The sequence below is a fragment of the Rhamphochromis sp. 'chilingali' genome (genome assembly GCF_963969265.1).
Source record: "Rhamphochromis sp. 'chilingali' genome assembly, chromosome: 19".
NCBI lineage: Eukaryota > Metazoa > Chordata > Actinopteri > Cichliformes > Cichlidae > Rhamphochromis > Rhamphochromis sp. 'chilingali'.
Window position 1 is genome coordinate 15,431,703 of NC_137946.1, and position 139,775 is coordinate 15,571,477.

Sequence of the window (139,775 nt, forward strand, 5' to 3'; positions counted from 1 at the left end):
CTCGGACTTATATCCAACAATGATGAGACAAACTATAGGACAGAGGTGCAACAACTAGAGTCATGGTGCCACGACAATAACTTGGTCTTAAACACCAAAAAGACCAAGGAGATCATTGTAGATTTCCGGAAGAGGGGTCATAACAACCATCTGCCTCTCTTCATTGGCAGTGAGGCGGTGGAGAGGGTGAGCAGTTTTAAATTCTTGGGGGTAACTGTGACCGAGGACCTGTCCTGGGGCAACCATATCACCTCAGTTGTACGGAAGGCCCAACAGCGCCTCTACTACCTGAGGAGACTGCGGAGCGCACACATTCCCAGATCTCTGATGTTGAACTTCTACAACTGTGCCATCAGCAGCGTTCTGACGTATGGATTTCTAGTATGGTTGCCCAGCTGCACCAAGGCCGATCAGCAAGCACTCCAGCGGGTGGTGAAAGAAGCTGGCAGAATTATTGGAACAAGTCTGCCAGAGATCAGTAATATCTTCCCCACTCGCTGTCTGAGGAGGGTGCACAGTATCCTGCGGGACCAACATCACCCTGCGCGCCACCTTTTCCATCTGCTGCCCTCAGGGAGAAGGTACAGGTCTATACAGGCCAGAACATCCAGACTGGCCAACAGCCTGTATCCACAGGCTGTGAGGCTCCTGAACTCTCTGCCCCCCTCTCACGGACAATAACCATATCCAACTTCTTAATAGCAATGAACTGGTCTGCATTGGTGCATCATATCTTTATTCTCTTCCCCCTCCTGCCCCCCCCCCCCCTCTTTCTTAAATAGATAACTATCATATCTGATATCATATCTCACAGTACAATAATATTGAATGGGTTGCATTGTTGTATTTTGTCATGTTTCTCAGGTCTTTGTCTGAATTTCTACGAACATTATTGCTAAGGATTGTCTTATTGCATTGGAGTCACACTGGGTTAAATATGTACACTTGGGTTTTAAGGGGTATTTATTATTTTCTTCTTTTTTTTTGGGTTGTATGGAAGCCCCAAACGCAATTTCATTGTTCTTGACAATGACAATAAATAAATAAATACTAAATACTAAATACTAAATACTTTAGCAGCAAAAGGGCATGATGACCAGCATTGATAAAGTGATGGTGTCAGTAAGTGTCAGTAATCCTGGACCAACATTGTTTTGATGACATAGAAACAATACCAACACATGACTGACAATTTTTTGGTGATAGTTTAACTTCCTCTTACTGATATCAATTAAAACTATATAACTACACAGTTGGTGTTCACTTATTTCACTCTCGCTTTTGCACCTCAGCAAAAAATGTGGTTTATCACACAAATACTTTCACAGCACTGCACCTGGAGTGAAATTGGATTTAACAATGGTAAATTCCTCAAAACCCTTTCATGATTTATTTGTATTAATTTATTTGTATTATTATATTTGCTAACTATACTGCCCTTATTTCGAATTTATTAATAATATTATTGTTTACAATTTAGGCATGCTTGCTTGGCTGCCTCAATCTCAGTCTATCCTTTGCATCCTCTATCCGAACTGGCATTCTTGAACCTCAGCGCCACCCGTAGTTTCTAACAACACAATGATGGCTGCTTCCACATGCAGTAAGAAAGGACAGGAACTCTCCAAGGCTGAGTACCTAAAACGTTATTTATCAGCCGACGATGATTCCCTGAAATCTAAAGGAAAGGCAAAAAAGAAGCGGCGCAAGGTTCCCGAGAAGGGGTGAGCCGGTGGCGACGGTTTAGTCGACTTTTGCCGCAGATTTAGCTGTATTTGTTAGCCGTTAAGCTAGTTAACGACTCTGTTGTTGTGCAGCGCTGTTTTCCTCACTGCCTAATGTAATAACTTACTCGTGTTTACTTCTTTGATTCAAGACTTAAAATAGTGGACGATGACATAGATTGGAAACAGATGGTCACACAGCAGACGGAGATTGAGGAAGAGGATGAAGAAGACGCTCCGGTGGTAAGATGACGTTAGCTAGCTACCTGGCTAACCTGTCCATTCATTCAGTTGAAATGATTACGGAAACATATGCTATATACGCTCCTGTATATGAGGGGTTCTTTTAAACAATAAAAATGCGCCTGATGATTTGGGACACCACTGGTCAGAGGGCCCGGTGGCGCCAGTGTCCGGCAGCCTCGCCTCTGTCAGTGCGCCTCAGGGCGGCTGTGGCTACAATTTAGCTTGTCATCACCAGTGTGTGTGAATGGGTGGATGACTGAACGTGTAAAGCGCTTTGGGGTCCTTAGGGACTAAGTAAAGCGCTATACAAATACAGGCCGTTTACTTAATGCTGAAATCTAATCTATTGTATTAAATGGGTATGCTTGTAGTTTGGGTAATTTTGTTATGTCAACAAGTTCTGTTTTAAAACGTAATCTTTTGTTAACTGTTCAGATTGCTGAGGTGATTGATGATCGACCTGAGGAAGTGAAACAGATGGAAGTTTTTAGGACCAGCAACAGATGGAAAGTAATTGGAGGTAAATAAGAAGTCACAGAAGTAGGAGGGATTTGTGCAATATTAAGTTAAGACTGTTGTTTACTATAGTTTTACTTCCTCTCCTAAAAGTGGACCAAAATGATGACACAGAGGAAGGAAATGGAAAAGAACATCAAAGTACAGAGGCTGGCTCATTAAGCAGAGGTCTACATGACTCACCCGAGTTGTCTTCAAAGAGAAGAGGACAGGATTCTCCTGTCAAAAAGACCCGGCATGACTCTCCAGATGTCTCACCTCTGAGGAGACGCCGGCATGACTCTCCAGACATCTCTCCACCAAAGAGAAGTCGGAAGTACTCTCCGGATGTCTCTCCTCACAGGACAAGACATCACGACTCTCCTGATGTCTCTCATCCCAGGAGAAGACATCATGACTCTCCAGATGTCTCTCCTCCCAAGAGAAGACGTCACGACTCTCCAGATGTCTCTCCTCCCAGGAGAAGACGCCATGACTCCCCAGACTTGTCACCACCAAGACAGTGTTCAGGAAAGTCAGAAAAAATGCAAAGTAAAGGTGAGTGATCCATTTAAATTGTAAAGTGGAATCTGGTGTGGCATATGAATAAAAGTAAAAAGCAGAGACCCATTTAACATGAGTTTTGAATTGAAATTTATTTTAAAGACATAGCTTGATCTAATAATAAATCTTTAATTTTTGTTCAAAAGGCATTACAAAATGAAAATTAACAAATTAACTGTGTCTTTGTCAGATTCAGCCTCCAACAAAAGCAAGCTCAGCTCATCCTTGTTAAGTAAAAAACGCTCACCGGATCCTCATCGGTCAGCGGTGGCTAAGAAGGGTCAGAATAGACATGATTCAGACTCGGATCCGTCTCCCCCGAGGAAAAGGCCCCTGAAGGGAAACGCCTCAGACTCCGACCAATCTCCCCCAAGGAGGCCCTCAAAAACTAAACGGGGCTCAGACTCTGACCAGTCTCCACCCAGGGTGCGGCCACCGAGTGGAAGGGACTCGGATGGAGATTTGTCACCACCTCGTAGGCCAGGCCAGTCACAGGTAAGCAGACTGTGTTGGAACAAAGATTAATGTCAAATCTGATTTCACTCAAATGTTATATTTTTCATTGTCTTTTTTTTTTTTTTTTTAGAACCAGGGCCAAAGGATGCTATCTGGTGGAAAGGCAGGCCTGGTTTCTGTGGACATTCTAAGGAAAGAGCAAAAGGAGAACAGACGCAGAGAAAAACACAATCAGCCACTTGAAGGTTTCATCAACTTTTCTCTCTTAAGATATTTTTACACCCATTGATGGAAGAGCTTCATACAGCTTTGCATCTCATTTCAGCTTATCATCTATATTGTCGTATTTTATTTAGTCCTAAAATTAAATAATGAAGTTTCTACATACTTACCCATTCATCCCCTTTGACCAGATGAATCGCGTAACGCTCAGACGATTTTCAGAGACAAAAGTGGCAAAAGGAGGGATCTGGATTCAGAGAGAGATGAACAGAAAAAGAAAGCTGGTGAAAAAGCGGCAAGAGACAAGAAATACGCTCAGTGGGGAAAAGGGTAAATGTGCATGATCATTTCAAATATCACAGTTTATGTGATTATATCCACATAAAAAATTATAAAAGTGGTTCAATGGTTTATGTTAAAATGTATGTATAGGTTGGCACAGAGCCAGATGCATCAGCAGAAACTTGAGGACGCGCTGCACGAAGCCCAGAAGCCACTGGCACGTCACCGTGACGATGAGGATCTTGACCGCATGTTGAGAGAACAGGAAAGAGAAGGCGATCCTATGGCTGCAATGCTCAGGCGTAAAAAGGACCGTGGCACAAAAACACAAGGTGTTTAATATTATATATATTTTATTTTATTTATGACTTTATTTTATTTCACCAGGTCAATCCTTGTAAGAAGCTTTTAAATAGCAGCAGTTTTGTTTTTGCTACTGTTTGTATTTTTATTTATTTGTATGTTTGTTTTGATTTTTTGTAGAGAAACCTCGATATAAAGGCCCTGCTCCACCTCCAAACCGGTTCAATATTCCACCGGGGTACCGCTGGGACGGAGTTGACAGGTAGAGTTTGTGCATCGGTGACAGAGGAAAACTGTTGAGGACAGAACTGTAGTTTAATATTGAATGTTTTTAATACACACATCAGTTTGTCATTTTGCACATTAATGGTAAAGAAATTGTGATCATTTTTTTCCACGTCTATATTAAATTTGCGCCTAATTGAATGGATTGTCTTTGGCCTTTTAGCTTGTCGTATCATAATTAATAGGGTTATTTTATTTGTGTCTTGCAGGTCAAATGGTTTTGAACAGAAACGCTACCAGAGGATGGCAGATAAAAAGGCTGTGCAGGAAGCGGCCTATAAATGGAGTGTGGAGGATATGTAAAGGCTTTCAGAAAATGATGAATCTGGAGCAGAGCTAAAGAGCACACCTGCTCAACCTTTATGTATAATTGTTATGCTGTTAGAACAACAAGACTAGATGCATCTACGCAGCAAAAGTTCTTTTTTAAATAAACTACATAGAAGAATTTGTTTCACCTTTCCAAACCCTTTTGATACTGTACCATGTGTATCAGATGGAACTGTACAGAAAAATGAAGTGAAGCATGTTCACAATTTTTGTAAGAAGTTATTCACCGTGGAGCAGAAGCTGTTGTGGTTTCAGTGTTTTATTAAAGAATGTTTTTGTAATGCATTGTCCCAAGAGTGTTCAGGCACCTGTAACTTGGATAGCATTTGACATTCAGTCTTTTTAGATAATTTTATACACTTACCACCCATTTTATTAGGCAACAGTAACTCAAATAACCGCTTGTTACAACCAACATATTTTGGTCCTGGACATAGAAATAGAGACATGTCCCTCATGACTCCAAAATGAAACGTAGTGCACAGCAACCAAATGCTGAAAGAGAGTGTCCACAGCTGACTGTCGATGGTATGGTATAGCTGTGAGGGTTTTGTGTACAAGATAAATGCACATTTGAGAGTTCTGTGGTGTAGCTAAAAAAGACTGACCTACAGAGATGTGAAAAAAGCGGCATTCAAATAAGCCATTCCTTGCCATATTAATCAGGGAGTACATACACTGACAGGATGCTGTGACTCTCACAGTGAGGGAATCAGGTTGGGCTCTAATATTTTTTCTAGCAATGTCCGATTCAGTCTAACATCTGTAAAAGTTTTAAGGCACTTTCCACCAGCACTGTCAAAAAGAATTATGGAAGAATGATTTGTAGAATCAAGGAATCGGTGTCCTGGTTGCACATGCTAGACCAATGGCTTAATAACACAACAATGCTATTGCCTTTAATCTGTCACTATCTATGCTATTGATTATGGTGTAATTATATAAAATAAAATAAAAAATTAAAGTGACAGTATTGTGCAATGAATAAAAAGTTTTATTTATAAACTTTTTATTTTTATAAAAAGTATTATTTATTATTAATAATAATTAACCTTACTTCATACTTGCAAATTTGTCGACTGATGCTATAATTAATCTACGTTATCTATTTTTAATTTAAGTTTTAAGTTGGTCTAAGTATCTTAGCACAGCGGAACTCTAGTATCCTTAGTCGGGCGAGTAGGGGGACTTTAAAATGTGACACACTGGACCCCGTTTCATTACGGAATGTTTTTGTTGATGCACTTGGAAGAGTGAATAGATTCAGCGGTACTGGTGTGGTTTAACGCGTAATTGGCGACTAATGCAGAGAAATATTAGCCCTGAAAACTGTTTGTAAAGCCCGCCAGTCTCCTGTGCCATCGTTCTAGTTTAAAATGGCTGACTGGAGTCCGATAGCGAAGGTGTACGACCCGCTGAAAGCTGGTAGCATCGACGGCACAGACGTGGAACCCCATGATCGAGCGGTCTGGAGGGCCATGGGTGCCCGGTACAAGCCCAACAAAGGCGTCGTTGGAGACCCACTGCTCACGCTTTTTGTGTCCCGCTTGAACCCACAGACCACCGAAGATAAACTACACAAAGTGTTCTCTAAGTACGGAGACATCCAGCGGCTCCGGCTGGTCCGGGACATTGTCACGGGTTTCTCCAAAGGATATGCCTTCATTGAGTACAAAGACGAGCGATCTGTGGTCCGGGCCCGCCGGGACGCCAACAAGCTGGTGGTCGACCAGCATGAAGTGTTCGTGGATTTTGAGCAAGAGAGGACTCTTAAAGGATGGGTGCCGCGGCGGCTCGGCGGCGGGCTTGGAGGGAAAAAGGAATCCGGACAGCTGCGGTTCGGCGGCAGGGACAGGCCTTTCCGTAAACCCATCAATCTCGGGGTAGACCCGGTGCAGGAACGAGGTGGTGGTGGTGGAGGGAGGGAGTGGGACAGACCAAGCGGGAGAGCCAGAGACGATCGGGACCGACACAGAACAGCAGAGTGGGGCAACAGAGGAAGGAGAGATGACCGGGACAGAGGCCGAGAGTGGGATGACCGCAGGCACGGAGACAGGAGCAGGCACCGGGACCGGAGATGAAGCATGTGGCTGCACTTCAGCACTTCAGCTTTCAAAGGAGGACAGTGAATGAGTGTGTGACTTGGATAACTGTTTGTGTGAAAGGTTACTTTTTTGTATGCTGATATTCTTCAGATTGTACTGTATGGTAATCAGGACTCTGCCTGTGGCTGTCATATTCAGTTCTTCTCAGGGAAGTCTCAGGAATGACAAAGTAGGGTTGTTGTGTTTTGTTGGGTTTTTTTTTTTTTTTACAACTCTTTATTCTAGCGAAAAAATTACAATACGGGTGGTGTCCAGCCAAATGAGACTTACATCCATCATGTCAAACATGAGCGCCAGCAGCCAGAATCACTGCTTAAGAGTCCAATTGGATTGCTTTGGGAAATCGGAACTCTACTTTTATACAGTTATCATAAATATTATTACCCCACATATACAATTCAAATTTTATTTCTTGCAATTTAAGTCCCAACAGACTTTTTTCCCCATTTACTACAGAATGTTGTTTATCATTTAGATAAACTGAGACAAACAAAACTGCATTTCTTTTTCTGATATTAAGATATTCCAGGGATTAAATGCATAGTTAAACTTCTTTTCACTGACAGAAAGGGAAGTTTCGCTGGTCCGGCCCACTCAAGGTCAAAGGCTATATGTGACTCACAATGTAAAATGAGTTTGCAGTTTTGTTTTGTTTTTAAAAAAGCATAAGTTTAAGAGCACATTGTCAGCCCCATTTCTTTTTAAAAAATTTAAATCAGATTATATCATAAACAATAAAATTCGTCATTGTTTTGAAATCTAAGGTGTTACTGTTTGTCAAAGTGTTGCAACATGTTTAAGATTTCCCAAGTTGGGTAGTTTTCCAGTGTAGCCTCATGTGACCCCTGTTTTCAGAGTTGGTAATGATGTGTTGTGCAAGATTTATACTTGAGGGAAGAAAACTCAGTATTCAAACACATTTACTCCTTTTTCCATATACATGCAACTCAGGAATTTGAATCAAATGCTTACTCAGCTCTTACTCAGCCATCTGATCCTTGGTCCTGCCCAGTGAGGTCAATCAGCTTTCGGTTATGGGTCACTGGGTGGATTCTTAAACTGTGCACAAGTATTTCTGAAGTCATCAATATGAAAGATGACGGGAAATGAATCTCTTATTTCATTAAAAGGTAATTCTCTAATGTACCAGAAAAAAACAAGAGGCAGAACTGACTTTTATTTCCAAGTATGTTCTGAGTAGTAAGCTGTCAATTGTAGTGTTATTTATACGAAGAGACAATGAAGTTAGTGCAAACACATATACGTCAAACACACTGAAAACTGAGGCTTTTTTCCACTGGTTTGTGTTTATTACTGTATGATTATTGGGAATACATGCTGGGACAAGACAAATTTCAAGCATTTGTTAAATATGACTTTGACATTTAATATTAATCATGCATGTATGCAAACATGCAAGATGATTTCCACTGCCGCTTAGAAGTCATGCTTAGCTGGTCTTTGCCTTCCACCGTACCTGACATTCACGATGGGCCAGCCTGGGTAAGTCTCTCTTTGGACCGTGCTGAAGTTGATCCTGTGAATCAGAAGAATCAGAGCACGCAGACACAGAGTAGCTGCTCCCTACATGAAGGACACTGTGATGATGATAAACCTGCTCTCACCTGAACGCAGGGTTGATGCCAATGTTGTCAGGCTGCGGGAAAGCAGGTGTCCGCCTCCTGTGGCAGGAGGATGGGGGAGGGAAGTCTTTCTGATACTGAGACTGCATCTGGGCTGTTTCCTGTTCGTTTTTTGCTGCTGCTGACATGTGATCACGGTTGCCTTGCTCATTCCCTCTCACTTCTCTGTCCTCGCGTCTGTTTCCTCTTCCTGTTTATCATGAGGATGCAGGAGGAGAATGGTGAGATTCCTGTTGTGTGTTACAGCCTGCTGAAGGGTAATCAGAACTTTGCTAAAGGCAGAATTTCATCAACAGTAATCACACTTTCCATAAATAAACTTTCTTACTTTCTTGATCATACTACATGTATTACACTATTTGCTTTTTTCATTTTAATCTTGAGAGAATAATACTTTATACATAAATGAGATGAAATGTTCTTATGAATATAAATCATTTGCTTTGGATGTCGCAGAGCTGTGTGAAGGACACGGGAACACATACACAAATAATTACTGCTGAGGGCAATCCAATCCTGTGTCTGTGAGTAAGAGTGGCAGGAATTTCACTGCACAGCAGAGAAAACAATATCACTCCTCCAGATGCTCTGTGTCTATAACAGCATTTTCACATTTAACCTTATATGGTCTTTCTTATGTTCTATTTGAGGTATTAAATACTTTATTACAGTGTTTTTCAGTTTAATGGCAGTGTAGGGTTTTTTTTTAATCTAAGCTTTAATCACAAAATCACCTTTATAATCTCTACCATCTCTGCCTTCTCACTCATAGCACACTGCCCAAACCATTTCCAAGACACACACATGCACTGAACAGAAAGCCACAGCCTTGCGTGCCATCATAAATGAGTCTTATCTTTATACAGACATGATGAGTTTACTCTCTAGGGTGAGCCAAGTCTGTTGACCTTTGCCTGGATCTTGGTCTGGGATAGGCCTGAAGCAGAAAGCCTCACGTGATGTGGTCTCCATCTTAGCAGGTGTGTCCGGGTAGAGGAGGAATCCTAAAAAGGGTGAAATGTAGACTGTTGACTCTTGTTCCCCTTTTTTAACCCACTACTTTGGAGTGATTCCAGTTAAATCAAATCAAATCAAATCACTTTTATTGTCACATCACATGTGCAGGTACATTGGTACAGCACATGTGAGTGAAATTCTTGTGTGCGAGCTTCACAAGCAACAGAGTTGTGCAAAATACAATAATGTAAACAAGCAAAACACAAGAATGGCTACATCTGAAACTAATAAATATATGTACAATATATAATAGTGTATGCATTTCTGGATGTGTATACTAAATATTTTCCTACGTGTGTGTGTGTGTGTGTGTGTGTGTGTGTGTGTGTGTGTGTGTGTGTGTGTGTGTGTGTGTGTGTGTGTGTGTGTGTGTGTGTACACATATTTTACAAGTTTCACAGTTTCTGAAATCTTTCCAGTTAGGTCTCTTTTTCACAGCTTGTTTACTTTGCATATAAATTCTATAAAATATGCTTAATGACAGTGACAATTAATCATTCACACAGACCTGATTTTTGTGACAACAAAACAAAGTTTTATTTCTGTCTGTTTATTTAGTGATGTGCACCGAGATTAAAGCGAGATCAGAAATAATGACGGTAATTTTGAATCCTTTTGTTATTTCTTGACTAGGACATTGTTTCTATTTCTGTTTTACTCTTTTCAGTGTTTATAACTTTTCAGTGTTTATAACAGTGTTTATAACAATTGTTGATTTGTTCTGTTCTCATTGTATGACGAATTATGATGGCTGTTTGGTAGCCGTTTGCATACTATGCATACTCTCTCTCTCTCTTCATATGTGTGTGTGTGTGTGTGTGTACAACAGCTTTATGTTAATGTACAAATATGTTTATGTGGTTTCCATGGTTTTTGCATCTTCTTTAAGTGCGCGTCAGTCCATCTCGGAATTCGACAAGACTGGTAAGCTCTCAACTTGCTCTCCGTCTGATATGATCAGGGTTTTTTGTGTGTTTTCTTGAGGTTTTGCGACGCTGCGTGTTAAAGGCCTAGCAGCCGTCATTTAGCCAATGTGAGCCACTCTGTAAGAGCAGGTGGGAGGGAACAGCTGCTTCTGTTGTAAACGTGCTTCCGACTTGGAAATTTCCTCGGTCGAGTGGGTTATCTGGCATTTCCCCTCTTGAGTTTTCTAAACACTAATTTTTGTCGATATTTTAAGTTTGTTAGTTGGACAGAGTTAAATTAGATGTCGAAAGTTACTCTTGTCTACTGGTGTTTGTTATTTAAAAGGAATCTGACAAGATGATTCAAATAAAAACAAACGGTCAAAAACTAATATTTGGCTCTCACTTATGCTAGTCTGTTTTTGAATGTAAACAAATCATCCAATCTAACACAATTTCTGATACTTGTTTGCTGAAAGTTTAGGCGATGGTATGAGGGCAGTGTTTAATATAGCGTTATTTAACTATAAGCTATAAGAGACTTAGAGCTTTTTATTGTCATTGTGCAGTTTTTTGCACAGCGAAATTGGGTATAATCTGTTAATGTGGCTTTTGTATTTAGTTGTTGTTGTCCAAACTCACTGTACTGCTACCTAACCAGTGTAGGATTGATGTAGTATTTAAGTTTTCTTTCCCTTTCCCTTTTTCCAAAATAACAATGAGTTGTTGTTGTTGTTTTTTTTGTTTTGTTTTGTTTTCAGTTCATAAACGTATGTGTCTATGTTCCTAATGCAGCTATGAACAATGACCATAGTTGACAGATCTTCAGAAAAGTCTGACCACGAGTCAGCCGGACTCGGACCTGGAGCTGCTGTGTACAACAGTACACCCTCCTCTGAGGACCAGCCCAAGGACCAAGGGGCTGGTCCTCAGAGTACACCCTCCTCTGAGGACCAGCCCAAGGACCAAGGTCAGAGCAAAGCCTGGCTTTTTTTCAAAATGTCTTTTTAAGCTGTTTGAAGATTTTTATTGTCAGACAGAATAGTTTTCCAACCAGTTTTAGCAAATATGGAACCACACTTTTTAGCCATTATTTACCCATATTTGTCAGAATTGGTTTTAGTAACGTACAGCTAATCTTTTTGCTTCTGCTTTCACACAAGTTTGACAACTGCTTTTGTGGGTGTTGTGTTGCTGCTTCCCTTCTCCGTTCATTCATCCAGTTATGTAATGCATCCAGCTTTGCATGATCAGTCACTTCAGCTCGTGATGCAATTGCTGTTTTTATATAAAGACCGGCAGCCCAACTTGTTTAGCAGAAACAAAGGAGAAGGCAAATTGTCCTATCTTTCTTCCTGAGGCTGTTTAGGAGTTTTTCACAGTGGCCAGAATCACATTATATAACTGTTAATAGTTGTAGCTATTACTGTGATGTCCTGACATGACTTTGCCATGTGCCAGTGTGTGGTTGTATAAGTAAGGTGGCATTAAATTATCTCCTTTTTAAAATGTATTGAAACAGATTTTTAGTAATAATTGTGGCTCTGTGTGTCAGTGATCAGCAGTGGCGATGGAATTGACTTGCCCCAGAAGGTGCTGTTCTCACCAGATCGGCTCAGCCTAAATTGGGCCCAGGTTCACCTCATTGGTGCAGGCCTCCAGAACATGGGGAACACCTGCTTCCTCAACTCAGCCCTGCAGTGTCTCAGCTACACCCCTCCTTTAGCAAACTACATGCTGACGCGGGAGCACTCCAAAACATGTAAGTTTATTTCACCAACAGTGGTGTTACGCAGTCCTGCGCTGATTCTCACATTGTATCACTCCTTACTCACTCAGTATTTTGTCTCTGTCTCTGCTGCAGGTCATGAGCCAGGGTTCTGTATGATGTGTACCATGCAAAACCACATCATTCAGGTTTTTACCAACTCTGGGAATGTCATTAAGCCCATTGGTGTACTCAATGAGCTTGGGTGTAAGTGGATGACTGTTGTTGCTGTGCTCTGTGCAAAGTGTTTACCTATATTTTAATGATAGGAGGCGCTGTGTGACTGTTTACCTTTTGTAATTTTGGAGGGAAATAATCTGGAGGGATTTTGAATTCTGTTTTTAAATAAGTGTAAACTTGCATTTAACTGTGGTATCCTTTACAATAATTCACCTCCTGCTTTGTTTTTTGGTTCTGTTTTTCCTCGTTCCCCTCACACAGGGATTGCAAACCACTTCTGCTATGGAAGCCAGGAAGATGCTCATGAATTCCTGCGGTGCACAGTGGATGCTATGCAAAGGTCCTGCTTACCTGGAACCAAGTGAGTGTCATTTTACATTGCATGCATTCTAAACAAGTTAAACACACAAAAATATTTTTACTTGGGCTTGACAGTGTTTGCACTTTATTATGTAGTAAGATCCATAATTAGCTACGTAGAGGTAACACCGTGACAGTAGGAGAATATGAAATAAATCCTTTATCCTGTTTTTCAGGAAGTGCAGTTTATACTAGTTCCTTTTAACTATTAATGCTTCAATTGCTGAGAGTATTTTTCAGAAATGCAGATTCCTCAGTCTCTTGCCTGACTGACACCTCAGTTTACATACTAGGCAAGCCACTTGATATAATACCTCATTATTATATCAAGTTTTTTAATGAACTTGACTGCTCCAACACAGAAAGTATTCTTACACTGGGTGTGGTAGCTTGTTTTGGTAACAGGGCTTGAAAAGATCAGAAGCAGCTTAAACGTGTAGTAAAACAGGTGTCTGGGATTATGGCAGAGAGCTGCCAGACTTAGTGTCTAGTATAGATTTCTTCTGAGGCAACAGGGTAAGCAGTGTGAGCAGGAGCACTCAACCCCTCAGGTCATCTCTTATTCACCCTAATGGCATTAGTGCTATTATTGCAGCAGCAAAATTCAGAAAATCCAGGTTTTTCTATGTGTTACTATAGAGCTTCGAAGTCTATGTGCACATTTAACCAAAACTACACGTTTAACAGATGCACTGGGCTGAGTGTTGTGCTTCTTGTTAGACTCCTAAAAATAATTTATTAATTCATTTATTTTTTTAAGAACCTAAAGTGTCAATTCTCATCAAATCAATTCTTCCCGTGTAGCAGCAGATGGCCTCTTAAGTAATTAATCGTGCTCCAATTCCTCCTATTGTCTTTTCTGCTACTTGAATACTGTAAAGTGATTGTCTGGTTCCAAAATGCTAAAAAATAAATGGTCAGTCAGTTAATTGTTGCACTGTCCTTATTAGTTAACTTTTGTGCTTTATCTTTTTATTATAGATTGGACAGGCAAACGCAGGCAACCTCTTTCATCCATCAAGTGTTTGGCGGGTACCTAAGATCCAGAGGTAAGTCACTGTTTTTTAAGGTTTGATTTATTTTTCTTTTATTTGTCTTTTTATGTCTTACAGCTTGTGTGATACTCATAGCACTGATTTCTGTTTCAGTTAAATGTTTAAACTGCAAAGCTGTCTCAGATACATTTGACCCTTTTCTGGATATCACTCTGGAAATTAAGGTAATTGGACAACATTCAAAGTGACGTTGCTACTATGTATTCTCTGCATTATGGAGTGTGAGGTTTTTCCTCTCTCTCTCTGTTCATATAGACTGCTCCAAATGTCTCCAAAGCTCTGGAGCAGTTTGTCAAGCCAGAACAGCTGGGTGGCGAAAATGCTTATAAATGCACCAAGTAAGTCAAAGAGATGCCAAACCATGATGAGTTTTAGTGTTTAGGTGTGATTTTTGTCAACAAGCTGAATGTTTGTTTCCTTCAGGTGCAACAAAATGGTAACGGCCTCAAAAAGATTTACAATCCATCGCAGCGCCAATGTGCTCACCATCTCACTCAAACGCTTTGCAGACTTCAGTGGAGGCAAAATCACAAAGGCAAATGGCCAATAGTGTCTGCTTAAGTCATAAAGATACATGACAGATGCTTTGTTTTATTATAAAACAGGATATTTGCATGTAATGTTTGAATTTTTTTGTTTGGTGGTCATCAGGATGTGAAGTATTTGGAGCATCTGGATCTGCGGCCCTTCATGTCGCAGTCCCACGGGGAGCCCCAGCTCTACAGGCTGTATGCTGTGCTGGTTCACTCTGGATTGAGTTGTCATACTGGACACTATTTCTGCTATATTAAGGTACTGGCTGTGCCCGAATCTGTTTGAATGCTGCTGTTGCGTAGTACAAACAAACAAACACCATAAACAACACATTTCAGCAGAAAACTACTTTGTATGCATTGAAAGAAAGAAAAAAAAGACCCCTATATAACCATAAGATTCTTCTTTTTAGCTCAAATTCAATTCAGAAACTGAATCTGCTGTGTCACATCTCTCTCATTCTGTCTCACAGGCCAGCAATGAGCAGTGGTTTCAGATGAATGACTCGTCCGTGTCAGTCAGTGACATTAGCACTGTTCTCAACCAGCAGGCCTATGTCCTCTTCTACATCAAGTGAGTAAACATCGGTATTTTTAAACATTCTAGGCTTATTCCTTCAGTAGAACTTTTCCCATCATTATTTAATAATGTAGACATGTTTATTCTCACTTTTCTTGTAGAAAATGTATTATTATAACCTAATGTTATAATGTTGATGCTTTGTCATGGTTAATATTCTTTTTTCCATGTCATCAGGTGCACAGATGTGGGAAAAACTGGGGACTACAGCCACTTGAACCATAACGCTGGCATATCTGGTCAGGCATCTCCCCAGCCGGTGGTGAGCCCAGGCACCATCGCCACCATGCCTCACAACAGTGTTGGCTTCATAGGTCCCCAGCTGCCACCACACATGAACAAGGTACTTCCTCACCTGAGGGTACTGATAATGTTGTTGTTTTTGTTAAACCCAGTGTTTCATGCAAAATACATTTGTACCTTTCAATTGTGTCTGTTTGAAAAGAATGAAATGATATCATATATTCCTTATTGGCCTACATTTGTACAAAATTCCAAATTATATACACAAAGTCATAGAAATCACTGCTCCAATTGGTCATAATGATTTTAATATTCTCTTTTTCCATAACAATGAAATACGCCTTGGACAAATATGACACGTCAATATTTCATTAGTGTTGTCACATCACATCCTGTAAGCATCGTCTGTCTGTGTCCTTTCTCTGGAAATTAATATTTCCAGCCAATATAGGCAATCCATCAACATGGCTGGAGAGTTGGTAGTTATATACAGTCTGTATAAGTGTGGTTAATCCAATGAAGATTTGTAAGGAGATGGCAGTTACTGTGAATTTACAGCAGTTACACAGTGATTAGTAATAAACAGAGCCAGTGAGAGTGAGTGGATATAAGAAAGTCAGTGACTCAGGTGTGTCGATTGGTTCTGTTTGTGAGACTGGAGGAGACGTAGAAATCTTTTGTTTTAAATCTTAGTTAGGAAGATTCCTGTTTGAAAACAAGCACTTTTTGTGAGAAATACAAGAAGTACATCTGCAGAAAGCACACAGTTACATTCTGTCCATCATGTGGACAAAATCGAAAATGTTGAGCATTGAAAAACTGAGAACGTTGGGCAAGTTCAAAATACGTGTTTGTAAGAACGAAAAACCAAATTGTTCCTAAAATAGTTATGGAAAGTCACTGTTGTATGTCTGTGTTCTACATGTTTATCTGATGGAAAATAAAGGTGCTATTGTTTTATTGCAGTTTCTTGACAATTCTGAGTGGATTTACACAGTATGGGTCAAAATGACCCGCAACAAAATCAATGTCACTTTTTTGTTTTTCAACATAATACAAGGGTTAATTTCCAAAACTTCCATATGATCTTCAATTTGTAGCAGATCCACTATCACACAGCAGCTGGAGCAGTTTCAAATGGAGGTCAGTCCACTGCTGCCACCTGTGGCCAAGTACCAAGCCTACCATAGCCTACTACTAGATTAACTTGCTATGATGACATTGAGTAGAGGCTGAGTGGCTGCACTTACCCCTGGTACATCCAAATCTACCCACAAACATGTTGAAAGATGCAATGGCAGCAATGTGGCTTGTCAACACTGAAAACAATCAGTAAGCAAAGACAACAGGGATCACTTTTTTCTGTTTATTTAACATGCACAACATTTGTAGTCGCCTTCTGCACAGGGGAAGTCCACACACACTGTGTGGTACCACTTTCCACAGAAGGTGCATTCAATCTACAAGACTGAATGAGAAAGTCAGGGTCATTGTCTGACTGTTTATTACTAATCACTGTGTAACTGCTGTACATTCACAGTAACTGCCATCTCCTTACAAATGTTTATTAGATTAACCACACTTATACAGACTGTATATAACAACCAACTCTAAAATGTTTGTTCGCAGAGAAAAGACACAGACTACGGTAACGACATGTGATGTTACAAAACTAGTGAAATATTAGTGTCATTTCATTCATTTCAAAGGTTTATTTGCATGACGCACAAACAGACACAATTGAAAGGTACAAATGTATTGTGCATGAAACGAATTCAGACGTGCTGCAGATGTGTGTCACAAGTTGATCTGGCTGTAGGCTGTGGCACTTGGCCAGTGGTGGCACTGGTTGACTCGAGTCCATGTTAGTGCACACAAAGTAAACTGCTCGCTTTAGTTGTGAAGCAAAAACGCTGAATTCGGAGAAACAAACCGTGTGAGGGGAACGATAACGACAACAAGAGTCTCCCGATCGTTTACTCTTGTTGTCCTGTGAACAACATCGGCATGGTGTTAATTGTTTGCTGTTTTCGCGATCGCGTCGCGCATGAGGATAACCCTAGGTAAACTCGCCACATTTTTAAACATTTTGTTGTTCAACAGCATCAAGACTGACGGAGTGTGTTTGAGATAACCTCACAAGTGTCACAGATGACACATTTGGCGTTTTTTTGCTAGTCTGTAGGTAGCAGCTCCTGAAACGGAAGTCTGCCACACATCTGTTCGACTAACGCCAGTTGATCTAAACGCCAGTAGATCTGGAACACCGGCAGCCTCGCCTCTGTCAGTGCGCCTCAGGGCGGCTGTGGCTACAATTTAGCTTGCCATCACCAGTGTGTGTGAATGGGTGGATGACTGAACGTGTAAAGTGCTTTGGGGTCCTTAGGGACTAAGTAAAGCGCTATACAAATACAGGCCATTTACTTAATGCTGAAATCTAATCTATTGTATTAAATGGGTATGCTTGTAGTTTGGGTAATTTTGTTATGTCAACAAGTTCTGTTTTAAAACTTAATCTCTTGTTAACTGTTCAGATTGCTGAGGTGATTGATGATCGACCTGAGGAAGTGAAACAGATGGAAGTTTTTAGGACCAGCAACAGATGGAAAGCAATTGGAGGTAAATAAGAAGTCACAGAAGTAGGGGGGGATTTGTGCAATATTAAGTTAAGACTGTTGTTTACTATAGTTTTACTTCCTCTCCTAAAAGTGAATCAAAATGATGACACAGAGGAAGGAAATGGAAAAGAACATCAAAATACAGAGGCTGGCTCATTAAGCAGAGGTCGACATGACTCACCCGAGTTGTCTTCAAAGAGAAGAGGACAGGATTCTCCTGTCAAAAAGACCCGGCATGACTCTCCAGACATCTCTCCACCAAAGAGAAGTCGGAAGTACTCTCCGGATGTCTCTCCTCACAGGACAAGACGTCACGACTCTCCTGATGTCTCTCCTCCCAGGACTAGACCTCACGACTCTCCAGATGTCTCTCCTCCCAGGAGAAGACGTCATGACTCTCCAGATGTCTCTCCTCCCAGGACTAGACCTCACGACTCTCCAGATGTCTCTCCTCCCAAGAGAAGACGCCACGACTCTCCAGATGTCTCTCCTCCCAGGACTAGACCTCACGACTCTCCAGATGTCTCTCCTCCCAGGAGAAGACGTCATGACTCTCCAGATGTCTCTCCTCCCAGGACTAGACCTCACGACTCTCCAGATGTCTCTCCTCCCAAGAGAAGACGCCACGACTCTCCAGATGTCTCTCCTCCCAGGACTAGACCTCACGACTCTCCAGATGTCTCTCCTCCCAGGAGAAGACGTCATGACTCTCCAGATGTCTCTCCTCCCAGGACTAGACCTCACGACTCTCCAGATGTCTCTCCTCCCAGGAGAAGACGTCATGACTCTCCAGATGTCTCTCCTCCCAGGACTAGACCTCATGACTCTCCAGATGTCTCTCCTCCCAAGAGAAGACGTCACGACTCTCCTGTTGTCTCTCCTCCCAAGAGAAGACGTCATGACTCTCCAGATGTCTCTCCTCACAGGACTAGACCTCACGACTCTCCAGATGTCTCTCCTCCCAGGAGAAGACGTCACGACTCTCCTGATGTCTCTCCTCACAGGACTAGACCTCACGACTCTCCAGATGTCTCTCCTCCCAGGAGAAGACGTCATGACTCTCCAGATGTCTCTCCTCCCAGGACTAGACATCACAACTCTCCAGATGTCTCTCCTCCCAAGAGAAGACGTCACGACTCTCCAGATGTCTCTCCTCCCAGGAGAAGACGCCATGACTCCCCAGACTTGTCACCACCAAGACAGTGTTCAGGAAAGTCAGAAAAAATGCAAAGTAAAGGTGAGTGATCCATTTAAATTGTAAAGTGGAATCTGGTGTGGCATATGAATAAAAGTAAAAAGCAGAGACCCATTTAACATGAGTTTTGAATTGAAATTTATTTTAAAGACATAGCTTGATCTAATAATAAATCTTTAATTTTTGTTCAAAAGGCATTACAAAATGAAAATTAACAAATTAACTGTGTCTTTGTCAGATTCAGCCTCCAACAAAAGCAAGCTCAGCTCATCCTTGTTAAGTAAAAAACGCTCACCGGATCCTCATCAGTCAGCGGTGGCTAAGAAGGGTCAGAATAGACATGATTCAGACTCGGATCCGTCTCCCCCGAGGAAAAGGCCCCTGAAGGGAAACGCCTCAGACTCCGACCAATCTCCCCCAAGGAGGCCCTCAAAAACTAAACGGGGCTCAGACTCTGACCAGTCTCCACCCAGGGGGCAGCCACCGAGTGGAAGGGACTCGGATGGAGATTTGTCACCACCTCGTAGGCCAGGCCAGTCACAGGTAAGCAGACTGTGTTGGAACAAAGATTAATGTCAAATCTGATTTCACTCAAATGTTATATTTTTCAATTGTCTTCTTTTTTTTTTATAACCAGGGCCAAAGGATGCTATCTGGTGGAAAGGCAGGCCTGGTTTCTGTGGACATTTTAAGGAAAGAGCAAAAGGAGAACAGACGCAGAGAAAAACACAATCAGCCACTTGAAGGTTTCATCAACTTTTCTCTCTTAAGATTTTTTTACACCCATTGATTGAAGAGCTTCATACAGCTTTGCATCTCATTTCAGCTTATCATCTATATTGTCGTATTTTATTTAGTCCTAAAATTAAATAATGAAGTTTCTACATACTTACCCATTCATCCCCTTTGACCAGATGAATCGCGTAACGCTCAGACGATTTTCAGAGACAAAAGTGGCAAAAGCAGGGATCTGGATTCAGAGAGAAATGAACAGAAAAAGAAAGCTGGTGAAAAAGCGGCAACAGACAAGAAATACGCTCAGTGGGGAAAAAGGTAAATGTGCATGATCATTTCAAATATCACAGTTTATGTGATTATATCCACATAAAAAATTATAAAAGTGGTTCAATGGTTTATGTTAAAATGTATGTATAGGTTGGCACAGATCCAGATGCATCACCAGAAACTTAAGGAAGCGCTGCGCGAAGCCCTTAAGCCACTTGAGGATCTTGACCGCATGTTGAGAGAACAGGAAAGAGAAGGCGATCCTATGGCTGCAATGCTCAGGCGTAAAAAGGACCGTGGCACAAAAACACAAGATGTTTAACATTACATATGTTTTATTTTATTTATGACTTTATTTTATTTCACCAGGTCAATCCTTGTAAGAAGCTTTTAAATAGCAGCAGTTTTGCTTTTGCTACTGTTTGTATTTTTATTTATTTGTATGTTTGTTTTGATTTTTGTAGAGAAACCTCGATATAAAGGCCCTGCTCCACCTCCAAACCGGTTCAATATTCCACCGGGGTACCGCTGGGACGGAGTTGACAGGTAGAGTTTGTGCATCGGTGACAGAGGAAAACCGTTGAGGACAGAACTGTAGTTTAATATTGAATGTTTTTAATACACACATCAGTTTGTCATTTTGCACATTAATGGTAAAGAAATTGTGATCATTTTTTTCCACGTCTATATTAAATTTGCGCCTAATTGAATGGATTGTCTTTGGCCTTTTAGCTTGTCGTATCATAATTAATAGGGTTATTTTATTTGTGTCTTGCAGGTCAAATGGTTTTGAACAGAAACGCTACCAGAGGATGGCAGATAAAAAGGCTGTGCAGGAAGCGGCCTATAAATGGAGTGTGGAGGATATGTAAAGGCTTTCAGAAAATGATGAATCTGGAGCAGAGCTAAAGAGCACACCTTCTCAACCTTTATGTATAATTGTTATGCTGTTAGAACAACAAGACTAGATGCATCTACGCAGCAAAAGTTCTTTTTTAAATAAACTACATAGAAGAATTTGTTTCACCTTTCCAAACCCTTTTGATACTGTACCATGTGTATCAGATGGAACTGTACAGAAAAATGAAGTGAAGCATGTTCACAATTTTTGTAAGAAGTTATTCACCGTGGAGCAGAAGCTGTTGTGGTTTCAGTGTTTTATTAAAGAATGTTTTTGTAATGCATTGTCCCAAGAGTGTTCAGGCACCTGTAACTTGGATAGCATTTGACATTCAGTCTTTTTAGATAATTTTATACACTTACCACCCATTTTATTAGGCAACAGTAACTCAAATAACCGCTTGTTACAACCAACATATTTTGGTCCTGGACATAGAAATAGAGACATGTCCCTCATGACTCCAAAATGAAACGTAGTGCACAGCAACCAAATGCTGAAAGAGAGTGTCCACAGCTGACTGTCGATGGTATGGTATAGCTGTGAGGGTTTTGTGTACAAGATAAATGCACATTTGAGAGTTCTGTGGTGTAGCTAAAAAAGACTGACCTACAGAGATGTGAAAAAAGCGGCATTCAAATAAGCCATTCCTTGCCATATTAATCAGGGAGTACATACACTGACAGGATGCTGTGACTCTCACAGTGAGGGAATCAGGTTGGGCTCTAATATTTTTTCTAGCAATGTCCGATTCAGTCTAACATCTGTAAAAGTTTTAAGGCACTTTCCACCAGCACTATCAAAAAGAATTATGGAAGAATGATTTGTAGAATCAAGGAATCGGTGTCCTGGTTGCACATGCTAGACCAATGGCTTAATAACACAACAATGCTATTGCCTTTAATCTGTCACTATCTATGCTATTGATTATGGTGTAATTATATAAAATAAAATAAAAATTTAAAGTGACAGTATTGTGCAATGAATAAAAAGTTTTATTTATAAACTTTTTATTTTTATAAAAAGTATTATTTATTATTAATAATAATTAACCTTACTTCATACTTGCAAATTTGTCGACCGATGCTATAATTAATCTACGTTATCTATTTTTAATTTAAGTTTTAAGTTGGTCTAAGTATCTTAGCACAGCGGAACTCTAGTATCCTTAGTCGGGCGAGTAGGGGGACTTTAAAATGTGACACACTGGACCCCGTTTCATTACGGAATGTTTTTGTTGATGCACTTGGAAGAGTGAATAGATTCAGCGGTACTGGTGTGGTTTAACGCGTAATTGGCGACTAATGCAGAGAAATATTAGCCCTGAAAACTGTTTGTAAAGCCCGCCAGTCTCCTGTGCCATCGTTCTAGTTTAAAATGGCTGACTGGAGTCCGATAGCGAAGGTGTACGACCCGCTGAAAGCTGGTAGCATCGACGGCACAGACGTGGAACCCCATGATCGAGCGGTCTGGAGGGCCATGGGTGCCCGGTACAAGCCCAACAAAGGCGTCGTTGGAGACCCACTGCTCACGCTTTTTGTGTCCCGCTTGAACCCACAGACCACCGAAGATAAACTACACAAAGTGTTCTCTAAGTACGGAGACATCCAGCGGCTCCGGCTGGTCCGGGACATTGTCACGGGTTTCTCCAAAGGATATGCCTTCATTGAGTACAAAGAGGAGCGATCTGTGGTCCGGGCCCGCCGGGACGCCAACAAGCTGGTGGTCGACCAGCATGAAGTGTTCGTGGATTTTGAGCAAGAGAGGACTCTTAAAGGATGGGTGCCGCGGCGGCTCGGCGGCGGGCTTGGAGGGAAAAAGGAATCCGGACAGCTGCGGTTCGGCGGCAGGGACAGGCCTTTCCGTAAACCCATCAATCTCGGGGTAGACCCGGTGCAGGAACGAGGTGGTGGTGGTGGAGGGAGGGAGTGGGACAGACCAAGCGGGAGAGCCAGAGACGATCGGGACCGACACAGAACAGCAGAGTGGGGCAACAGAGGAAGGAGAGATGACCGGGACAGAGGCCGAGAGTGGGATGACCGCAGGCACGGAGACAGGAGCAGGCACCGGGACCGGAGATGAAGCATGTGGCTGCACTTCAGCACTTCAGCTTTCAAAGGAGGACAGTGAATGAGTGTGTGACTTGGATAACTGTTTGTGTGAAAGGTTACTTTTTTGTATGCTGATATTCTTCAGATTGTACTGTATGGTAATCAGGACTCTGCCTGTGGCTGTCATATTCAGTTCTTCTCAGGGAAGTCTCAGGAATGACAAAGTAGGGTTGTTGTGTTTTGTTGGGGTTTTTTTTTTTTTTTACAACTCTTTATTCTAGCGAAAAAATTACAATACGGGTGGTGTCCAGCCAAATGAGACTTACATCCATCATGTCAAACATGAGCGCCAGCAGCCAGAATCACTGCTTAAGAGTCCAATTGGATTGCTTTGGGAAATCGGAACTGTATTTTTATACAGTTATCATAAATATTATTACCCCACATATACAATTCAAATTTTATTTCTTGCAATTTAAGTCCCAACAGACTTTTTTCCCCATTTACTACAGAATGTTGTTTATCATGTAGATAAACTGAGACAAACAAAACTGCATTTCTTTTTCTGATATTAAGATATTCCAGGGATTAAATGCATAGTTAAACTTCTTTTCACTGACAGAAAGGGAAGTTTCGCTGGTCCGGCCCACTCAAGGTCAAAGGCTATATGTGACTCGCAATGTAAAATGAGTTTGCAGTTTTGTTTTGTTTTTAAAAAAGCATAAGTTTAAGAGCACATTGTCAGCCCCATTTCTTTTTAAAAAATTTAAATCAGATTATATCATAAACAATAAAATTCGTCATTGTTTTGAAATCTAAGGTGTTACTGTTTGTCAAAGTGTTGCAACATGTTTAAGATTTCCCAAGTTGGGTAGTTTTCCAGTGTAGCCTCATGTGACCCCTGTTTTCAGAGTTGGTAATGATGTGTTGTGCAAGATTTATACTTGAGGGAAGAAAACTCAGTATTCAAACACATTTACTCCTTTTTCCATATACATGCAACTCAGGAATTTGAATCAAATGCTTACTCAGCTCTTACTCAGCCATCTGATCCTCGGTCCTGCCCAGTGAGGTCAATCAGCTTTCGGTTATGGGTCACTGGGTGGATTCTTAAACTGTGCACAAGTATTTCTGAAGTCATCAATATGAAAGATGACGGGAAATGAATCTCTTATTTCATTAAAAGGTAATTCTCTAATGTACCAGAAAAAAACAAGAGGCAGAACTGACTTTTATTTCCAAGTATGTTCTGAGTAGTAAGCTGTCAATTGTAGTGTTATTTATACGAAGAGACAATGAAGTTAGTGCAAACACATATACGTCAAACACACTGAAAACTGAGGCTTTTTTCCACTGGTTTGTGTTTATTACTGTATGATTATTGGGAATACATGCTGGGACAAGACAAATTTCAAGCATTTGTTAAATATGACTTTGACATTTAATATTAATCATGCATGTATGCAAACATGCAAGATGATTTCCACTGCCGCTTAGAAGTCATGCTTAGCTGGTCTTTGCCTTCCACCGTACCCGACATTCACGATGGGCCAGCCTGGGTAAGTCTCTCTTTGGACCGTGCTGAAGTTGATCCTGTGAATCAGAAGAATCAGAGCACGCAGACACAGAGTAGCTGCTCCCTACATGAAGGACACTGTGATGATGATAAACCTGCTCTCACCTGAACGCAGGGTTAATGCCAATGTTGTCAGGCTGCGGGAAAGCAGGTGTCCGCCTCCTGTGGCAGGAGGATGGGGGAGGGAAGTCTTTCTGATACTGAGACTGCATCTGGGCTGTTTCCTGTTCGTTTTTTGCTGCTGCTGACATGTGATCACGGTTGCCTTCTTGCTCATTCCCTCTCACTTCTCTGTCCTCGCGTCTGTTTCCTCTTCCTGTTTATCATGAGGATGCAGGAGGAGAATGGTGAGATTCCTGTTGTGTGTTACAGCCTGCTGAAGGGTAATCAGAACTTTGCTAAAGGCAGAATTTCATCAACAGTAATCACACTTTCCATAAATAAACTTTCTTGATCATACTACATGTATTACACTATTTGCTTTTTTCATTTTAATCTTGAGAGAATAATACTTTATACATAAATGAGATGAAATGTTCTTATGAATATAAATCATTTGCTTTGGATGTCGCAGAGCTGTGTGAAGGACACGGGAACACATACACAAATAATTACTGCTGAGGGCAATCCAATCCTGTGTCTGTGAGTAAGAGTGGCAGGAATTTCACTGCACAGCAGAGAAAACAATATCACTCCTCCAGATGCTCTGTGTCTATAACAGCATTTTCACATTTAACCTTATATGGTCTTTCTTATGTTCTATTTGAGGTATTAAATACTTTATTACAGTGTTTTTCAGTTTAATGGCAGTGTAGGGGTTTTTTTTAATCTAAGCTTTAATCACAAAATCACCTTTATAATCTCTACCATCTCTGCCTTCTCACTCATAGCACACTGCCCAAACCATTTCCAAGACACACACATGCACTGAACAGAAAGCCACAGCCTTGCGTGCCATCATAAATGAGTCTTATCTTTATACAGACATGATGAGTTTACTCTCTAGGGTGAGCCAAGTCTGTTGACCTTTGCCTGGATCTTGGTCTGGGATAGGCCTGAAGCAGAAAGCCTCACGTGATGTGGTCTCCATCTTAGCAGGTGTGTCCGGGTAGAGGAGGAATCCTAAAAAGGGTGAAACGTAGACTGTTGACTCTTGTTCCCCTTTTTTAACCCACTACTTTGGAGTGATTCCAGTTAAATCAAATCAAATCAAATCAAATCACTTTTATTGTCACATCACATGTGCAGGTACATTGGTACAGCACATGTGAGTGAAATTCTTGTGTGCGAGCTTCACAAGCAACAGAGTTGTGCAAAATACAATAATGTAAACAAGCAAAACACAAGAATGGCTACATCTGAAACTAATAAATATATGTACAATATATAATAGTATATGCATTTCTGGATGTGTATACTAAATATTTTCCTACGTGTGTGTGTGTGTGTGTGTGTGTGTGTGTGTGTGTGTGTGTGTGTGTGTGTGTGTGTGTGTGTGTGTGTGTGTGTGTACACATATTTTACAAGTTTCACAGTTTCTGAAATCTTTCCAGTTAGGTCTCTTTTTCACAGCTTGTTTACTTTGCATATAAATTCTATAAAATATGCTTAATGACAGTGACAATTAATCATTCACACAGACCTGATTTTTGTGACAACAAAACAAAGTTTTATTTCTGTCTGTTTATTTAGTGATGTGCACCGAGATTAAAGCGAGATCAGAAATAATGACGGTAATTTTGAATCCTTTTGTTATTTCTTGACTAGGACATTGTTTCTATTTCTGTTTTACTCTTTTCAGTGTTTGAACTTTCTTTCTTTTTTTCCTTTGCCACTGAGCTTTTTTTGCAAACACTAATTTAGATGATTAAAGCTGACAGTGGAGGATTTGAGAGCATAAGTAACTTTATCTGTTGCTGGTATGAAGGAGCAGCAGGACTTTACCTGCCACTGTTGGTGGTTCGCCCCTTTTTATCCTCTGGTAGCGTTTCTGTTCAAAACCATTTGACCTGCAAGACACAAATAAAATAACCCTATTAATTATGATACGACAAGCTAAAAGGCCAAAGACAATCCATTCAATTAGGCGCAAATTTAATATAGACGTGGAAAAAAATGATCACAATTTCTTTACCATTAATGTGCAAAATGACAAACTGATGTGTGTATTAAAAACATTCAATATTAAACTACAGTTCTGTCCTCAACAGTTTTCCTCTGTCACCGATGCACAAACTCTACCTGTCAACTCCGTCCCAGCGGTACCCCGGTGGAATATTGAACCGGTTTGGAGGTGGAGCAGGGCCTTTATATCGAGGTTTCTCTACAAAAACTCAAAACAAACATACAAATAAATAAAAATACAAACAGTAGCAAAAACAAAACTGCTGCTATTTAAAAGCTTCTTACAAGGATTGACCTGGTGAAATAAAATAAAGTCATAAATAAAATAAAACATATGTAATGTTAAACATCTTGTGTTTTTGTGCCACGGTCCTTTTTACGCCTGAGCATTGCAGCCATAGGATCGCCTTCTCTTTCCTGTTCTCTCAACATGCGGTCAAGATCCTCAAGTGGCTTAAGGGCTTCGCGCAGCGCTTCCTTAAGTTTCTGGTGATGCATCTGGATCCGTGCCAACCTATACATACATTTTAACATAAACCATTGAACCACTTTTATAATTTTTTATGTGGATATAATCACATAAACTGTGATATTTGAAATGATCATGCACATTTACCGTTTTCCCCACTGAGCGTATTTCTTGTCTGTTGCCGCTTTTTCACCAGCTTTCTTTTTCTGTTCATTTCTCTCTGAATTCAGATCCCTGCTTTTGCCACTTTTGTCTCTGAAAATCGCCTGAGCGTTACGCGATTCATCTGGTCAAAGGGGATGAATGGGTAAGTATGTAGAAACTTCATTATTTAATTTTAGGACTAAATAAAATACGACAATATAGATGATAAGCTGAAATGAGATGCAAAGCTGTATGAAGCTCTTCAATCAATGGGTGTAAAAAAATCTTAAGAGAGAAAAGTTGATGAAACCTTCAAGTGGCTGATTGTGTTTTTCTCTGCGTCTGTTCTCCTTTTGCTCTTTCCTTAAAATGTCCACAGAAACCAGGCCTGCCTTTCCACCAGATAGCATCCTTTGGCCCTGGTTATAAAAAAAAAAAAGACAATTGAAAAATATAACATTTGAGTGAAATCAGATTTGACATTAATCTTTGTTCCAACACAGTCTGCTTACCTGTGACTGGCCTGGCCTACGAGGTGGTGACAAATCTCCATCCGAGTCCCTTCTACTCGGTGGCTGCCCCCTGGGTGGAGACTGGTCAGAGTCTGAGCCCCGTTTAGTTTTTGAGGGCCTCCTTGGGGGAGATTGGTCGGAGTCTGAGGCGTTTCCCTTCAGGGGCCTTTTCCTCGGGGGAGACGGATCCGAGTCTGAATCATGTCTATTCTGACCCTTCTTAGCCACCGCTGACCGATGAGGATCCGGTGAGCGTTTTTTACTTAACAAGGATGAGCTGAGCTTGCTTTTGTTGGAGGCTGAATCTGACAAAGACACAGTTAATTTGTTAATTTTCATTTTGTAATGCCTTTTGAACAAAAATTAAAGATTTATTATTAGATCAAGCTATGTCTTTAAAATAAATTTCAATTCAAAACTCATGTTAAATGGGTCTCTGCTTTTTACTTTTATTCATATGCCACACCAGATTCCACTTTACAATTTAAATGGATCACTGACCTTTACTTTGCATTTTTTCTGACTTTCCTGAACACTGTCTTGGTGGTGACAAGTCTGGGGAGTCATGGCGTCTTCTCCTGGGAGGAGAGACATCTGGAGAGTCGTGACGTCTTCTCTTGGGAGGAGAGACATCTGGAGAGTCATGACGTCTTCTCCTGGGAGGAGAGACATCAGGAGAGTCGTGACGTCTTCTCTTGGGAGGAGAGACATCTGGAGAGTTGTGATGTCTAGTCCTGGGAGGAGAGACATCTGGAGAGTCATGACGTCTTCTCCTGGGAGGAGAGACATCTGGAGAGTCGTGAGGTCTAGTCCTGTGAGGAGAGACATCAGGAGAGTCGTGACGTCTTCTCCTGGGAGGAGAGACATCTGGAGAGTCGTGAGGTCTAGTCCTGTGAGGAGAGACATCTGGAGAGTCATGACGTCTTCTCTTGGGAGGAGAGACAACAGGAGAGTCGTGACGTCTTCTCTTGGGAGGAGAGACATCTGGAGAGTCATGAGGTCTAGTCCTGGGAGGAGAGACATCTGGAGAGTCATGACGTCTTCTCCTGGGAGGAGAGACATCTGGAGAGTCGTGAGGTCTAGTCCTGGGAGGAGAGACATCTGGAGAGTCATGACGTCTTCTCCTGGGAGGAGAGACATCTGGAGAGTCGTGAGGTCTAGTCCTGGGAGGAGAGACATCTGGACAGTCGTGGCGTCTTCTCTTGGGAGGAGAGACATCTGGAGAGTCGTGAGGTCTAGTCCTGGGAGGAGAGACATCTGGAGAGTCGTGACGTCTTGTCCTGTGAGGAGAGACATCCGGAGAGTACTTCCGACTTCTCTTTGGTGGAGAGATGTCTGGAGAGTCATGCCGGGTCTTTTTGACAGGAGAATCCTGTCCTCTTCTCTTTGAAGACAACTCGGGTGAGTCATGTCGACCTCTGCTTAATGAGCCAGCCTCTGTATTTTGATGTTCTTTTCCATTTCCTTCCTCTGTGTCATCATTTTGATCCACTTTTAGGAGAGGAAGTAAAACTATAGTAAACAACAGTCTTAACTTAATATTGCACAAATCCCTCCTACTTCTGTGACTTCTTATTTACCTCCAATTGCTTTCCATCTGTTGCTGGTCCTAAAAACTTCCATCTGTTTCACTTCCTCAGGTCGATCATCAATCACCTCAGCAATCTGAACAGTTAACAAGAGATTAAGTTTTAAAACAGAACTTGTTGACATAACAAAATTACCCAAACTACAAGCATACCCATTTAATACAATAGATTAGATTTCAGCATTAAGTAAATGGCCTGTATTTGTATAGCGCTTTACTTAGTCCCTAAGGACCCCAAAGCACTTTACACGTTCAGTCATCCACCCATTCACACACACTGGTGATGGCAAGCTAAATTGTAGCCACAGCCGCCCTGAGGCGCACTGACAGAGGCGAGGCTGCCGGTGTTCCAGATCTACTGGCGTTTAGATCAACTGGCGTTAGTCGAACAGATGTGTGGCAGACTTCCGTTTCAGGAGCTGCTACCTACAGACTAGCAAAAAAACGCCAAATGTGTCATCTGTGACACTTGTGAGGTTATCTCAAACACACTCCGTCAGTCTTGATGCTGTTGAACAACAAAATGTTTAAAAATGTGGCGAGTTTACCTAGGGTTATCCTCATGCGCGACGCGATCGCGAAAACAGCAAACAATTAACACCATGCCGATGTTGTTCACAGGACAACAAGAGTAAACGATCGGGAGACTCTTGTTGTCGTTATCGTTCCCCTCACACGGTTTGTTTCTCCGAATTCAGCGTTTTTGCTTCACAACTAAAGCGAGCAGTTTACTTTGTGTGCACTAACATGGACTCGAGTCAACCAGTGCCACCACTGGCCAAGTGCCACAGCCTACAGCCAGATCAACTTGTGACACACATCTGCAGCACGTCTGAATTCGTTTCATGCACAATACATTTGTACCTTTCAATTGTGTCTGTTTGTGCGTCATGCAAATAAACCTTTGAAATGAATGAAATGACACTAATATTTCACTAGTTTTGTAACATCACATGTCGTTACCGTAGTCTGTGTCTTTTCTCTGCGAACAAACATTTTAGAGTTGGTTGTTATATACAGTCTGTATAAGTGTGGTTAATCTAATAAACATTTGTAAGGAGATGGCAGTTACTGTGAATGTACAGCAGTTACACAGTGATTAGTAATAAACAGTCAGACAATGACCCTGACTTTCTCATTCAGTCTTGTAGATTGAATGCACCTTCTGTGGAAAGTGGTACCACACAGTGTGTGTGGACTTCCCCTGTGCAGAAGGCGACTACAAATGTTGTGCATGTTAAATAAACAGAAAAAAGTGATCCCTGTTGTCTTTGCTTACTGATTGTTTTCAGTGTTGACAAGCCACATTGCTGCCATTGCATCTTTCAACATGTTTGTGGGTAGATTTGGATGTACCAGGGGTAAGTGCAGCCACTCAGCCTCTACTCAATGTCATCATAGCAAGTTAATCTAGTAGTGGGCTATGGTATTTGGCCACAGGTGGCAGCAGTGGACTGACCTCCATTTGAAACTGCTCCAGCTGCTGTGTGATAGTGGATCTGCTACAAATTGAAGATCATATGGAAGTTTTGGAAATTAACCCTTGTATTATGTTGAAAAACAAAAAAGTGACATTGATTTTGTTGCGGGTCATTTTGACCCATACTGTGTAAATCCACTCAGAATTGTCAAGAAACTGCAATAAAACAATAGCACCTTTATTTTCCATCAGATAAACATGTAGAACACAGACATACAACAGTGACTTTCCATAACTATTTTAGGAACAATTTGGTTTTTCGTTCTTACAAACACGTATTTTGAACTTGCCCAACGTTCTCAGTTTTTCAATGCTCAACATTTTCGATTTTGTCCACATGATGGACAGAATGTAACTGTGTGCTTTCTGCAGATGTACTTCTTGTATTTCTCACAAAAAGTGCTTGTTTTCAAACAGGAATCTTCCTAACTAAGATTTAAAACAAAAGATTTCTACGTCTCCTCCAGTCTCACAAACAGAACCAATCGACACACCTGAGTCACTGACTTTCTTATATCCACTCACTCTCACTGGCTCTGTTTATTACTAATCACTGTGTAACTGCTGTAAATTCACAGTAACTGCCATCTCCTTACAAATCTTCATTGGATTAACCACACTTATACAGACTGTATATAACTACCAACTCTCCAGCCATGTTGATGGATTGCCTATATTGGCTGGAAATATTAATTTCCAGAGAAAGGACACAGACAGACGATGCTTACAGGATGTGATGTGACAACACTAATGAAATATTGACGTGTCATATTTGTCCAAGGCGTATTTCATTGTTATGGAAAAAGAGAATATTAAAATCATGATGACCAATTGGAGCAGTGATTTCTATGACTTTGTGTATATAATTTGGAATTTTGTACAAATGTAGGCCAATAAGGAATATATGATATCATTTCATTCTTTTCAAACAGACACAATTGAAAGGTACAAATGTATTTTGCATGAAACACTGGGTTTAACAAAAACAACAACATTATCAGTACCCTCAGGTGAGGAAGTACCTTGTTCATGTGTGGTGGCAGCTGGGGACCTATGAAGCCAACACTGTTGTGAGGCATGGTGGCGATGGTGCGTGGGCTCACCACCGGCTGGGGAGATGCCTGACCAGATACGCCAGCGTTATGGTTCAAGTGGCTGTAGTCCCCAGTTTTTCCCACATCTGTGCACCTGATGACATGGAAAAAAGAATATTAACCATGACAAAGCATCAACATTATAACATTAGGTTATAATAATACATTTTCTACAAGAAAAGTGAGAATAAACATGTCTACATTATTAAATAATGATGGGAAAAGTTCTACTGAAGGAATAAGCCTAGAATGTTTAAAAATACCGATGTTTACTCACTTGATGTAGAAGAGGACATAGGCCTGCTGGTTGAGCACAGTGCTAATGTCACTGACTGACACGGACGAGTCATTCATCTGAAACCACTGCTCATTGCTGGCCTGTGAGACAGAATGAGAGAGATGTGACACAGCAGATTCAGTTTCTGAATTGAATTTGAGCTAAAAAGAAGAATCTTATGGTTATATAGGGGTCTTTTTTTTCTTTCTTTCAATGCATACAAAGTAGTTTTCTGCTGAAATGTGTTGTTTATGGTGTTTGTTTGTTTGTACTACGCAACAGCAGCATTCAAACAGATTCGGGCACAGCCAGTACCTTAATATAGCAGAAATAGTGTCCAGTATGACAACTCAATCCAGAGTGAACCAGCACAGCATACAGCCTGTAGAGCTGGGGCTCCCCGTGGGACTGCGACATGAAGGGCCGCAGATCCAGATGCTCCAAATACTTCACATCCTGATGACCACCAAACAAAAAAATTCAAACATTACATGCAAATATCCTGTTTTATAATAAAACAAAGCATCTGTCATGTATCTTTATGACTTAAGCAGACACTATTGGCCATTTGCCTTTGTGATTTTGCCTCCACTGAAGTCTGCAAAGCGTTTGAGTGAGATGGTGAGCACATTGGCGCTGCGATGGATTGTAAATCTTTTTGAGGCCGTTACCATTTTGTTGCACCTGAAGGAAACAAACATTCAGCTTGTTGACAAAAATCACACCTAAACACTAAAACTCATCATGGTTTGGCATCTCTTTGACTTACTTGGTGCATTTGTAAGCATTTTCGCCACCCAGCTGTTCTGGCTTGACAAACTGCTCCAGAGCTTTGGAGACATTTGGAGCAGTCTATATGAACAGAGAGAGAGAGGAAAAACCTCACACTCCATAATGCAGAGAATACATAGTAGCAACGTCACTTTGAATGTTGTCCAATTACCTTAATTTCCAGAGTGACATCCAGAAAAGGGTCAAATGTATCTGAGACAGCTTTGCAGTTTAAACATTTAACTGAAACAGAAATCAGTGCTATGAGTATCACACAAGCTGTAAGACATAAAAAGACAAATAAAAGAAAAATAAATCAAACCTTAAAAAACAGTGACTTACCTCTGGATCTTAGGTACCCGCCAAACACTTGATGGATGAAAGAGGTTGCCTGCGTTTGCCTGTCCAATCTATAATAAAAAGATAAAGCACAAAAGTTAACTAATAAGGACAGTGCAACAGTTAACTGACTGACCATTTATTTTTTAGCATTTTGGAACCAGACAATCACTTTACAGTATTCAAGTAGCAGAAAAGACAATAGGAGGAATTGGAGCACGATTAATTACTTAAGAGGCCATCTGCTGCTACACGGGAAGAATTGATTTGATGAGAATTGACACTTTAGGTTCTTAAAAAAATAAATGAATTAATAAATTATTTTTAGGAGTCTAACAAGAAGCACAACACTCAGCCCAGTGCATCTGTTAAACGTGTAGTTTTGGTTAAATGTGCACATAGACTTCGAAGCTCTATAGTAACACATAGAAAAACCTGGATTTTCTGAATTTTGCTGCTGCAATAATAGCACTAATGCCATTAGGGTGAATAAGAGATGACCTGAGGGGTTGAGTGCTCCTGCTCACACTGCTTACCCTGTTGCCTCAGAAGAAATCTATACTAGACACTAAGTCTGGCAGCTCTCTGCCATAATCCCAGACACCTGTTTTACTACACGTTTAAGCCGCTTCTGATCTTTTCAAGCCCTGTTACCAAAACAAGCTACCACACCCAGTGTAAGAATACTTTCTGTGTTGGAGCAGTCAAGTTCATTAAAAAACTTGATATAATAATGAGGTATTATATCAAGTGGCTTGCCTAGTATGTAAACTGAGGTGTCAGTCAGGCAAGAGACTGAGGAATCTGCATTTCTGAAAAATACTCTCAGCAATTGAAGCATTAATAGTTAAAAGGAACTAGTATAAACTGCACTTCCTGAAAAACAGGATAAAGGATTTATTTCATATTCTCCTACTGTCACGGTGTTACCTCTACGTAGCTAATTATGGATCTTACTACATAATAAAGTGCAAACACTGTCAAGCCCAAGTAAAAATATTTTTGTGTGTTTAACTTGTTTAGAATGCATGCAATGTAAAATGACACTCACTTGGTTCCAGGTAAGCAGGACCTTTGCATAGCATCCACTGTGCACCGCAGGAATTCATGAGCATCTTCCTGGCTTCCATAGCAGAAGTGGTTTGCAATCCCTGTGTGAGGGGAACGAGGAAAAACAGAACCAAAAAACAAAGCAGGAGGTGAATTATTGTAAAGGATACCACAGTTAAATGCAAGTTTACACTTATTTAAAAACAGAATTCAAAATCCCTCCAGATTATTTCCCTCCAAAATTACAAAAGGTAAACAGTCACACAGCGCCTCCTATCATTAAAATATAGGTAAACACTTTGCACAGAGCACAGCAACAACAGTCATCCACTTACACCCAAGCTCATTGAGTACACCAATGGGCTTAATGACATTCCCAGAGTTGGTAAAAACCTGAATGATGTGGTTTTGCATGGTACACATCATACAGAACCCTGGCTCATGACCTGCAGCAGAGACAGAGACAAAATACTGAGTGAGTAAGGAGTGATACAATGTGAGAATCAGCGCAGGACTGCGTAACACCACTGTTGGTGAAATAAACTTACATGTTTTGGAGTGCTCCCGCGTCAGCATGTAGTTTGCTAAAGGAGGGGTGTAGCTGAGACACTGCAGGGCTGAGTTGAGGAAGCAGGTGTTCCCCATGTTCTGGAGGCCTGCACCAATGAGGTGAACCTGGGCCCAATTTAGGCTGAGCCGATCTGGTGAGAACAGCACCTTCTGGGGCAAGTCAATTCCATCGCCACTGCTGATCACTGACACACAGAGCCACAATTATTACTAAAAATCTGTTTCAATACATTTTAAAAAGGAGATAATTTAATGCCACCTTACTTATACAACCACACACTGGCACATGGCAAAGTCATGTCAGGACATCACAGTAATAGCTACAACTATTAACAGTTATATAATGTGATTCTGGCCACTGTGAAAAACTCCTAAACAGCCTCAGGAAGAAAGATAGGACAATTTGCCTTCTCCTTTGTTTCTGCTAAACAAGTTGGGCTGCCGGTCTTTATATAAAAACAGCAATTGCATCACGAGCTGAAGTGACTGATCATGCAAAGCTGGATGCATTACATAACTGGATGAATGAACGGAGAAGGGAAGCAGCAACACAACACCCACAAAAGCAGTTGTCAAACTTGTGTGAAAGCAGAAGCAAAAAGATTAGCTGTACGTTACTAAAACCAATTCTGACAAATATGGGTAAATAATGGCTAAAAAGTGTGGTTCCATATTTGCTAAAACTGGTTGGAAAACTATTCTGTCTGACAATAAAAATCTTCAAACAGCTTAAAAAGACATTTTGAAAAAAAGCCAGGCTTTGCTCTGACCTTGGTCCTTGGGCTGGTCCTCAGAGGAGGGTGTACTCTGAGGACCAGCCCCTTGGTCCTTGGGCTGGTCCTCAGAGGAGGGTGTACTGTTGTACACAGCAGCTCCAGGTCCGAGTCCGGCTGACTCGTGGTCAGACTTTTCTGAAGATCTGTCAACTATGGTCATTGTTCATAGCTGCATTAGGAACATAGACACATACGTTTATGAACTGAAAACAAAACAAAACAAAAAAAACAACAACAACTCATTGTTATTTTGGAAAAAGGGAAAGGGAAAGAAAACTTAAATACTACATCAATCCTACACTGGTTAGGTAGCAGTACAGTGAGTTTGGACAACAACAACTAAATACAAAAGCCACATTAACAGATTATACCCAATTTCGCTGTGCAAAAAACTGCACAATGACAATAAAAAGCTCTAAGTCTCTTATAGCTTATAGTTAAATAACGCTATATTAAACACTGCCCTCATACCATCGCCTAAACTTTCAGCAAACAAGTATCAGAAATTGTGTTAGATTGGATGATTTGTTTACATTCAAAAACAGACTAGCATAAGTGAGAGCCAAATATTAGTTTTTGACCGTTTGTTTTTATTTGAATCATCTTGTCAGATTCCTTTTAAATAACAAACACCAGTAGACAAGAGTAACTTTCGACATCTAATTTAACTCTGTCCAACTAACAAACTTAAAATATCGACAAAAATTAGTGTTTAGAAAACTCAAGAGGGGAAATGCCAGATAACCCACTCGACCGAGGAAATTTCCAAGTCGGAAGCACGTTTACAACAGAAGCAGCTGTTCCCTCCCACCTGCTCTTACAGAGTGGCTCACATTGGCTAAATGACGGCTGCTAGGCCTTTAACACGCAGCGTCGCAAAACCTCAAGAAAACACACAAAAAACCCTGATCATATCAGACGGAGAGCAAGTTGAGAGCTTACCAGTCTTGTCAAATTCCGAGATGGACTGACGCGCACTTAAAGAAGATGCAAAAACCATGGAAACCACATAAACATATTTGTACATTAACATAAAGCTGTTGTACACACACACATATGAAGAGAGAGAGAGAGTATGCATAGTATGCAAACGGCTACCAAACAGCCATCATAATTCGTCATACAATGAGAACAGAACAAATCAACAATTGACAATGACTAATTAATATTAAAATCTGTAATATAATATATTGTTTGGAGTTTAGTCCGTTACTGTTACTATTTTTACCATTTCTTCTTGGAGCAACTGTAATCCACATAATTTCCTTGGGGATTAATAAAGTATTTTGATTCTGATTGTTTCAGGATGACCTGCCATTATCCAATGACACATCTGCTTACCTGTATCTTTTGCTCGTTTCTCCTCCTCTTCTTTTCTCTTTTTTCTAAACTGAAGACCTGATGGCTTTGAACTTTTCTTGTCCATCTTCCATTGGTTTTAATTTTGCACTGCAGTATGAACACCCATCCCTCAACCCAAGGATCACCACAACATGATCTAACACACCTTTCACAGATTCACTTTGTCTAGGGTGCATTTCTGAGATTTCACACAACCCAGGATTCAAATCATGAATACATAATGGGCTTGGATTTACAACATTATGAATGAAATGCGCTCTATTTGGAAGCAGCCGCCCCCTCCTCCCCTTTCGGTTGTGTGTGAGACTTTAAATCATCAAACTGTAAATTTTAAATTGTTATTGATCCCTTTATCCCTAGTCCTAAAGTGTATATTTATTTTCTTACTCTTCTTATATATATTGTTTGTTTACTTGCACTGATGTAACTGGAGCTTAGTCGTCTCCTTGTTCAGTCTGACGTCACTAGCCGTGTCTGGACCTAAACTCTGCTGCAGGTCCATATATCAAACGATAACTATGGCATTACTAAGCGTTGAAAAACTGTCTAAAGTCTTTCATCTTTAATAAAATGATCAGCGTTCTGCTCTACCAGGTGTAACAATTGAGTTTAACATCCAGGCATCCATGAAAACGGAATTTATGACATTTAACGGAGTTAGAAGTTAGCAGGGAGTTAGCTCGCTAGCTTCTATCTAAATACAATATAGCATGTCCTGACTGCCGGGTTTTGGAAACAAATGAAAATGTACAGCTCTGCTATCACTTCCAACATAAATGAAGACAGAAAGCTAAACAGCAGTGACGTTTGTAGGGTTACTGAAGTTGGGCTAGCTGGTATATAATGATGTGCTACGTGACCGCTAGCAACACAGCTATGTTAGCATAATATAAACAAGCTAACTTTTTTCCCACTCGATAAAAGTTAACGTGAGTTTTCTCGGTGGTCAGGAACAAATGTAATCGCATGGCAGGATGCTGTAAAAGGACCAAACTTCAGCCAGGAGAACAACTGAGATAATCCATCCACAATACGAGGTTAGTCATTCATATACTGCTGCATGGGCTGGGCTGCAGTTACATTCTAAGGTTTTAAAAACTGAGCTTAAATAAATGATTAGCGGTAATAAAAGCTGAGGGAGGTCAACAGTGATCACTGACTGTTTTAGGAGCTTTTTGAGATTAAATAGAAGAAAATACAAAACATTAAACATGTTAACAACACAAAAGCCATATTAAACGCAGACTACTTTAGGCCCGGAAGTAGGATTTGTCACGTCATCACTTAACCATCGGATAGCATGTGAAATAGATGACACTTTCAACAGTTATGTCCAGATTAAGGGGGACTACAGAAGTGTGTATACTAAAAAAAAAAGAGAGAGAGAAAGAAATTTAAATAAATACAGCATATTTGTGCTTCACAGTCAATTCAATTTTATTGATATACCGCCAGATCACAAGAACAACCTCCTCAAGGTGCTTTATACTGTAAGGTAAGAACCCTACAATAACACATAGAAAACCCCAACAATTAGCACTTGGCGACAGTGGGAAGGAAAAGCTCTCCTTTTACAGGAAGAAACCTCCAGCAGAACCAAGTTCACGGAGGGGCAGCCACTTGAACTGACCCTGTGTGTGTGTGTGAATGACTGGAGGGAGACAGGACAAAGACAGGCTGTGGGAGAGAGACAGAAAGTATTAATATTTAATGATGCAGAGTAGTGTACAAATACAAGGAGAGCGAAAAAAGATGAGTGAAGAAGAAACACTCTGTGTATCATGGAAAGCCCCCAGAACCATAAACCTATTGCAGGGTAACAAAATCTCCCGAATCCAAACTGGGAGCTGGTTCCATAGAAGAGAGGCTTGAAAGCCAAAGACTCTGCCTCCCTTTCTACTTTCAAATGCCCAAGGAACCATGAGTAAGCCAGCATTCTGAGACTGAAGTGGTCTGTTGGGGTTATATGGCGATACGGAGTGGTTGATTCTCAAGCTTTAGCTTACATATTGTGTGTGTGTTTGAGTCAGATATAGCACATTTTTAACCCATTGCTCAGTACGAGTAACATGTCCATGTCATTCTCCCTTATAGTCACTGCACTTTGTCCCACATTTATTTGGTCCTACGTTTATTTGGATCTGGTCACATTAGTTGTCATGCATTGGGGGTACTGAAATACAGTAGGACGTGTTCTCCTGGAGTCTACCACTGGGATGTTAACAGTGGATTGGTTTCTAGGTCCTGTTGGCTGCCTGGGACCTCCATAGATCAGGTGTGCTCTGGATTCTCAGTGGGCTTGTTTTGTTGGGGAAAGTAGCTTAATACCTTTGTTGAGCAGTTTTTGTGGTCTGGTTTTCATCCACTTGTAGAGGCTGCTGTTACTGGGGAGTGTAACTGCGATGGGATGCATGACTGGTCTGCAACAATGTCCAGGTGGGTTGGTAAGTGTCAAAACACCACCCAGTGCCAGCACCCAAAGTATCCCAGATGAACACTGCATTGTAACAGGCAATCAGTGTTAGTTACCCTGTAGTTATGTAGTTAATGAGGTGGCTCATCGATGTACAGTACATCTAGGCGTCTCTAGTTGTCTGTGAGGAAAACGGGGTTTAAAAAAAAGAGAAAAAAAGGGAAAAACGGCAGGGTACTTTTTAATCCTTTAACACATCAGCTGACATACTCAGTTCCTTGTAACGCTTTCACTTCACCCGGAATATACTGACAATTCGCGCTGAAATGAAACAGATTTTCAGGACTTTAATTTGAGCTGTTGTGTTATTTAAGTATTTATTCATAGGAAAATAATTTATTTAAAAATTTGCTCGAGTATTTTCTATTATTAAAATTATTGTTGTTGTTGCTGCCGCTGGTGTTCATATTGTTAAAAACCTGTGGATCACAGAGTTATCGGCCCATTTGTATTCTTTGCCAAGTTTTCCACCAATTTCAGCACGCGCCAGCAGGAGTCTCCCGTTCCCATAGTAACAAGACTAGGATCCGTCCGTAGACAAAGTTAGCCAGTCTTTGCCGACTTCTTTCTTTGGTGCGACCAACATTAAGCCCTGTTAGTTACTCTGCACGGCCGTACGTCCGCTTTGCTTCACCTAATAAGTAAATAAGAAGTCAGCGCGACGCCTTATATGAAAGTAGCGACAGTAAGAAGGCTGGAGAGAAGCTGCATGGAGCTCGTTGTATAGCTTAGCCAAGCCTTCTCTATCAGAGACTCTGTTGTGTTCTTGTGTCCGGAAGTTCTGCTGGGAAAAAAGTAAGAAAGGCATGAAAAAGAGTAGCTGGAGGAAATTTCTGAGAAATTTGCTCGGAGCACACTGAAACACCGTTTGGTGTCTCGCCGAGGAGGCAGAGAAGGCGTCGTGCTGTTGTTCTCTCGTAATTAGCGGCGTGTATTAATCTAGCGATGGGTCTGCCGACGCTGGAGTTCAGTGATTCTTTCCTGGACAGCCCGGATTTCAGAGAGCGGCTGCAGTGCCATGAAATAGAGTTGGAGCGAACCAACAGGTTCATAAAAGACCTCATCAAAGATGGAAACATGCTCATATCTGCCCTTAAAAGTAAGTACGCGCTGATTAATAGCTGATTCTTGGGAGCGAATGTGCTTTACAGTTTGCAGTGATTTATGCAACCTGATCCAAAGGGAAGTCCTCTGGGTATCATTCCAAACAGAACCACTGTAGGGACTTGAACCTTGAGTGTCTCATTTTTCATTTGTGTGTGTAGTATGAGCAGGACAGTTTGGAAGGTAGTTACAGTGTTATGCACAGTGTAGGTCTGTGATATACACAGCAGCTATTGCGCGAGTTAATAATTAATAATATTTGTTCACCTTAATTTGTTGATGTAGGTCACCTTTACAATATTGTAGTCTGCTGTTACATACAGGTTTTAACTAGCAGAAAGCAGCAAACAGCTGACAACTGCCTTGAGGGCCCAAAACAGCAGGACCACCGCCTAACCTCCACCCACCAAGCTACTATTGGGTGTTACCTGATTTCGGCTAGATTACTGAAAATATATAAAAAGACCATGTCCACATTAACTATATCAGTGATGTTTTTGATTTTTTTTTCTATAAACAGTGGGTATTTTTTTTAAAAGTGGCAGAAGAATGTTAATTTAGCTTGTTTTGCTTGGGTATTAGTACTAAACCTAAAGGCACTAAACTCTCAATTTCTTTAAAACAGAGGAAAAGTGGAAATATTCACATTTTTGCACATATGAATCTTTATTATTATCACATTTGGGGTTTTTCCTGAATACAATTTTTTTTAAACGCCAGCCCCAGAATACCTTGTATTTATTAAATGGTTGGAAATAACTGGAACACGCAAATGCTATGCAAAGAAAGTCTTAAAGAAGGTTGCTCAGTCTCATGGCATTCACCATCAAATAACCTTACATAGTACAGGTCAGCCCCCAAAGATCGCGTTAATGACTGTGTGTTTATTAATTTTGACACCTTCATTTGACAGTATAAAGGCACATGGCTGGGTTACTGACTGGGTGCCATATTCTTGTCCTGATGACAGCTTTCAAACAGCATATACCTCCTTGTTGTTTGTAGTGTTTGATTAAGGTGGGGGGGTGGGGTTTTTGGCTCACCTGTTGGCTGAGGTCATCACCTGCCGCTGCCAGCTGTATACACACAAGGTCAAAACAAGGCAGAGGTTTGTCAGAAAACCTTACCTACTTCCGAACTGGATGAAGAAGAACATGAAGTCTAAAGAGGCTGAAGCTTCAATTTTATTGTTTGATCACCACATTTCAGCTTGCAGCTTTCACCAGGGTGAAGCAATAATACCACAAGTGTTGCTGGAGTTTTAACCTCTGTTAAAAGAAGCATGACCAGACTTCAAAAACAGTAAATATAGGACAAGAAGTATGCTTGTGAGGGACAATGTGGGACATATTACCAATGCTGAGAGTAAATCAGTGAAAGAGAGATATATTTTATTTGAATGTTTTCCAAATCTCTTGCTAAGTAAATATGTGTACTTTTTCGCATTAGATGTCTTACTCTCATGCATCCTCTCTCTCTTAAAAAAAAAAATCCCAGCAGCCTTTAAAACTGTTGTTAACTGTTCAGAGGATGATTTCTCTGATAATAATCTAGGTTTTAGTTCATCCATGAAATGGCACATCTCATTTTGAGCTGAAAAAAAAAACCCTCTTGAGAATCACCTACCACTAGTTTTACACAGTTATTAAGGGTTTTCGAGTCTTTATTGTAGTTGTATATTTTATTGTGTTTATACTTCACAAAAGTCTCCAATGTTTGTGTTATTGTGGTGATTTCCACATGTTAACTTCAGGAGAACCTTGATGAAATGATGTCTTTTGGTGCAGCCTCTAAGTAAAAAGCCATACTTTGGAAAAAGTGTGTGCCTAACAGTGTTGAATTGTAAGATTGAGGGAACACGAGGGGGTCACCTTAAACACACAAGGTGTTTGACTGCTCTGTGACCACACAGATGTGAAATAACCTGAAAACCAGTCAAAAGCAAGTTATTTGACACCAAACAAACCCTCATCAGAATAAGCACATTAAGCACATTTTTCTGCACGAATGCAGTCTAGGACATAAACAGTCCTGGACACCAAATCGAGTGCAGAATGAAGTGGTTGTTTTGTTGTTTTCATACATTCAACCTGAACAAAGTTTTTGCAGTAATCTGGTGTACACTGATAGAAATATAAATGACAGTTTAATGGTTTTATTACCAGTTTGCAGTGGAGTGGTATGATTAAGATGTTTTCTCAGCGGCTGCCCTGCACAACAATCTCAGGGTGTGTTAATGACAGAATGCAGCCAAGTATTTTGTGTGCCTTAGAGAATAAACTGTGGTATTAAACTCTATTATTGGAGTGTTGTTTGGACACGTAAACACACAGGAGATTGTTGCAGGGTGTGGCACTTCATTTACATCACACTTGAAGAGACTTGTAGGAAAATATATTAATGGTTTATTACAGGATGGAATAAGTGATTTTTCCCTGCAACCTGTAGAACAAAGGGAGCATTTCAGGTGGCCGCTGATGGCAACTTGTGCAAAAAGCTAAACAGGCTAAGTTAAAGATGTTACCCGTAATCCAGCTGTTAACAATGCTTTAGTTGACGTAATGAACTTCTACCTGTCTTCCTCAGGTCTTTCTCTTGCTGTACAGCGATTCTCACAGTCTCTGCAGGAGTTTCAGTTTGAATGCATTGGAGATGCAGAGACTGATGATGAGGTCAATATAGGTGAGACAGAAATGCCACTTTTTACACAAGCTTGCACAATATTTAAGATATGCAAAGCCTTTTACAGCAGTGGGATGTGTTATTTATTTTGCAGCCCAGTCTTTAAAGGAGTTCTCTCAGCTCTTAAGCACCATGGAAGAGGAGAGAAAACGTCTGGTAAGAAAATGTGTGATTGTATTTGAGTGTGGGTGCGTAGAAATACAGACTTGGTAGCAGTTTGATACATTGATAACTAACTGTAGGATGTTTGTTCTTGTAGATATTTATACCTGTCATCTTTCTCTGGCTGACTATGCTCATCTCTTAAAAAAATTAACCAAACTGCTATCACCAAAGTCTAAACCAACCAGAAATGTGTTCGCACTCTATGTCTCCTGTTGAGCAGCAGAAAGCAGCAAGTGCATCCCATCTTTAAGCACCTGTAATTTTTTTTTTAATAGTAAGAATTTGAAAATACTGTGGCAGCATGAAAGGGAAAAAATACCACTTGAATCTGAGGCTTCCTTCAGGTCTGCAGAACTTTATCACGAGAGAACTGAAACTAGCCTGTTTTGGTTCCCTCTCAGTTCTTTCTCAGTGTCATTTTGGCCGAGCTGAAACCATCTCACTGTACATTACCTTACTAACTACTATACACTGACCAAAAAAGGAATAAATATTAAAAATAGGATCACCAGGAGGCTAGAAAGCAATTTCAAATGAATGCTAATGATCAACCCAATATGTGACTGTAAATGTGTTCACAACTTTTTCACCAGCCCAAGTGGACAAAAAAAAAACATGTTTATTCACCATTACTGATTAAGATTTAAGTCATTAGTTACTAGGGCTGCTCGATTATGGCAAAAATGATAATCACGATTATTTTCACTGAAATTGAGATCTCGATTATTTGACGATATTTATTTGACCCTTTAAGACCTACCATAGAACTAAGTCCGCCAGAGCTTATATTATTTTTTTACATGTTGTAGTGCCATTTGTGGGAGCATTTCAAGTTGCTATACAACTGATATGGCCCATATTTTAATAATATGTATGCATTAAGTCCATAGTAACTACATTAATTGCAAAAAAGTGCAATAAACTACAAAAAAATTGAAAATAGTTTTTGTTTTGTTTTTTACATATATTTCTACTTGGAGAAATTTAAGAGGTTTATCCCTTAAAACTTTAAATACAAAAAAGTTGCAAAAAATAGTTTACAACAACAGGAAATTTATTTTGAGTGTCTTCATAGTTTTATTTTTGAGATACACCAATTTTTATATACACTGCAGAAAAAACAAAAAAACAATCCTATGATGCAAATTTGCAAAGAAAACAGCAGGTGCATCAAAATAAACTATTTCCAGCAGTGCAATTTGAGTTCTAAGCATCTCAGAAACTATTCAGAAAAGTCAAACATGACCAGTATAGGTTTTTAAGGCCTACAAGTAAAAAACTACATTTCCGCGAAAATGACGTCACGTCCGGTTTCGGCCAGGAAATGGCGGACATGGATAGTTCGCGCTGATGTCTGTTTCACTGTGGGAAGTGTTACTAACAGCTGATCGGATCGGCAAAGCATGTTTCTGGAATATTATGTTTTTGTTCCTGCAAGCGCTTTTTATGCAATTTTTGCAAAGCTATATGTGGAAGGAAACCGTGACCGAGGACAAGCTGATGGCATAAGATGTAAGTACAACTCCTCCGGTTTCATATACAAAACAAATTATTGCGCTAGCTTACACGGTTCAGGTTCTACAGGGATTTAAAAATCGTTACACAAAACGGAGCGTGCTGCTCTGACCGGATTTAAAGGGTTAACAATGACTTTAAAAAATAATATAAAATAGTGTGCAACACCACTGAAGTTTTTTTTAACCTCTCTTTTCAACCAACGGCAGTCACTCTCCTCTCCAAATAACTTCTGCTTAGCTTTCCGAGCTTCCCTCGGGTCCTCTTAATCAGCGGTCTCCAACCTTTTTTGCGCCACGGACCAGTTTATGCCCGACAATACTTTTTACGGACCGGCCTTTAAGGTGTCGCGGATAAATGAGGGAGGGGCTAATAATCGGCTCAGTCATTTTTAATGATCGTTGAAAGCCCAGATCGTAATCGTGATTAAAATTCGATTAATTGAGCAGCCCTATTAGTTACTATGTACAGGATTTCTGTTTAAAAGCTGAACTCATTCTTAGCCACTGTCACTTCCTCGAGCTCCTACTTCAGTCCAGTTCCCACAAGTCTGATTCACACCTTCTTCTTTTTTTAGTGAATACGTTTTACCGACAGCACTTTGTGCACCATGGCAATTTGGGAAATGTCTTTGACTCAGAGAACCTCCATCAGTCAGAGGTCTTTGTTTCAGGGTGACTCGAGTCTGGCACAGTCTGTGTGAAGGCAAACCTGTGCGCATGTGCAATGTATGTGCATAGTATGCAACCTCATGTGTGTGTCTTTGTGGTTGTGAGCACGGTCTGGTTACAGAGGCACCATGTGGAACCTATTCTGCCAATTCCCCTGTGAGCGTGAGCACAGCCCCAGTGCCTGGGAAAGTCCATATAAGGGTCCTGTGTGTGTGTGTGTGTTTGACTGCCCATTTCTCTTTGTGAGTGTGTATGTGTGTGCACGCATTTCGATTGCATGCTTTTCCACTTAATGTGGCACTACTCCAACCCTTCTAACAACATCATTATTATCATTATTATGTTTAAGGGAAATTCCAGCAAATGAGTTCCTCTGAAATACCTACCCGTCCAACCTGAAAAGACCATTATTGTGACCTGACAATGGACTTCAGTCTCTTAGATTTCACTTTCATCCAGCTGAATGTAATAAGAAACCAGATCTCTTTTGGGGTATTAGGGCAGCACGAAAGTCAAAGTGAAAGTGGAGTCATGATGTGGGAGTGGGGGTATATTTATAGTCTGATGCTTAAATCAACTGAGACAGAACAAAGTAAGATTTGACCGACATTTGCAATATATAGACTCCTGACTAAAGAGGGCAGAGACCTAATGTAAACACCAGAGTCCTCAGTTCTGATAACCCCTCTGTACCACAGCCTCTCACTCACAAGTTTCTCATACATACTGCAGCAACTCAACCAGCAGAAATGTTACAGCAGTTTTACTGTAATTTTTCTGATGAAACAGGCCAGTGTTGGCCAATATTTTGTGAAATACTTTGCATCAGAGCTCTTTGGTTTGCAGTATTTCAATGACTACTGGCAAAAAAACTGTTTTATGTCTAGTGTTTTTAAATAGAGTGATGTGCAAAAGTCTTGAGCCACCCCTCATGTCTTTATCTTTTTCTAGGACAACAGGAATACATTGTATAAAGCAAAAAAAAAAAAAAGGGCATTTCTGACAAACCTTATAGTCAAAATTGGATATCACCACCGAGCAACTTTATTCTTCAACAAGACCTGAACTCTCTTTGGCAAGCTTTCTTTCTTCAAGTAGTCTTCAGGAACAATTCTACAGGCTTCTCGAAGGACAATCAGATTTTTTCTTTTTATCCTTTGGATGTTGGCTGCCTTTTGTTCCATTCTAATCTCACACTGTTGTTGTTGATGTTGAAGTCCAGGTTCAACATTATTGTGGGGAGGCCAATCCATGACTAATAGTGTTTCATTGTGTGTTTTCTATCCAGGTATGCAGTTTGTTTGGGATAATTGTCATTTTGCAAATGGTCAGATACAAAGACTGGATAGCAAATGTGTGAAAAAGGAGCCGATGTCAAAAGAAAAGCTTTAAAAGACCTTCAGAAAGTCTGGCTTTGGCACAATATAAAGGAATGTGAGATGGCTTGAGGCTTTGGCAGAGTACTGTATGTGCCAAGCATGACGAAATCATAACTAAATGTTTGTGCTGGGTGTTACTGTGATGTTTGAACAGCTCTTCAAGGTGATGAAGCTTAAGCTTTGTTTTTGTTTTGTTATGTCAGCAGCAGGTAAAGTGTAGGCATTAAAAGGTGTTTGATTATTCAGATCATTTGCTTTGCTCAAATATACATACCTTGCTACCTCTGTTCTCAATAATTTCCATTTAAATAGTTTACAATTGACAAGGTAAATAGAGTAAATCTCAACCAGAAATTTGCTTTTATACAACAATTTGGTGAAGTTTTCGATAGATTGTCTTGTTAGCATATTGATTTGAAATATTTTGAATTAAATTTTCCTGTTTTAAGGTAAAACTCTCAGAATAATAAAAGGCAAGCCTCTGCTGACCAGTTGATAAAAGCTATTTTGAGTGAGACGCTAAAGCCCTCATGGGAGCTGTTGCTTTATTTATGTTGCTTGTCTCGATATTTACTCGATATGACACACTGAGCTGACTGCATTTTCTGTTTTCATCTCTTAGATCCAAAATGCTGATGATGTTTTGATCTCACCACTCGAGAAGTTTCGGAAGGAACAGATTGGAGCTGTAAAGGTATACCTCCTCTTCTTATAGTCGAAGGGTCACTGCTGAGTAGATTATGAACATGGATGTTGCTTTCATTTGGTATGCAGCACTCTGGGTGGTGATCAGACAGATCACTCTGCTTCTTTCTGGTCCCGCTCGGGTTGTTAGTCAGCGATCAGAGAATCCAATTTGTCGAGATAAATGATGGATCACAGTCCAGTGTCAGCAACAAGGTCATGGGAACGGACGCTGGGAGGGCAAGAAAAGGAGCACGTCACAGACAGAGGGATGGTTGAACTCAGACAGACAGTGTAAACAAAAAATGAGTTTGGTGTCTGGTTTCAGCAGCTGTCTCGAGTTGTATAATCCAGTTTTATCTATTTTTTGGTTTCCTCTTTTCTTTTTCAGTGAAAAATAAGGATGTAGATAGCAGCATCACGTGGTCGATTACTAGTCCTGAAAATGAAATCAAAGCTCACTTCTTTGTATTACTGGAAGTAACTCCTCAGCCTGAAATGTTGCAGGTGTTTGCGTGAGAAATGCCAGTAGTCACTTCTCAGAGAATAGAGATACACGTGTGGCATTGAGAGCTACAGCTGTTTTTGTAAAAGAGATGTTATCGTAACTATTTTTAGTGTGTCTCTTCCAAAAAATGTGCTACTGAAACTCACAGTTCCAGCAGGATAAACTCAAAACTTTAGTGACTGCCTAACTTTTATCTGTAGAATAAAACAAATTACATAAGAAGTTAGGACGATGTGAGAAATTGAAACAAAAAATGGAATGCAGTGATTTGCAAATATAACCAGTTAAAGCTGCTCAACAGCCCCATATTTTTTTATTTCATAATGTCCAAATGTTTTCAGCTGCTGAAAGGTCTGGACTGCAAGACTTTTCTACTGTGAAGCCATACTGGTTGAGTAGTTGGCATTGTCTTGCTGAAATATCCAAGGCCTTCACTGAAAAGACAATCTGGGAGCACAAGTTGCTGTAAAACCTTCAGCATTGACGGCCCCTTTTAAGATGTGTAAGCTGTTAATTTCACAGGCACTGACGCACCCCAGGAGATTCAAACTTTTGAGCTGAGCACTGATAACAAACCAGATAAAGGTGTGTCTCCGCTTTAGTCTGACCACAGAGCAGTTTTCTGCTTTGCCTCAGTCCATTTCAAATAAGCGTTAGCCCAGAGAAGATGGTGGTGTTTCTGGAATATGTTCATATATAGCTTCTACTTTGTATGATAAAGTTTTAGCCTGTGGTGTCAAGAGAAAAAGTTTAAATATAATTACAAAAGACTGATTTTTAAAAAAAGGAGATGTGGGGGCCCACCGTAACCCTTTGTGTACGGTTTGTCAGAAAGTCCTTAATCCATAGACAGGTGGAATATGGGACTCCTAGGGTTAACAGCTTGCACACCAGCTGTGAGGAAGGATGGTGTTAAAGGCAGAGCTAAAGTCAATAAAGAGGAGGCGTGTGTAGCTCCCCTGGTGCTCCAGGTGCGACAGGGTAGCATGGAGAGATGTAGATGATGAGATATTTTAAAGCCTCGATTATACACGGACCACTGGAGACCCAACGACTGAGTAATCATTCCAGTTATACTTCTTTAAACTGCACTGCCTACGCGCATATGTAGTTGGTGCATTGTAATTGAAATTCACAGACACCCAAGAAGATTCGCAGATGTGGAAAGTATAAAACCCACTTAAGTCTGAACAACACTTAAGTCTGGTGAAAAAGCGGCAAGAGACGAGAAATACGCTCAGTGGGGAAAAGGGTAAATGTGCATGATCATTTCAAATATCACAGTTTATGTGATTATATCCACATAAAAAATTATAAAAGTGGTTCAATGGTTTATGTTAAAATGTATGTATAGGTTGGCACAGAGCCAGATGCATCAGCAGAAACTTGAGGACGCGCTGCACGAAGCCCAGAAGCCACTGGCACGTCACCGTGACGATGAGGATCTTGACCGCATGTTGAGAGAACAGGAAAGAGAAGGCGATCCTATGGCTGCAATGCTCAGGCGTAAAAAGGACTGTGGCACAAAAACACAAGGTGTTTAACATTATATATGTTTTATTTTATTTATGACTTTATTTTATTTCACCAGGTCAATCCTTGTAAGAAGCTTTTAAATAGCAGCAGTTTTGTTTTTGCTACTGTTTGTATTTTTATTTATTTGTATGTTTGTTTTGATTTTTTGTAGAGAAACCTCGATATAAAGGCCCTGCTCCACCTCCAAACCGGTTCAATATTCCACCGGGGTACCGCTGGGACGGAGTTGACAGGTAGAGTTTGTGCATCGGTGACAGAGGAAAACCGTTGAGGACAGAACTGTAGTTTAATATTGAATGTTTTTAATACACACATCAGTTTGTCATTTTGCACATTAATGGTAAAGAAATTGTGATCATTTTTTTCCACGTCTATATTAAATTTGCGCCTAATTGAATGGATTGTCTTTGGCCTTTTAGCTTGTCGTATCATAATTAATAGGGTTATTTTATTTGTGTCTTGCAGGTCAAATGGTTTTGAACAGAAACGCTACCAGAGGATGGCAGATAAAAAGGCTGTGCAGGAAGCGGCCTATAAATGGAGTGTGGAGGATATGTAAAGGCTTTCAGAAAATGATGAATCTGGAGCAGAGCTAAAGAGCACACCTGCTCAACCTTTATGTATAATTTTTATGCTGTTAGAACAACAAGACTAGATGCATCTACGCAGCAAAAGTTCTTTTTTAAATAAACTACATAGAAGAATTTGTTTCACCTTTCCAAACCCTTTTGATACTGTACCATGTGTATCAGATGGAACTGTACAGAAAAATGAAGTGAAGCATGTTCACAATTTTTGTAAGAAGTTATTCACCGTGGAGCAGAAGCTGTTGTGGTTTCAGTGTTTTATTAAAGAATGTTTTTGTAATGCATTGTCCCAAGAGTGTTCAGGCACCTGGATCTTGGATAGCATTTGACATTCAGTCTTTTTAGATAATTTTATACACTTACAAAATCTTATACTGTATATAATGTTTTATGTTTAATTCATGTCAATGTCAGCTCGTGTTTACTCGGGTGAGCAGTACCGGCGTTTATGTCGGATGAAGAAGATGAAGGGATGGTCGGCAAGAAACTCAGCGGGAATCGTTATAGAGCGGACTTCCATGTCAACCCCAGTGGCAGCAGCAGCCTCAGCTCCTTCTTCATTTACATCCACCAAAGCCTTGTGGACAACTTTGGACACTATCAGGTCATTTGCTGGAGACATTCCTAGTAGATGAAGAGCCCAGAAATCAGTTGTGTTTTTTTCTTTACCAGATGATGTTTTGCAGTTTTTGTGCTCTCAATATAACTGTATAATTGATTCAGTGTGTCTCATTGGTGCAATATTTCTCACCAGAGAAGTCTCTCTTGTAGATGTCAAAAGCGTTCTCCATTCCCATGTTGGTCAGGATTTTCTCCAAGTCATACTTCTCCTCCATCTTAAATCGAGGGAGCTTGACATCAACCTCGTTGGGGCTCATCATGTCTGGGCGAGTCCAGTCCACAAAGTTCTGATAGGTCAGCTCCTTCTCCAGCTGTGTGGCTACAGTGTCACTAGCTTGTCTGATTGAAACTGGACATTAAAGTACTGGTAAGTGCATCTTACCTTTTCCAAGCCTGTGGTATCATCTTCTATGTCATTAGGCAGGAATATGAGCATGCTGAGGTCATTTCCTTTATACGGCATCTCAAGAATCTGTCCAGAAACATTGTTTTTATTTATTACTCCATCAAAGATGATCTGACTTTCTAATCTAGAAATTTAGGCTGATATTTGTAAAAGACAAGTTTTAGATCATGCTGGTGAAATCCTGTAATAAGCTGAAAGTGATGGATGTTACCTTGCAGTTGGCCTCAGGAATGGTCGCAAAAGGAAATTTACTTTTCTGCTGCATCATCTTCACCGGCTTAGTGTCGTTCTGAAAAATAGGGGAGACAAGAGAAATGTTTTTTGTGTTTAGTCTCAAAATGATCTCAAAAAGTTCTGTCATGGTTTTATTCCAGCCATTGAGTGGATTTCGATGTAGAGCACACGTCACAACACAACTTGTTCTTGTTAGTCGAAGTTTGTGATGTGCTGTTGTTTGATATTTATTTGAGAACTTATTGGATATTACATGAATAATAAACTGCATTGCATAACTGCATAAAGTTGGAAAGTGATCGTCCTAAAAGCAAGATTTTATCCCCTCAGAGCTCCAGGCTTTATGTTCTCATTCAGCAAAGTCCACAGCTCGTTTGTAGTATGACAGATCAAAGTATAACTGCACCATCCTATGCTGCCTTTCTGCACTGTTACCTTGTTCAGTCGAAACTGCGCATCAGCAGTCTTCTCCTCCTTAAACTGCGTGTTCCAGCTGCCCTTGAAGTAAATGGCATTCACGAGAACCAGCTTCGTCAGGCTACCCACTGCATCCTGGCTTAGCAAGTCCTTGATTTTATCTGGTAAAAAGAATTTATGAAAACTATTAACTATTACCAAAGATGCACTAGTTACTGTACAACATCTTCAGCTATAAAATCAGAAAACAGGGCAACAGCAAGATGGTTTTTATTTTTAAAAAAGGGGGAAAAAGCTTTATGATCAGTATAACAGGGAACAAAAAACAAAAATTCAAGTGTAGGCTTGAACAAAATTCAAGCCTACGCTTGAAGCCACTGAGGCACAGCTGGCTGCCGGCAGAGCCGGCGGGCACGCCGGTGCAGCCCCCTCTAGCTTCTGCTCGGTGGCTACTGGGTGACGCCTCGTCTGGGGATCCTCAGCCCTTCCCATGAGGGTGGCACGGATGCCCCTCCGGTGGTCCTCCTTGGGCTCTCGCACTCTGGGGCCTCTGGATGTCTGGGGCCTGGATCTCCTCCATGCCTGCTTCATGGCCTGGGGGACGGGGCTATGGCTCGCTACATCCTCTTGCAGACCATTACATGTGGAAACCATTTGAATACAAGCGCGCTGATCCACACAGGTGTGCACACGGGTGTTCACTGCTCGTAGACTTAAATTACACCTTTCTTGGCTGCTACTTCAAAGCACATTGTGTGCTGTCTGTCCTGCGTGCTGCACAACAACATTGAATATTTAGTATTTACTGCTGTTTACACTTAGCTAGATTAATGCGATGGTGTTGTGTTTAGAAAGTTGCTTTGGTTTTTTTTGCTTGTTTTCTATTCTTTCTCTCTCAACAGGTGATCCAGGAGATTTTATTTATTTATTTATTTTCCCCCTTTCTCACTGTCCCTCTCCCCTTCTGTTTTTCTTTTCCTTCCTCTTTCTTTCTCCCTTTCCTGTCCCTCACTCATGTCTGTCCCGTCTGTAACAACTGAAAATGAAATAAAATAAATAATAAAAACAAAGGTCGATCAAATGGACCAATACGGCAATGCCGCGATGATCCATTTGGCAAAATAAATCCATTGGGTATCCTTGTTGGTCTTCAGACAAATATTCTGACGGCTAAAGAACCAAATGGGACAGGCAAAAAAAAAAAAGAAAGAAGCCACTGAGGTGGTTGTTAGCGGGGGTGACGCGATGCTTCTGGTATGCATGAATTAATTAAACAGTCCAATAACTCCAGCAGTACTTATCTTGTCCTTTTTGGTCTTTGTTCCAAACATTTTAAGATAAAAGCGCAGCGGTCACAAACGTTTTGCCTTCTTATGATTAACAACACACCTGACGCTGATTACGTGCGTCCACCTTAAATACCTTACATAAACCTACCATACAGGAACTTAAAAAGGTGGAATCCTCAGTGGTGCTTGGTGCCACACCCTCAGGGACTTTAATGTTATATAAAAACACTGACAGCTCAATATCTGCCTCAGTCACTCTCCCTGATCCAGCTGAGTCACCAATAGGAAAAATCTGCTTTTCACAGGAACTTGGTAACAGCAATAAGAGAATACGTAGTTTATTCCAAGAAGATATCGTCTCTCTCCCATATATAACATCTTATTGGAACCGATATGTTCCAGATATCAAGTGGAAGACAGTCTGGATGGTCCCCCATAAATATTTGATTGTAAATAAGGTGAAAGAAGTCTCATTTAAAATTCTACATAAATGTTATCCAGCCAGTCACTACATGGTCAAATGTAAAAGGGACATAAATACTAATTGTACTTTCTGTGGGGATCATCCAGAAACTGTGACACATCTTTTTTGGTACTGTTCTTTTACACAGAGATTCTGGAAGGAATTTAGCAGGTTTGTTATTGTCCATATTTTAAGGGAGTTTTCTTTACGATGGGAAAATGTTTTATTCTGTTTGTTTAAGTTCCCCAAGAAGTATGATAAATTTTTTTTATGATGAATTTGTTCATACTTTTAGCTACATTTTTTATCCATAAATGTAAGTTTACTAACAAAACACCATATTTCTGTCATTATTTTAAGGATGTGGAAATGTACATACAATCAATATCAGACTCCACCAACACAAAGGCTCTCAAAACAATACATGTATGTGTATTCTTATAATTGTTACCTTTTTCTTTTACTCTTGGCTTTTTGTGTTCATGTTCTGTTGTTTTGTATACTTCATCTGTTCGTATGTTGTATACTCATTGTTTGTTAAATAAAGTTTAAAAAAAAAAAGAAAGAAAAAGAAACTTAAAAAGGTTACCTCTAGCGGCAACATGAGGTATCAACCCAAAAATGGCTCCTACAAAAATAATGTCTTCTTTCAACTGGGATTAAGATTGTCTCATTTCCAGCAGGTGGCACCACAGTCCTATAACCCTCATAGAAAGTCCTTGTATCCTATTATTATAGATGGTAGATTTATAAATGGCCTGTATTTGTATCGCGCTTTTATAAAAACAATGAATGAATTTCCTGCTGCACTTAAGATAATATAAAGATATAGAATCAATAGCAGCCAATCCTAAATGGGCCTGAAAAATAAAAATATGTTAAAGACACAAGTGATCAAAGTAGAAGTACCCATCACATAATATAATAAGAATAGAAGAATTGGCCTGCTATTTACAGCAACATACTGCTGTGATGGTTTTATTAATAGCATGAAACCAAACAGTAAAACCCAGAGATAATGCTGCTTAATACTGAATAGAAATTAGACTGGAAGAACTGGAAACAGAAAATAATGTGGACGGTGGACAATCCGGTAATAATGTCTCAACTGAACACAACACAACTGATCCCCAAGGATTTACAGTGGAGATCATTTAAAGTTACATTATGCTTACCTTGTGTCTGCTTCTCCACCCAGCTGTTGATGTGGACCCTGGCCTCCTCTGCATTTCCTTTGAAGTCCACAGACTCGAGCTCAGCGTTGTAATGCTTTTTGGTGCCTTTTAAAAATTCCTGGAATTGTGAAAATAAGTCACTCGAAACAGATTCAACAAACTACGGAGACTTCAATCAAGTTCAGTCACTGTGTTAAAACATTTTCAGTCCTTTGGATGCAGTTGAAGCTTGAACTAACCAGTCAGCCTTTGTCTAATAAAAGATTAAAGCAAATAGCTTGTTGGATGCCAATTTAAGTAGCCAGCATAGAAAAATACACAGATTGTGGGTAAGCTGGTTTGTAACGTTTCGGTTCAGATGGCAGCAGTTTTTGCTGACAAATGTAAGTTTTAGTATTTCTAAGTATTAATAAATTACTGTTTTACTTCTTTATATATTTCTTTATACTATTTGCAAATATTTTAAAAGTTTAATCTGCTGTGATGACTGGAACACAAAGGAGAGAAATGGTGCCTTGTCTCTTGTTATGAACTGTAAATAGCTAAGTGCTTAGAGCAGCTGGTCCTAGCACACTTCAAATCCTGTCTCCCCCCCACCCTGGACCCCCACCAATTTGCATACCGCCAGAACAGGAGCACAGAGGATGCAGTCTCCATCGCACTGCACTCTGTCCTCTCACACCTGGACAACAACAACACCTACGCCAGAATGCTGTTTATAGACTTCAGTTCAGCATTCAATACAATCCACCCCTCACAACTCATCAGGAAACTGACAGACCTGGGCATCAGTTCCCTCATCTGCAAATGGTTACTGGACTTCCTGACCAACCGCCCCCAACATGTCCGGCTGGATAACCACTGCTCATCTACCATCACAATGAACACCGGTGTACCACAAGGCTGTGTGATGAGCCCTTTCCTCTACTCCCTCTTCACCCACGACTGCAGACCTGCTGATGGTTCCAACACCATCATTAAGTTTGCAGATGACACCACGGTGATTGGCCTCATCAGTGACAACGATGAGGCCGCCTACAGGGAGGAGGTGGATCGTCTGGCTGAGTGGTGCGACAGAAACAACCTGCTGCTTAACACCGAGAAGACCAAGGAGCTCATCGTGGACTACAGGAGGAATGCTGACCCACATCCACCCATCCACATTAAGGGGACGGCTGTGGAGCGTGTGAGCAGCTTCAAGTTCCTGGGAGTCCACATCTCCGAGGATCTCACCTGGACGACCAACTGCTCCAAGCTGGTCAAGAAGGCTCACCAGCGCCTCTTCTTCTTGAGGACTCTGAGGAAGAACCACCTGTCCTCAGACATCCTGGTGAACTTCTATCGCTGCACCATCGAGAGCATCCTGACCAACTGTATAACAGTCTGGTACAGGAACTGCTCTGCCTCGGACCGGAAGGCGTTGCAGAGGGTCGTGAAAACTGCCCAGCGCATCGCCGGAGCACCACTTCCTGCCATAAAGGACATCTACAGGAAGCGGTGTCTGAAAAGGGCTGGGAAAATCATCAAAGACCCCAGTCACCCATCACATGGACTCTTCACCCTCCTGCCCTCTGGGAGGCGCCACAGGAGCCTCCGGACTAAGACCACCAGGTACCGGAACAGCTACTTCCCCACAGCTGTCAGACTCCTGAACTCTGCCTCCTGACATCTGACCCACGTTAAACTCATGCACTGAACATACACACCCCCACAATGGACAACTGTACCCTCAAACACAATAATAACATGGAGTGAACCACCACTCACAACCACTAGCACTTTATATAGCCTCTGTAGAAACTATCTACACCCTCACTTATCTTAACTGAACTACTGTATAGCTCTGTGTAAATAATCATTCTGTACATTCAATAATCTTTAATCCTACAACTGTTTACAACTTGCATAGTTGCCGGGGATTCCCATGATGCATTGAGTTTTTCCTTTCCAGTCACCTTTCTCACTCACTATGCATTAATAGACCTCTCTGCATTGAATCATATCTGTTATTAACCTCTGTCTCTCTTCCACAGCATGTCTTTATCCTGTTTTCCTTCTCTCACCCCAACTGGTCGCAGCAGATGGTCCCGCCCCTCCCTGAGCCTGGTTCTGCTGGAGGTTTCTTCCTGTTAAAGGGGAGTTTTTACTTCCCACTGTCGCCAAAGTGCTTGCTCATAGGGGGTCATATGATTGTTGGGTTTTTCTCTGTATCTATGAAGCGCCTTGAGGTGACTTTTGTTGTGATTTGGCGCTATATAAATAAAATTGAATTGAATTGAATTATCTGAAGAAGAAGCAGAGTTGGTTTGTTTCCAGCTGAAATCATCCAGGCTCAGGAATTTGAATCGATCCAGATCATTTCTGCTTGAACTAGAGAACATGAGTGTCGACTTACATTTGGTCTGTGAGACACATGTCATAGTGACAGTATTTGGGTTAATATGGCATTACTCACCCTGGTCGCATTTCTTCAATATCAGGCACCAAGTTCAGGAACTCGTTCTTTTGCAGCCCGCGCAAGGTAGGAGGTCTCCAGAGTGGGAACCATCGGGAAGTTTTCACAGTCTGAGCAGGAGGGACTGGAGGCACATGAGCTGTTCTCAGGGGTCCTTTAACACAAATCACACCAAGTTAGAATCAAATAGATAACCTGTCAATAACCGTTTGCAGATCGAGGTCAATGTTCCTAAAAATATGTTTACTTCTGGCCCATGGAGCCACAGCGGGAGTCCGAGAGAGAGGGGCAGGTAGAGGAAGGGGTGAGGGTGGCACTGCTGAAGCTCGTCACGGATGGATCACGTCCGATCGGTGAGATGAGAGAAAGCTGAAGTGAAACAACAGCAGGATGAGGTAGACGTCAATATAGGAACTCCCTGATGTGACACAGAAAGGCTATTTTTTTATTTCTTTGTATTATTTCTCACCTTGCAGTCACTGATGCTGTTCACCAGCTGCTTGTATTCAGTATTGAAGGTGTGTGTCAGAAGGCGCAGGCACTACAACACAACAGGAACAAGACCGATCAGCTCCGAGCAGAGAAGGAAGAAGGCAGCAACAAGAACGCCCACTAAGCCCACGTTTTTCTCACCTTGGTGGCCAGCTCCTTCTCACGCTTTCAAAGGTGGTGCTGGAGATCTGCGAGGAGACGGAGGTGGATGTGGACAGAGTGCCGGAGCTCACGCTGGGGGACAGAGACTCACTCAGGGACTTGGTGGTGGGAGCTGTTCCCACGGGAGCCGCCTCTCCCAGAAGGTGACGGGTCTTTTCCACCTGGACGAAAGATGGGGGCGAATGTGAGGTGGGGAGAAGAGGGGAGGTTAGTCATGTAAAGTCTGTACTCTAAGAAAAAACTTTTTAGAATAGCACTTTGGTCTTTGAGCTGAAAAGTCATTTTTCCCTCTACGATATTAAACAGATTTATTTCTTTATGAATCTTTTAAGGCCCCACCTCCTGCAGCTGCTCCATCTTCTCCAGCTCCCACTGGTGCTCTAGGATGAGGCTATCTCCTCTGGGCCTCCAGCCGGCCAGGTTCTCCTCTCCACGCACATAAGCCACTGATGTGTCCAGGACCTTCCTCCTCCTCCTCTGCATCCCTGCTCAGGACATGAGCCCTCATTAGGATGAAGCTCTCCACAGAATTATGATAAAACAGCTGCCGTTCTTTAAACATGTTTCATGGCCGCTCACCTGGGCTTCCAGTGTCAGACATCTTACACAAGCTCAGCTCGTAGATCCCAGTCACTCGGTTGCTATAATGAAGCAGAAGTTTTGAACAAGGAAACTTTGTAACAGGGCAGATATCTTTGATTGTGAAACAGAGATGGCCACAGTGCAGCAGCCCAGATTTACCAGTCAGGAGTTTTGGAGTATCCAGTCCCAAAGAGGTTCTTGAGAGAACGGGGTGGGGAAATCTTGGCGTCTCGGGAGTAAAAGACCGTGTAGATGTCTTTGGTGATAATGGCAGGCTGGATGCAATGGTCCAGCTGCAGAGAGGAGATAAAGGGTGTGTGTTAGACACGATGACATCAAGAGACTTAAAAACACGTACAAACAGGTACAACACGGCGGAGCAGCGGCTGACCTCCAGATACGCAGATAAGGTCATGTAGATCTTCTCTCCGTAGGGAGTGACGCGGTTGAGCAGGAGGGAACCTTTTAAGGGTGTTTTTATTTGTGCTCCCTGGCCTGGAAATAAACGGTTTCCGATCAGACCTGCTTCATCTTTGTGCCCTTGGTATCTGACTCGCTTGCTCCCCCATGCATTTTAAAAGAATCCTTCTCTTCAGCATGAAGTTCTGGCTCAGCTTTAGTGTCTGCGTTACATGTACACAAAGACAGAAACATTCAATGATAAAAACACACAGTGGAATAAAATTGTAAGACGTCATCAGTTGATGCAGTTTAAGGACACTTGTTGTTCTGTGCAGTCTCACCTGGAGCTCACGCTTCTAGTTCATGCCATCATGACCAAAGATTCTTCAATTAATAGTTTAAAGATGTCCATGAATGCACTGCTAACTGCTCTTCACCCTGATAAAAATCAACATGCATTTAGAATAAGAAACACTTTTACAAAACCAAAAGCTTCACTGTACTTAGTGATTTATACGTCTACAAAACAGGTTCAGTTTGTAACTGAGAGAGCGGCTCAGTGGCGCTGAATTATATTTCCAATAGAAACACAATTTCATATGTTGTAGTAACAACACACTGCCACAAGATGGCAGCCTAGGCCTACTTTACCATGCTGTTCCAGTCAAAAAGAAAAAGTGACAGAGCCTTGAAAGAGTGACAGAGACACTTTTTATGAACTCATCTGTAATGTGTCACCTTTTCTGTAGGATGAAGAAGTGCTTCCCTTCTTTTAAAGTAAATACAGGCTTACAAAGATCCTCTAAACATGTTTCTGAAATAATCCTAAACACAATCATTAAATCAAAAATGCAAGAAACTATTTATTTAATCACTCTTCTTAACTTAATTCCTTAACTTAGTAAAAAAAAAAAAAAAATAGACAAGAACTTTTCTGCTGTCTCACCTCTGTCAGTTTTCATGCTGTTGCAAGAACAGGTGGAGGTGCAGGTGGAACTTTGACTTCAGTGTGGTTTGTATGTGCAGGCAGGAGTCTGACATCTCAGGACAGCAGAGGATTGTCGAGCACGGTGACTCCTGCTGCGACGCCCCCGTCTGACTGTCCTGAGCTCTTGGTCCTCAGCAGACGGCCCACACACTCATTCATCACCATGTCTTTACCCTGCCTGTAAGAAAACCAAGAAAAGGCTAACATTAGAAACAGCCACCAACCAATCCCTTTTACTCCACCACCCAAAAACCAGTGAGAAACACTAGCTAGTATTAACTTGGAATCAAAGTGCACTAATCCCCAGGCTCCCAGCATAACATACAGTCCAACACAAACTCCACAAACTGTCTTGCTTCAGCTGACTTTCCTTCACCTTCTCTCCAGACAATCTGTTGTGCTCTTTTCAGCACAAAGCCACACTCCTGCTCACTGATCCTCACCTCTTTTTAACCTAGTCTCAGCAACTTTGTCCCATAGCTTGCACATCCTTTCCACCTCCATCTTTCTTCCCAGCCAACTGATACATACCTTTTCTCCTTCCTTAAAAGCCAGCCTAAGAAATACCATTTTATAAACGCCCCATAAATGAAACTGCCATTTTCAAAAATCGTATCATCCAAATTCATGCAGCGTGGCTAAATTAAGAATGAATTACAAACCCGAGCTTCCTTGCTAACATGAGTAACAGCTAAACACTATCATAGTGGAGTGTAAAATTACTGCTAAAATAGCTCATATGAACCCTGATACTGGACTTTGTATTTATCAAAACAAATGATCTGATATTACAAAGAAAACTAATGATTGCTTTTTACAGTATTAGCCCAGAGTGATGTAAGGCAGGGTGGTTAGTCAGCCATAACCTGCTGACAACTTGTATCTGGTAGCTTTTTCACATCCTGATCAATGTTGTTGTCAAGTGTGTCTCATATACACTATTATCTCAGTCACAGTACAGCATGCATGAATCACAGTAGATACACAGTAATGCAAAACAGCAGGCAGTCATGTATGTGTTGTCACTGTTTTGACTGAGGCTAGCTCATACATGGAATGCAAGAAAATACTGCATGTGTGCAGATCCACACATGCACTGCTTAAACTTCCCTAGTTTAACAAATGGTGAGCAATAAACAGAAGTTTTCAACATTTTTAAAGACGCTTCTATCCCCCCGCCCGCTGTACCTCCTCCTTCTCGCTGAGACTTCAAGACAAACCGTTCTGCTGCTGACAAGGCCACTGATACTGTTTTGTCCCTCTCTGGACCCTGTAGACCAGCGCAACCACAGAGAAATAAATCAGAGGAATAAAATGCAAATGATATTGCTTACACTGAACAGCAACACCCAGGTGAGGATTATCTAATGCCAAATTTTCCAAACAATGAACAAACCGTGCCCTTTGTCTCACCATGTCTAGAGTGTAGAGGTCAGCCAATGTCGCTCGGATCTGCTGCACAGCTTGAGGCTGGTCTGGGAAGAATCTGTCCAGGACTCCAGGTCTGGGGAGCACTTGCTGAACCTTCTTGGTACCAGCCAGGTGAGCGCTGATATCTGGACACTTCACAGCTCGAGAGCGCTCCATGAGGAGACGAGCATCCCAGCTCTGCAATGGAAAACAGACAATGAATTCTCTGCTTTTTATCATTAGATGTATTTCTGTATTAAAAAATTCCGTTTATTGGGCCACTTTGTGCTGGAAGAATTTTTCCAGCATAAAATAGCCTCTATCATTTCACTAACTAACTTATTTCACTGCTGCTAATGACGTTTCACAAACTGTCACAGGTTTTTTAGCTTCGTTCGTATAAACTTTCTTGTGGTTGAGATTCCCGAGAAAACAGCCAGCACACTGAGCAGCAGAGGGTGACAACAGTTGGTTTCAACAAAAAAACGGCATCAAAAAAGTCACGGTCATCAGAGCAACATCAGAGAAACAATAAAGTCTAACCATGGAAGGCTTTTTTAAGTATGTGCATAAAAACACAAACACAAAGAACATCAACAATGAGCACCTTTCTTTTTGCTGAAAGTGATATAGCTTTCTGTTACCATCAACTGAAACCGCCAACATTTCAGGTGTGCATGCTGGGCAGCTGAAGCTGACATCACAGCACAGCTGCTCTTCCTCATCCAGAAAGCTGTGCTGCAGTGCATCGCTTTTGGCACGCCCAGTCTGTATGTACAGAAACATAACAGAGGAGTAAATATTTGCATCTGCTTATTGAAAAACAATATCAAAGAAATACTTCACTCAGCCTTCCCCCACACTTGCAGTTGCTTGCAAAAGTATTCGCCCCCCTCAGATCTGTGGCAAGATCTGAAACTGCTGTTCACAAACGCTGTCCATCTAATCTGACTGAGCTGGAGCTGTTTTGCAAAGAAGAATGGGCAAAGATTTCAGTCTCTAGATGTGCAAAGCTGGTAGAGACAGACCCTAAAAGACTGGCAGCTGTAACTGCAGCAAAAGGTGCTTCTACAAAGTATTGACTCAGGGGGCTGAATAATTACGCACACCCCACTTTGCAGTTATTTATTTGTAAAAAATGTTTGGAATCATGTATGATTTTCCTTCCACTTCTCACGTGTGCACCACTTTGTGTTGGTCTTTCACGTGGAAGTCCAATAAAATTGATTCATGTTTGTGGCTGTAATGTGACAAAATGTGGAAAAGTTCAAGGGGGCCGAATACTTTTGCAAGCCACTGTAGTACCACGCTCCAACAGTTTTGCAAAAGCTTCCCTGGAGAATCATGGAGAAAATACTTTTAGTTCCAGGAAGGAGCTCAAGAGGTCTAAAGTGTAAAGAGTAGACATGTTGACAGATGCTGGCCAATATCCACTCCTAACCAGGTCCTTTAAATCAGGGCTGCACTGCTGCTGCCATGTTTGACATCTGTGTATCGCCTGGTGCACATCATAACGTCCTTGGACCAAAAAGAAGAAGAAACAACATGAATAATACACCACTGCCTTCACAGATGACTTCTGTTAAAGCAATACCATGTTCTGATTGTACAGCAAGGGCAGAAAACATGCTCCATCACACTATGTTCAAATCCATCACAGAAACCTAAATAGCAGGTTGCTGTTTACTATTAATGTCGATTAAAATCACGATTTTTCCTGCTGATACTGTGAAGTTTACGCAACCCACAGGAGCAGTTTCAAAGCTTTACTGTTGGCAGAATGCGAGCTACCAAGAAAGAGAAAACCACTTAAATAGATTCTTTCTAACTGGCTGTAGACACATATGAAAACCAAAATTGAGTGAATCTCATGAGGAAATATCTTGTATATTGGTGCAATTTTGACCGTCCACTCTAATAATACATGTGGTTGGAGGAATGGCTTTAAAAACATCAATAACACTTTCTCTGCTGTGGAGTGGCTGATGTTCGTGATGTAGAACATCACAATCCCCACAGAACCATTCCTCTGGAAGACACTCTCTGCACATAGACAGGACTTTGAACAAATTCAGCAAAATTTGAATAACTGAAAGTAGTATGCACTCAGATCCAGCCACTCTTGACAAAGGTAGCAGCTTCTATTTTGATATTATAGCTCCGGGTGGCTCAGTGTGCTTCACTATGAGCTGACGGTTAAAAGGACATTTGTCAAACTCATGTGGTTTTATAATTATTAAACTTCTCACACGCTCAAAGACATAAATGTCAGCCAACAAGGCATCGCTCATCAAGCTTAGCTCCATAGAAATGTATGTTATTGACACTTAATAACAGCAGGGTGAAGACAGTGGCAACACAGAGGATGGCCAACAGCTTCTGTGTCAGTGAGACATTTCAGCTGGTGTGGCCGTGCTTCTTTCCAGCACTCAGCAGCTTTCTGCTGCCAAAAGGACCGTGACACTGCCCTACTTCTTTGAGCCTCCGGAGAATGACATCAATCCAAAACAGCAGACAGCCTTTTCAAATACTTTTCTCTAAAGAATGCAAATATCAAGTATTCTTGCTCCCCTTTCTTTCTGATAATGTCACTTTTACAAATCCTGTCCCATCAGCTCTCATGGCTGGTTTGGCTTTGAGGGTCGGGGAGGACAAAAAGCTATTAAGGACCTTTTGATCTGCAGTCCAGTTCTCCTCTAAAGTATTAAGGATGAAGCAACAGTGCTCCTCTTTGCTATTCTGAAATGTGTGTTAAACACAGTGTAGAAGGTAAGTAGAAGCTTACACAGCACCATCAGCCATCATGCTAAATTTGCATCTTCAAAAGTCAATGCAGCCAGACTCACACCTGATTATAAATGTTCAGGAGACACTGTTGAATGTTTAGTGTTAACTTAAATCACTCATCATTTACAGTATTACAGAGTTCGGGGTTATGGGTTAGCACTATCATGTTACCCGTAACTGGATTAACTATGGTAGTAACTTAACTAGCAGTGTTGGTCAAGTTACTTACTTCCCCCAAAAGTAATCCCCTTACTTTACTGATTACTTATTTTCAAAAGTAATTAATTACTTAGTTACTTTTTAAAAACATGATTTATGACCTGAATAGGTAATAACGCAATAGATCTTTCAGCCCAATTCTACTTTTTCTGCATCATCCATCATACAAAATGTAATCAAATAGAAAAGTCTGTTTTTAAAACTTGTTTTATTAGTTTGAATCTTTTTACTTTATGCATCAAGCAAAAATTAAATTATATGCAACATCCTGACTAGAAGAAATTTGTGGAGGAATCCGCGAGTCTCTCTGTGAATTTCCAATCCCGTAGTAGCGTACTCGGTGCTTGCTCTGAAGTTAAGGGTTTTTTTCACTGTAAAAAGAAAGTTTCTAAAAGTTTTTGTCACTTTTTACGGAATCAAACTCAAAGTAAGCTCAGTACTTCCACGCTTTAAACGCTGCACGGTCATACTCTCTCTGCACTCCTCCATAGATTATCCATTCTTGATCTGCACACAGCTGTTATTGTCATGAGGCACTCTGGCAAAAAAATTACGGTTTTAGTAACGCAGCGTGCTTATGGGAAAGTAACAGTAATCTAATTACCTTTTTGCAATAGTAATCCCTTACATTACTCGTTACTTGAAAAAGTAATCGTGTTACTGCCCATCTCTGGCTGTGAAACACTAATAAAAAATGATTAACTCAAGTTTTTGCTGCTAAAGTTGGTTCCATCAGCTGCTGAATCACAGGATGTACTTGGTTATAGTCATTTGTGCATTTTGGGTTGCTTTAAATAAATAATGATGTGTTGTAATCATCCAGATCTAGAACCTTAAACTGCTTTTTCACGTGTCTGTAAATGAATTTCTTTCTTATCATTGGTGTGGGCTGACACTTGACACTCTGTGGCTCCTGATTTGTCTGTTGTCAAGGTCTCACCTCAGTGTGATTCCTCACGTTTTGTCATGATTAAAGGATGAATGGGAACACAGCTTCAGTCACTGTGTTCACTTCCTGATATGTCAGAACTGTGCTCACATCACTCACTTTTTTAACAACATGACACACTGCTGTAAACAGTGTGTCACGTTACTTGAAAAAAGTAATCGGATTACAGTAACGCGTGGGCAGTTAATGTCTCTGTTAACTAGTCATGATAGAAGCCAATATTTCTGTCCAAACATGGTCGGAATATGTTTGACTACAAGCTAACATTTACAGCATGACTTTAAGCTAGCACCATAAAGACGGTAAAAGACACTGTAATATGTAGAAATGCATGTGAAAAGTGTTATATTAGCAGTGGTTGTGCTACTCCACACAGCCACTTTAACATTACTGACACTGTGTTTCTTACCTGTAAACAGCGGGTCTTGTGTGATAAAAGCTTGTGCAGAAAGTAGCAGGTGTAGACTGGTCCATAGCACTGTATGAAGTGATAAGATGTGAAAGGACATATATAGGGTACCTTAAAGGGCGCCTTAAAAGTGTTTCCCTGAGCTTTTACTTGCAGCTTGATATCTAAATAAATGTAAATAAATATGAATGAAAAAAAAAAGCGGGAAAAAGGAGGAGCCCGGAGCTTCGTCTTTCGCTCGTCCTACCCCGCTATAGCAGACGGACCGTCAGAGACTCGAACTTGGCCGTTAAACTCTGGGGTCTGAATGCTGGCCTCTTAAGGCTGTGCACCACACAGCCGGCCAGAAGAAAATAGAAAAAAAAGGACATTTATCTTCTGTTGTTCAACAATTTTTTTTTCGTTTTTTTAAATCTATTTAGCTTGTTGTGCAGTATTGTTCCACACAAATGACACATGGAAACCTAGCTATTTTTTTATTGGCTTTCACAAAATGGGACTGCCAATGTTGGAGGTGTTACTGCAAAGTCTTCCTGCTAGCCGGAAACCTGCTGGCGGCGCCACTATGTTCTCAGCACACTCTTCAGCGTCAGCTTTGTTGCCTGTTTTCGGCACACCTACCTAGTCCCACTCATCCACTTTATCTGCTCATGGCAGATTTACCCACACTGAGCACTCCTTGGATTAAGGTAAATTGAAGCAGGTGATTATAAAAAAGACACACAGCTTATCATCTTATCCTTGTGCAACACCTAAAAGCACTCTGTTCATTTGTTTGCTAGATTAGCCGCTAGCATACACACTGTGTTAGAGGCTTGTTGCTACCTAGTTAGCGATGCTACACACCTGTTACTGTGTATTTTTCAATGATTCAGCACTCCTTGGATTTTTAGACAGTAATGAGATCATGTGCACACTCCACAGAGGTCCAGAGTCCAAATGTGACCTCTAGCACCAAACGCTTGCTGCAGTTCTTGGTGTCAGAGGTGACACATAAGGTATCGGGTTTCTGTGCGATTACTTTTTCATATAGGACCAAGTATGTTTGGATAGCGTTTTGCCCTTGAAAACTGCCGTTGAATATTAGACATTGTTGTCTAATGTTATAAATGTATTGATGTGAAAGGTGTAAGTGTGACAAATATGGAATAAGATAGGAAATGAGAAAGGAGGCAAATACTTGTTCACAGGGCTATAGTCTGTAAATGATCTTTTGGCTATAGTAGATCTTTTACTTGTTCATTTTTTAATTGTTTGTTTAAAATAGTTTTCTCTAGGTTAAGGCGTACGGTCCAGGCCTTCAGAGCAGTGGTCTGGCTGTTGGAAAACCCACTGAGTTCACAGTTGATGCCAAGCAAGGAGGAAAAGCTCCTCTGAAAATTATAGCCCATGAATATCTGGCTTTGTATATGATCACAAATATGTTAAATATATTGCATGTACCGTATTTTTCGGATTATGGGTCACACTTAAAATCCTTTTTCTCAATAATCGACAGTGCGCCTACTTAAATCTGATAGAACTAATCCCTTTTCTTCTGCACAGGATGTTGAAGGTAATTCTGTGGATGTCCAGGTTAAGGATAATGGCAACAGCACCTGCACCTACACCACACGCAAGCCTGTGAAGCACACTGTGATGGTCTCCTGGGGAGACGTTAACATCCCTGAGTAGGGATGGGTATCGTTTAGGTTTTATCCGATACCGGTGCCAAACCGGTACTTTTGAAACGGTGCCGGTGCTTAAACGGTACTCAAACCGGTGCTTAAAGAATGAAGAACACAAACTTTGTCCAAAAACCTCTCGTGTTCAGCATTGGTCTTACGCCTTTATTTATACCTTCATGGTACATGGTGAAACACACAGATAAAGCAGGAACTTAACTGCACGCCCTTCACTCGTGGGTGGAGAACATGCAGTTCCAGGAACTTAATCTAACAATAACAGCTGGTTTTCACAACTTATTGTGGTTAATGCTTTGTACGCTATCTATAAATTCAAATTCAAATTTTATTTGTCACATACACAGTCATACACAGTACGATATGTAGTGAAATGCTTGGATAACTGCTCGTGACCTAAAGAAAACAAAAAAGGAAAAGGCTATGAATAAGATAGGAAATAAATATGAAAAATTAAAAGGGTAAATTTAACTAGGAAGGAATAAAATATAAATTAAGGTTAAAAATGAAATAACTGTACAACACACTGGGAAAGAATAAGATAAAATATATAAATTAAATTGAAAAATGGCAAACCTTCTGTTGCTATATGCTGTTAACTAGAATATGCTTAAAGAAACTGACAGAAAAACAACTGCTTTATATGTGCTGGGAGTCAGGGAGTGTGCTCTCATGATAATTAAGTTTTGCACGTTCCTCTGACTGCTACAAGCATAAGGGAAATTTACTCATATTTATTTCGCTGAAGGCATATATTCATAAAAGATAAAAATACTGTAATACAGATCGTTGAGCAGATCGTGTGTTGATCTGAGTCCTGTGATTTCCAGTAGTGATTTATTCCCATAACAAAATCAAATTGTCCTCTGCTGCTGTGTTGTTGCACAATGAAAATGATGGAGGTTTCAGAAACAGTCCGAACCTGGTTACTGTCTCAGATATGACGCTAGTCTTATCCTGCCTGCTTCTGTGTGTATATATGTAATATGCATATCCACATAATTATGGATTATTACAATTATGATATTTAATAAACACACACTGTGTTTTAAAGAACATACATTAAGAAACTGATTGTATTAAATTTTTATTTCAAATAAATTTCATTATATTTATAGTCATCATTTTATTATAGATTAAGTGCAAGAGTTGTTAAGTGTGGATAAATAAATAATAGTTTATTGCAATAGCAAATTGCGCCTTGGAGTCCTGAGGCACTGTGCAGGGCAACTAGGAAGTGTGTTCTGGACTCACTGTTAGTATCCACTGATTTAGTCACTGATCAACCTTCAGTCACGTAGGAGGACAGAGCTTCATGTTTATGGGATTAATGTGCAGTTTCATTGAATCCGTATTTATCTGTAAACAGGGTTCACACGGGTGCTTGAAATATGTGATCTTCGGTGCAGTTTTCCTGTTTTGTGGGGAAGAAAGGCTTTTTAAGCCAACCTAAGATGATTCGTTTTCATTTTCACATGGTCTTAGTGAGGTGATGCAAAGTGAAACATGCTTTCTGTGGGTTCTTTTGGCCATGTGCTGGGAAAGCTTGAACATGGACCTTGAAAGTGCTTAAAAAGTGCTTGAATTAGAGCCAGAAAAAAGCGTATGAACCCTTGATTTGGAGGTGTTGGAGTCTGAAACCATGTGATGACTGTAAGCTCTGTGATTTATTACCTGATGGACCAGCAACACCTTCACTGTGTTTAAATGAGAATGAATCCAGCTTTACTTTAATATAGACGGCAGTGTGCAAAAGTCTTGTGCCCTCGTTTCTTTACATTTTGCAGGAGAATTGGAAACGGGTGCAGCAATTTTTGTAGATCGGACTGCGTAGTTGTGAACTGAGTTTTGTAACTTTGTAAACCGAAAGATCAGAAAATTTCTAGTCATTCACATTTATTTAATGGGCTAAATTAAGTTTTGTCTTCAGGTCCTGGGATAATGGAAGGCGGGAGGGATTTGCTCAGATTAAACGGTTCTTCTTTCTAAACAAAAAGCGTGCAGATTCTGGTTTCGTTGTGTAGAATAAAATAAAAAAAAATGTTTTGACCTGGTTTAAAAACGTAAACAAATGGAGAAATGTGCTTATGGACGTAGATCCATCGATTATTCACTTTATTCAGTAATATGTGGCCTCATTAGTAAAGAACTGACCTGCCTTATGTACTGTAAAGCACATGTACATATATTTCAGGATCACTGTAACCTCAGTGGCTTGAAATAAACTTTATTTTGGAGTTACATATTTTGATTTTGGGCAGTTTTCTTTACGAAACAACTGTTTCTGGTCATTCACATTTATTTAATATGCTAAATTAAGTTTTGGGCATGTGTGGCACCATGATATAGATGAATACATGAAAATTGCAGCCCCCCCCCCCCCCCCCCCCCTTTTATTTTTATGCTTCATGCTTCCTTTTGGGAAAAACTACTGTTAGTGTTTATTTTGCTGCAATATAAGTTCCGCCAGCAGAGGGCGGTCGAGTCTACGGTAGTGCAAAGTCTACGCTGACTGTAGACGGTTACGTCGTTTTCATTGGCCCGGAGTCTACGGTGAGCGTAGACACTGTAGACTCGGGCCAATGGGAGCGCCGAATCCCACTGTAGACGACCAATCGTCTGCTCGGCGGAAGTTGCGTCACCAAAACAACAACATACGGCGGTACAGCGAAGAAGCCGGCAAGTCCGCTATTCTTTATGGAAACTAGCATTTCTTTTATGTTTACAGTAAGTTATCGACTCTAAGACGCTCCTGGATTTAGCTGGAAGTACACGACGCCACGCTGAATACATAATTTAACCTTTTTTAACTCAATTTTATAGTCTTGGTATGGCGACACCGACGATTCGGGTAGTTAATCCAGATGCCCCTGCACATCGTCAGCAGGCGCTACTTATGGCAACCAAAGAGGCACGTTACTCTCGGGTGAGAAGTACGGTCTTCCCCAAACCTCCACAGGAGCTGCTCAGCCAAGTCACTGCCTTGACTCACGCAGAGAAGCTTCTTCAAGCCGAGGGTATCCACGCGCCTTTAAGTCAACAGTGCCTGGGAAAGCTGGTGGTGCCATTTGATCTTTACAATTGATCTTTTAAAAAAACATTACAGTCAGAATCAAGTTCACTGATTGATTGTAGTGCTGTCTTTGTGTTTTACTGATTGCTTGCAGTGTTGTCCTTGTGTTTCACCATTTCATTTATTTTAATAAAGTGTTTTGTATTACAGTAACAGTGAGTTGTGGAATAACTTAATGAATGAATGACTTGGACTTACTGACCTTCTTTGAATCAGCATCACTATAGTCCAAAAGGCACTGACAAAACATACAAGCATAAATAAATAAAATCTATAGAAAGACAAACATGTTGTATATTTTTTTATTAAGTTACACACAAATAGCATACTCTGCCAACAGGTTTAAAAGACACAAATATGAAGAAACATAACAGACCTGAACCAAAGAAGCAATGTGTACAAGCAGGTGGCAAAGTCAAGTTCATAAAGTATTTGTACAACACATGTCTCTGCAAGAGCTTCAGTGTTTACTGGAATTGATTCTGAAACACTAACAGAGCTATTATCTATCTGTTATGTCAGTCAAATTTCCCATGATGCTCTTGGTTGAGATCTGGTGACTGTGAAAGCCATGGTATATGATCACACCATTTTCATAATCAACTATTCACTGACACTTCTTCAAATACTTTGTCACAGGACAAACATAATCTGTCATAGCAAAAGTGCACCCTAACATGGCAGCAAAGTGCAATGTCTCCCCATCTGGGGGTCAAGAGTTCAGGGTATGCCTTTAATTTCTTGCCTGTCTGTAAATGACAGTACAATGGCATGAATAATTCTTCACATTTTACCAGTATAAAAGTAAAACAATTACATGGTCTCATGGGGGCAACATAAAAGACTCCTCTTATGGATAGTCATTGCACATCATAATAACACAGAAGAAAAGAGAGCTATTTGTTTTCAATTGCTGTTGATTTCAGGGGACTTTCCAAACTGTTTTGGTTCAAAAGAGCCAAAGGATAATCATCATCACTATTGGCATAACAACTAGATGCTTTAATTGTATGTGCACTGATAATGCTTACTGTCCTGTCATTGTAAACCAGTCAAAATACATAAATAACACATTGTGAACATGGTGAAGACCACAGACAGCAGTACAGGTGTCAGGTGGGATAAAGGAGATGGAAACATCACCTGATGAAGAAAAAACAGACAACAGACTGAATGAATGAAAGAACGCTTCTTCATTGCACATTTTCCACCAATCACAAGCCTCTCCTTTCACTCTAGACTTTTGACCAATCACCAATCAGGATGAATTGCACTACTGTACTGTGCATCCCCATTCGCGGTGTCTCGCTAGAAGAGTAGTGCAGAGCTGGCGCACCAGGTAGTTCCTGATACCTCCTGTTTCTCTGTTTTTACAGGTATGCTGGGTTCCAAATAATACATATGCGATAGACAACAGTAGCAATCGATCATAAACGTAAAAGCGAGAGAGCCAATTCACGAGCTTGAGGGTTGATAACGGTGAATCGCCACCAGGTGTTGCAAAATTCACCTTTGTTAGAGGGAAGTCACCTTTGTTAAATAGCAAAGTATTTAAAAATGAATTTCATTATGTATGATCTGAGCATGCGCAGAATGATCCACAGCGCTCTTTGATCCTTTTTAAAAAATTATTATTAAACTTTATTGAGAAACAGTATACAGAACGTGTATACAACCAGAGCAAAATTAACATATGCCAGGGGGTGTAATACAAAGAATTCATTCAAATATTTTGTAATTACTACAAATGGTAATAGTTTTCATAGCATTTTGTTAAGTAATCCACAAACCAATTTTATGTAACATAAAACATCATTATAGTAATATTTAAAATTAGGTTTTTGGTTACTGTATTTGTGAAAATAAAATTTAGCTAAGATAAAAAGTTTATTATAAAGTAAACATCTTTTTTTTGTAGCAAAATCCAAAACATTGAGACCACCGTGTTCATAGTCATTCATCACTACACTCTTTCTGATGTAATGTCCCGTTTTTCCAGAGGAAGTTGAAGAGCATTCGGTCAATATCCTTACAAGTTTTGCCGTGCAGAGAAATCGCTGCATAAGTCAGTCGAGACAGACCTTCTGCTTTTGAGAGCAATACCCTTCCTCTTAAACTTAAATCTCTCTGCAACCATTGATTTAAATTGGTTTGAGATTTTTTAATAATTGGGGGAAAATTTAGTGAAATTCTGTCTTTTGGATCTTTGCAGAACTATTAGCATTGGAATACAGAGTTTTGATAGCTTTGCAGAAGATATCACCAAAACCAAATTTCTGAAGTGTAAGAAATATAAATTCATGCTCGATTGAGTCAAAGGCTTTAGAGAAGTCCAGGAGAAGGATAAATGAGTCATCAGATATTAATGCCGAGTAGTCCAGAATATCCAAGACGAGTCTAATATTATTGGAGATGTGTCTGTTTGTCATAAATCCATAAATCTTGAACGAACAAAAGCTTCTTCAGCTTTCTGGCAGTAGAGCTCATCCAGTTCAGATTGAAAGGACCTAAGATGTAATCTATCCTCCTCCGAGACCTCGTCTGGTGGGAGTTGATATATCGCGGAAGATTATATTCTGCTGCTGCCCTTGACTTAGCTATTTTTGCCCCATACTGTCTTTACATTTTACTCGTTTCAAATTAAAAAAATTCCCAGTTTATGCCATAGGAATTGTCAATATTAGCCTTGTGTATAAAATGTTTTAACAGTCGTGTGATTTCTGAATTGTATGGCTCAAAAGCGAACTACTTAAGTTCCAATATGAGGATCTATTAACCTATCCCCACAAGCTGCATGTCTTTGGACGGTGGGAGGAAGCCGGAGTACCCGGAGGGAACCCACGCAAACACGGGGAGAACATGCAAACTCCACACAGAAAGACCCCGGCCTGATGGTGGAATTGAACACAGGACCTTCTTGCTGTGCGGCAACAGTGCTAACCACCGTGCCCCACTCTGAGAACTGCAATAAGAAAAAAAAAAATTCTTATTGCAGTTCTCAGAGTTACGAGATAATCTGAGAGAGCTACAGGAAGTCAATAAATCACTTTTTTTTCTAGATATATAATTACCTGAAAGAGTTGCTGAGACATGAACTCGTTTCCTGCTTAGTGGCTTCGCACACTGTTTCAGCTTAAGCCTGATAAGTTTTGTGAGGCTTTAAAACTCAAAATCATTTCTGTGAAAATTTTTTCAGTTTTTCCAAAACTCCAAAATGTGGGAAGCTGAATATGATAGAAGCTAATGTCCTACGGTTATGTGGAAAAGAAAGCTGTCACAGGACTGTGAAAAACTAAATACACTTCATTATTCAGTAGCCTGTAGAGCTACTTCTGCAGCAATAACTTGAACTAATCACCTTCTGTATTGCTTCATCACTGTCACATTGTTGTGGAGGGATTTTGGCTCATTCGTCTTTACAGCATTGCCTTGGTTCATTAACATTTGTGGACATTCGTGCATAGCTCTCAAGGTCACGCCACAGCATTTCAATCAGTTTGAGGTCTGGACTTTGATTGAGCCATTGTTGTACATTTTGGGGCTTATTTTGCTGTTGCATGACCCAGTTTCACTCAAGCCGTGGGACAGATTGGCCTTACATTTTATTCAAGAGTACTTTGGTGTACAGGTTAATGGTTGAGCTAATAACGGCAAGGTACCCATGTCATGTGGTTGGAAAATAAACCCAAATCATCACCCCTCCTCCAAATGCATGTTGGTATGAGGTTTTTGTTGTGATATACTGTGTTTGCTTTTTTCCAAATGTGGTGCTGTGCATTATAGCCAAACATCTCTTTAGTAATCTTTGGTCTCGTCTAGGGCTGGGCAAAACGATTATTTTCCTAATCGATGAATCTAGCGATTAATTCTTCGATGCATCGATTAATCTAACGATTCGTTTTTCAATCCGATTCGATTTCGATTCGATTAACGATTTTTTCCCCCCATTATTTGACTTGTATAGCAATTTCACATTTACTAATTTATGTATATAAATGAAAAACACAAATTTATTCATTTGAAGACCTTTTAATAAAAAAAATTGCAATCAATACAATAGAGATAGCATTTAACAAGAAATGAAATGTGCAAACATATATAAAATTAAGGAAAAGTTAACAAAACATTTCAAATAAATAGCAACAATGGTGTCTTTAAACAAACAAAATGTAACATTCACTTTGCTTTCTGCCAAAAAGTGCTCTTCATTCACAAAACAAAATCCACAATAACATTGTACTACAATCTTCTGTTTTTAACAAAAAATTTAATGTTTTGCAAAACAAATATAACAAAGGAAATCATAGCAAAAAATTAATAATATACAAACAGCAGCAATGGCGTCTTTGAACAAATAATGAAATGACAAGTTACCCCTAAGTAGGACTCTGTGACCAGACTTGTCCAAGCATCAGTGGTAAGGGAGATTTTGGATGTGGCCTTTTTTAGTTCTTTCCTTAGTTTCTCCACTGAAGTTTCATACTTTCTCTCCATCATGCTTGTAAAATGACGCTTAGACGGCAGAGTGTAACCTGGTTGGAAAGTGGTCAGCATTTCTTTGAATCCCTCACCCACAGCAAGTGGTCTCTTGTCTTTTAAAATCATAGATAAGTCGCTCTCAGTAAGTACAGCCACCTCCTGCGGGGTGCATGGCGTACTTCTTCTCTGAAAGTAGTCCTCCAGACTTTTCTGTTTATTCCTGAAATCATAAATCACACACAGCACACAGATGAATTCGAATAATTACAAAATAATTATATGGAAAGCATAATATCAAAATAATTTGATAAGGATCTGGTTGAGATAGATAGATATACACACACACATACTGTTATGCCATGTGCTTTCATAGCATAACAGTAAGAGGTTAATAATAATCCCCAATGTTGAACATATGATATGCAGTAATCATGATGGCTGGAAAAGATAACGTTTAAATAGCCATAGCTGATGGCACCTTTACTGGTGCACTGCTTTCTAGTCATTAGATGGCATAACTTTGACCTATAAGATCAAGCTGGAGAAGCATTATGTATTAAAACAGCATTCAAATAGGATTAAACACATTAAATTTGACAAATCAAGAGTTCATTGTCATTTTGCTTTTGCAAGCACTTTAACAATGTTGTAATAGTGTCCACGACGGCTACGTTTAGCAGGTGGTGCATTATCCTTGTTAACATTTCTCCTGCGGCCAATTCGCTGTCTCACATTTTTTGTCTTTCGCCGATTCTGATAATCAGCCTGCGTGCATTCCGACTCATTTTGCCAGCATGGGCCACAAACAAAACAACAACAACAACTAAACAGCAGCTGCTATATGTTACTGCTAAGCAGCTTAAATGAGTTTTGCATTTACGGAGGTTGGGTGTTTATCTCTGTGTCTATGAGTGAGTGTACGTCTACGTGGGGGGGGTCTGGATGAATTAACGGGTAAAAACTAGCGTTAGTAAAAAAGTTGAAAACTTACAGTGGTTTGTCCTTTGCAGAAGCTGCTCCTGGATGCAGTCGTTTGAGGTGCTGGTGCATAGCCGTCGTGCTTTTATGATAGGCCATTTCCACCTCACAAAGCCGGCAAACGACTGAATCACTTCCTTTTCTGTTAAAATATCCCATACTGTAGAACTGCGTGTTCGGGTGGAGTGATTTAAGTTGACTGCAACTGCCTCATTCATGATTCCGCTACTCGCTGCCGCCATGTCTTTTTTTGAAAGTGACGACGCATCGACGCAGATTTTTTTACGTCGACGTATTTTTTGCGTCCACGTAATCGATTACGTCGACGCGTTGTCCCAGCCCTAGTCTCGTCTCTGCAAAGCATATTGTTCCAGAGGTCTTGTGGTTTGTTTAGATGCAGCTGTGAAAGCCTGAGCCATGCTGCAGACTTTGTTTTAGAGAGAAGAACTTTAACATGGTAATTGAGGCCTGTAGAGTCTGGGATGTAGCTTTTAGGGTTTTTCGCAGTTTCATTGAGCGTTGCACAATCTGACCTTGAGGTGAATTAGCTTGGACTGCCACTCTTGGCAAGACGGTTGAATGGTCTTAACAGATCCCTGAATGCTCCAGAAAAAAAAGAAACAAGGCTTAGTACGCATCACTGAAACAAAGATCTGATCGACAAGCTGGTACTCTACACATGCAGTTACCAGCATAAGGTATCAGTGTACAGGAAATGATGGAATGGGCACTGCATTGTGCTTAAGGTCAACTATCTGGCATCATTCAAATAAAACTGGGAGCAATGAGACCCAACAGAGTGTCAATCACAGAAGGCAAGCACAAGCTAGACTGAACAGCATCTGTCAAGATTGACTTGTGGGTCTGCTTTAGCAACAATCTCTCATATATTATTCCATTAACTAAGACGGTAGTCAATTAATGTTTCTTAGCACAATGCGTTAAAACGGATAGCTAGCTGGCTCTGACCAGAGACAAGAAATTCATCCCAATAACAAAAAGAGGAAGAGGTTGTGGTTTTGTTAGGCCTGTGCCAGTTTCATGACTTAAAGCAACAGCTTCCTCAAAGCATACTGTCAATGGGAGGTTACCAGGCAACCAGCTGTCCACTTCACTTACATACCTACCAATTAAGGATGTTAAGAAACGCTGAAGAAGATGGCTATTAATGATTTAGCAGAACTGAAGAAACCTATAACTAGCAGTTACAATAATCAGTCCATCATTTCTCACTCCAGTTTCTCAAATGTGAAAACAAGTTGTCTTGTTCTTTATATTTTTTGATTGAAAATGGCTTTGTCAGGCAAAATGACCAGACATCGTGCAAATGTAAATGAGTTGCATTTACATTTGCACGATGTAGATGCAACTCAGTGACAAGTAGTGAGCAAGTAGGTGATTTGAAACAGTAATCCATGCTTTTATTTCATCTCGTTTGGATTACTGTAATGCTCTGTATTTTGGAGTTAGTCAGTGTCTTCTCTCTCGTCTGCAGCTGGTCCAAAATGTTGCTGCACGACTTTTAACCAGAACTCATAAAAGAGAGCACATAACTCCCATCCTCGCCTAACTCCATTGGCTGCGTGTATAATTTACAGAGTGGGTCATTTATATGGATACACCGTAATAACATGGGAATGGTTGGTGATATTAAAGTCCTGTTTGTGGCACATTAGTATATGTGAGGGGGCAAACTCCTCAAGATGGGTGGTGACCATGGTGGCCATTTAGAAGTCGGCCATCTTGGATACAACTTTTGTTTTTTCAATAGGAAGAGGGCCATGTGACACATCAAACTTATTGGTAATGTCAAAGAAAAACAATGGTGTGCTTGGTTTCAACGTAAATGTATTCTTTCATGAGTTATCTATAAGTGTCTCATTGTTCACAGCCATTGACAGGTCGAAGAGGTCAACACGTGAGGAGCGGTTCGAAATTGTGTTGATATCTGGTGAACGCAGTAATCGGGTCATTGCAGCAGATTTCAATGCAAGACACCCTACGAGACCACCCATCTCCCATGCTACAGTTAGCAAACTGTTTGCTAAGTTTTGTGAAACTGGTTCAGTGTTGGATTTGCCAAAATGTGGACACAAAAAAACTGTCACTAATGAGGAAACATCAGTGGCTGTCCTAGCTTCATTCAGCAAGAGCCCACAGCGTAGCACTTACCGCATGTCACTGGAGAGTGGCATTAGTCGAACATCCCTTCGGCGGATATTAGCTACTCACAAATAGCACCCTTACAAACTCCAGCTACTGCAGCATCTCAACGAGGATGACCCAGATCGGCGCACAAAATTTGCAGAATGGGCAAAACAAAAATTGAAACAGGACCCTCAGTTCACGCAGAAGATTTTGTTCAGTGATGAGGCAAACTTTTATGTGAATGGTGAAGTTAACCAACCAAACCACCGCTATTGGTCTGACACTGACCCACATTGGATGGATCCCTCCAAGACTGTTGGAACAACAAAAGTGATGGTTTGGTGTGGTATATGGGGTACAACGATAGTGGGTCCATTCTTCATCAATGGAAATGTAACCCAGTGAGTTTACACGGCTCAGTAATGCACAACAACATGTATTGTTAATTGGGATTTATCATTACTCTATTAATCACTGAGTTGAGCTAAAGTAAATCAATAGTAAAAGATAAATACTATAAATATAAGAATAAAACCCAAAGAGTATATTTACAGTAACACCCCTACTGGTTAGGAAGGAACAAGCCCCGCCTTCCCCTGCTCTGTACTGTCACGTGCTCAGACACAGAGAGAGACGGAGGCGCAAGAGACCATCGCTGATTTTCACCGCCAAGCTTTTCGTTGGAACATAACTATTAACTTGATAAATTGAGCAAATATCCATACCGGAGATCTGCATGGACCTTGGAGAAACGGACCTGATTTATTGTGAACATTTCGGACCTTGAAACCATGGCAGTGAGTCAGAAGCTGTTAAGCTAACCTTGAAGCTAAAAAGCTAACAAGAGGTTAACAGGGAATATAATGGCCCAATTTCAATGTTGTATATTTGCGCGGGAGCGGATGAAGTGGACAAGATCCTCTCTGAGAGTTGAACATTAGAAGTGTGCTGGTGAGTTAAACTGGGACTGGGCAAATCAGGCTAATTGAAAAGCTAACTAGCCTAATGCTCATAGCTGCAGCTGTAGCTGACCAGGTTTTCACTTTTTTTTTTTTTTTTTTTTTTTTAAAACATTAAACTTTATTAAGAAACAGTATACAGAACATGTATACAATCAGAACAAAATTAACATATGCCAGGGGGTGTAATACAAAGAATTACAAACATTCAAATAATTTGTAATTACTACAAATAGTAATAGTTTTCATAGCCTTTTTGTTAAGTGATCCACTAATCAATTTTATGTAACATAAAACATCATTATAGTAATGTTTAAAATTAGGTTTTTTGTTACTGTATTTGCATTTGTGAAAATAAAATTTAGCTAAGATAACTAATAAGTTTATTATAAAGTAAACATCTTCTTTTTTTTGCCTTCGAAAGAAACAAAATACAACATTTTCCCATTTCACAGTAAAGTCATTATAGAGATGTCCAGCAATGAATCTACTGAAGTCTTTCCAAAATGTTCTAGCGAATGAACAGATCCAGAAGAGGTGTTGCACAGTCTCAGGATGGCTTCCACAAAATCCACAGTTCACATTTATGTCCCTTTTGAACTTTGTCATGTAATGATTAGCAGGATAAAATTTATGCAATATTTTAAATGAGACTTCCTTCACTTTATTCGTTACCAGATACTTGTTAGGAATTGACCATACTCTTTTCCAGTTAATGTCACTGACAAAGGAATTCCAATAAGAGACCACATGTGGGATAGTTAGAGATTCTGTCTGGAACAAAGCACGAATATTCTTATTACTTTTACTGTGGTTTGTTAGACAGATTCTTCCTATGTGTGAATCTAAAGGGTTGGGGAGAGAAACAGATGATATGCAAGGTTGAATACCTTTAAAAAGCATTATAATACCCGTAGGTATTGCATCAAATAATATGGCATATTCTTTGGGTGTGGCTGGAAATTTATAGGTGTTTAAGAATTCTGAGTAGGACATGAGCTGCCCATTAGGATTAAACAGCTGATTCACTAAAACAATCCGTTTCTCAACCCACCTAGAAAAAAATGATTTATTTTTATACACTATGTTCCTATTATTCCAAATTGAATACGTATGGGGTGTAAAGTTGTGTTTATATATAAGGGACCAAGCTAATAGAACTTGTTTATGAAACATCGAGAGCTTTTCTGGAAGCTTATCTATATTATAATCACAACCTAAGATAAAACTTAGACCACCAAACTTAGAGAAAATGTAGTGAGGAATAAAATTCCAAATGGATACCGGATTTTTAAGAAAATGTTTAGCCCAATTAATCTTAAATGTATTGTTTAGAGTAGTAAAATCCAAAACATTGAGACCACCGTGTTCATAGTCATTCATCAATACACTTTTTCTGATGTAATGTGTCCGGTTTTTCCAAAGGAAGTTGAAGAGCATTCGGTCGATATCCTTACAAGTTTTGCCGTCCACATGCAGAGAAATTGCTGCATAAGTCAGTCGAGACAGACCTTCTGCTTTTGAGAGCAATACCCTTCCTCTTAAACTTAAATCTCTCTGCAACCATTGATTTAAATTGGTTTGAGATTTTTTAATAATTGGGGGAAAATTTAGTAAAATTCAGTCTTTTGTATCTTTGCAGATAATCAGACCTAAATATGTTGCTTCATTTTTAACTGTTATATTACAAATACTCTGAACATTACACTCTTTGACAGGTAATAACTGACATTTATTTAAGTTTAGGACCAATCCAGACCCTTTTGAGAAATCCTCTATTACACTTAAAGCAATTGGCACTTGGCTAGCATTTTTAAGAAAAATTGTGGTATCATCTGCCAATTGACTGATGACAATCTCTCTGTCTGCTATGTTTATACCCTTCACAGGGCTATTCGAAATATGAGAGGCAAGAATTTGGGTGCAAAGTAAAAAAAAGATAAGGGCTAATCGGGCAACCTTGGCGTACACCTCGATTAAGACTAAAACGAGAAGTGGTGCCATTTTTCATTCTAATAGAACTATTAGCATTGGAATACAGAGTTTTGATAGCTCTGCAGAAGATATCACCAAAACCAAATTTCTGAAGTGTAAGAAATATAAATTCATGCTCAATTGAGTCAAAGGCTTTATAGAAGTCCAGGAGAAGGATAAATGAGTCATCAGATATTAATGCTGAGTAGTCCAGAATATCCAAGACGAGTCTAATAAGTCCCTGAGTAAGGCTGGGAGGAAGAGTGCCCCTTTCAATACTTTCATTATAAACCTGCAACAAAAAGGGTGCAAGCTGACAAGAAAATGATTTATAGAATTCAGCCACCAGCCCATCTGTGCCCGGAGATTTGTTGTTTTTAAGAAATTCAATAGATGTCAATATCTCTTTTTCAGTAATTGGACTGTCACAAAAAAGCCTATCAGCACTTTTAATCATTTTAACATTGTTTACAGAGTCAATAAATTGGGTAGCGACCTTTGCGTTATAATTGGATCCATACAACTTTGAGTAGAAATTACAACAAAATTGAGAGATAATTTTTGCATCATCACTGACCGTACCATTTATATTCAATTTATGAATAGTATTGGTTTTAGATCTATGTTTTTCTAAGCGGAAAAAATAAGCAGAATTCTGCTCTCCCTCCTCTATCCACCTTTTTCTTGAACGAACGAAAGCTCCTTCAGCTTTCTGGCGGTAAATCTCATCCAGTTTAGATTGAAAGGACCTAAGATGTAATCTATCCTCTTCCGAGACCTCGTCTGGTGGGAGTTGATATATTGCGGAAATTTGAACAATTAGATTTTCTTCTTCTGCTGCCCTTGACTTAGCTATTTTTGCCCCATACTGTCTCAACATTTTACTTGTCTCAAATTTAAAAATTTCCCAGTTTGTGCTATAGGAATTCTCAATATTAGCCTTGTGTATAAAGTGTTTTAACAGTCGTGTAATTTCAGATTTTACAATTGTATGGCTCAGAAGCGAGCTATTTAATTTCCAATAGGAGGATCTATTAATTGCAATAGTAGGAAAGAGTTGCAGATTAATATATATTGCTCTATGATCCGTAAGTGGAGTTGTAAGGATATTGACCGTAACACTGTCCTTTGATAGACTACTTGATATTAACCAGAAATCAATACGTGATTTCCTTGAACCAGAACGGTTACTCCAGGTAAAAGATATATCATCAGGAAATTTGTCTCTCCAAATATCAGTTACATTAAATTTATCCATAAATGTTTCCAATCTCAAATTATTCCTAAAATGTTGTGCTGGTGGCCATCTGTCTATAGTGTCATTTAGTGAAACATTAAAATCTCCTCCAATTATTAAGTTTGAACTGGGATATTTAGAGAGCCAAAAACTAATCCTTGTATCTAAAGAGTCAATTAAATTATCATTTTCAGGTTTGGTATTATAGCCATATAAATTGACAATTATGAAAATGGAGTGATTGTATTCTACTATCAGACAAATATAATGACCCAAAGAGTCACAATCTGAATGTAGAACAATACCTTCGAAGCTACCTTTGAGAGTTGTGACCCCAGCTGACCTCTCTGTGCCATGCGAATACCAAACATCGTTACCCCACTGAGACTTCCAGAAGTTCACATCAGCAGATACAGAATGGCTTTCTTGGAAAAAACAAAAATGACTTTTATATTTCTTAGCAAACAAAAGTAAGGCTTTACGTTTACAGATCTGTCTCAACCCCCTGGCATTTAGGGAAACAATAGAAAATGACAATTAAGAAAACAAAAAATAAACAGCTAGAAATTTAAAGAACCAATATTGTGTGCTTAACAAAAAATAAACCTCACTAAGGGACCGAGCATTGCAAGGATGAAAATAGGGCTGGGCGATATGACCCAAAATTCATATCTCGATATTTTTTAGCTGGATGGCGATATAAGATATATATCTCGATATATTTTTTTAAAGCCATAAAGTAAGAACAAAAAGAGAGTTCTTAGTCAAAGCTGTGTCCCAGATGTCACACAGGCACTTTTATTAACATAGAGCAGATGTACATAAAATTTACTCAAAAATAAATTATGAGCATTTATTAAATAATAATGCTCCATAAATAAAAGAAAACAATGTTGTTTTTGTGCATAACAAAAAGCTCACAATTGTGCAGTCAAAATGTAAACTAAAAGACGCTGAGCACAATAACAAAGACAGATTTCACAGCTGCTCTGTTCCCAACTTGTACTGCGTGACTGACAGCCTGGAGTTTGAAATCCGCTTCGCAACCACGTCTCTTAACAGGTGCCATTTATAGTCCTTATACACAGTAGGGTAATATTACGTTGAAGCACAGTACGTATCACTCCGCGAGGCTCAGCCGTAATGCTCCGACAATCCATCAAGCGGTGCAGCTCCGTAGCTTACTAAAGTCGTACTAAAACATTTTTTGACAGATTGCTGAGCGCCGTGTTCCACATAAAATCGGTTCGCGGCCATCAAGCACAACCAGAATTCATACATAAGGCGCGCTGTCAACTTTTGAGAAAATGAAAGGATTTTAGTCCGTGCAGCGCCTCTGGGCTGCATGGCGTTAGCGTGGTTAGCTCGTTAGCATGGTTAGCTAGCTAACACGTTGACGCCGTCCAGCCCCACGCACGGGGCGATGCGCAGTAACTCGTTAACGGAGATTTGCCGTGTCCATCTTGTCGCTTCCTGCAGGTGAAGCGATGGGGGACGAGGAGGAGTTGTGTTCAGTGAAGGAGAGGCGAGGCCGAGTAACATTGCGTAAAGACGAAAGTGGACGAAAGAGAGGCAAACCTGCGGCTCCACAAGTATAATTATAACATAACATAGACTATATCGATATAAAGGATATTGTCACATCTTATATCTCGTATAAAAATATATCGATATTTTTTAAAAACTCGATATATCGCCCAGCTCTAGATGAAAATAACTCGGCAGAAATACACGAAATATTTTTTAGGATACAACTCTGGTGCTGAAACTTAAAGTGTCCTCACACTATAAATGAGGCATAGACTTAATGATCCAAAACGCCAGAAGGATCAATGAAAAACAGCCAACCAAGTCCAAGCAACTGTGCAACATTGTAGGGTCTTTTCCATTCCTTAGCTTCCCCCATATTCACCTCTCATTCTGAAGACGGGAAAACTTCTGTCCCATTAACAAAACCCCGGCATCCAACGTAATAGGCCTTTTTATTTTCTCTGCGAGCCTTCTCGATAATGGGCCACAACTTGCTCCGGCGCTCCCTCTCTTCTCTGGAAAGGTCCTCAGCAAACTTCAAGTCCCGGTTTTCCTTTAAGAATGGAGATGTCTTAGCTGCTTTCCACAGGCTATCTCTGGTTCTGCGGGAGATGAACTGGATGATAATAGGTCTGGGACTGGTGTTGTTTGGGCGTTTGGAGCCGACCCGATGTACGGTGTCAATGGTGTCATAAAGTTGGTTTTTACATTCAGGCAACGTAGCCTGACAAATCTCAACAGCAACCTTCCATGTATCCTCCTGTTGTTCTTCTTTGACACCAAACAGCCTGAGGTTCCACCGTCTGGAATATCGCTCGAGATCTGTGATTCTTTGCTGGTTTTTATCCATACGCTCTTCCTCTTTGGAGATTTTCTGCTCCAATGTGCCCACTCTGCATTTGACATCTTTTATCTCTTCGCATGCAAAGTCCACAGTTTTTCTGATCCCGTCAATCTGTAGTGCAAGGTTATCCATTCTTTCGTTTATTAGTTTTGATAGAGTTTCAACAATATCCACGCTATCTCCCTTTGAATGCATCGCTTTCTTTGGCGCCGGAGACTGGCTGGGTGAGACGGGTAGAGGTCCTCAGTTATTGGGAGAGGTAGTGAAAGAGCCGTATAGTCATGGCAGTTGTCAAGCAGTGGGTTCACTGACCCGGTTGTTTGGCTAGCATTAGCCTTTAGCAGTAGCTTCGTCTTGGAGCTAGACAAGGGTCTTTTATTGTCACGCTGTGACATTTTATCTCTTAATTGATCAAAATCAGTCCTTTTCTGGCTTAAATACCGTAAAAGCTTCTAAGGTCTGAGTTGACACAGTGTTGCTACCGTATTATAAGGTTACATTTGCTAAGCTCGGCAGTAAGCGTGTACTTACTCGGCCATCTTGGAACGTCCCCCCGACCAGGTTTTCACTGTGGGAGAACACACGGGGTGTCACTGTCACTACCCGATCCGTACCGGAAACCCGATCGGTACCCCGCATGCGCGAAAGGTTTCTACTTCCGGTCATAGCGTTTTACGATAGTTAAAGGTCAGAGTATCTGTTAAGATGTTAAGAATAACAAGTATATCTTAAAATGTTTGCAATAATGAAGCATTTCAGTACAATGTAGACAAAAACGAAAAATAAAAAGATAGTTACGGATCAGGACTCCCCGATCCTTACTGCGCATGTGTAAAGTCTGACCGTACAAATCGAGTCTACCCGATCCGTACCGCGCATGTGCAGATGTTTTCTTCTTCTTCTGTTCGTTTAATGGCAGTGTACTCCCCAGTGTACGAGGATACCGCCACCTGCTGACCGAGCGAATAAACCCTATTATAAACTGAATTAGCGTCATTACAAACGTGTGTTAAATTTGATTTAGCGATAGTCGAGTGTGTTTATGCTTGTCTGTGAGGAGAGGATTGTTGGAATAGTGATGATTATGATGTGCGCTATCACTGTCAATTGTCAGTAAACACTTCATCTGGCTGCTGAATCTACACGTGAGATATTACAAAGTCTGCATTATTAACTCTGTAATTAGGCGCCATTCTCCTTATTTTACGGTGCTGTTGCTCAATCGGGGGACACTCTCTGTTGAGGAGAAAAGCATGAATTTCTTTGTATACCGATTATTCATTGTTTAAATGTCCCGGGCAGTCGAAAAGGAGGCAGAGCTGTTGAGAAATGCTAGGAGCTAACTGGGCGCTAACCGTATCATTCAAATATATTGGATGTCGCAATGTTGGCAGAGAGGAAGTGACATAAGATTCGCGCATGCGGGGTACCGATCGGGTTTCCGGTACGGATCGGGTAGTGACACGGGGTTTCTCACGGAGTTCAGCCATTTTGAGCACTCAGCTTGTGTGCTGATGATGTTCTAGTATTACTTGTTGAATATTAAATGCACTAAAATTAGATGATGGAATAAGTTAATGTTGATCTTAAAGGTCATGAATCTACTTTATTTTGTTACATTTGATGCTCGAGCGGCACTGGATAGATGTCTGTGTGTATTCTTACTGTGCTGATACGTTACCACATACTGTAAAACTACAGCCTGTGGGTTTTTGTATATTCTTTTCATAATTTTATTCTGTACATTGAGTGTAAATAATATATTGCTTCATTGCTATGCAGTGTAAAGCAATGCTCCTTTAATTCAGTTAAAGGGCAATACTGTAAAAAAAAATCTACCATAGTTTATGGTTTATTTCTGATTTCTGATAGAAATGTGCACATTGATGATAGAATAAGCTGATTGTGACTTAAAGATTGCATTCATGATTAAGATGCACTGTATAGACTATAGTTAGAAATTAGAATTAATGTTTTGTGCTTGTTTTGTTATAGCACTTACATTATTTACACATGGCCATGTATATCATTAGAGTGTGAACTGAATTAGTAATAGTCCTGTTGTTTACAGGCTAGGTTTTTTTATGGGATCGTGAGACCTGGATCTCTTCCTGACGAGGAAGATGGCGAACCTTTCCCTTTGAACCGAACCACAGCCATTCTGAGTTGGCCCAGAAGGGCAGGTTGCTCTTCTCTCACGAACAATTGCAACAGTGCGGTAGGACGAAATCGCACCAATCACAAACTTTTGACCTATTGGATTTGACTTGACTGAACACTGACTATTAAGCCGGCAAGACTGACATATCTGAGCTGAGATAGGATTCTGACTGTTATTATTATTGCTGTCACTGTATTTTATTTTATGTTTTCATTCCTGTTCATGAAATGCTGTTAAATTGTTGCTAAATAGTTTAATACAATTCATAGCAACTTTACCTGTGGCTCCAGTCATTCTTCTCCACGCAACTCACTTTATCCCTCCTACGAATCTAGCTATTGGCCCATTCTCTCCATCTTACTTTAATTTCCCCTACCCTATCCTGTACTTGGCTACAGAAACCTCAAGGCCACTGGATGTTTGAAATTGCTACATGATGATGTGTTTCCCTCTTTATGCACTGAAGCTGGCACGTTCCCTGAGTTTTTCCAGCAAGATGGTGCACCACCACATTATGGGTGCCAGGTCTGAGCATTCCTAGATGAACAGTTTCCTGGAAAGTGGATTGGTCATGTCATGGGCCAGTTGAATGGCCCCCAAGATCTCCCGATCTGACCCCCTTAGACTTTTATCTTTGGGGTCATCTGAAGGCAATTGTCTATGGTGTGAAGATACGAGATGTGCAGCACCTGAAACTATGGATACTGGATGCCTGTGCTGGCATTTCTCCTGCGGTGTTGCTATCAGTGTGTGAAGAGTGGGAGAAGAGGGTTGCATTGACAATCCAACACAATGGGCAGCACATTAACCACTAACCCTCCTATGCAGGGAAAGACACATACACCGGTGGCGAGGCGGCCGCCGATCGACCGGTGGTGGCTAACGTGGAGCTCAATCGTGGATAAGGGAAACCGAAGGCAGGAGAAGCAGGCTGCTGCCGGTCCGAGCGTGAGGTGAACTGAATTTCAGGTAAGAAGTTACGAACTGCACTCTATTTGGGTCAGATATAAACCGAGTTTAGGTGTAGTTTATTTTCGTTGTGCTGACAGTTACAATAACTCGTTCTGCGTGCTAGCTAGCACGACAGCTGTGTGCACCTAAGTTACTGATGTTGAACTTTATGACAGCCTCCCCTGTCATTCTCTCGCCTGTTGAAACTTCAATCATGAAACTGATCAATGATCGGCTTTTCTCTCGTTTGTTCATTGCGCTAAACAACAGCAGCACGGTTAAGCTTGATCAGCTGTTGTTAGAATTCATTTAATTTTAATTTCTAGTATCAGCTGATGTTTGCTGGAGCCACAGCTGTAAAAAAGGGCTGGTCGAAACCAGGAGATGTCCTTACTGAATCATCAGAGCTGAACTGGTGATGGAGAAACAGGTTTACCTTTTAGGTGACATGAATGAGTTGAAGGAAAGTTATCAACTGTTTCTGAGAGACAAATAACACCAAGCTCCTTTTTTTGTGTAGCTGACAGCTGGTAACTGTGCAGGGGTGGATCTAGCAAAGCTTTTGCCAGGGGGCCAGGTAGGGCATTAACAGGGAGAGGGGGACACAAAGATATACTTTTCTTTCTTGCTCTCATATAAAATATTTACCTTTTATTAAATAGTTATCTGAATCTTACAACCAAAGTTTGTATAATAATACACAAGATTGGCTGTAGACCATTGTTAATCATTCAGAACACTGTGTAAAAATAACAAAAAACAAAAAGTGAATGCAAAAGTGCATAAATATTTATTTTACGTGTTTGATGTGTGTGGCAGGGCGTGGTCTGCAGTGCCGCTGCAGGGGAGGTGGACCCACGGGCGTAAAGTCTGTGCTCTCTCGGCTGGTTTTTTTTTGGTGTGTGTTGGGCTGTGAGTTGAAAAGCTACAGCCGGCTGTGTGGGTACACCAACCATGTGTGAAAAGTGGTCCATAACGTAATGCTTCAAAGCGTGTTCATGCAAACATTGTTGGGTCTGCCGTGGTACAATGGGACTTCTGCTCATGAACCTCTGTGCACAGCGTCTGCAAATCGGGGCTGTACGAAGTCACCTCATCTTTACACAAAACTGTAAGCTGTCATCTGTGAGGCGCGAGCGGTGTTTGTTTTTACCATAGTTCATGGTGGAGAATGGCTGCTCTGCTGAGTTTTGCTCTCTGTAGCCGTATGAATGGCAAACTACACTGATTAGCAGCAGCATAGGCAGACTTAAAAATTTTTCTGAAATTTTCGCTTTCTAGTATTTATTTAATATTTCTTTATGTTATAAAAATGACTTTGAATCCTGATAAAAATTCAAAATCATGGGTTAAAAATGAAAACAAGAGAACTAAGAATGTATTAATATTTGTTGACAGAAAAACAGAAACTGTATATGTGCAACCAAAGTGCCGTTTTAATTCAGATGAAAAAAAAGGGATTTATTCATTCATTGTCCATTCAGGATCTTAAAAATGTGATGATAATAATAATGAAATAATACAAATAATGTAATAATAAGAATGATGTAATAATAATTAATGTAAATCTAAATAATATTGTCCTTCAGAGAAATAGTTTGTAGTCCTGAAGATGGAGAAGTTTACTCCCGCAGAGCGACTGGGACTGTCTGTGGTCATGATGGTTGAACCTCCAACGACTTTCCCAGCTTAGCCTCAGAGTGCTGCTGCTACTGTAGCAGCCACTCTTCTCCTCTGTACTCGTCAGGACTTGCATTGTCACATCTGGGGAACCCAGGCCCTGCTGGAGAGGAGAGCCTAGTCTGGATGCTGACCTGCTGCCTGTAATTATTAGCCTTTTTCAGGCTCTTGTTACGTTCTGGTCCCGGCAAGTAAATAAACGTAACAAATAGTTTGCCCCACTCACTTCCCACCCACGCACAAACCCCAACAACGACACCTTTTTCAAGTATTTAAGCAGCCATTTATTTTCATCGGCAGTGAGCAATGCCAAAACAATAAACAAAACTCCCTATAAAACAATCCCTACTCTTCCCTACACCAAAATAAAAAGAAGCCAAAACAAAAGACAAGTCACTTAACTAACTATCTAACGAAAAACAGGAGAAAACTTGTTCAACAAAAGAAAACGGCTTCTCACGGCTACTAGGCTGCGACAATGAAAGTTATACAGAAAAGGAACAAAAAGTGACCGCCACTTGTTAACTTATTTACAATTATTTACATGGCAAGGCTAGAGGTACACGTGAATACTCCAGCCTGCACTACAATGACACAACACACAACTCCCTGCTCATGGCAAAAAAAACACACGCGGTTCTCAATGGATGAGGGGATGGCACGGCGGGTGCCCCTTGGAGACCATCTGGGCGGGCTACCGGAAGACGGAAAACTGTGAGCAGGAACCGAAAACACCACTTTGTGTGTCAACACAAACTCATCAGCCCGTATAGCAGCAGCGGCGAGAGTCGTAACCTTCTGTTCATTTAAGTAGGTTACCACAGTGTCTGGTAGTTGGTTTTTAAACTCTTCCAACGTCACCAACTCACCCAGGTCATTCAAGGTTTTTACTGCTGTAGCATGACACCACTTATCAAACAGAGTTTTCTTTTCTCTGGCAAACTCCACATAGGTCTGGTTGGCGGATTTTTTCCCATTCCTAAATCTCTGCCTGTAAGCCTCTGGCACAAGCTCGTAAGCACGCAGGACAGCAGCCTTCACCATATCATAGTCAAAACTGTCCTCCAGAGAAAGAGCGGTGCACACCTCTTGAGCTTTCCCCACCAATCTACATTGGAGTAGAAGAGACCACACATCTTTTGGCCAGTGCAGCGCACCTGCGATACGCTCAAACACTGTGAAATACGAATCCACCTCAGTTTCCCGAAACGCCGGCACCATTTTGATGTGTTTACTCGCATCAAAGCCACCACCTGGCATCAAGGCCGGTGGCTGCGGAGATGGCGACTGCGGGGATAATGACTCCGGGGAGGGTGCCTGTGGGGATGGTGACTGGATGGTGAGCCCTGATCCTCAAGTGCATAGCTTCCACCTCCAACTGCTGTTTCTTTAGCTCCACCTCCTTAATGCGCAGCGTTACCCGCAGCTCCTCCGCAGAAGGGCTAGGTGGAGAAGGGAGATTTTTCAGTGGGGCAAAAACACCAGCAACAGACACACACACAGCCTGCACTACAATGACACAACACACAACTGACCGAGTCAACGGGGTTCCAAAAAGCACTCCCAGGTGACTGTCATCCGGACGTTAAGTACTGGAGGTGGTCCATCAATTATCCAGTCCGAAGATATGTAGAGACTCCACCCAGATACCTAGCAGCCACGCCCAGGTGTCCACCTCCTAGGAGAGAAAAAAGGGAAAATACCGCCAGCCATCCTCCGGTGGGAGGCACAACACCAACAAACACATCACTGGGTCATAACAGTTTCCCCCACCCAAAAAAAATCAAACATCCAACCCCACACAAAGATGTTTGATTTACGACCTAGAGAGGGCATCAGCCATAACATTCTCTAAGCTCTTATATATCGGATCTCAATGTTGAAATCCTGTAGGAGTAAGGACCAACGCATGAGGCGCTGGTTGCTGTTTTAGAAATTTTCTAGAAAAGAAACAGACTGGGTGGTCAATGCCATTTTCATCCTCCTGCACGAGCACTGCACCCGCCCCCAAAACACTGGCGTCCACCTCTGAATCCTTGGCCCCTCAGGAACCGCCCAGGGACACCAAAAGTCTCCAGATTGCGCTTTCGCTCCTCTGCCCACGTCAGTCTGAGCCCATTATCAGATGAGATGTTGTCAAAGAAAGACTTTGCTTTGTCATAGTAGCACTTTGGACCAAAATGATCCTCCCCCGAACTCAGCTGCAACCCCACCTTTTCTCTTCCCTCAGAATTCCCATCTTTTAGATTCAGCCCCTCCTGTAACTTCTTCTCAAGCGCCTCCTTAATGAATTGCGCGTTGGAGGAATCAAAATCAAAGTCTGTGTCAAATTTAAGGGGTGGGAGATGGAGCATTAGCCACCATCAGCTGGCCTCTTCTGCGGTTCCTGTGCCGTCGAGGTCCTTGTCTTTTTCTAGCAGGTGGCCTGGTTTCAGCATTTTGCTGCTGACTGTCCTGAAAAGTGACTCTACTTGGGTCTGATTGCATGGTAGCTTCAGTGACCCTTGTGGTTTGAATATTTGTTCTTCTCATCCCCTTGGGCTGCCTCCTATTCTGCTGCTGCTGTTGCTGGGATCCACTCGCACCTCTCCTCTGCCTAAATGTCTTTACACTGACGGTTTGAACAGCCTTTGATGTGGCACGATCGAAACCACTGTTATCTGTAAGTGGTATATCAACTACTTCTGGCGACGGAAAAACTGTGCCGCCAGCTAGATCGTTTCCCAAGATGATGTCAATACCTGCAACCGGTAACTGGGGTCGCACCCCAAGCTTAACCTCACCAGACAAAAACTGAGATGAAAGCTGCACCAAGTGTAAAGGAACCCGTATTACACACATCCTAACTCCCCAGGCTAACACATCCGCCCCACAACAGGATTGAGCTGAAAACGGTAAGACCCCCTCACGAATGAGCGACTGTTTCGCACCAGTGTCTCGCAAAATACTGACAGGAGTCCGCCGATCTTCTCCTATCAAGGAAACAAAGCCGTTTGACACAAACGGCTTAAACTCCTTATCTACTTTATCATTTTCGGGTGCCATCACCTCCCCCCAGGTAGGAGAGTTTGTCTGTAGAAGGATTATTGGGGAAGGAGATGTACCCTCCCTGGTCATTTCTTTTCTCTTCAGAGCAGGGCAAACCGCAATAAGGTGTAAGGCAGAAACACCAGCAACAGCCCCCAGCTCAACCTCCCCCGCAGGACCCGGCTCACCAAACAACCCCTTGTCCGTCAACTGGACACACAGGAACTCCCTAAGCTCTTTCTTCTTCGCAGGACGCCTGTCTTTTTCAGGCTCTTCTCCACAGGACGCCTGTCTTTTTCAGGCTCTTCTCCACAAGACGCCTGTCTTTTTCAGGCTCTTCTCCACAGGACGCCTGTCTTTTTCAGGCTCTTCTCCACAGGACGCCTGTCTTTTTCAGGCTCTTCTCCACAGGACGCCTGTCTTTTTCAGGGACAATCTTCACCCACAAATTCATAAAGTCCTTGTGAAGGGTCAGTTTCTCAATGATTGTTCGCCCATGGTACCTGTGGAAGATTACAGTTGTCATTAATTTTCATTAATTGTGTAAACTCACAGAAAATAAAACATTGATGCACTTCAAACCCATTTAAAAGTACCCACCTGGCTTCAGGTGCAGCATCCCCTGCCATTCTAGAGGCAGCAATTAGAAATCTTTCAGTGAAGGTTCCTGTTTTCAGGGTGACGGCTGCTCCAAGTTTGTCAGCCAGCTGGTGCAGGTGTTGAGCCGTGCTATTCCTCACTGCAACACAGCGATGGCTGAGCAAGGACAATATTAGACACACAACTCAGTGAACATGATCTCTCTTTCATGTCTTCTAATAAAATCACTACAGCTTCTTCTCTCCTCTTACGTCAGTCCTGTGTTAAACAGAGCGCTCAGAATCCGTCCATGGCTGCAATTTTCCACCATGGCATCAAGCGCCAGATTGACCTCCTGATGAAGAAAGTTGTTGTTGGTCATTGCAAGCTTCAGCAATAGAGCTCGGCCTGTTGTTTCAACTTCTGGGTCCATTGTTCTCTGGAGCTGAATGTAGAGCTCATTGATGGCATGTATGGCCTCAAAGGCTATTGCTGAGCGTTGGTTTTTCACCTAAAATGTGAGTGAAAATCATCAGTTGAGGCTGTAGTATGCACTTGAAGGGAAACTAGCTGCATGAAACGCATATAAGAAACATAAAGTGTGCAATACCTCCTCAATGAGGACCAGACACACTTCATGTAGTTTAGTCTTCAGGATGTCCGAGTGGTGCTTTGCCAGAGACTGAATAGTTTGCAAGCCCTGTCTTTTCTTAATCCTGTATTTACACAACACAACATTGAACACGACTTCAGGAACACCACAAATAACACAGCCACATTATGCAGCACTGTTTCTGTGCAGTATTTAATGTCTCCTTACTACGTTTCTTACCAGTCGTCTGAAGACAGCAGACTAAAGCTGTGGGACAGGCTCTCTACAGGTGTAGCTACAGGCGGGAGTTTGACCCTGCTCTCTCTTGGATTATTCTGACTGCACTGACTGTCTGCTTTCTTGTCTGATAATCAACGAGGTTAGTAAAAAGAAACTGTCATTTCTTCTAATTCGAAGCATGATGCAGTGATTAATTGTTCATTAAAATCTTTTTTAAAAATCTCTTAATTTAAAGTTTGATTATTCAGCATCTTCTACAGTTACTGAGGAAAACCACTTACCGTCTATAGGGACGACTTTTGCACGGCGCAGCAGCGTCCCAGGCCGAGGTCCTCGTTTTTGCGGTATGGGAACTGTTGGAGGTTTTGGAGTCAAAGGCTTTACTGCAGTAAATGTTTTGGTTGGTACTGTGTGTCCAGGTGAGGTTACAATCCCATCCTGGAAATGCTGCAGTTTTTCCAAAATAGGCCCAAATTTGTCTTTTGCTGTCAAGACTCTTATTCCACGAATGACCTTCGTGTCTGTTTAGACAAAAAAATAACTAAATAACTACAAATTGACATCTTACAAAAACAACAATAAACATTTTTCTTCCTGATTTTTTTTTCTTCAAAAAAGCATATAAAATGAATGGACAGCAAGAATGTGTAATTTAGCATTAAAATAGATAATCTACAGTGTCAAATTTTAAAATCTAAACTAACTGATTAACAGCAGGTGTAACCACTAAAGAAAAGCATCACCTTTGAACCGACCTGCTCCTGAATGTTTAGCAGAGAAAACAGGCAATTGCGATGGACAAGCTGCTCGAGGAGGTGGAGGAACTGGAGTGAGCGGTGTCATCTCAACAGGACTAACAATGAAAGGAATGGCCCTCAGATCACTTGGTGTGTGTGTGTCTGCAGAGCTGAGGCTACTCAGACTTCTTTCAGGGTCCTCCTGATTCCAAAAGGGGTCATCCAAACAGTTCCAGCTTCCCTGGACTATTTCTGGAGAGCCTGCGCATTGCTCAGGTAAAGGTGGGAGTTGCACAGCATAATCTCTGGGTCTCTGTGCGATATGCAATGTGTCTGCCTGTTGAAAGAACACATTTGTCTTACTGCTCTGAGCTTTGTGAAAGTCCAGGATCCTGGACTCTGTGGTGAAGCGCTGACAGTTGCTCTGTCTACAGTGACTTACACAAAAATTACACTGTGCAAAGCAGCAAAATATAACACATCTCTCAGAAACATTTACATTTGATCAGCAGAGAAGTCAAGAATGAGTATGTTTAGTTACTTACATCTCCACCTGTGCGTCCCCTTGTCCGTCAACTGGACACACAGGAACTCCCTAAGCTCTTTCTTCTTCGCAGGACGCCTGTCTTTTTCAGGCTCTTCTCCACAAGACGCCTGTCTTTTTCAGGCTCTTCTCCACAGGACGCCTGTCTTTTTCAGGCTCTTCTCCACAGGACGCCTGTCTTTTTCAGGGACAATCTTCACCCACAAATTCATAAAGTCCTTGTGAAGGGTCAGTTTCTCAATGATTGTTCGCCCATGGTACCTGTGGAAGATTACAGTTGTCATTAATTTTCATTAATTGTGTAAACTCACAGAAAATAAAACATTGATGCACTTCAAACCCATTTAAAAGTACCCACCTGGCTTCAGGTGCAGCATCCCCTGCCATTCTAGAGGCAGCAATTAGAAATCTTTCAGTGAAGGTTCCTGTTTTCAGGGTGACGGCTGCTCCAAGTTTGTCAGCCAGCTGGTGCAGGTGTTGAGCCGTGCTATTCCTCACTGCAACACAGCGATGGCTGAGCAAGGACAATATTAGACACACAACTCAGTGAACATGATCTCTCTTTCATGTCTTCTAATAAAATCACTACAGCTTCTTCTCTCCTCTTACGTCAGTCCTGTGTTAAACAGAGCGCTCAGAATCCGTCCATGGCTGCAATTTTCCACCATGGCATCAAGCGCCAGATTGACCTCCTGATGTAGAAAGTTGTTGTTGGTCATTGCAAGCTTCAGCAATAGAGCTCGGCCTGTTGTTTCAACTTCTGGGTCCATTGTTCTCTGGAGCTGAATGTAGAGCTCATTGATGGCATGTATGGCCTCAAAGGCTATTGCTGAGCGTTGGTTTTTCACCTAAAATGTGAGTGAAAATCATCAGTTGAGGCTGTAGTATGCACTTGAAGGGAAACTAGCTGCATGAAACGCATATAAGAAACATAAAGTGTGCAATACCTCCTCAATGAGGACCAGACACACTTCATGTAGTTTAGTCTTCAGGATGTCTGAGTGGTGCTTTGCCAGAGACTGAATAGTTTGCAAGCCCTGTCTTTTCTTAATCCTGTATTTACACAACACAACATTGAACACGACTTCAGGAACACCACAAATAACACAGCCACATTATGCAGCACTGTTTCTGTGCAGTATTTAATGTCTCCTTACTACGTTTCTTACCAGTCGTCTGAAGACAGCAGACTAAAGCTGTGGGACAGGCTCTCTACAGGTGTAGCTACAGGCGGGAGTTTGACCCTGCTCTCTCTTGGATTATTCTGACTGCACTGACTGTCTGCTTTCTTGTCTGATAATCAACGAGGTTAGTAAAAAGAAACTGTCATTTCTTCTAATTCGAAGCATGATGCAGTGATTAATTGTTCATTAAAATCTTTTTTAAAAATCTCTTAATTTAAAGTTTGATTATTCAGCATCTTCTACAGTTACTGAGGAAAACCACTTACCGTCTATAGGGACGACTTTTGCACGGCGCAGCAGCGTCCCAGGCCGAGGTCCTCGTTTTTGCGGTATGGGAACTGTTGGAGGTTTTGGAGTCAAAGGCTTTACTGCAGTAAATGTTTTGGTTGGTACTGTGTGTCCAGGTGAGGTTACAATCCCATCCTGGAAATGCTGCAGTTTTTCCAAAATAGGCCCAAATTTGTCTTTTGCTGTCAAGACTCTTATTCCACGAATGACCTTCGTGTCTGTTTAGACAAAAAAATAACTAAATAACTACAAATTGACATCTTACAAAAACAACAATAAACATTTTTCTTCCTGATTTTTTTTTTCTTCAAAAAAGCATATAAAATGAATGGACAGCAAGAATGTGTAATTTAGCATTAAAATAGATAATCTACAGTGTCAAATTTTAAAATCTAAACTAACTGATTAACAGCAGGTGTAACCACTAAAGAAAAGCATCACCTTTGAACCGACCTGCTCCTGAATGTTTAGCAGAGAAAACAGGCAATTGCGATGGACAAGCTGCTCGAGGAGGTGGAGGAACTGGAGTGAGCGGTGTCATCTCAACAGGACTAACAATGAAAGGAATGGCCCTCAGATCACTTGGTGTGTGTGTGTCTGCAGAGCTGAGGCTACTCAGACTTCTTTCAGGGTCCTCCTGATTCCAAAAGGGGTCATCCAAACAGTTCCAGCTTCCCTGGACTATCTCTGGAGAGCCTGCGCATTGCTCAGGTAAAGGTGGGAGTTGCACAGCATAACCTCTGGGTCTCTGTGCGATATGCAATGTGTCTGCCTGTTGAAAGAACACATTTGTCTTACTGCTCTGAGCTTTGTGAAAGTCCAGGATCCTGGATTCTGTGGTGAAGCGCTGACAGTTGCTCTGTCTACAGTGACTTACACAAAAATTACACTGTGCAAAGCAGCAAAATATAACACATCTCTCAGAAACATTTACATTTGATCAGCAGAGAAGTCAAGAATGAGTATGTTTAGTTACTTACATCTCCACCTGTGCGCTTTCTCTGAATCAAATCTTCAAAGCGATGGAAAAAGTTATCTGATGTCTTTTCAGACATGCCTGAGATAAAAAGTGAACAAATTGTTTAGAAATAGAAAGTTAGTGAGTGCTGCTCAGTGTGTGAGTGGCAAGTTCTAACTGAGCTGCTCAGTAAATAACTGTTATGATGTGGAACTCACAGAGCATTTTTTGAAAATATTCATATATATACACACTATTTTGTGTTTACAAAAATATCAGACATGTCTAAATCAAAGGCAGCTTATGATCTCTAATTATGATCTTTAATCAACAAATTTAAATAGACGTCCTAATCACAGCTTCTAAAACTAGACAACACTATACTGATAAATTCATATAAAACAGCAAAAAGGAGATAAAAGCACTGTCATAAATAGAGAAATAAGTACAGTAAATAAATAAATACAGTTTTTAAAAAATATAGAAAAAAAACATGTGTCATTTGTTACAACGACAACAAAATAGCAGCTTGGACAAAGCTGTTTCTTCAAGCTTCGCCTGCATTTAGGGGCTGCAAACCTCTGTCCCACAGGAAGAAGCTGAAATCCTCCAATAAGGGGTGGGAGTCATTTAAAGTAGAGTAACTCATCCTCTACAACTGCCTAGTATTCAAGGACTCTATGTTAAGATGCTCTAACATGGTACAGTACCTTCAGAAACGCCTCAAATTTCTTATATACTGAAAATTAAATCTCTTCTCAGGAACCTTTTCTCCATTCAGTAGAAGTAGATCTAGTATTCATTTTAAAGTTCTAATGAAGACAGCAGACTAAAGCTGTGGGACAGGCTCTCTACAGGTGTAGCTACAGGCGGGAGTTTGACCCTGCTCTCTCTTGGATTATTCTGACTGCACTGACTGTCTGCTTTCTTGTCTGATAATCAATGAGGTTAGTAAAAAGAAACTGTAATTTCTTCTAATTCGAAGCATGATGCAGTGATTAATTGTTCATTAAAATCTTTTTAAAAAATCTCTTAATTTAAAGTTTGATTATTCAGCATCTTCTACAGTTACTGAGGAAAACCACTTACTGTCTATAGGGACGACTTTTGCACGGGGCAGCAGCGTCCCAGGCCGAGGTCCTTGTTTTTGCGGTATGGGAACTGTTGGAGGTTTTGGAGTCAAAATAGGCCCAAATTTGTCTTTTGCTGTCAAGACTCTTATTCCACGAATGAACTTCGTGTCTGTTTAGACAAAAAATAACTACAAATTGACATCTTACAAAAACAACAATAAACATTTTTCTTCCTGATTTTTTTTTTCTTCAAAAAAGCATATAAAATGAATGGACAGCAAGAATGTGTAATTTAGCATTAAAATAGATAATCTACAGTGTCAAATTTTAAAATCTAAGCTAACTGATTAACAGCAGGTGTAACCACTAAAGAAAAGCATCACCTTTGAACCGCAATTGCGATGGACAAGCTGCTTGAGGAGGTGGAGGAACTGGAGTGAGCGGTGTCATCTCAACAGGACTAACAATGAAAGGAATGGCCCTCAGATCACTTGGTGTGTGTGTGTCTGCAGAGCTGAGGCTACTCAGACTTCTTTCAGGGTCCTCCTGATTCCAAAAGGGGTCATCCAAACAGTTCCAGCTTCTCTGGACTCTCTGTGGAGAGCCTGCGCATTGCTCAGGTAAAGGTGGGAGTTGCACAGCATAATCTCTGGGTCTCTGTGCGATATGCAATGTGTCTGCCTGTTGAAAGAACACATTTGTCTTACTGCTCTGAGCTTTGTGAAAGTCCAGGATCCTGGACTCTGTGGTGAAGCGCTGACAGTTGCTCTGTCTACAGTGACTTACACAAAAATTACACTGTGTAAAGCAGCAAAATATAACACATCTCTCAGAAACATTTACATTTGATCAGCAGAGAAGTCAAGAATGAGTATGTTTAGTTACTTACATCTCCACCTGTGCGCTTTCTCTGAATCAAATCTTCAAAGCGATGGAAAAAGTTATCTGATGTCTTTTCAGACATGCCTGAGATAAAAAGTGAACAAATTGTTTAGAAATAGAAAGTTAGTGAGTGCTGCTCAGTGTGTGAGTGGCAAGTTCTAACTGAGCTGCTCAGTAAATAACTGTTATGATGTGGAACTCACAGAGCATTTTTTGAAAATATTCATATATATACACTATTTTGTGTTTACAAAAATATCAGACATGTCTAAATCAAAGGCAGCTTATGATCTCTAATTATGATCTTTAATCAACAAATTTAAATAGACGTCCTAATCACAGCTTCTAAAACTAGACAACACTATACTGATAAATTCATATAAAACAGCAAAAAGGAGATAAAAGCACTGTCATAAATAGAGAAATAAGTACAGTAAATAAATAAATACAGTTTTTAAAAAATACAGAAAAAAAACATGTGTCATTTGTTACAACGACAACAAAATAGCAGCTTGGACAAAGCTGTTTCTTCAAGCTTCGCCTGCATTTAGGGGCTGCAAACCTCTGTCCCACAGGAAGAAGCTGAAATCCTCCAATAAGGGGTGGGAGTCATTTAAAGTAGAGTAACTCATCCTCTACAACTGCCTAGTATTCAAGGACTCTATGTTAAGATGCTCTAACATGGTACAGTACCTTCAGAAACGCCTCAAATTTCTTATATACTGAAAATTAAATCTCTTCTCAGGAACCTTTTCTCCATTCAGTAGAAGTAGATCTAGTATTCACTGGAGGTACCCAGGTCCAAGAAAAAGCTCAGAGGGGTCAGGGCCCTCTCTATTGCTGCTCCTAATCTCTGGAACAATCTGCCCCAGCACATTAGGCCCCTTCACTGTCCACTTTTAAAATGCGTCTTAAAACCCATTTTGACTCCTTGGCATATTACACTGTATGACCCTGAGTTTATTGTTTTTAATCTATTGTACTCATTTTATTGTTTTTAATTCTAATGATCATTTTATACTTTTTATTTTGGGCTATTTGTGCTCATTTTATTATTTGCTGTCACTCTTATTTATTTATTTTGGGTAAATCTTTTTATTCATGTATCATTTTTGGCATGCCAAGTGTACAGCACTTTGTGTTCAGCTGTGTTGTTCTGAAAGTGCTATATAAATAAATTGCTTGCTTGCTACAGTGACACATGCTGGGCAGTTTTGTGGTTAAGCCTTTCTCAACCCCGAGGCAAGTTATTGAAATGGCAACGGGAGGAAACAACCCGGCAAAATAACACATGACAGCGAGATAAATTTATATTGGCATGTGTATTCAGAGTGTTACCACTATTCTAGGATTTCTATTGTCAGAATAATATTTGTGACTTTAGACCTTTATTTAAACTGTAGACTTGCTTGAACTTAAGAAAGTAGAAGGTTGGTTTGTTATGCTTCGAGGTTGGATTTTATTAATGAAAACATTAAAGGGAAAAATGTTAACAAGCAAACAAACCTTACTAAAAATGTTCATGTTATTCATTGCATTATACAACATAGTGAAGAAAGCTGCAAGCTTGACTAAAATTCAAGTATTAGAGAGCTCCATTAGCATCTAGTCTGGCTTCACTCTACAAGCCAGGACAGGTTTGCGTGACTGGAGGCTCAGACTGTGTATGCAACCCATAAAACTGGATGGAGCATTGTTTGACATATAATATTAATTCAGCAGTGGAGTTCTCTGCCAGGGCATGACTGACATTTATGAACATCGCTGTGAGGCATTTTATCACTCTTGGAGCCATATAGAAAATATTGCAGCTCCTCTCCCTGTCAGATAATGGCACTAATTTCACCAGCATGGTTTAAACCTCTGTGACTGCTGAAGGGCAAGAATTACTGGTTCTTTGTGCGTCTTAATCCTTACCAAATAATGAGAAAAAGTCTGTCATTTTTCACGGCTTATAATTCAAAAGGTGGGCTTTTTCAAACCCCACATTAAAACAAATGTTTCTTTTTTTGGCATGTATTCATTTATTTATTTATTTTTGATGCATCATTCCAAAGTAGTTATGCAATATAGAAAAACATCTGCAATGAGGTAACCAAGAAGGTCACCAAGGGACAGTCGCCATGGCATTTTGTCCTGATTGTGTCAAGAGCGTGGCTGTAAGCATAAAGGAAGAAAAATTCCATCCATCCATTCGCTTCCGCTTATCCTTTTCAGGGTCGCGGGGGTCACTGGAGCCTATCCCAGCTGTCATAGGGCAAGAGGCAGGGTACACCCTGGACAGGTCGCCAGTCTATCGCAGGGCTAACACATAGGGACAGACAACCATTCGCACTCACATTCATTTGCACATTCACACCTAGTGACAATTTGGATTATCCAATTAGAGGCTTGTTGCTACCTAGTTAGCGATGCTACACACCTGTTACTGTGTATTTTTCAATGATTCAGCACTCCTTGGATTTTTAGACAGTAATGAGATCATGTGCACACTCCACAGAGGTCCAGAGTCCAAATGTGACCTCTAGCACCAAACGCTTGCTGCAGCTGTTGGTGTCAGAGGTGACGCACAAGGTATCAGGTTTTCTGTGTGATTACTTTTTCATATAGGACCAAGTATGTTTGGATAGCGTTTTGCCCTTGAAAACTGCTGTTGAATATTAGACATTGTTGTCTAATGTTATAAATGTATTGATGTGAAAGGTGTAAGTGTGACAAATATGGAATAAGATAGGAAATCAGAAAGGAGGCAAATACTTGTTCACGGGGCTATAGTCTGTAAATGGTCTTCTTTTGGCTATAGTAGATCTTTTACTTGTTCCTTTTTTAATTGTTTGTTAAAATAGTTTTTTCGATCATATTGAGTATAGAGGAATGCAACTGTGAGCTTTAGCAATTAGCCCGTTTCAACAGGACCGTGATCCCGATGTGTGAGACAGCAGGGTGCTGCCACTGGTGTTGTAATGTGTGATTTAGTTCCTCCTAACATTTCAGTTTTCTTCCAGTATCTATCCTCTGTGATTACTGGCTCTTTAGACAGATTTAATAGAAGTGTGTGAGCTATTGGCTCAGTATAAAGGGTCAGTAGTGTTTTCATGTCACCTATCCATCCTCCATTTAGTCACCCAAAGCATGTAGTAAATACTGCTCACTTTTATTCATCTTCTCTTAAATCCAGAAAAATTCCCACTTGTTAACGTTGAGTGTGTGTGTGTGTGTGTGTGTGTGTGTGTGTGTGTGTGTGTGTGTGTGTGCGTGTGTGCGTGTGCGTGTGTGTGTGTGCGTGTGTGTGTGTGTGTGCCAGTTGCAGCCTCCAAGTTGAACACCATCACCAAATCCAACCTGGGTCAGTGTGTCAGCAAGTACGACCTGCTGGTCTGGTTTGAGATCAGCGAGCTGGAGCCCACTGGAGAGTGAGTATCCATCTGGAGTGTTATATTCACGCACAAGCTTTAAAGGAACCATAAAAATGATCTCCAGGAAGAATATTATAAGTTGGGATGTTGTGTCACCTCCTCCCTCCATGCACAGGTACATCCCAGCCATCGTGGATCACAGTGGAGGCCTGCCCTGTCATGGTACCTACCTGCTGCACCAGGTACAGGATTGGTGCACATGTTGTTTCCTTATTACTCACACAGTGGTAACTGCTTCCTTTGTACACAGTTGAATATCTTCTTTTAAAGCGTAATGTTGCTCTAGCTGTGCTCACTGTGATCCTGAGCTCCTGTTATGTTTGCTGCAGGGGATCCAGCGGAGGATCACAGTGACCCTCATCCACGAGAAAGGCAGCGAGCTCCATTGGAAAGATGTTCTTGAGCTGGTTGTAGGTGAGCAGCCTGCCTTTAGGGTCTAGTCGTGCTATACCTCTGTGTAGAAAACAAAACCCCAAAGCACCGAAACAATGTTTTATAGTGTTTGTGTGCTTTTGATAGAGGAAGACAGGACAGAACATCATTAAAGGGATTTGACTTTGTGAGATCACCCTGAAAACGCACCACTCGGTTCACTCTGAGATATTTTCAGTCTGGAAAGATGAATCTGTCGGGCTTCAGGCTGCTTCTCACTTTAAGCAGTTCATGCTGTAGCTGATGGACCAAAAATGACATTTGATATTTTAGACATTCAGCTGCTGACTCTGAAGCCAACAGGCTCTTGAGTGTGGATGATTGTGTTGGTACTGGATGCTGTGATCAAACAGCTGTTCTGATCTGTCTTCATTCATGCCTGTTGTTATTAAGCCTCCTAAGCTCCAAACCAGTAAAAGCAATCTTTGGAGGCAACACCCTTTTTAGTACTTTGCTGTATTTGTTTGTGATTGTGTGACACTGAACCACAGTGCTATGTATATCCTCTGTAACACTCAGACGTTTCCAGATCAGTGTTTCCCCCTCAGCTGTTTCTCACTATAGAGTCTTTCCTCTGTAACAATGAGGCACCAGCAGAGCATATCTGGCTCCCAGTCTGTGGCTGATAGTGCCCCCTGCTGTTAATAACAGGAACAGTGTAACCTTGTATGGAGCTCATAGTGATGGTCTGAAGATTGCTGCTGCAAGGCAGTAATTTGTATCCATGTGTGCTGTCTATTCTGAGCATATGCAGTTATGTGAGCTCTCAGGTTTTATGTATCAGGACATAATTAAAAACAATCAGGTCCTTAGTAGGTCTTAATATGAGGTAAATGCAACCTCAGATGAACAGCACAGAACACATTATACCAGGTCATTATTTATTTAACACACACTGAGCCGAAATTCAGATGTTTCAAAAACTAAGACATCCAAGACTATTTCCATAATTATTTAAGAGGGTCAGTATTAGCCAAGTGCTAATCAAGTGCACTAGATCATCAGTAAGTGTAACCACTACTGTCAGTTTGCTGGTGTGGCGTATTCAGGTAAGTGGTAACATACTGAGGAGGAGAGAAGCAGTTGTTGATACCCATGAATGTGGGAAGGCTTTGAAGTCGATCATTTTACAGCAAGAAAGATTATTCGCAAGTTAAAAAATCAAAGATTATCTTATATCTTATCTAACTATGAAGATGATGTTCTGGATAATCTCTACATGGACTTTTGGTATGTGTTTTACTATAGAAGATGATCAGTAATCTGTCTCATTCTCAGGTTTTGCAGCTAAACTCATCTGATTTATAACTTATTTACAGATAATCTGGGATGGAACAGATGTTGACCTGGATCCTCAAACTCCTGGAAAGCCACTGACAGGTCAAAATAAGTAAGCATATAAAACATGAAGTGTTTGTGAGGTTCATCTGCAGCACCTTTGTCTCTGTGAAATGTTTGCTAATTTAACATTTTCCCTCCTAAACAGGAAGGAGTTTGTGGAGGCCTATGTGAATCATGCCTTCAACACATCAGTGGAGAATCTGTTCCAGGAGTTCAAGCGAGGCTTCTTCCTGGTGTGTGAGCAGGATTTGGTGAGGCTGTTTTGACCAGAGGAGCTGCAGGGAGTGCTGGTCGGCCAGGACGTGCATGACTGGGAAAAGTTCAAACAGGTACAGTCAGCCAAACAGACACAGGCTGTAGTTTCACAGCTGTCCTGTAGCACAATAACTGTGTACTGCATACTGTCAAAAGCATTCAGTCGGCTGCTTTAACACAAATATGAACTTGAGTCACATCTCAGTCTTAATCCAGACTTTTGTATGATAGTATAATATAATAGTCAGCCCACCCTTCGCAGCTATAACTGCTTCCACTCTTCTGGGAAAGCTTTCCACAAGGTTTAGGTGTGTTTATGGGAATTTTTTGACTATTCTTCCAGAGGTGCATTTGTGGTGTCAGACACTGACGTTGGAGGAGAAGGCCTGGCTCACAGTTGCTGCTCTAATTCATCCCAAAGATGTTCTATCAGGTTGAGGTCAGGACTCTGTGCAGGCTAGTCCAGTTCTTCTACACCAAACTCACTCATCCATGTCTTTATGGACCTTGTATTGTGCACTGGTGCCCAGCCATGTGCACACATGCCCACACTTTACACTTGGCACAGTGCAGTCAGACAAGTACTTCTGGCAACCACCAAACCCTGACACATCCATCGGATTGCCAGTCAGAGAAGTGTGATTCGTCACTCCAGTAAACACATCTCCACTGCTTTAGAGTCCAGTGTTGAGATGCTTAAATCACTCCATCTGACGCTTTGCATTGTGTTTGTCAGTGTAAGGCTGGGATGCAGCTGCTCAGCCATGGAAACCAATGAAGTTTGGACATCTGTAACAACAGCAGACTGCAGATATTGGTGACTTAAGTGCACTATGAGCCTTAGCATCAGCTGACTAGCTGTCATTTCCAATTACTTCCACTTTGTTATAATATCACTAACAGCTGACTATGGAATATTTAATAGCGAGGAAATTTCATGACTGGACTTGTTGCACTGGTGCATCCTATCACATTACCATGCTGGAATTCATTCAGTTCCTGAGAGCGACTCGTCCTTTCACACATGTTTGTAGAAGTAGTCTGCATGCCTAGGTGCTTGATTTAATACACCTGTGTCCATGGAAGTGATTGGAACACATTAATTGAATGATTTGGATGTGTTAGGGAATACTTTTGGCAACATAGTGTATGCCTGACCTTACAAACTCTATGATTATAACAGTCATTTTCACTGTTTTCAGAACACAAGTTATGGTTGGAGATATCATGACCGCCACCCCACCATACAGATGTTTTGGGAGGTATTTGATGAACTAACTGAAGAGCAGAGGAAAGATGTCCTTCGTAAGTACTTGCTGAAGCCTCCATTATGATATGTTACTGAAATCACACTGTATCATATAAAACATTAGATTTTTCTGCGCTTTACCAAGATACATTAGAGAGCAGCATTGTTCTGATTAATATACTGTAAAGCTGCTTCTAGCTGGTGGACTGAGCCGCCTCACCTTTCACCTGGCTCACATCACACACCTGGAGAGACTCGACCTCCACCTGTGTTGCCTCACGCGAGATGATCTAGAGGCTCTGAGTCAGTTGCTACCAATCTCACACGCCGGACACTAATCGCATGCTCGCTGCAGCAGTCATGTGACTCGTTGTTTTCCAGTCCAGGTGCTGCCCTCTCTCACTGCACTGACCGAGCTTGATGTGTCATCCAATAAGGAAGTGGGAGGTGTGGTCCACCTGCTGGTCTCCGCCCTCCCTGCGACACAAATGAGGAGGCTGCCATTCAACAGCTGCTACATGAGCAACGAGTCCTTCACTGCTCTGGGTAACACACACACACACACACACACACTTGTTTATTTATAGAAGTTTTCCTTCAAGTCATTCTCCCTGAATACCTCTTCCACCCTCTAGCCTGAAATGGTGAAAACTTTGTGTTTATGCATCAGCCCTGGCGGTGTCCTATCTGCGCACGGTGGATATTTCCTGGTGTAAAGTGGTTGGCGGTCACTTGGCGCTCCTGCTGGATGCTCTGCAGCCATCAGTCGTCAGCGAGCTCCGTCTTTGCAGCTGCGAGCTCACCACTGATGACATGCAACATCTGGGTAACTAACACACAATGACATTATACTTTTTCTTTTTTGGTCTGTAGTGGATCATTAGGCTGCATAAATGTATATTAAGACAAGTAAAGCCTGAAGGAAATTGATATTTCTTTCATTTATTTCATGCTGCCAGCATCTGTAGCTGTCGTATAAAACAAAACAATGAAACTATTCGGTGTTATTTTTGTCTCCATCAGAAACATTGTGAACAAAACAGTAAAGTGAACAGGCATAAAGTGATCAGTTATCAATGGGTCCTCTTCCTCTGTGCAGCTGCCGTGTGCAGACGGGGCTGTCTCTCCTCACTCCGTGCACTGGATCTGTCCTACAACAGCTTGGTGGGAGACAACGGTTGGTGCAGTCTGTTTGCAGCAGGAGGTCTGGGCTCTCTGGAAGACGTGGATGTCAGTTTGCGACCTTCAACCTCTGCTCCGTGCTCAGCCTGGCTGCCCGCTCTGCTCCGAGCTCTGCCTCAAATGCCGGCGCTGGCTCGACTGGCCATGCAGAGGTGGACAGCTGACTGTCAGGAGAGAGAGCAGCTGAGGTACTGTCTGAAAAAGAGGAGCGTCCTGCTGGAAAGGGATCCAGATTTACAAGACACATCATCAACATGTAAAGGGAACAGTCAGGAGAGCCTAGAAGACAGTCAGCCTGAGGAGATTGGAGCGGACCGCACTGGAATTTACTGTCAAAGAGCGACCCACTTTGTTGCTTTATTATTATTTTTTTAAGTCTCTGTTACCACAAGAAGGTCAGTGTTGACGTCAGCTGCATCACGTCTGATGTAAACTGTGTCACACGTGATGGTTTCAGGGAATACTGGGAACTTACAGAGTTAAGCACAGCTGGTGTGGGTTATCATATTTGTCGTCTCTCACCTTAGCTGCAGGGTCTGGGTCTTTCGAATGCAGCAGTCCTAACACTTGAGACACACATGCCGAGAAGTGGGGATACCTGGAAATGGACAAAGGCTTTCAGCAGAGTTTTAAAGCAGCTATTCAGGAAAAGAGCTGTGAATTATCTGCATACCTTGTTAGGTAATCAGCTATTTTGGGGTTCTTTAACAAATCAACCAAAAGGTCGACTGAGTATTTTCTCGTCAGAGTACCTTCACCGTTCACGATGATGTTGAGCACAAGCTGGAGCGTTTGATGGATGTTCTTTGCATCAAAGAGCTACGAGGAAATCCCAGAGAGTAGAGACAGGATATTATGTGAATCAGCATGAATGTTGTTTGTTGTTCAACAGATAAAAACAAGAAGAGAAAATAGAAACAAAGTAAAAAAGGAACAATTGTTTCTGCTGTTAAGAAAAAAAAATTGAGTCATGGCAGAGACCTGCAGAAGTCTTGAGTCTCATTTGATGACATTTTGTCAGATTGCCTTGTAATAAAAAAAAAACAAAACTGTTTTTTGAGCAAAAGTTCTCCAGGTTTTTTTGGAGTTCTTTCAAAGTTTTCTTATTTTTGGATGTTAGCTGCTTTTTCACTCTTTTTCAGTCCAGTCTGTGCATCTGAACATTTACAGAAAGATTTCTTTGTTTCGTCTTTAGACACTTTGTTAAACGCAGATCCCAGCAGAGTTCACCTACCTTCTCTCCAACCTTCTCAGGTTTTGTGGATATTATACATGGTTATGCTGAGGATATGTCGGCTACTTTCCACTGGAAATGCCTTTTGGTTAAACTGTCAGCGAGGAATTTGCACTGTTACATTTTTATATAACTTTAATGCAAAAAAAACAGCTGCTTGTTTAAGTGAAAATACACTGATGGGGTTTTTTTCTATTCATGAACAGGAGTGTGATCAGTTTAATAAAAGAAAAAATAACCATAACCAAGATATGAGGGGAAATCTTGGACAAATACAAGCAGACTGGAGCAGCCAGCGTTCAAAACACCGACGTTCAAGGTAACAGAAGGTTCCCGAGCCACATCCACCCAGCTGGTTTCTGTGTTTCTTGTGTATTTGTGTACACTGTGACTTCATGGCTGTCTTGGGCTCCAGCTCTTGTTTTGGTGTCTCATTAATTTGATTTAATGTCCTGCTTAGTGATAACATCACTCTTGGCCTCCCTGCACTGGCTTCCAATTGAATTTAGGATTCATTTTAAAGTTCTTTTATTGGTTTTTAAATCTTTAAATGGTCTGGCACCTGCTGAAGCCCTATGTCCCCACTCGTTCGCTCCGGTCAGCTGAGCAGCTGTTGCTCTCAGTCCCCAAATCACGGCTGAAACTGAGAGGAGACCGAGCGTTCTCTATCGTGGCTCCTAAGCTTTGGAATAATCTTCCTCTTCACATTAGGCAATCGACATCAGTGCTGGTTTTTAAATCCAGATTGAAAAAGCATTTTTATTCACTGGCTTTTGACTCAGTGGTTGACTGACTTGTATTTTATTGTTTTTCGCTATGTTTATTATTGTATCGTATTTATTATTCTTATGGTATCTATTATGTTTCTATTGTTCAGCAGTTTGGTCAGCCTTGTGTGTTTTTAAAGTGCTATATAAATAAACAATGATGATGATGATGAACATAGTAACGTGTGTTGGGTTGCTCTGTCTTCAGACTCTGTCACGGTCCTGGGTCTCCTGACCCAGCGTTTTTAGTTCTTTGTGATTTTCGTATTATTGTACTTGTGTGTGATTTATTCTATGGCTGCTAGTTTTGATCCCTTGCCCTTCATGTCTCCCTGTGTGCCCCTTTGTGTATCTGTGAGCCCTCGTCTCTCCTTATGTTTTATTCCATGCTTCCCCTGCCCATTATGTCTAAGTTCTCCCCGTGCTCTCTCTTCCCCCTGTGTGCCCTCTATGTATTTATGAGCCCTCGTCCCCTTTCGTGTTTATTCCGTGTCTCCCCTGCCCGTTACGTTGGTGTTCTACTCGTGCTCTCTCTCCTCTGTACTTCCTGTTTCACCTCTCCCGTCAGTGTTCAGTTCACCCCGCCCTGTCTCGTTATGATTATCAGTGTCACCTGTGTTCCCCGTGTGTTCCCACTCCCCTCGTTAACCCTCTGTGTATTTCTGTCTGCGTCTCCCTCTGTTCAGCGTGACGTCGTCCCTCATGCCGTGTGTGGATCTCCCTGTGTCTCTCTGTGAGTTCTTAGTTTGTGGTTTCCCAGTTTAGTTTAGTTTGTATATTTGTTCTGCCAGCGAATAAAGCTGAGTTTTGAGTTCATTCCCTCGTGCCTGTGAGTCCTGCATTTTGGGTCCTACTCCTGCCTGCCGCACGGCGATTCATGACAGACTCACTGTCAGACTGATTAGACAGTGAGTCTGAAGGTGAGAGTCCTCACTGCCCACGCCTGTCTTTGGGTCTGACCAACACCGTTTCCTGTGTGTCATTCCCCCCTCGCCTTCCCCCCATCCGTCCTGTCTGCACTGACCTCTCCAATAAAGACAAAAGGCCTCATTTTCTGAAACTCTTCCTATCCCATCACCTTGCGAAGAATCACTTCACCATGTTGATTAATAAGGACGGTGGGAATGGTTTGAAGTCTCGTCACAGAAAATGTGCCAAAGGCAAAGAATCTGAGCTTGAAATAAAATGAAATGAAAGATCAGCCCCACACAGGGGTTAAATTCAGATGGAAACTCTTATCACACAAAGAGAACAAGCGAATAAATATATCTGAGTGTGGCCCCTCGACTGTCACAGTGTAGCTGACATTTGATCTTATCATGTGTTAAAGCTATTTTAATTACTGAAGAGAACCAGTGTCAAACTCAGCCCAAGTATGGTTGTACGTTAATCCTTAAAGCAACAACGTTTTTAAAGTTGCAGCGTCATTTTTACACCACACCTAAAATCCCACTAATCGTCCGGGCTCTTCACCCTATGACCACACGCTGGGGTATCTAACACCACATGACCCAAATGGAAACTATGTCAGCTGAAAGAAACCCATCGAAATGTGCAACACTTAAAACTTTGCCTGATTGGAGCATGGCTTCAAATACAGCCCTGAAAACAGACAGGCGGTCGTTGGCATTTCGTTACAAAGTTTCCTTGTTCAAAACTTCTGCTTCATTATAGCAACCGAGTGACTGGGATCTACGAGCTGAGCTTGTGTAAGATGTCTGACACTGGAAGCCCAGGTGAGCGGCCATGAAACATGTTTAAAGAACGGCAGCTGTTTTATCATAATTCTGTGGAGAGCTTCATCCTAATGAGGGCTCATGTCCTGAGCAGGGATGCAGAGGAGGAGGAGGAAGGTCCTGGACACATCAGTGGCTTATGTGCGTGGAGAGGAGAACCTGGCCGGCTGGAGGCCCAGAGGAGATAGCCTCATCCTAGAGCACCAGTGGGAGCTGGAGAAGATGGAGCAGCTGCAGGAGGTGGGGCCTTAAAAGATTCATAAAGAAATAAATCTGTTTAATATCGTAGAGGGAAAAATGACTTTTCAGCTCAAAGACCAAAGTGCTATTCTAAAAAGTCTTTTCTTAGAGTACAGACTTTACATGACTAACCTCCCCTCTTCTCCCCACCTCACATTCGCCCCCATCTTTCGTCCAGGTGGAAAAGACCCGTCACCTTCTGGGAGAGGCGGCTCCCGTGGGAACAGCTCCCACCACCAAGTCCCTGAGTGAGTCTCTGTCCCCCAGCGTGAGCTCCGGCACTCTGTCCACATCCACCTCCGTCTCCTCGCAGATCTCCAGCACCACCTTTGAAAGCGTGAGAAGGAGCTGGCCACCAAGGTGAGAAAAACGTGGGCTTAGTGGGCGTTCTTGTTGCTGCCTTCTTCCTTCTCTGCTCGGAGCTGATCGGTCTTGTTCCTGTTGTGTTGTAGTGCCTGCGCCTTCTGACACACACCTTCAATACTGAATACAAGCAGCTGGTGAACAGCATCAGTGACTGCAAGGTGAGAAATAATATAAGGTGAAGAAATGCGACCAGGGTGAGTAATGCCATATTAACCCAAATACTGTCACTATGACATGTGTCTCACAGACCAAATGTAAGTCGACACTCATGTTCTCTAGTTCAAGCAGAAATGATGTGGATCGATTCAAATTCCTGAGCCTGGATGATTTCAGCTGGAAACAAACCAACTCTGCTTCTTCCTCAGAAAAACAAGCGCTCTCTTAAAAAAATAAATAAATGAATAAAATCTCTTCTTTTCAGATCTGTTGTGTCCAAGAAGGGTTTTCTAAGCTTCGTGGAGCCTCGCTCTAACTCATGGGGGAAGCATTTTGTGGTTGTTCGCCGGCCCTACGACTTCATCTACAACAGCGACCAGGACCCCGTGGAGCGAGGCGTCCTCAACCTCTCCACAGCACAGGTGGAATACAGCGAAGACCAGCAGGCCATGCTTAAGGTTTGAGGCAGGATAGAGAAAGGCTGGATGTAACACGTTTGTCTTTTAATGAGAATTCATTCAAATTGTTTTGGTGCACGTTGATTGATGAAATGGCAAATGGACTGGGATTTATCATTTGAATGAACATGAATATAATGTGATGTTTTCTTTTCAGACGCCCAACACATTTGCAGTGTGCACAAAACATGGAGGCATCCTCCTGCTGGCCAACAACGAGAACGACATGAACGACTGGCTGTACGCTTTTAATCCTCTGCGAGCAGGAACGATAAGGTACACACACACAGACACACACGCTCCTCTCACACCACAGTCAAACGTGCAGCTTCTGCACCCTTCAAAAACATTCCCTTCTCCTCACAACGTAAAAATCTCCCTGCAGATCTAAGCTGGCGAGGCGGCGCAGCCTTCCTCCAGCAACCCCGCTGCCAGCTCAGCTTTCCTCCTCTCTATTCCCTCCCCTCAGCTTTTTGTGTTTTTGTTTCGATGACAATGTTTGGGTCTAGTTGTCATTCCCAAACTCTCCTAACTAAGTAGCATGTTGTAGTAGTCTACTTGTGTGTGCACGACTCTTTAGAAACTTTCCGTTTGCCAATCATCTGTACAAAAAAAATGTCTCTATCAGTGCTATTTGTCTCCTGAAATGAGTTTCATTCTATTTTGGGGGGTTTTTGCTGTTGGTTTTTTTAATAAATTAACATGCTCGCATGTCACCTGCAGCAGTCCTCAGGAGAAGACCAGGTTTGCTCAGTTTAAAACAAAAATGAACCAAATCAGCCAGCTTACATTTGAAACCATGAAGGAAAAATCTACAGTTATCTCCAAGTGACGTGTTAGTTTATGCTCTGTGTTACGACCCGGCTCTGCTAGGCGACAGTGGACGTAACATAAACGAGCCCAGAGACTAGGGGGTTAGATAAAAAGAAAAACATAAGGTTTATTAACACAACTGAAAACCGTTAGTGAAACAACTCACTAGGCAATAGAGTGATTTTAAACAAACATAACAACTCCAGTAACACCAATAACACCAGTAGAACACTACTCATCTAAACATCTCACAGGAGGCAACTCAAAACAAAGGCTCACATGGCAGCAGTGCAAAGGCAGGAGGGACCGTCTCCACAGTCTGTTCAAATCAACAAGTCCCTCCACGAATGAAGAATCCTCAGCCTTTTATCTTCTCAGGTGATTGCAGGCAGCTGTGTCATTGGTCTGTCGTACTCAAGGCTCCCTCAGCAGCCAATGGTGTGAGTGGTCTGGCACGCTCTGACCTGAATGAAGGTGGGGCGGGCATAGGTCCGGGCCAGCCAATCCCCCGTGAGTCCTGGAACACTTTGATTTCCATAGAGGAAGGCGGGGCCACCCCTCCCCTTAAAATACCACCTATGTTGGGCAGAAGCAGACATTAAAGAGTGTGAACAAAAACAAAGAACAAACACAGCAAAACATGTTTACAAGCGGGACAGACCATCAGCTAAAACATTTTCAGACCCCTTCTTATGGTGAATACTTAAGTTGTATTCCTGCAACAACAGAGCCGAGCGCATAAGGCGCTGGTTATGATTAAACATGCGAGTAAGGAACACAAGTGGGTTGTGGTCGGTGTACACAACAAGAGGTAACATGCTGGACCCCAGGTATACGTGAAAGTATATCAATCTGTTCACACTACCCTGGTCGCATTACTGTTTACACTTCTCTGGTCACTCAGTTGAATTACTCTGTTTATATTACTCTGGTCACTTGTTTACTTGCACAGCTCTGTCAATACGTTGCTGTGCTAATATGGCACAAGACACTTTAACACTCCATTTGCACAAAGTACATTTTCAGATTTTTGATTTAAAATTTCCAGACTTTTAAAATCTATTTACTTATTGTATATAATGTCTTTTTTTGTACAGTCAAAGGAGCAGTTCAGGAGACATTTCACTGTTTGTTTTGTAATTTAATGACTATGCATGTGACAAATAAAAAATCTTCAGTCTTGAACGTTATGCTCTCTCTTTCTAGGCCCTGCCAGTACTCTCGCTCCAGCATTTTGGATCAGCTGAAGGCTTTTGAGGGAGTTTTTATGACATCTGAAAATAGCAAATTACAGTTTCCCAGGACTTGCATGAACAGTTCAACAGCAAAGCCCCAAAAACCAAACAGGCTCATCAGGGATTTGAACCCAGGACCGCTTACACCCAAAGTGAAAAGGGAAAAGCTTCCTTAGGCATTTTCCAGGTCACAGCAGAGGTGTTCTTGCAGGCGGAGGAGGAGTGAGGTGCTGAGGCTGCTCCTGCTGCCCTCCAGCGAAGCCCAGGTGGCAGCTCTCAAACCTGCCCACAGCAAAGAGGAGCAGCTTCAATTACATGTTTCTTAGATTGTCACAAATAAGCTTTCGTCTAATTTTCACTTTTAATTTTAAATTAAGAACCAATTTAGGTGGGTTATTTAGAGCTTCCAATGAGGTGCATGTGTTTAGATCATGGCGGACAAAAAAAGAGTACCTGAAGAAAAACCCTGCAACATGGAGCATGCACCCACCTGCAATCAACACAGTGGCATGAGCATATAGTCATACAGATGAGCATGACAGCGTCAAGCTTCATAACCAGAAACCTTACACCACAAATTAAGTCACATTTTGACCCTACAATCTGAATTTTGCAGTTAAAATCATCACATAATTTTCATCTGTAATATTTTATTTCACTTGGTACATAAGTTACATGTGTGCATAATGCACTGAAAGAGATTCCTTCGTGGTACTGAAGTACTAATGTTTACTGATGTTTATTTTTGGCCCTTTTGTGTATCAGTAAAACTGATGTGCGTTCTTCCACATGCATATTGTTAAAGTCGTGTGAGAGAGTTACACATTTATAATATATGATACATAACTGTGTATTGTAGTAGTTCTGTGTACAAGTTTGAATTGAATTCTCTTATTTAATCTAAAATAAAACTCTGTGTTATCTTGAATAACAAATAATTACCTTAGAAAAACTTTTTGGAGAATTTAAATGGTAAACAATAAGAACAAGGCCAACAACATCCTTCATATCAGATCTGTTAGCTGTCCCTGTATGAGGGACTATGGGAACATGTGTGCAGCTGCAGAGATTCTTTCAAATGGAGCCTAAACAGCATGTGGCAGCTGAGAGGCTCTATAGACAACACGTGGGCTCGTCCAGGATTTGAACCCGGGACCTCTCACACCCAAAGTGAGAATCATACCCCTAGACCAACGAGCCACACAAACAGTCCAGCAAGTCTTTTTTTCACAAAGTCTCACATCAGAGCAACTAGATGAAGAAGAATGTGTGAAAGATTGTCTTGAACGCTCAGAGAATCATCTGTTTGTGTGCTTGATTCTAGATTTTATTCTAGGATTAATTCAGTAGAGATTTATTGGACATACTATAAGGACACATTCTATTTAACTTGAATTCTCAACAACAACAATGAGGGCTGGCCCTAAATAAATAAAGTTAAAATAAATCATATCATACTAACTGCTCTGTGTGTACTTTTTAAAAGAATCTTCTATCATTTGAATATAGCAGACATGCTTTATAAAAGCCTAGTATATATTATTTTCTTTCTTCCCTTAAACTGAAAGAATTACAAGTATGTAACTAGTATAGCAAGTTGAGAGTCATACTGTACCAAAAGAAAACAAACCTCTTCTGCCAAAGAGGAGGAGTGTAGAGATTAGAATATTATTTTACTGTTACTATTCATAACATTATCATTACTGTTGCATTACGTATCATTTATCATTATCATTTCATTAGAGCATTTATTGAAACTGTTGATGTTACATTAAAGTTTGTATTTCAGGTGTGAGCATAATTACATAATAATCTTTCATTGCAGGTGCAACTGTAACCATGTTATCCATATTGCATTTTGTGCTAATTAAAGAGTTGAAGCTCGGTCAAGTTAATTAATGGTCTGAAGCTTCGGTCAGCGCGACGTCTGGCCGATCAATAGGAAGTTAAGGTGACCTGGAGCCATGAAAGAATTGCATACATGCTTACAATACAATACACTACATATAACCTGTAAACAGAATAGAGGCCTGTGTGTGTTCAGCAGCCTGCTGCATTGGAGTTTGCCTAGTAACAGATGACTCGAACGGAGTCAGGAAGTATACTTCTAAGATGTCTTTGTTTGTCGAGTGAGGTCATGCACTGAGGTCAAGACACATAGTCTGCCTGAACACACATACACAGTATATAGACTTGTTTTGCTCGAAACTGCAAAGTTGTTTTACCTGCATACCTGACAGTTTAGTTCCACAAATAAGTGAAGTGCAGTAAGTGAAATAACAGGAAGCATCTGGCGGTGGCGGAGGAACAGAGGAAGGAACTGTTCTTTTTTAGAATATGTCCAAGGTCGGAATTACTGGAACTGATGCATGTTTCTTATCTGCTTTGACGCATGATGCTTGTCATCGACTATGTTATATATATGACTGCTCGTTTACTGTTCTGGGGAGATCGAGGCTGATGTTTTGCAGAGCTCATCTTTCCCACACACGTGTGTGCTTTAATAAAATCATTGTTTTGACGCACAATGGACCTCCAGTCGTTTGTCTCTTACCTCAAATACGAAATCAGGACACTTCTTAAACACTAATAAAAATATATAACATAATTCACAATCCACTTATGACACGTTTTATGAAGTGTCAAACTGAAAGAAAAGCGTGTTTTGTCATGGTATGTCATAACAATAGCTGATGGGCTTCTATTCCTATAAAGCAGACTAGACAAACAGAAACCATCTGTCACGGTCCCCGTGTCTCTCTGGTTGGCCCACGCTCGCTACAGGTTTTGTTGTTGTTAGTTTTGGTTTTTTTTGTCTCTCCTCCTCCTCTCTGCCTGGGTGGAGCTCATTACGGGCTCTCACTCTTGGCCCACGCACCCCTGTGGATGGTGTCCACCTGCGGCTGATCCGGCTGATTTCCCCAGCTGCTATTTAAGGCAGTGGCACAGAGCAGCTCACTGCTGGAACGTCGAACCACCTGAGTTCGTGCTCGCGGCATATTCAAAGAAGGATCGCTTACACGTGTTTTATGTTGTGGAACTAACCTTGACCTTCTGTCTGTAGATTCTGGACCGAATTACCGGACCTGTCCAAGTGGGGCAGTGTGTGGAGTGTTGGAGCGAGTGCGGCTGAAGAGGAGTGCGTGTGTGCGGAGGAACGGTGGCGGTGACTGAGTGGAAGAGGAAGCGTGTGTGTGGATTCCCCCCCCCCCCCCCCCCCCCTTCTCTCCCTGGAGCCCTGGACCCCCTCCCAACTCACTGTACATATATTTTGCACTAAGGTGATCCCTATTGTAAATAAATCCCCTTTTTGTTTCGTTGAAAGAACTGTCTGCGCGTGGGTCCGTTCAGTAGCCATGACACCATCCATCCATCCATTCGCTTCAGCTTATCCTGTTCAGAGTCGCGGGGGCGCTGGAGCCTATCCCAGCTATCATAGGGTGAGAGGCGGGGTACACCCTGGACAGAAACACTTTGTTGAAAACAAAAGTGAAAGGGCGACTCACATCTGACTGTGTTCCCTGTGGGTTGAGTCACTTTGTATATAAAGCATTTGCAGCATTTTTAAAAATCTATTGTTCCAAATTTCTCTGTTTTCTCAACTTTTTCTCAAGCTGAGCACTTGGTCCACTTTTACAAGCGATGGCAGCAGCAGCAGCCTTTTCCAGAGGTTTTAGTTTTAGTTTTATGTGCAATAAACATTCATTGTGTCATTTATTAATTCATCCTTTTTTTATTTTCACTTTTTAAAAATCCACTACATGTTGTGTTGTGTTTAGTTGTGTTTAGTGCCGATGTGGGACAGTTTCCAATTCCATTGTACTATTGTACCAAATATGAATGTGCAATGACAATAACGAGTTATTCTTATCTTATCTTATCTTATATCTGATCTCAGATGCACTCCCTGATGTACCCACAGTGTCTGTGCATTTAGGATACACAGACAGCTAGTATAAATCCATGCACGCACATGCATATTCTGAATATAGTCTCTGTTTCGTTTTGTTCACTGTGGAAGGTCTTTCAAGGTCACAGTAGTTCATGTAAAAGAAGCTGATATTTTCATGTAAGCAGAACGTGACTTTTTGGAATTCAAATGAAAGAGGTGCTTTGACTCAAAACATATTGCAGGCAGATTTTCATGCAACATCTCTTAAACTTAGAAAGTTCTCTTTGTACATTTCTTTACAAATCTTTATTTCCTTAAATCCTTATTGATACTTTCTCATGTGTTTCAGAAACTTTGATGGCAGCGGCACAGTTGACCATGAGTGGTGTCACAACTACCGAAGGCTTAGTTAGGATTTTGCTGTGTCTGCTCCATCTTTCAAGTTCACTGATAAACAAGGGCGAACTGGTAAACTGACTGTTAACTTTCTTTTTGTTGTTGTTGTTTTAATAAAGAATGTAACTTTTAATTAACCACTTTTACCATTAAATCATGACCGTCCGATCACTGGTTAAGCTTTTCTCCTTACTTTTAAAATGCTCATTTTGTCCCAGTTACATGTTTCGCACGCATGTTTGTTGACGTTCTTTCTGGTTTTGCAGGAGGAGCTGAAAGGAAACGTTGAAAAATTACAAAAGGAAACAGCAAGAAGGAAGGTGAGTCTGTCAATGACATGGATGTTGACAGACTCCAAACAGAAAAACATGCTTTGCTATGACAACTAAAACAAAAAAACAATTTCCCATCATACAAAAGTCTGTTTGCACTCTTTACACTACATACTTTTGTATATTTTGTTACATTAATTTGGTTTATTTTTGTCCTCCAGGCTGAAAATAATTTAGACAAAGCCTATGTTCCTGCTGTCCTTGATGATGTTAAACGTCTCATGGATCCTTTGTACGAACTTTTGAAGTCAGTGAAACGTTTTACATCACTGCTTACACCAGTGCTGGATTTAATGGATGACCTACAGACTTTCGTGGGAGCCGGCAAGGAGTACATGAATAAGTACTTTGAGACAACAGCTGCAGAAATCAATCACAATGAAAAGAACCTACGCAGAGTTATGGCAACACTAACACAACTAGAAAAGAATAAAGATGAACTGTAGCATATTAGTCAGCGTCTGTCTCTGGTAAATGTTCTGTGAAACATCTCTTTCATACTGCGCTGCTTCTAAATCAAAGCTAACTGTACACTTGATTTATAAACTTTGATGAGAAAAAAATCTTTTCTTTCTTTCTTTCTTTTCTTTGTTATATCAGGTCTAATGCGAACACAAAACACAAAGCTGAGATTTTCTCTGTTTAGAAATCACATTAAATCTGACAGTTGTTAATGATTCATATGTAGAAACACTTTCATGTGAATAAAAACATTCAAACTGTTATTATTGCAAATTGTGACGTTTGTAAGAATAGAAGCGGTGGCTGATTGTTCTCTAGTGTTTGTGTGTGGATCAGTGTTGTTCAAGTTACTTGGAAAAAAGTAATTAGTTACTTATTACTGATTACTTCTCAAAAAATGTTATACCGTTACATTACTGATTACTTAATTTCAAAAGTAATTATTTACTTATTACTTAGTTACTTTTTGGTACACACCTGAATACTTAATAAAGCAATAGACCTTTCAGCCCAGTTCTATTTTTATGCATAATCCATCATATAAAAATTCAGTCAAATGGAAAAGTCTCTTTTTAAAAATTGTTTTATTATTTTTAATCTCTTAATTTTAGGGAAATCGCATCAAGCAAAAATGTAATTCTATACAACAGTTTTAAAAAAAAAACTATGTGAAAAAATCTATTTTCACCTGTTTAGCAGGAGTGGGGCCGGTGGTCATATCAGTGGGGGATCTGGTGGTTTCTCTGTGAATTTCCGTTCCCATGGTAGCGTGCTAGGTGCTTGTTCAGATTTGAAGTGTAATTTTTCGCAGAGTGTACAACGGACGATAATGTTTTTGCCACTTTTTACAGAATAACACTTGAAGTAATATAAGTACTTCCACGCTTTTAACGCTGCATGGTCGTACTCTCTCCTGCACTCCATATTACCCATTGTTGATCTACGCACGTCTGCTGTTGCCACGTATATGAACACGCATGATCAGCACAGCGCACCAGGTAGAATCCAGTTTTCAGGCCCCTCTTCTGTGGAATCAGCTTCCAGTTTGGATTCAGGAGACAGACACTATCGCTACTGTTAGGTCTGCACTCGCAGGCTCCACTAGTTCAGAGATTTATCACCATGAACGAATCAAGACGATCAGAGCTCGATCGGTTTTAAACTTGCAAGGGAAGTGTCGGATCAGGATCTTGGAGCTACAAGCTCCTCACATGATCCCAGACAACTCCAAAAATCCAGCGTCCCCAAGCAGGCTTTTATTCAGTGACAATAGTTACACAAACACCCATGGTAAAACCCTATTGTAATAATTTGTGATAAATAAAAGTAGAGTCTGGGGAATATTTGATGAAAGCTTATTATGATTAATGCTGGGGTGAATTTCAAAGTTGATGTGACGTCTGTTTGAAGTTGGTGTGTTATGTGTGTGAATGTGTTATGTCAGCCAAGAAACGAGATTAGATTAGGACATTTGGATAGGGGATTTTATTCCCACATTGATTAGCAGGGTTGGACTCGGGCACCAGATAATTTAACTGTGGAATCGACAGTGGTGCTTTTAAATTTATTTAAATTATTTAGGACGGGGACGGTAATCCCTAGGAGCGCGGTTGCTCAGCGTGTGGCATCGACTCCTGATCACAGATGCGTGGTCAGGCCTGGCGGCGTCCAGTTAGCCCGAGTGGCACCCGCGGGACTTCGGGAACCCATTAAAAACCAAGTGGTCAAGGACCACTTCTTTACCGTGCTGTTTGAGTAAAGAGCGGGCCTCAGGCGTGACCATTTCAACGTGGCTGACAGGTAAGCTTTAAGTAAAGCTTAAAGTGGGATATTTAGGACTTCCGGTCAGCATGCGACCCGAATAGACGCAGGAACGAGCTGCTGTGGTGAACTTAACGCCGCTTTGACCAGTTTCACCCCTTCAACTGCCACCTTTAAGTCGCTTACACTCGTAACTACTTTTCTAGTGTTTTGAACACTTTTGACCCTTTCCAATGGCTGCTAAGAGTGCAAAAGCGAACAAAAAGGAGGACGCTAGCTTAACACTGGAGGCTATCACCACGCTGCTCCAGCAGCACCGAGAGTTGGCATCTGAATTTAAGACCTCATTTAACGCCCTCGATTCAAAACTGGACCAGGTACGACAAGCCCAAGAGGAACAGGCCGAGAGAGTTTCATCCTTGGAGCTTGCAACTGAAGACCTGAGCCAACGTGTCGCTGACCTTGAAAACACGTGTGCCGCTCTTCGCGAAGACAACAACCAGCTAAAGAACAAAGTCACTGACCTGGAGAGCCGTAGCAGGCGTCAGAACATCCGCGTCCTTGGACTGCCTGAAGACACTGAAAGTGGGCGCCCCACTCACTTCTTTTCCAACCTTCTCTGTGAGTTATTGGGCAAAGAAATACTTCAGTCTCCACCGCAGCTCGATAGAGCGCACCGCTCCCTCGCAGCGAAGCCGCCCGTGGGACGCCCACCTCGCCCGGTGATCATCCGCCTGCACCGATACCAGATCAAGGACCTCATCATCCGAGAAGCTAGGAGGAGAGGGAAATTCGACTACCGAGGCGTGCCTATCCGAATTGTGGAAGACTACAGCCCCGAGGTCCTCAATCAGCGGGCGCAGTACAAGGACATTATGTCGGAGCTCTACGGGCGAGGCCTGAGGCCGGCTCTCCTCTTCCCAGCACGGCTTCGCATAACGCAGGCCAGAGGCGCCAGAAAGTTTTTCAGCTCCGTGGACCAGGCTCAACAGTACATTGAGAGGCTCCCAAAGGCTCCGGAAGCCCCGTGAAGAATTATTACTGATAAAACAATGGCACCAAATGCAGGTACCAAACATTCCATATAGGTATGGAGGCGCAGTCGGGATCCACGTAAGACGTTGCTTTTCCTCTCCGAGTGTAGCGATGTAGTCTGAGTGCTATAGCACTGAAATGCTGATTATTACTTTAATTTAACTCGATAATCTTATTTTGTTTTCTTTGTTAAATAAGGAGACAACCTCATTGACTTCTACCCGTTGGCTAATGACGTAATACCTGTTGCACGGAGACGGGGAGTTTTGTTATCTACTCGTAGCCTTCTGTCTGTTCTTATTCAATAATTCAGTTATAACGGTAGTACTTATTGAACTACATCATCTTTTTGTGTTTGGTTGTTTGTTTACATACTTGGACTCTGCTTTGAAACACTCCAGCAATTACATTTGGACTTGGTGGCTGATACAGTTTCGAAACTTAACAGTATTATAAGGGGTTTCAGCTTACTATGCTATGGCCACCGGAGCAGTGGTTCGACTGCTTCAATACCTAGGTTATTGGTATCATAGACAGGAGGAGTAACACTCTAAATATGTTAAGTTTGAAGAGCTCGCTGCTTGTTCTTGTTCTTTTTTTTGGCAGCCATTTTCTGTTGTGGGGAGGGTTTGGGGAGGGTAAGGGTCACTGCTTTGAACCTCATACACTGTTCTTTTTTTTAACCTGTTCTGAACTAATTTCCACCCACTGTAAAGTTATTCTGTTCTTATCATCTAAGGCCAGTGTGCATAGTTTCTTTGCTCTACAAATCAGATGAGTCTGCAATTGAACTTTCTAAGCTGGAATGTTAAAGGTCTAAATCATCCAGTCAAGAGACGGAGGGTTTTGTCACATGTTAAACACCGTAACACTGACGTGGCTTTCCTGCAGGAGACCCACGTCAGGGCCTCTGATAATGTCCGTCTCTTCTCCCGTTGGAGGGGCCAGTGTTTTCACTCACTTTTCCAAGCTAGGGCACGTGGGGTCTCTATATTGGTCAGGCAGAACATTCCCTTTGAGGCCCACAATGTCATAGCAGACAAATATGGTAGATATGTCATAGTCATAGTCCTCAACATGAAGAAGAAGGCTTTCAGGAGCAAAGTGAAGGAGGAGATGAAAGCAGCACAGCGGGAGGTGAAACGCTGCCTGAGGGAAGCAAAGGACACCTACAGGAGGAAGGTGGAGCAGAAGTTGGAGAGGAACAATATGAGGGAGGTCTGGAATGGTGTGAAAACCATCACAGGCCACAACACCAAGAAAAGCACAGTGGGGGGGACTGTGGAGAAGGCAAACGAACTCAACAACTTCTTCAACAGGTTTGACCAGCCCACAACCCCCCCACCCTCACCCTCACCTTCACTACAGAGTCCTCTCCCCACTCTCCTGCCTCCCTCGCTTCCCCCCCTTCCTGACACCATGACACCCCCCTCCTCCAATCCCTCTCTCAGCAGCAAGACATCTCCCCCCCTCCCCTCCTCCCAAACACCTCCCAGTGTCACAGTGGATCAGGTCAGGAGGCAACTGAGGAAGCTTCGCCCCAGAAAGGCAGCAGGCCCAGACAAGGTGTGTCCTAGGATGCTTAAGGTGTGTGCTGCTGAACTTGGGGAGCCGCTACAACGAGTCTTCAACCTCAGTCTGCGACTGGGGAGAGTGCCCGCCCTATGGAAGACATCCTGCATCGTCCCGGTCCCCAAAAAGAACCGGCCCAATGAGCTGAATGACTTCCGACCGGTGGCACTGACGTCACATCTTATGAAGACTCTAGAGCGGCTCTTCCTCAACCTCCTCCGACCACAGGTACAACATGCCCAGGACCCACTACAGTTTGCATACAAGGCGGGTGTCGGAGTGGAGGATGCCATCCTGTACCTCCTACACAGAGCCCACTCACACCTGGATGGGGGAAAAGGCACGGTCAGGATCCTGTTTCTTGACTTTTCCAGTGCCTTTAATACCATCCGGCCCTGTATGCTTCAGGAAAAACTGAACAGGATGGAGGTGGACCCCTGCCTGGTGGCTTGGATCTCCGACTACCTCACCGACAGACCACAGTACGTCAGGCTGAAGGACATCACGTCTGACACTGTGGTCAGCAGCACAGGAGCACCACAGGGAACTGTGCTGTCCCCTCTTCTCTTCACCCTGTACACCTCTGACTTCTGCTACAACTCTGAATTATGCCACATTCAGAAGTTTGCAGATGACACGGCCATCATGGGGTGTATCTGGGATGATCAGGAAGAGGAGTAAAGAAGTCTGGTGAGGAACTTTGTCGCATGGAGTCACACAAACCACCTGCAACTCAACACCTCAAAGACTAAGGAACTGGTTGTGGACTTCGGGAGGTCCAGAGAAGGTCCACTGCCGGTTCAGATAGAGGGGGAGGAGGTGGAGGTGGTCAACAAGTACAAGTACCTCGGGCTGTGGGTGGACAATAAACTGGACTGGTCATGCAACACAGAGCACCTGTATAAAAAAGCCGACTGTACTTCCTCAGGAGGCTGAGGTCTTTTAACATCTGCAGGAAGCTCCTGAGGATGTTTTACCAGTCGGTGGTTTCTGGAGTACTTTTCTATGCTGTGGTGTGCTGGGGGAGCAGCACAGCAAAGAGGGACTCATCCAGGCTGGAGAAACTGATCAGGAAGGCTAGCTCTGTGGTCGGCATGAAGCTGGACACTCTGGTGACAGTGGCAGAGAAAAGGACATTAAAGAAACTGATGGACATTATGAACAATGCTGGGCATCCTCTGCACACGGCCATAAACAATCAGAAGAGTCTGTTCAGTGACAGGTTGCTTCTCCCCAAGACAAGAACTAACAGACTTAAAAACTCCTTTGTCCCACACGCCATCAGACTGTTTAACTCCTCTCTGGAGGGGAGAGGGAGGGGAAACAGGAGGACAAAGGAGGGGGGAACAACTAAGCTGTAGTGCCTCTTCACCTCACTGTACAATACCTTGTGCAATACTTTTTGTAAATAGTCAACAGTGCAATAGACTCAATACTTGAAATGTGCAATTCACTTGTATTTTTATTTTTTATTCCTATTTATTCTATTTATCCCCTTTGTATATTTTATTTATATTTGTCTCTGTATTTATATATGTGTGTGTGTGTGTGTGTGTGTGTGTGTGTGTGTGTGTGTGTGTGTGTGTGTGTGTGTGTGTGTGTGTGTGTATATATATAACAATTCTGTAACTGTAACTTCGGTCGTTGCTGTGCTTTTTTTGGAAGTCGAATTTCCCAGAGGAACCCACCCGAGGGATTAATAAAGTTCTATCTTATCTTATCTTATCTTATCTTGTCAGTGGGAAACTGTATAACAGTCTTGTTGCTCTAGTAAATGTGTATGCTCCTAATACAGATGACGAGAATTTCTTTAAACAACTATTCTCCTCTTTGCCCGACTTAAATGTCTACTCTCTTTTTCTGGGGGGTGATTTTAACTGCTGGTTAGACCCAGCCCTGGATCGCTCATCCACTAAGAGCAATGTTTTAAGCAAATCTGCATCTGTCATTCATGCCTTTCTATCAGAATATGGAATGTGTGATGTTTGGCGTACTCTAAATCCTCATAAAAGAGATTACTCCTATTTTTCACATGTGCACCATACATATTCAAGAATTGATTACTTTATCATTGACACTAATTGTCTGCAGCAGGTCCACTCCTGTGCCTACCATAGCATAGTTATTTCAGATCACGCCCCCTCTTACTTTGTCTCTGTCTCTTCCACATCCTCCTGTTAAAGCTGCACAATGGCGTTTCAACTCGACCCTCCTGTCGGATGAAAATTTTGTAAAGTTTATCCAGGATGAGATACGCTTTTACTTTGCCACCAACTCTTCCCCAGAGACTTCCAGCCTTGTCGTATGGGATGCCTTTAAGGCGTATATCAGAGGCCAGATTATTGCTTATTCGGCAAGAATTAAAAAACAGTCCACCCATGAAAGGAACAAGTTAATGCAACAGATTAAGGAGACTGATGAACAGTATGCTCTCAAACAGAGTCATGAAATATTTAAAAAGCGTGTAGAACTTAAAACAAGACTTGACCTACTCACAACGTACTCGACTGAACGTTTACTCTTACATGACAAATCCAAATTTTATATGCATGGTGACAAACCTGATAAATTACTGGCGAGCCTTCTAAAAGGTTCTCGGGCAAGGCAAAGTATTCTTAAAATTCGACAACAAATTCAAATTCAAATTCAAATTTTATTTGTCATACACACACAACCATACACAGTATGACATGGGGGTGAAATGCTTGTAGCTGTACAATGCCCGACCATTAAATGACAGAAGAAAAGTTTTACAATATTTACAATTTACTACAAAAATTTACAAATAGCAGAAGAGATTATAAAGATAAGGATTGTAAATTATAGGAATTATAGGATTATAGGAAATGTGTGGTGGTGCGTGTGGTGACGTGTGTGAGAGTCCAGTCTTATAGTGACGTGTTTGGGAGAGTCCAGTCCTACACCTGGTTCAGGGCCCGAATAGCCTGGGGGAAGAAGCTCCTCCTCATTCTCTCTGTTTTGGCCTTAAGGGAGCGGAAGCGCTTCCCAGACCTCAACAGTGAGAAGAGTCCATTGTTGGGATGGGAGAGGTCCATCATAATCTTCCTAGCTTTGGACTTGCACCGCTTGGTGTAGATGGACAGCAGGTCAGGGAGCTCTGATTGAATGATGCGTTCTGCCGAGCGCACCACCCTTTGCAGATCTCGTCTGTCCTGCTTGGTGCTGTTCCCAAACCAGGTGCAGATGTTTGACGTCAGGACGCTCTCGATGGTGCAGGAGTAGAAGTTCTTGAGCACAAGATGGCAACATAGTCACAGATCATGAAAAAATCAATGAAGTGTTCAGGGATTTTTACTCACAGCTTTACACCTCAGAGTCCCAAACTGACTGTAATGCAATTAATGAGTTTTTAGCTAAACTTAACATTCCTGAAATTCCAACAGAACTTAAAACAAGGCTGGATGAACCCATCTCCCAGTTAGAAGTTTCCTTGGCTATAGCTTCGATGCATTCTGGTAAGTGTCCAGGTCCGGATGGCTTTCCGTCAGAATTTTTCAAACACTTCTCTTCATTACTGTCCACGCAGCTTAGTGCAACCCTCACGGACTGCAAGGAACAAGGATCTCTTCCTCAATCATTCTATGAAGCCTGTATTACACTTATTAAAAAGAAAGGAAAAGATCCGTTGGAATGTGCCTCCTATAGACCCATTTCTCTACTGAACACAGACGCTAAAATATTAGCCAAGATACTTGCCCGTAGACTAGAAATAGTTCTTCCAAAAATTATTTCGAAAGACCAGACAGGCTTCATTAAAGGTCGTCATTCATATTTTAACATAAGGAGGCTATTTAACATAGTCTACTCCAGCTCTACAGACTCTGATGAATGTGTGGTCTCGCTTGACGCTGAAAAGGCCTTTGATTGAGTTGAGTTTGATTATCTCTTTGCAGTCCTTGATAGATTTGGCTTTGGAGCGAAATTTACTTCATGGATCAAATTACTCTATTCTCAACCATCTGCTACAATACGAACTAACCTCCAATTGTCAAAACCCTTCAAACTTCACAGAGGCACACGCCAGGGATGTCCTCTCAGGCCCCTGCTTTTTGATCTGGCCATAGAACCCCTTGCCATTGCGTTCCGCAGTTGCAAAGAGGTACACGGCATTTGGAGAAACAATACAGAACATAAGGTCTCGCTCTATGCAGATGATCTCCTGCTCTTTATTTCTAAGCCCTTAGCCTCACTACCATCTGCATTGAATCTGCTTAGTCAATTTGGTCAGATTTCAGGGTATAAACTGAACCTTAATAAAAGTGAGCTCTTCCCGCTAAGTAGCAAAGCCAGTATGTTAGACTTCACCTGCTTGCCCTTCAGAGTTGAAAGGACAAAAATTACATATTTGGGAATCACAGTGACAAAAAAACATAAAAACCTTTTCACAGAAAATGTGAGTGCATTGCTGAACCAAGTGAAGCGGTCCCTTACCCACTGGACACCACTCTCTATGTCTCTGGTAGGACGTATCAATTCAATTAAAATGACCATTCTACCCAAATTTCTATACCTTTTCCAGGCCATACCCATTTTCATTCCCAACACTTTTTTCAATAAGCTGGACTCTGTCATCTCATCTTATCTATGGCAGGGTAAACGCCCAAGGCTCAATAAGATGCATCTTCAAAAATCTAAAATTGAGGGTGGGTTTGCACTTCCCAACTTTCGTTTTTATTATTGGGCTGCTAACATACGATGTTTGGTGTTTTGGTATTTTTACCATAATCGGAGTGGTTGTCCTGACTGGGTCACTATGGAATTGCATAGTGACAACAGTATATCCTTACTAGCTGCACTTTGTTCTCCACTCCCATCCTCTTCATTCAACTTCATTCCCAACCCTGTAGTGGTGCACTCATTAAAAATATGGGGCCAGTTTAGGAAATATTTTAAACTTTGTGACTTCTCCCTCCTCAGCCCCATTGCATCTAACCATTTCTTTAAACCTTCTACCCAGGACGGTGGGTTTGCGGAGTGGCACAGAAGTGGAATAACTTGCTTTAAGGACCTATTCATAGCCAACAAACTAGCATCATTTGAACAACTTGCTAATAAATATATTCTTCCACCATCACACTTTTTCAGATACTTGCAAGTCAGGCACTTTATTTGTTCCCAGATTTCAGGCTCAAGCCCTCCACCAGAGCCTACACTACTAGAAACTATTCTACAACTCAATCCAACCAATAGAGGGCTGATTTCCTTGCTTTACAATAAAATGTTAAATTTGACACATACCTCTTCATCCAAGCTCAAGACACTGTGGGAAGAAGACTTAAACATGACAACCTCTGATGAAACATGGGCCTCTATACTCAAACATGTCAACACTACATCACTATGTGCCCGCCATTGTTTAATCCAGTTCAAAGTGGTGCATAGAGCCCATTTCTCAAAATCCAGATTATCCCGTATCTACCCTGAAATCACTCCATACTGTGACAGATGCAAAACTGCTGAAGCCTCACTGGTCCACATGTACTGGTCTTGTCCCAATCTCACTCAGTTCTGGTCAGAGGTTTTTCGTACCCTGTCCAGAATTCTCAGTGTGACGCTGGCCCCCGGCCCCCTTCTTGCTCTGTTTGGCATCAGTGGGAATGAGGTGCTTCTACCGGCCTCTAAAAAACAGGCATTATCATTCTGTTCCCTGTTGGCCAGAAGGGCAATCCTACTGAGGTGGCGGGACGCTGCCCCTCCCACTCACAAACAGTGGTTATATGACCTCATGGCCTGTCTAAAACTGGAAAAGATAAGACACTCACTTCAGAACTCCACTGGGAAATTTCAAGACATGTGGGGACCCTTCCTTGATGCTTTTCAAAATCTATAAGAATTTTTCAGCGAACTCTCTTAAGTCAGGTGTGGAAATACAGTGTGCGGGTGCAGGCAGTGACCTGGGTGGGAATGAATGGGATTGTTTTGCAGGGATTATGTTACTTTGGGATATATTATACATTTGTTTATATTCTTTTTTTTTCTCTTTCTTTCCCTTTTTTCTTTTTCTTTTTTTTTCTTTTATTTCACAGCCGAAGATACATTTTTGGACTCATTTCACAGCTTAAATGTACTACTTAACCTTAATGTACAGACCACCTGGGTCTGGGTGCAGTTCCCCCCTCCAGGGGCAAGGGTACCTAGACCCGGTTCGTAGAGTACGCTTGGGGAGTGTGATCGTGTGTACAGCGTCTCTTTATGTCTGTCTCCACGTTGGTTGAGTGTGGAGTAAGTGCATATGAGAGCATGAGGGTGGGAATGGATGTTTGTGTCTATATGTCAGGTTGGGTATCAGACGCCACCTCTCTGGGGACATCTCAGGCCCTCCAAGGTTTGGAGGCCTATCTCCACCCACCACCACTTCCCCTGCCAGTGGCGGACTCCCTCAGGTGTCGGTGCGTTGGTGGTTCTTTGTGTCTGGGGGTGGGCGTCCGGGTACACACCGGCTCACTACTTGGCGGCCGCTTATCGGGGCCTGGAGCCTGGGGCTCGCTCGGGCCACTTCGGAGGTGGGGTGCCCCCGGCCTCTCGGCCTGGGGCTCGGTCACTCAGGCACAGCTGGCTGCCGGCGGAGCTCACGGGCGCGTCACTGCAACTCCCCCTGGCTTCTGCTCCGTGGCTGCTGAGTGAGCCCTCATCTGGGACTCTCCTCAGCTCTTACTGGGACAGTGGCGCAGCTGCCCCTCTGTTGGTCTTCCTTGGTCTGTTGTGTTCTGGGGGCCTCTGGATGTCTGGAGTTTTGATCTCCTCCATACCTGCTTCATGCCCTGGTGGACGGGGCTGTGGCCCCCCCACACCCTCTAGCAGATCATTACATGGAGAAACCTTTGGAATGCAAGCATGCTGATCCACACAGGTATGCACACAGGTGTACACACGGATATTCACAGACGCGGACTACAGCTTTCTTGGCTGCTGCCTCAAAGCACATTGTGCGCTGTCTATCTTGCGTGCTGCACAATATCGTTTATTATTTAGTATCTACTGCTAGCTAGTTTATTGTGATGGTGCCGTTTTTTTTATTATGTTGCTCTTTGTTGTTTGCTTTCTCTTCTGTTTTTTTTCTCCATACAGGTGACCCAGGTGTTTTTTTTTTTGTTTGTTTGTTTTTCTTTCTTCCCCCCCTTCTCACCGTCTCTTCTCCCCTTTGGTTTTCTTTCTCTCCCTCTCTTTCTTTCATTCTTTCTCCCTGTCCTATCCCCCAGTCATGTCTGTCCCGTTTGTAGCAACTGTAAATAAAATAAATTCATAATTATAATAAAGGTCAATCAAATGGACCAATATCGCAAGGCCATGATGATCCACTTGGTAAAATAAATCCGCTTGGCATCTTTCTTGGCCTTAAGACAACAATTCTGATGGCTATAGATCCAAACGGGACACAAAAAAAAAAAACCTTAATGTACAGATCATCTGTAATCCTTCTCTTTTCTTTCTGTCTATATGTATAATATATATGTTGATGTTTATGTGTACAAAAGGAAACCTCTTAATAAAAAAGACATTGTTTAAAAAAAAAGTGGGATACTTAGATGCCGGTTAAGTGGAGCTTCCTGTTAAGCTGCGGGAAGCGCTTATAAATTAACATAAGACTTAGAAATCGGGCCGCTGTCCTGGACAGAGAACGGTCAATTGAACAGCAAGGTGGGCAAACCTGGGCTTAGAGGCTTTTAAATCTGTCGAAAAGGTAGGATGACCGATATCGGAGGCAGAGGAAGTGACGTTGAAAATGTTTGTTTTCTCTTTGATCTTTTAGTAGAATAAGCGGTTATAATGCACACTTTCTTACACATACTGAAAAAGTGCTCATGAAGAGATGATCTGTTGTGAAAGGTGACTTAGAGTGCAGTAAAAGGTCAATGCATGCACGCTTATGGTCACAGATATTACGTAGATTTATTTCTAGGGTAGAGGTGAAACATTTTGCTTTGTCTTTGCTTAGCAAGTAGTGATGCAGAAGGTGTTAAAGATATTCATGCCATGAATAAGTCGACAGGAAACATATGGAGAGTGAGACACCTACAGTGGGGCAAAAAAGTATTTAGTCAGCCACCGATTGTGCAAGTTCCCCCACCTAAAATGATGACAGAGGTCAGTAATTTGCACCAGAGGTACACTTCAACTGTGAGAGACAGAATGTGAAAAAAAAAATCCATGAATCCACATGGTAGGATTTGTAAAGAATTTATTCGTAAATCAGGGTGGAAAATAAGTATTTGGTCAATAACAAAAATACAACTCAATACTTTGTAACATAACCTTTGTTGGCAATAACAGAGGTCAAACGTTTACTATAGGTCTTTACCAGGTTTGCACACACAGTAGCTGGTATTTTGGCCCATTCCTCCATGCAGATCTTCTCGAGAGCAGTGATGTTTTGGGGCTGTCGCCGAGCAACACGGACTTTCAACTCCCGCCACAGATTTTCTATGGGGTTGAGGTCTGGAGACTGGCTAGGCCACTCCAGGACTTTCAAATGCTTCTTACGGAGCCACTCCTTTGTTGCCCGGGCGGTGTGTTTTGGATCATTGTCATGTTGGAAGACCCAGCCTCGTTTCATCTTCAAAGTTCTCACTGATGGAAGGAGGTTTTGGCTCAAAATCTCACGATACATGGCCCCATTCATTCTGTCCTTAACACGGATCAGTCGTCCTGTCCCCTTGGCAGAAAAACAGCCCCATAGCATGATGTTTCCACCCCCATGCTTCACAGTAGGTATGGTGTTCTTGGGATGCAACTCAGTATTCTTCTTCCTCCAAACACGACGAGTGGAGTTTATACCAAAAAGTTCTACTTTGGTTTCATCTGACCACATGACATTCTCCCAATCCTCTGCTGTATCATCCATGTGCTCTCTGGCAAACTTCAGACGGGCCTGGACATGCACTGGCTTCAGCAGCGGAACACGTCTGGCACTGCGGGATTTGATTCCCTGCCGTTGTAGTGTGTTACTGATGGTGACCTTTGTTACTTTGGTCCCAGCTCTCTGCAGGTCATTCACCAGGTCCCCCCGTGTGGTTCTGGGATCTTTGCTCACCGTTCTCATGATCATTTTGACCCCACGGGATGAGATCTTGCGTGGAGCCCCAGATCGAGGGAGATTATCAGTGGTCTTGTATGTCTTCCATTTTCTGATGATTGCTCCCACAGTTGATTTTTTCACACCAAGCTGCTTGCCTATTGTAGATTCACTCTTCCCAGTCTGGTGCAGGTCTACAATACTTTTCCTGGTGTCCTTCGAAAGCTCTTTGGTCTTGGCCATGGCGGAGTTTGGAGTCTGACTGTTTGAGGCTGTGAACAGGTGTCTTTTATACAGATGATGAGTTCAAACATGTGCCATTCATACAGGTAACGAGTGGGGGACAGAAAAGCTTCTTACAGAAGACGTTACAGGTCTGTGAGAGCCAGAGATTTTCCATGTTTGAGGTGACCAAATACTTATTTTCCACCCTGATTTACAAATAAATTCTTTACAAATCCTACCATGTGGATTCATGGATTTTTTTTTTCACATTCTGTCTCTCACAGTTGAAGTGTACCTCTGGTGCAAATTACTGACCTCTGTCATCATTTTAGGTGGGGGAACTTGCACAATCGGTGGCTGACTAAATACTTTTTTGCCCCACTGTATATAGGGCAAAATGTGGTTGAGCTTGTAACTGAATGTGTGCCTGCAAAAGTAACAGTGTTGTACAAGACGTGCTCGAGATGATCAGATAAGAGAAGAAGAGAGCGAGCAACAGGAAACAGCTGGAGGGAAGACGGTGAAAGCGGCTCTTTAAGTGTGTTAAAGGTTGTCAAAAATATCGCTTACACAAATAAATAAAATTGAAGATTAAATACATAAAGGATAGAACCCAGAACATGATAAGTTGAACCAACTTTGAATAATTAAGCGAACAATTGATGAATACATTAGATTACTGAGGCGTAGCAGGGGGAGGAGTTTTTTTTTATACTTTACAGCAGCGGTCCCCAACCTTTTTTGCGCCACGGACCGGTTTATGCCCAACAATATTTTCACGGACCGGCCTTTAAGGTGTTGCGGATAAATTCAACAAAATAAAACTAGTACCGATACCGAAAAAAAGATTTATTCATAACACACGTGAAAAGACCCAGGAAAACCGAGTTAACGATAAAAACACTAACAAAATAACACTGAAAACCGATAAAAACCCTGAAAACCATACATTTCACACCTGAGCCTCAACTCTCGCGGCCCGGTACCAAACGACTCACGGACCGGTACCGGTCATGTTAAAAGAATGTTGGAAATTTGATCAGAATACGGTGAAAATGAGAGAAACAGACATTTTTCTCAGATCATTGTGTTAAATTGTCAAAATCGCCGTGTTCTCTTTAAGACTATCAGCTCTACTCTAAACAACCCTGAAAGCCTCTGCTGACACGTGTCATCAGTTCCTTTCTTTCTTTGTAAACAAGGTCGAGTCTGTCAGGTCAGCAATAGAACTTCCTACAGATGACCCATCAGTGTTTATTCCATGACTGTAAACATGTTTCCATTCGTCACTTCAGTCTTTACTCTGAAATACAGGAAATGACATCATGGCTCAAAATCTTTGTCGTTCAAACAATTCTTTATTTAACATTTTTTTAACTTTATTTAACAAAATACATTCAATAAAAACTTCAACTGAAACTGATTTTTAATCCAACCACTGAAAAAAAAGGTAACGACTGAACACAAACACTACAGAAGAACAATTTATAAAGATTAACATTGAACTATAGGAACAGTTTGATTCATAGCCTCATTAGAACTTTAACTTAAACTTAAGGAGAGCCAACCTGAACTCTGTGGAGCCTGATCTCCAGGGTTTTAAGTTGGACTCTGAAACCAGAAGAGGATGTTTCTCTCTCTTCAGATTCGCTGTCGTCCTGTGATGGGAACGGTTTCAGCCCTGCGTGATCGCGCTGATGTTTGCACAGAGCAGATAATGAAGTGAATGTTTTGGCACAGTGGTGTAATGGGAAAGTCTTTAGGACCCAGGGGACCCAATGGAGGGTATAAAAGAGGAAGTAGCAGCAGGTGCTCTTCATTTCCACTGACGAGCGGCTGTGAACAATGGTTGTGTGAGTAGGTGAAGAGCCTGAGAAGTTTTAATTGTCTGCTACACAAACAGTTGTTGTAAACCTCTACAGCAGAGGTTCGAGGTACAGGCTGTTTTTCTTTTAGTGTTTCTTTTAGTTTTTTTTTTTTTTTTTTTTTAAATTTGTTGAAATGTATTTGATGTTTATTGTATTTTATGTTTTAGTAGTGATTTTCACAAGATAAGCCAAGATAAGCCAGGTGTGCAGCAAACACAGTTGTCTGCTGGAGGTATGTTAACTTAATATATTTGACATTAAAAAAAGTATATTGATGCACTATAATCTAATTTATATTGTATTGCCTCCTGCAGGGCAGGCTGCACATGTGAATTTGTCGCTGTTTTTTTTTCCCTCCTTCTCCTTGTTGTTGTGTTTTTGGTTTTGGTAGGGTCACCTTTTAAAACTGTTTTTTTTTATGCCGGGTTTGTTTTTATTTCTACTGGGCTGGTGCAATATTAGTCGGGCAATGTGCAATCCCTGAGTGGGACTCTTACCTTAGGGGAATTAGGATCTTTAGAGGTGCTCTGTGTGGATTTGCAGTGAATAAGTTTTTATTAAGAGTGATTTTTAGTGCCACCGATTATTGCCTGAACTAGCACTTAGTGCATGCGATAAGTGTTCTGTTGGGCTCGTATTTATTTGGGGTGGATTTGTTTCTTTTAAAGCAACGAGCATCTGGGACCGCCAAGGGAGAGCAAGCCCTCAGGTGATAGTTGCATTGCTGGCAGGTTGCACCAATAACACTATCTTGTGGTCGTTAGTGACCTTTTTACCATTTTGATGTTTTAGGCCTTTTGCAAACCCTTTGTGTTCTTTTAAAATAATAAATTTTAACATATCTGTAAAAAAAAAAAGAAAAAAAAAAAAAAGAAAAAAAACACTAAAAGAAAAACAGCCTGTACCTCGAACCTCTGCTGTAGAGGTTTACAACAACTGTTTGTGTAGCAGACAATTAAAACTTCTCAGGCTCTTCACCTACTCACACAACCATTGTTCACAGCCGCTCGTCAGTGGAAATGAAGAGCACCTGCTGCTACTTCCTCTTTTATACCCTCCATTGGGTCCCCTGGGTCCTAAAGACTTTCCCATTACAGTGGTAACAGTGAAACAGTTTATTAGTAACGTGGGATCGTTTGTGTGCAGAGTATGAACTGAGATTACTGAAGCTCTTGTCACACTGCTCACAGCTGTAGTTTCCTTCCATGTGTGTACGTTCATGCTCGTTACGACTACCTGACTGTGAGAAGCTTTTGTCACAGTGTCTGCACTTGTATGGTTTCTCTCCTGTGTGGACTCGTTTGTGTGTTTTAAGCTGACTTGCAGTGGTGAAGGATGACCCACACTGATCACAGAGGTGCTTTTTGACCCCACTGTGAAAGAGTTCATGTTGTTTTAACTCAGCTGATGTGGGGAAGCTTCTCCCACATTCTTTGCAGTATTTCAGTTTGTCTCCAGTGTGTTTACGTTGATGTATTTTTAGGCCGGCTTGCTGACTGAAAGTTTTTCCACAGATGTCACAACGAAAGTCTTTCCCACCACCACAGCGATGACAGGGTTGAGAAGTGGATCCATCTGTGTCGCTCTGCTTCTAAACAAAGACACAAAGACAGTGTAAGTCAGTCCTTCAACACTTTTATCCTGAAAGTCGCCTGAAATAAAGAGCAGACGTCCAGTTACATTTTACTGTTTCGATTAACACACTCAGTTTACTGGGCTACAATAACTACAATACTACCACCATAATACTACAGCAATACTTATTTAATATTACAGTAACATCTGACTTACACTTAAATGAAATGAAAACCTGAATAATGGCTCAGAGCTACTCTTCGGTGCAGTAGAAGTGCTAACATGCTAACACAATTTAATGAGCAGACTTGTTCCAAACAGTCAGACTGAACTTACAAGAATAAAATAAAAATACAAACCTCACAGTAACTGCACTTGTAGAGTCTCTTTCTGGTGTGGATCTGTTGGTGTTGTCTCAGGTACTGTGGAGTTTTAAAAGTCTTCTCACACAGGTCACATTGATAAGGTCTCTCCTCAGTGTGGGTAAACATGTGGCGTTGTAACTGTGTGTCTGTTGTAAAGTATTTGCCACACTGATCACACCAGTACACATCTTCTCCGGTGTGAATGCGTACGTGTATATTTCGGTACCCTAGCTGGCTGAACGTTTTTCCACAGATGTCACAGCTGTATGCCTTAATTCCAGAGTGGGTAACTAGATGTCTCTGTAAGTGGCTACTGTGAGTAAAAGCTCTGCCACACTGATCACAGCTGTAAGCTTTAACTCCACTGTGGACGACTTGGTGTGTTTTCAGGGAATTCTTCCAGGAAAACGACTTTCCACACAAGTCACAGCTGAACGGTCTCTCTCCAGTGTGGATGAGCTGATGTTGTTTTAGTTTAAACTTCCAGGTAAAATCCTTCCCACACTCGTCACAGGTGTATTTTTTTCTCTCTCTTTCTTCTGTGAGGTTTGTCGGCCTCCTGAGAGCGCTGACTTCTCGGTCCACGTTGGTCCTGCAGTGACAGAGATACAAACAGAGGCAGTGAGTGAAATGCAGTCATTAAACAAACTGAAGCTTCAAACTCCCTCCATTAACACTAGTTTTAAACCTGAAGGTGGAGTGTGGCACCAAACACCTTAAAGGTCTCTTATCCCCACCTACTGGTAGTAGTAACACATTACATCCAACCTGCTGTTAAAGATAATTAATCATTGTTCAAACACTCTAAAATCATGCCCATCCCTCCTGCCTGTGCACAAATATTAATGCTAACACACTCAGAATAGTAATAAATGTTTACCAGGTCTGTACTTTTTTATATTTCCTGTTTGTTTCCTATTATATATTTCTATAATTGTATAATTTATTCGATAATAATAAATCATATGTAACAGTTACTAGCTTGGTTCAGTGAAGGATGATGTCAGAGTCTGACTGTAACCTGACGTTTTTTTTTACTTTTACTCGCTACATTAAAAAAAAAAATCTGTATTTTCTACTCCTTACATTTTCAACACAGGCTTGTTACTTTTGGTTTAAGTCATTTGAGGGGAGTTATTTCATCACTGCGGGCATCAAAGATTAAATTGATTTGAGCCTAAACAGTAACACATGAAATCCAGTCCTGCATCATACACCAGGCTGTGTGGTAAAGTCCTATAAATGGAGCATGTAACGATCACTGTAACACAAACCGTAAATTTTATCTGAGTTTAAAGTTTTAAATCACCGTCAATTTCATCCTTCTATGATTCAGAGTTTGGCAACATCCTTATCATACAGAGTTCCGTTGGCTGAGTTGGGGAAAAGTTCTCAATAGAGTTTTTGAGCTCAGCAAAGAAATCTGTCAGTTCATGGTGTGAGATTATTATATTATCTTATGCCACGTTATACCCCTAATTAAAGATAGTGAAATTATTACGTAGTTTTAGTTTGCATTATTCTCCTGACTTTGAAGAAGGTGACAACTATTACAGTTATTAAACTGATTTGTATTACATTAGACTGCTGATTTATTGTGAATGAGTGATATTGTTTTATGATGCATTATACTGCTGAGGTATAAGAAATACTGTTTTCAGAGAGTCATGGCCTTATTTGTCTGATTAGAAGAGAACCGAGCATACCGGAGAGGTTTTCTGCCCCATCTCATCAGGAGGAGATAAAACAGGGAGCCAAGGCCGTCACTTAGGCGCCGTAAGAGAGAAAGAATGTGAATGTTTAGGTTTTATGACTAGGTGGAGGGGGGCTGAAGCTATAAGAATGTGAGAAACACTCAGACGCTTCGAGATCAGGCGGACACCCTCCCGCGCTCATCTCCCCTCCGGATGGTTTATGCTCAAAAGTGTTGAATTGTATGGAATAAAAGATTGTTGATTGAGCATTTATACACCGAGTATTGTCCTTCCTTCAGCCCAAAGATCAAAAGAATTGGGAGATTTAACAATGGACATGGCATGTATGATGCAGTGAAGGCATTTCAAGTGAAGCTGTCACAAATGCACCAGTGCAACCTGTCTCACTTTCCCTGTTGCCAAGTAATGTTGAACCAAGTCGGCGCACTTTGCTGATAAACTGAGCGCACTGAGTTCGCGGCGCTTTGGTGACTGTGAAGCACAAAAAGAGAATTTCAAGCTTCTTCTTTACGTGGAAACTGCACCTGTGCAGATTCAGATGGAGCTGCAGTGTAATGGTACACTCAAGGCAAAGTACGACACTGAATGGCCTGCACAGTTTATTAGTTCCATTCCTGCAGCAATGCCCCAGCTCCGTCTACATGCAGCTCCAACCTTGTGTATGTTTTCATTTATTTTTTCTGGGGTTTTTGCAGCATGTTCATATTTCTAACTTGCATAATTTTGACAGGATATATTTTTATGAAGATCAAAACATTTAAAGTTAAAGTTGATTTTTTAAGTTTATTTATTCTGGAATAAAATTCCTGTCTGTTTTTATTCATATTTCTGTTTAAAAAAACATGGTTTTAGTGTGTTCAATAAATGTTTATCTTGTTTGGCCCGCGACCTAAAGTGTGCCTTG

General features: G+C 41.3%; 12 protein-coding genes, 2 long non-coding RNA genes and 1 pseudogene across 24 annotated transcripts; 7 read left to right on the top strand and 8 right to left on the bottom strand.

Annotated features, from left to right (window-relative positions):
* The first annotated feature begins 1,566 nt into the window (after nt 1–1,566).
* Nucleotides 1,567–5,188, top strand: bud13 (BUD13 homolog). Its single transcript, XM_080867334.1, has 10 exons — nt 1,567–1,724; nt 1,877–1,967; nt 2,406–2,490; nt 2,580–3,023; nt 3,220–3,524; nt 3,622–3,730; nt 3,899–4,037; nt 4,140–4,321; nt 4,473–4,554; nt 4,787–5,188. The coding sequence occupies exons 1-10, from the start codon at nt 1,582–1,584 to the stop codon at nt 4,878–4,880; spliced, it is 1,674 nt and encodes a 557-aa protein (XP_080723460.1). The 5' UTR covers nt 1,567–1,581; the 3' UTR covers nt 4,881–5,188.
* Nucleotides 5,189–6,104: 916 nt separating this feature from the next.
* LOC308387357 (U11/U12 small nuclear ribonucleoprotein 35 kDa protein-like) lies at nt 6,105–7,981 on the top strand. Its single transcript, XM_080867336.1, has one exon. The coding sequence runs from the start codon at nt 6,284–6,286 to the stop codon at nt 6,986–6,988; it is 705 nt and encodes a 234-aa protein (XP_080723462.1). The 5' UTR covers nt 6,105–6,283; the 3' UTR covers nt 6,989–7,981.
* Nucleotides 7,982–8,797: 816 nt separating this feature from the next.
* Nucleotides 8,798–18,222, bottom strand: LOC308387359. The gene is made up of 3 exons (XR_013969930.1): nt 18,096–18,222; nt 9,524–9,659; nt 8,798–8,845 (listed from the first exon to the last, which is right to left on the bottom strand). It is a non-coding gene; the product is annotated as an uncharacterized lncRNA (long non-coding RNA).
* On the top strand, nt 10,163–21,294 carry LOC308387354 (uncharacterized protein). 2 transcript variants are annotated; one of them, XM_080867333.1, is made up of 21 exons: nt 10,165–10,271; nt 10,562–10,596; nt 11,373–11,547; nt 12,133–12,339; nt 12,442–12,552; nt 12,787–12,886; nt 13,867–13,934; nt 14,034–14,104; nt 14,196–14,278; nt 14,364–14,475; nt 14,592–14,732; nt 14,947–15,047; nt 15,231–15,396; nt 17,831–17,915; nt 18,006–19,151; nt 19,348–19,652; nt 19,747–19,855; nt 20,024–20,162; nt 20,265–20,430; nt 20,581–20,660; nt 20,893–21,294. In XM_080867333.1, the coding sequence occupies exons 3-21, from the start codon at nt 11,382–11,384 to the stop codon at nt 20,984–20,986; spliced, it is 3,450 nt and encodes a 1,149-aa protein (XP_080723459.1). In that variant the 5' UTR covers nt 10,165–10,271; nt 10,562–10,596; nt 11,373–11,381; the 3' UTR covers nt 20,987–21,294. The 2 variants fall into 2 exon arrangements, 1 of the variants encoding a protein (XP_080723459.1); XR_013969927.1 differs by lacking the exon at nt 20,265–20,430 and having other exon boundaries at nt 10,163–10,271; nt 20,579–20,660.
* Nucleotides 21,295–22,218: 924 nt separating this feature from the next.
* Nucleotides 22,219–23,341, top strand: LOC308387356 (U11/U12 small nuclear ribonucleoprotein 35 kDa protein-like). The gene has a single exon (XM_080867335.1). It carries the CDS (start codon nt 22,390–22,392, stop codon nt 23,092–23,094), a length of 705 nt encoding a protein of 234 aa, XP_080723461.1. The 5' UTR covers nt 22,219–22,389; the 3' UTR covers nt 23,095–23,341.
* A 677-nt stretch (nt 23,342–24,018) lies between these two features.
* On the bottom strand, nt 24,019–36,723 carry LOC308387131 (uncharacterized protein). Its single transcript, XM_080867029.1, has 23 exons — nt 35,828–36,723; nt 35,036–35,242; nt 34,823–34,933; nt 34,489–34,588; nt 33,441–33,508; nt 33,271–33,341; nt 33,097–33,179; nt 32,900–33,011; nt 32,643–32,783; nt 32,328–32,428; nt 31,979–32,144; nt 29,469–29,553; nt 28,390–29,379; nt 27,889–28,193; nt 27,687–27,795; nt 27,380–27,518; nt 27,112–27,277; nt 26,881–26,960; nt 26,584–26,648; nt 25,639–25,761; nt 24,745–24,955; nt 24,597–24,656; nt 24,019–24,178 (listed from the first exon to the last, which is right to left on the bottom strand). Exons 1-23 carry the CDS (start codon nt 35,991–35,993, stop codon nt 24,103–24,105), a joined length of 3,735 nt encoding a protein of 1,244 aa, XP_080723155.1. The 5' UTR covers nt 35,994–36,723; the 3' UTR covers nt 24,019–24,102.
* Nucleotides 36,724–40,153: 3,430 nt separating this feature from the next.
* On the top strand, nt 40,154–50,779 carry LOC308387358 (rho GTPase-activating protein 42-like). Of its 7 annotated transcripts, none has more exons than XM_080867340.1 (7): nt 40,154–40,767; nt 43,359–43,454; nt 43,549–43,610; nt 47,807–49,628; nt 49,731–49,912; nt 50,064–50,145; nt 50,378–50,779. In XM_080867340.1, exons 5-7 carry the CDS (start codon nt 49,747–49,749, stop codon nt 50,469–50,471), a joined length of 342 nt encoding a protein of 113 aa, XP_080723466.1. In that variant the 5' UTR covers nt 40,154–40,767; nt 43,359–43,454; nt 43,549–43,610; nt 47,807–49,628; nt 49,731–49,746; the 3' UTR covers nt 50,472–50,779. The 7 variants fall into 7 exon arrangements, 5 of the variants coding, with proteins under 5 accessions (XP_080723466.1, XP_080723467.1, XP_080723463.1 ...); XM_080867341.1 differs by having other exon boundaries at nt 40,158–40,767; nt 47,807–47,878; XR_013969928.1 differs by lacking the exons at nt 50,064–50,145; nt 50,378–50,779 and having other exon boundaries at nt 40,160–40,767; nt 47,807–47,878; nt 49,515–49,628; nt 49,731–49,869.
* A 139-nt stretch (nt 50,780–50,918) lies between these two features.
* LOC308387132 (leukocyte elastase inhibitor-like) lies at nt 50,919–57,817 on the bottom strand (the record flags this gene model as incomplete). Its single annotated transcript, XM_080867030.1, has 8 exons — nt 50,919–51,193; nt 51,225–51,431; nt 51,503–51,592; nt 51,738–51,815; nt 52,196–52,338; nt 55,105–55,264; nt 57,602–57,713; nt 57,807–57,817. The coding sequence occupies 8 exons, from the start codon at nt 57,815–57,817 to the stop codon at nt 50,921–50,923; spliced, it is 1,074 nt and encodes a 357-aa protein (XP_080723156.1). The 3' UTR covers nt 50,919–50,920.
* Nucleotides 57,763–59,352, bottom strand: LOC308386928 (kinesin-like protein KIF1B). Its single transcript, XM_080866761.1, has 7 exons — nt 59,187–59,352; nt 58,955–59,088; nt 58,793–58,854; nt 58,553–58,698; nt 58,193–58,374; nt 58,029–58,100; nt 57,763–57,928 (listed from the first exon to the last, which is right to left on the bottom strand). Exons 1-6 carry the CDS (start codon nt 59,208–59,210, stop codon nt 58,085–58,087), a joined length of 564 nt encoding a protein of 187 aa, XP_080722887.1. The 5' UTR covers nt 59,211–59,352; the 3' UTR covers nt 57,763–57,928; nt 58,029–58,084.
* Nucleotides 59,353–89,573: 30,221 nt separating this feature from the next.
* Nucleotides 89,574–92,772, bottom strand: LOC308386804 (annotated as a pseudogene). The gene is made up of 2 exons: nt 91,191–92,772; nt 89,574–91,097 (listed from the first exon to the last, which is right to left on the bottom strand). The product of its transcript is annotated as an uncharacterized misc_RNA (transcript).
* A 233-nt stretch (nt 92,773–93,005) lies between these two features.
* LOC308386806 (TOG array regulator of axonemal microtubules protein 1-like) lies at nt 93,006–95,060 on the bottom strand. Of its 2 annotated transcripts, none has more exons than XM_080866603.1 (7): nt 94,849–95,060; nt 94,375–94,614; nt 94,094–94,217; nt 93,872–93,977; nt 93,534–93,772; nt 93,283–93,438; nt 93,006–93,185 (listed from the first exon to the last, which is right to left on the bottom strand). In XM_080866603.1, the coding sequence occupies exons 1-7, from the start codon at nt 94,934–94,936 to the stop codon at nt 93,044–93,046; spliced, it is 1,095 nt and encodes a 364-aa protein (XP_080722729.1). In that variant the 5' UTR covers nt 94,937–95,060; the 3' UTR covers nt 93,006–93,043. The 2 variants fall into 2 exon arrangements, with proteins under 2 accessions (XP_080722729.1, XP_080722728.1); XM_080866602.1 differs by having other exon boundaries at nt 94,837–95,059.
* A 64-nt stretch (nt 95,061–95,124) lies between these two features.
* On the bottom strand, nt 95,125–96,376 carry LOC308386807 (TOG array regulator of axonemal microtubules protein 1-like). The gene is made up of 4 exons (XM_080866604.1): nt 96,322–96,376; nt 95,984–96,222; nt 95,733–95,888; nt 95,125–95,635 (listed from the first exon to the last, which is right to left on the bottom strand). The coding sequence occupies exons 2-4, from the start codon at nt 96,142–96,144 to the stop codon at nt 95,494–95,496; spliced, it is 459 nt and encodes a 152-aa protein (XP_080722730.1). The 5' UTR covers nt 96,145–96,222; nt 96,322–96,376; the 3' UTR covers nt 95,125–95,493.
* Nucleotides 96,377–96,627: 251 nt separating this feature from the next.
* On the bottom strand, nt 96,628–97,575 carry LOC308387169. Its single transcript, XR_013969898.1, has 3 exons — nt 97,288–97,575; nt 96,825–97,064; nt 96,628–96,667 (listed from the first exon to the last, which is right to left on the bottom strand). It is a non-coding gene; the product is annotated as an uncharacterized lncRNA (long non-coding RNA).
* Nucleotides 97,576–104,925: 7,350 nt separating this feature from the next.
* On the top strand, nt 104,926–108,121 carry LOC308387288 (leucine-rich repeat-containing protein 31-like). 2 transcript variants are annotated; one of them, XM_080867237.1, is made up of 7 exons: nt 104,926–104,997; nt 105,094–105,277; nt 105,547–105,642; nt 106,406–106,508; nt 106,834–106,998; nt 107,123–107,278; nt 107,552–108,121. In XM_080867237.1, exons 3-7 carry the CDS (start codon nt 105,625–105,627, stop codon nt 108,007–108,009), a joined length of 900 nt encoding a protein of 299 aa, XP_080723363.1. In that variant the 5' UTR covers nt 104,926–104,997; nt 105,094–105,277; nt 105,547–105,624; the 3' UTR covers nt 108,010–108,121. The 2 variants fall into 2 exon arrangements, with proteins under 2 accessions (XP_080723363.1, XP_080723364.1); XM_080867238.1 differs by lacking the exon at nt 105,547–105,642 and having other exon boundaries at nt 107,552–108,120.
* Nucleotides 108,122–111,345: 3,224 nt separating this feature from the next.
* On the top strand, nt 111,346–112,417 carry LOC308387289 (kinesin-like protein KIF1B). The gene is made up of 4 exons (XM_080867239.1): nt 111,346–111,371; nt 111,466–111,611; nt 111,790–111,971; nt 112,064–112,417. Exons 1-4 carry the CDS (start codon nt 111,350–111,352, stop codon nt 112,077–112,079), a joined length of 366 nt encoding a protein of 121 aa, XP_080723365.1. The 5' UTR covers nt 111,346–111,349; the 3' UTR covers nt 112,080–112,417.
* Nucleotides 112,418–139,775: the final 27,358 nt, after the last annotated feature.

Bases quoted from the DNA above. Each gene is read 5' to 3' on its own strand.
- LOC308387288 (XM_080867237.1), top strand. The intron at 106,509-106,833 runs GTAAGTACTTGC...GTTGTTTTCCAG, and splicing joins GCAGAGGAAAGATGTCCTTC to TCCAGGTGCTGCCCTCTCTC. The intron at 106,999-107,122 runs GTAACACACACA...TTTATGCATCAG, and splicing joins CGAGTCCTTCACTGCTCTGG to CCCTGGCGGTGTCCTATCTG.
- LOC308386806 (XM_080866602.1), bottom strand. From the start codon at position 94,936: ATGACACCGCTCACTCCAGTTCCTCCACCTCCTCGAGCAGCTTGTCCA. The intron at 93,773-93,871 runs GTATTGCACACT...CTCACATTTTAG, and splicing joins GTCTGGTCCTCATTGAGGAG to GTGAAAAACCAACGCTCAGC. The intron at 93,439-93,533 runs GTAAGAGGAGAG...GTCCTTGCTCAG, and splicing joins CTGTTTAACACAGGACTGAC to CCATCGCTGTGTTGCAGTGA.
- bud13 (XM_080867334.1), top strand. From the start codon at position 1,582: ATGATGGCTGCTTCCACATGCAGTAAGAAAGGACAGGAACTCTCCAAG. The intron at 1,968-2,405 runs GTAAGATGACGT...TTAACTGTTCAG, and splicing joins ATGAAGAAGACGCTCCGGTG to ATTGCTGAGGTGATTGATGA. The intron at 3,024-3,219 runs GTGAGTGATCCA...TGTCTTTGTCAG, and splicing joins AGAAAAAATGCAAAGTAAAG to ATTCAGCCTCCAACAAAAGC.
- LOC308386807 (XM_080866604.1), bottom strand. From the start codon at position 96,144: ATGGACCCAGAAGTTGAAACAACAGGCCGAGCTCTATTGCTGAAGCTT. The intron at 95,889-95,983 runs GTAAGAGGAGAG...GTCCTTGCTCAG, and splicing joins CTGTTTAACACAGGACTGAC to CCATCGCTGTGTTGCAGTGA. The intron at 95,636-95,732 runs GTGGGTACTTTT...AATCTTCCACAG, and splicing joins GATGCTGCACCTGAAGCCAG to GTACCATGGGCGAACAATCA.
- LOC308387131 (XM_080867029.1), bottom strand. From the start codon at position 35,993: ATGACCATAGTTGACAGATCTTCAGAAAAGTCTGACCACGAGTCAGCC. The intron at 35,243-35,827 runs GTCAGAGCAAAG...TCTGTGTGTCAG, and splicing joins GGACCAGCCCAAGGACCAAG to TGATCAGCAGTGGCGATGGA. The intron at 32,784-32,899 runs GCAAATGGCCAA...GGTGGTCATCAG, and splicing joins GTGGAGGCAAAATCACAAAG to GATGTGAAGTATTTGGAGCA.
- LOC308387354 (XM_080867333.1), top strand. From the start codon at position 11,382: ATGACCATAGTTGACAGATCTTCAGAAAAGTCTGACCACGAGTCAGCC. The intron at 11,548-12,132 runs GTCAGAGCAAAG...TCTGTGTGTCAG, and splicing joins GGACCAGCCCAAGGACCAAG to TGATCAGCAGTGGCGATGGA. The intron at 12,553-12,786 runs GTAAGTGGATGA...CCCCTCACACAG, and splicing joins TGTACTCAATGAGCTTGGGT to GGATTGCAAACCACTTCTGC.
- LOC308387357 (XM_080867336.1), top strand. From the start codon at position 6,284: ATGGCTGACTGGAGTCCGATAGCGAAGGTGTACGACCCGCTGAAAGCT.
- LOC308387289 (XM_080867239.1), top strand. From the start codon at position 111,350: ATGTCTGACACTGGAAGCCCAG. The intron at 111,372-111,465 runs GTGAGCGGCCAT...TGTCCTGAGCAG, and splicing joins GTCTGACACTGGAAGCCCAG to GGATGCAGAGGAGGAGGAGG. The intron at 111,612-111,789 runs GTGGGGCCTTAA...TCTTTCGTCCAG, and splicing joins AGATGGAGCAGCTGCAGGAG to GTGGAAAAGACCCGTCACCT.
- LOC308387358 (XM_080867337.1), top strand. From the start codon at position 40,614: ATGGGTCTGCCGACGCTGGAGTTCAGTGATTCTTTCCTGGACAGCCCG. The intron at 40,768-43,358 runs GTAAGTACGCGC...TGTCTTCCTCAG, and splicing joins GCTCATATCTGCCCTTAAAA to GTCTTTCTCTTGCTGTACAG. The intron at 43,611-47,806 runs GTAAGAAAATGT...TTCATCTCTTAG, and splicing joins AAGAGGAGAGAAAACGTCTG to ATCCAAAATGCTGATGATGT.
- LOC308386928 (XM_080866761.1), bottom strand. From the start codon at position 59,210: ATGACCTTATCTGCGTATCTGGAG. The intron at 59,089-59,186 runs GTCAGCCGCTGC...TCCTCTCTGCAG, and splicing joins CCTTATCTGCGTATCTGGAG to CTGGACCATTGCATCCAGCC. The intron at 58,699-58,792 runs GTGAGCGGCCAT...TGTCCTGAGCAG, and splicing joins GTCTGACACTGGAAGCCCAG to GGATGCAGAGGAGGAGGAGG.
- LOC308387356 (XM_080867335.1), top strand. From the start codon at position 22,390: ATGGCTGACTGGAGTCCGATAGCGAAGGTGTACGACCCGCTGAAAGCT.